The 117392-nt window shown below is 43.7% G+C and overlaps 2 protein-coding genes and 1 non-coding gene across 4 annotated transcripts; 1 reads left to right on the top strand and 2 right to left on the bottom strand.

Annotated features, from left to right (window-relative positions):
* Window positions 1-6517: 6517 nt before the first annotated feature.
* TAF12 (TATA-box binding protein associated factor 12) lies at window positions 6518-38546 on the bottom strand. 2 transcript variants are annotated; one of them, XM_089479014.1, is made up of 7 exons: window positions 38388-38546; window positions 37323-37404; window positions 31506-31757; window positions 28664-28741; window positions 25599-25713; window positions 16870-16958; window positions 6518-7038 (listed from the first exon to the last, which is right to left on the bottom strand). In XM_089479014.1, exons 2-7 carry the CDS (start codon window positions 37389-37391, stop codon window positions 7003-7005), a joined length of 639 nt encoding a protein of 212 aa, XP_089335140.1. In that variant the 5' UTR covers window positions 37392-37404; window positions 38388-38546; the 3' UTR covers window positions 6518-7002. The 2 variants fall into 2 exon arrangements, with proteins under 2 accessions (XP_089335140.1, XP_089335141.1); XM_089479015.1 differs by lacking the exon at window positions 37323-37404 and having other exon boundaries at window positions 38388-38532.
* A 739-nt stretch (window positions 38547-39285) lies between these two features.
* LOC149305173 (U11 spliceosomal RNA) lies at window positions 39286-39428 on the top strand. Its single transcript, XR_016271933.1, has one exon. It is a non-coding gene; the product is annotated as a U11 spliceosomal RNA (small nuclear RNA).
* A 2965-nt stretch (window positions 39429-42393) lies between these two features.
* LOC149305172 (discoidin, CUB and LCCL domain-containing protein 1-like) lies at window positions 42394-110367 on the bottom strand. The gene is made up of 15 exons (XM_089479013.1): window positions 110247-110367; window positions 98553-98774; window positions 78247-78381; window positions 75917-75968; window positions 75203-75275; window positions 71030-71163; window positions 68540-68577; window positions 65661-65855; window positions 58170-58291; window positions 57270-57450; window positions 54748-54840; window positions 53290-53380; window positions 48336-48373; window positions 47600-47734; window positions 42394-44473 (listed from the first exon to the last, which is right to left on the bottom strand). The coding sequence occupies exons 1-15, from the start codon at window positions 110365-110367 to the stop codon at window positions 44052-44054; spliced, it is 2052 nt and encodes a 683-aa protein (XP_089335139.1). The 3' UTR covers window positions 42394-44051.
* Window positions 110368-117392: the final 7025 nt, after the last annotated feature.

Genomic DNA, 117392 nt, shown 5'->3' with positions numbered 1-117392 from the left:
GAGTTGGGTCACTGTGACCTGGACAGCCAGGCCAGAAGAGCGGTTTAAATAGCAACCACGTTCCGTCCGTTTCCAGGAATGTATGGGAGAACTGCTGTGGCACTAAGGATTGCCTCCCATCAGGCGCCAGGGTTCAATGGTGGCTGCTCCTAGGGACAGTCCCCTCTGGGTCGCCAGGGTGTTACAGGTCAGGTGCGAGTCAGTTCGTTCTTTCCCTCGCCTCCTTTTCCTTTCCTGCCTTGGCCAAACAGCCCTATTCTGCCCATAGTTGTCCTGCGCCATCTGCCTGTTTTTAACTTTTTAAACTAACTATTATAATTATTTTAATGAGATAATTGGTAATTGATTATTTTTATGTTGGTGGAGGTTTAAGGGATTATATAATTGGTGATTATGTTTTGTTATGTAACTTTATTTCTTTTACTGTAACCCGACCCTATCCTCAGGGAGAGGCAGGCTATAAATAAATACTACTACTATTATTATTATTACTACTACTGTGCAGGAAAGAACAAACAGCCTTCCAAGCCCAACCAACAACCCAGGGTGGCACTCCTCCTGCCTTCAGTTGAAAAAATGGGTTATATTGTTCTGAGTACATTAGTAACTAGATAGGTCTCTGTTGGCACACTGGTGCCTATAGGCACCACATTGGGAACACTATTCAATTCTAGTCTGTGAGCATCTGCCTGGTTGTACATAGGCAGCCTAGTCATACTCATTTCTGGTTTTCTTAGAAATGGTTATGCAGGTTGTGGATGATAAGAACTGTAATCCAACACAACTTGATGGCACTCAACAGTGGCCAATTCAAGGTTGTGTATCCAAGAAAAACACAGAAATACCAACAGCTGGCTAGGATGATTTTGTGTAACAGTGTGGCGCAACATTTAATGGTGGCTTAAACGATTAAGTATTTCAATTCACTCAAAACTGAATAAACTAGGGAGTGGGTTCCTACCTTTTTAGCAGTTTGATACAAACTAGCCTTTCCTGCAATAGCATCTATGTATACAAAGTCTTACCCAATTACTTCTTTGTACACTTGTCCCTCCATATTCGCTAGGGTTAGGGGCACAAGACCCCCATGAATATGGAAAAACTGCAGATAACAAAAACACCATGTTTTATCTGAGAGGACACCTCTCTAGGAATCTCTAGGTCCTCTAGGGCAACTATGTGGTCAATGTCCGACAGACACTGACCATAGAACTGCCCTGGAGGAGCTACAAATGCCTAGTACAGTATTCTCTCTAGGTCTTTCAGACCTTTTTTAAGGAGGGAATATTTTAATTTTATGTATTATATTGTATTTGGATGTTTTACTGTGAGCCGCTCTGATTGTCTTGCTACAGAAGAGCGGGATATAAATAAGTTTTATTTATTTATTTAAGTTGACCATAGAGTTGCACTGGAGGACCTAGATACTTCCAGAGAGAACATACTAATGAAATCCGTAAATACCAAAGCCGCAAGTATGGAGGGATGAGCATCTTTCATTCTGTTTTTTAAAAGATAGTGGTGTGGGATTTATGGCCCTTCAGATGTTACTTGAGCTTCCATTAGCCCCAGCAAGTCTAGCCTATTGTGACAGATTATGGTAACTTCAGTACACCTGAAGTGTCATGTGTTCCCTATTCCTGTTAGTGAGCTGTTTTCCTGATATTAAAGTACTAATACTGCAACCTATTAATTAATAGCTTTGGCTTAATCAGTATTTTCATCAGGCCCTATGATATGAAAAAGCAAAGTTTTAACACGATAAAAGTGCCTTTGCTTGGTACTTATTAGATGCCTTCATGCCCCTCCTGCTGTCACCCTGTTACTGTAGGGCACCTTTTCATTTGATGGGCAAAACTTGTCAATGAGCTCTCAATGCCACTATTATAGCAGAGGTCTTTTGGTGTGAAAAACCGCTAAGCTTCCGTTCTAGTATTGAAGCAGTCATATGGCATGATGGCCATATTCTCTTCCTCTCTTTCCCATAATCTTCTTGGGCTATTTGAAGGAAGTTTGGCATGAAAAAATTGTTGACTGCGCAGAATTCAGTCAGCTTCCTTTCTTAAACCCAAGCCATATTTTCTTATGTTTTTTTTTAATTCTGATCCATTTCCTATTTTTGCATCCCAGTTGCCTATGATGAAAAAGAAGTTTGGAGTGTGATCAGTTTCTTCTTGGACTCCTGTAAAGAATCACTCAATTTCTGCTTTTGCCTCTGTGGTTGGAGCATAAACTCATATTCTAATTATGTTACTTTGTTTTACATGAAGCCTTATTTGATAATCATCAGACTTTGCATTATATCCCTTGACTGTTTTTTAAAATCCTCACAACATATGTCACTCCATTCTTCTTAGATTTTTATTTCCTGAGTAAAACACTGTCCAATTATCTGACTCAAAATGTCTCATCCCTTTCCACTTTAACTCGCCCACCCCTAGTATTGCTATGTTTGTATGCTCCATTTCTTGTTTTACCATGTCTAGCTTCCCTTGGAAGTAGTGTTGAGACAAAATAGGAAAAGTTACTTTATCAATTTAATTACACTGTGCCTAGTGCAAAAAGCTTTGAGGTTGCAGCACTGGCATGTTAACATAAAGATGGAAACTACCTAGATCTCAGGTACTACTATGAACAAATAGCTTCCTTGTAAAACAGGAGTACAAATATGGAAAATACAATAGTTCCTACACTAATAAAGCTGGAATCTAGTTTAAGTGGTGCAGTAGGTGAAATCAAAAGAAGTCAGGTTAAGTTCCACCAATACAGCTAAGTCCTCTGGATGTTTGGCCAATGGCCATATTCAGGTACAATATTATCTTCTATAATGCACAGCAAAATTTAGCACTCTTCTCCAGTAGACTAGTGGAGGAGAATATCAATTGTAATTGAGCATGGTGGTTCAATGGAAAAAACATACAAGCAACAACAGTGCTGTTCACAAAATTGGAAGAGACCTCAAGGTCCACCCAGTCCAGCCCCCTGCCATGCAGGAATACACTATCAAAGCACCCTTGACAGATGGCCATCCAGCCTCTGTTTAAAAACCTCCACTAGGAGGCTCAAGAGGAGAGTTATTTTTGGGATGGGAAGGCTGAGGGACGCTGTGCTGGGGAAGCTGTCTCTTTCCCTCCCAACACCAGGGCCAAGTCAGCAACGGAGTCTTGCCTCTCTTCATCCAGCTGTGTTTCCTGTTGGAAACATGATCCTCACAAGGAAAGCCTGTAAAGAATTGGGAATTTCTTCTCCACCTGTGTTTGATTTACTACCGAGAAGGAGGAAGACAGTTCAAACAAAAATCTCAACTTTTTTCCCCATAAGGTTGCTCCTACCGAACCCATTGAGTTAAATGAATGTTTATCCTCTGTTGAGCAAAAACCACATGATTGGTCAATAGAATCTCCTTGGAGAAAGCTGGAATCTTTGGCTCCCAATGAAACCCATGCACCCTTAACAGACTTAGGCGCGTTACAAACCGCCATTTCGGACGTCCTCGGGATGTCTCAGTTTGAAAAAGGGGCATCTCTTCCAAATGCCCCTACTCCTATTACGGACAGAGTCCGTAACAAATGGCGGCGGCCTTTCCACATGGCCGTTGCCATATTGACGTAGCGGACGCTGTGCGTCCGCACGCCACGCCCCAGAAGTGACGCCGCGAGTGCACAACTAGCGCTTCGCAACATCTTTTCCGGGGGCCAGGAAGGAGCGCGATTTCCACGCTCCTTCCTCAGAGCGTCCGGGACCCACGCGGTTTGGCCGCTGCAGCTCCCAGATGTTGCAAGCGGCGGCAGCGGGAGACCGTCACATTTTGGCGGTCTGTAACCCGCCTTAGCAACTGAAACTGAGGAAGCTGAAGGTTTGCTGGGATCAGATTGCTACTTCTGCTCTGATAGTGAGGAATTGGTGAATGCCTGCAAACAAATAGAACACCCCCCCCCCCCCGGGTTAGGACATGGGGAATCTCCTGATAAATCAAATCTAATTGTTATCCCTCTTGATATCAAACTGCACATGGTTGGCATAGAAGATCACCTAATCTTATTGACAGATCTTTTTGAATTTTTTTCATCTGAACAGAGCAAAGATTTGAATTCAATTAAGAATTTTTTGTCTCAGTGTTATCCACCGCTGACTACTCTGGTAGAACTTAACAGAAGAAATGATCAGATTTTCAACATTTATACATCTAATAATACATGTAAATCAGGAGCAATCACACAACAAATCAAAACCAAATCAAAAAAGAAACTCCAAAACAAAATAAAATCAAATTCCAGAGGTAAGCTTCAGAGTAAGTTGCACAAAATAAAAAAGCCTCTTGTTCATTTCAAGAAACAAGATAAAATATATCAGAGATGTTGTAAATGCCTAACTGAAAATCATTTTCCATCTTCTTCTTCTAACAACCATATAACTACAAGCAACATTGCTTCTCTTTCTCCTGATATATCCCCCCAATGAGTTATCTCCATTAAAGGAAATGCAAGATCCATGGCAATACATGTATGACCAGTGCTGTATACAAGGCTCTAAGCAGGGTGATCTCGTTTATGAAGATACCAAACAATCTTCATCCTCCTGGAATTTGGTCCTAGACAATTCAAAGTTGTTTTTTTCTAATTTCCCAAAGCCAAGAGGGTGGCTATCTCAATTTCAACGTAAAGCCCATTTTGTGTACTTCATTGGGAAGGAAATAGCTCCATCTATTAATATAGATAATATCCTTAATATCTATTATCTTTTTTTTTTTGGGGGGGGGGATGGGAATTTAAATGGACCACAACAGTTCTCTATTGTTTTCAAGCACAGAGCCACCTTGCGAAAACAAAGCCAAAATGGAGCCAGCAAGTAGCAGCTTTCTCCATGCTTTAGCACATGACATCACAGAGCTTCTCTTCCCGCAAGAGATGGTCGTGAAAGCAAATCATTTATCAAACTAATTTTCAGCTAGGAAAAAAAAAAGACTCTTTTATGACTGTCTCCCACATCAATGATCAAATGAAGTGTTTAGATGTATTGGGTGGCATATACCTTATTTTCAAAACAGACATGCCTCTGCATGTTTTCTGACCTCCAGGGCTATCAGATACCCATCATTATCACATAAACATGTAAAACAAGGTACAGAGCTAAACTACACCTACACTTGATTAGAGCATGAAAACATAACTTTCTGGACTATTCTCAATATCCCACAGCTGGCATGACTATTGGCCACAGAGTAGAACTAAAAATGTTATTTCAGTTATTTTAGAAAGCATAATTATAGCTGCACAGCACTGTATGAAACAATTATAAGGCACCCTCTTTAATAAATGTATATATAATAGGAAGGTACAATTTAATAGACTTACTAAATCCTCGTTGGTAGATGTAGTGAAAAATTCTCACATGTGAGGGAAGTGTCATGTGTTAAACAGTTCCATAATAAGGAATACTGCAACTTAGTAGAAAATGCTTCAAAGTCTAGATTCCTACTGGTGATAGCTAGGATGTATTCCTGCTCTCTTTCACAGACACAGACACAGACACAGACACACACTTGACTAAGGCACTATCTACAACAGCAAAGCCAATATACAGTATAAATGATTGAATGGGAACAAATGTTTTAACATGAGAACAAAAGGTAGATATTAGAATATTCATGCACATTCATGCTACACATTTCTTATTCGAAGTACTAAATTATCCTTAATCAAAATTCATGGAAACATCTTCAAAATAGAGAGTACATTTGTATACTCTTTTATTGTTGTAGTTTTATGAAGTCAGGAGAGTTAGCCACAGCTGGATAACTTAACACCAAGCTAACAGACACTTTAGACGCTGAATACAAGAGATATATTTCAGGTGGTCAATTAAGTGGCTCTTCCATTACTTTGGATCACTGACAGTGCTGCACCATTGCTGTCAAAGGTCAGTCTATCAAGTGTGAAGGGTGTGTAGAAGGGAGGGTTTTTTTTAGCCAGCAGAAATAAGGAACAAGGAAAAGTTTTAAACTCTAGCTAATGCATGATTTTGTTCAAGCATCACAACCAGAAGCAATACTCCATTTCCCACCAATCTGACCCTGCTTTTAATTTTAAGTGTGCTTTTGGATTTTATAATACTTATTGATGCAGACGGCTGGTGATTATTTTGAAGATTTTTTTATCCAGTTCTAGAGAGATAAGCAAACTGCATACACACCATTATGTAAATCTCTAAATGTGAACAGCTGAAAATGTGCACTTCTTAGTCAATAAACAGAAGTCACAATTAAAAGACAAACAAACCCCACCCCACCCTTGAAAGCTATGTCAACACCTTCCAACTTATCCTTTTACACCTTTGTTATGTGCCTAGCATAGATGGATTCTATTGCATCTTTAGAGGTAGAAAGGCCTGCAATATAAGAATTCAACTTTGTTTCTCCTACATGTGGAGCAATAAAGGCAAAGCAGGGGAGAGTTATCTGTTTTGAATTACTTGTAATGATCAGTCCCTTGTCTGAGATCACCCTGATATGCATTGGTTTGTTTTTTGTTTTTTTTTGGAGCTTGTGTCAATACTACAACCTGGTTTCAAATTTATAGTTTCTTTACTCCAAAAACAAATCAAAGTATCTATAACCAGCAACATTACAGACAATAAAAGGGAAATGAAAAACAACTATAGCCATTTCTAATACTGTTCCCAAAATACCAAAATATTCTGTCCCTTGGACAATCACTTACAACATAAATCACTTTGAAGACAGAAAATAAAGTCTGTGTTTTAAGATACATTGCATTCTTTTGGAGAAATATAGAGAAGGGGAGGACCTAATGACTTTGGGAAGATCTCCTTTTAAACTCAGATACTGCTGCACTGTTAAAGTATATGCTTCTCTGTAAAGCATTAAAAACACAATCCCATGGATGATGTCACAAAAACTTGGCAGCTTGAAAGGCAGATTCCCACTCTGCAGCAAACCCATTTCCATCTTAGTCATTTTTGTCTTCATGCTATTCCCAGGCATTATTTTTTGGTTGTTTTACGGATCAGTGCCATCCTCTGAAAAAGAGAGAGAAGAGTGCAAAATCAGGAACATGGTTTTTCAGCAAGCTGAATTAAGATTGGGTTACTGAGACACAAAAATATACTTTCATGACCCTCAGCACCAAAAAAACATACTATATTTCATCTTTTTTTTTAGTATGACCTCTTAGATGGATTGGGGCTTTCAGTTTTTTGGTATCCTGCCTTTTCATTTATTTCACAGAGAAGAGCATGCTCTGCTCAGGTATCACTTTCTTCTCCAAGGTGGTATCACTGTTTCATTTGTTTAAATACATCTTCTGTATTTTCTTTCCAAAACACCACCAGGCTTGACACTCTTCAGATGTCTGCACAGCTTTGGTATTTTATACATATAGAACAAAGGAGTTCTCTTGAATAACAAACTTTTTATTTTACTTTAACTTTAACTTTTTAAGGTAAAGCATTTTCCCCTAATTTTGGGACTGATTGGCATGCTTTACCTCTATACCACCTAAAGTTTTCCTGATGCAAAACATGAAGACTCCTTGAGAAATTCAGTGTTCTCTACCTACATAGAAGTCTGTGGCTTCAAAGGAAGGAGACATGTTGGATACCAAGGAAACATCTTCTTTGAATTGCAAATGGACATTCAATTTCCTTGACTTTGAAAATCTACCAGTGACCGCATGGCCAAAGGGGGAGGTGCCAGTCTGGAGATAGTCATCTGTACCACCTGAACTAAGACCAGAAACAGAAAATGCAGGCTATGACTAACATCTTTATTTTCTCCTGTTTGCCTGATGAAGAAGCCAGTGTGACTTCGAATGCTTGCAACATGTAATTGTGCATTTTGGTTGGCCCAATAAAGGTATCATTGTTTGGATGTTATAACTTTTTATCTGCTATGGGAGTTTAAGGAAAGATCTATCAGCATCTTCCCAATGAATTTCCAAGTAGGTAGCAGCAACAATACAGTAAACTTTATTTTTATTTTCTTTACTGATTTTGCTGACTGTCACAATACAATGACAAACAGTAAATCTTTACCTACTACAATCAGGAGCCATTCCATCATTTCCATTTTCTTGCCCAAGTACTTGCAAGACATTTGTAAAGTGGCAACATGTGCACAAACTTTTTAACACTATAACCTAGAGCTCATGGGCCTCATCTTTGGGGGAGCAGTACTTTCTTCCATTTGCCACTAACAACATCCTTGCCTCCAGATCAGCCACCTTGCTATTCACTCATATTGTGGGAGTTACAGAGACCATGAAGAAGAACACCTACTTACCTATAACTATTGTTCTTGAAATGGTCCTATATGAATTCAAACAATCCACCTGTCAGAATCCTCCTTCATTCAGTGATTCAGTGAGGATTCTGCCATGAGGATTGTATAAGTTAGTGAGATAAGTAGGGATAGCTTCTAGACACATAATCGTATGCTTTGGGGATTATGCATTGGGATATTAGTTGACTATTCATATGCTTTAATGGGCTGTCATGAATGGGTGGTATGCTGGGGTGGACAAGGATTGGAGGGAGGTTGCAGAAGGGAAGTCCAGTGGGTTAAGCTCTCACATATATATATATAGTTATATAGATACATGGGGAGACAGATAAATATATAGATATATAGATAGACAGACATGATGGATCTTATGTCAACAACACCTGTATCTAAAACTCTCAGGGAAAGGCATTCTGGGAAAGAGTTGCTGCCACCATGGGCTATGCTCAGGATGATCATGTATCCAGAACTTTCAGCTGAGAGCAGCAATCAATTTGCGCCAGTCAGGCAGTTTTAGGACGGGGTGATGTTTAACAGATACCCTCTATTCCGGTATCCATAGATCTCTCAAGGCAGAAGAAACTATGAACCAAATGGTGCTTTCGTTAGGACTGCTTTGATGTAGAATTCCCTTCTCTGTGGCGAAGGGGGGTGAGTTGGGGGAACGATCTGGGTTGAACAGGAAAATAAGGTGGGGGCTGGGGTTTTAAAGTGGGGTTTCTCTTTGGAGTTCTTCAGATTCAGCAAAAATGTGATCCAGTGTATTTCTACCTTCTCTACAATAAATTTTTGTTTTACGACTTCCTGTTGCGATGGTGAATTGAGAAGACGTGCTCTGAGGTAGCTCCCAGAGCAGCGGTCTGCAAGGCACGGTGTCGGGGCTAACTGATTGTTGGCTAAACCCATTTCGGGAGGAAGAAAGGGTCAGACGGGCTCTATGGAATCCAAATCACCTCAGGCTGGACTGTGAGTTAGAAGTTACTCTTAACTCCTCTCCCAGAGAGTGTGGACAAAGAGTCGCCGTGGCCGTGCCATCTGCACAGCTAATTGCTGTTAAAGACGCCTGCAACTTTTTAGAATAATGTCTGAAGTTTGTGAAGTCTTTTTTTTCTTTGAAGCTTGAAAAATGCAGAGTGACCTGAATGAGTCTTAGCAATACCGTGAGGAAACCCTCTTGGAAAGGAGAGCTTTATTAAATTTTGGTTTGGTTTGGAGAAGCTTTTTCTTGAAGAACAATAACAATAATAACGTGAGCGGAACGGAATTGTTATTTTTATTTAGATATTTGGATACCCAAGGAAACAGTTGAAAAACAAAGTTATTTTCAAATTTTTCTTTTTAAATTTGGAAGCTTTAGTTGTTGCTGAAGCAAGTATAATTAACACTTCAAACAACTCTAATTACCCTCAGCTGTTAGCAAGTCACACTTCCCTCTCAGCTGTTATGAAGTTATTTCCCCTTTCACTTCACAGCAGTTAATTACCATTCAAATTGATACGAGTGCTGCAGAGACTGTTTGGATACTAGAACTTAGGACGTCTGAGGCGCAATTTTGTTAAACCTTTTCCTTTTCAAATGGACATTAGAAAAAAGACCCAGACGGCCAAACTTGTTACTCCGCAAACAGTTAGAAGACTGTCATTTGAACACACCTCGTTACCAAGTGACATTAATTCTAACATGTTGAAGGAAATTAAAAAATTAGTTTTAGACTTAAATGAAAAAGTATCGAATCTATCTGTGGATATGACATCCCTTAAATCAGAAATACACTCTGAAATTCGCACTGAGCTGAAAGAAATAGGCAAATCTATGGACAAAACTATGGGTGAGCTTGCAAGGATGAGAAAAGATCTTGATAAGGTTAAGGAATCCTGTAATGCAAATGACAAAAAGATAGCCGAAGTATCTGTGACACAAAAAATTTGTATGGCTGAATCCTTGAAATGGGAATGTAAAGCCAGGGAAAAAGCAGTGAAGATCCGTGGCTTAAAAGAGACTGAGGGGGAAAATTTAATGGACTCTTTGGTTCCTGCTATAGCTGACTTCTTAAACATCGATACTCAAATATATTCTCTTGGGATAGATCGGATTTTTAGATTAAATTCATTGGTGGCGAAACAAAAGAAGATTCCAAGAGATGTAATCGTGTTTTTCCTGAGAAAATACTCCAGAGATCAGCTGCTGAAGAGGCACAATGATACACCTCTGGAAGTAGATAACCAACTCTTACAACTTTATAAAGATGTCCCTGCTCGGGTTCTTGAACAGAGAAAGGAATATAACTTTTTGACAACACATCTTAGGAAGATTAATATTCCTTATAGATGGATTATACCAGAGGGTCTTTCTTTCTGGTATCGTAAAAAACGTTACGAAGTAAAGTCAGTAACAGAGGCGAAAAGATTGATGGGTTCTATTTTTAGATCTCAAAGAAAAGATTCACAGCGTGATAAAATAGAACCTACTGAAATGAAGCCGGAGATAAATGAAACGACAGGATATAACTTGAGATACAACCATAAGAAAAATCTCCCCGAGCCAAATAAAAAGGCAGAGGACACAAATAATCTGGATGTCAACCAGACTACATTTTCCTCAAATTCATCGCGAATCGACTCAGAAACCCAAGCAGCCCAACCTGATACTATCAGAAATGATATTGAACTTTTGTCAGAGCAAGAATTGGATAAAAGTGATGATGAGACCCATTCTATTCAAGACAAAGATATGACCTCTTTGAGACTGGATGACAACACCTCCACCGTTACCTGTCATGAGTAAGAATTTAAAGTTTTTTTCTTGGAACGTTCAGGGTATTAACAGGGTGATTAAGAGGCAAAAGATTTTTCATTTTGTATCAAAGTCAAAATATGATGTACTTTGTTTTCAAGAAACACGGGTCAAAAAGGATGAGGTTAAATATTTAGTAAATAACAGATTGGGTCAATGTTTCGTTTCTGCTAATGCTAAAAGAAAAAAAGGGGTAGTTATATATATAAACCACTATTGGGAAGCTATAGAAGTTTTAAATGACCCGGCGGGACACTTTGTCGGAATCATTGCCAATATACATGACAAGAAAATATTTATTTTGGGGGTTTATGCCCCCAACACAAATAAAGACGGGTTCTACCAGAAATTATTTCAAAAGGTTAAAAATGTTAATTTTGACGAAGCCGTCTTTATGGGGGATTGGAACGCTGTTTGTAACCCCCGATTAGACAGGATGTCGTCTCAGCAAATAAAGCCTAAACAAGGCAAACTTCCCCAAAGCTTTTTTGACCTTATAGAATTCTGTAATTTAGTTGATGTGTGGAGACTAAGAAATCCAAATGAAAAAGACTTTTCATTTTACTCGCATGTCCATTCATCATGGGCTCGGTTAGATATGTTTTTGATTTCGTCGTCCCTTTGCACACGAGTTAAAAATATAAGCATGTCCACCAATTTCACATCTGATCATAAATCTGTCAGTATGGAACTATCATTTGGCTCCCGCAAATTCAATTGGAGAATGAATACAACCCTTCTCAATGATGATAAAATAGTGGATGAAGCCAAACATGAATTAGATAATTATTTTAAAGAGAACATGTTGGAAGAAACCCCGATCGATATTATTTGGGATGCTTCAAAAGCTGTCATGAGGGGTTTCTTCATAAAAAAGAGTTCAGAAATTAAAAAGATAAGGGAAAGAGAACTACACGAATTGCAAAATCAACTTCAGATAAAAGAGAAGGAATATTCTAAAAATAGAGATGATAGAAATCTTATTCTGGAATTGAATATAATTAAGAAACAAATCTCCATCTTACTGACAGAAGAAACAAACAAAAAGATTAAATACAATAAGCAAAATTTTTTTCACTCTGCTAATAAACCAGGTAAATTCTTAGCGCATAGGCTGAGAAAAGAAATACATAGGAAACAAATAACTAAGCTAAAACATGGTGGCAACATCTTTTCTAAGCAAAAAGAGATTGAAAAGATATTCATAAATTACTATTCGAGTTTATTCAAAGAAGATAATATTTCTGAAGATCTAATTACACGTTACCTAAATGATAAGAACTTTTTAAAGATCTCATCGGAACATCGTGAACTGTTGAATAAAGAAATTACAACACAGGAGATACAAGCCGCGATTTTGGCTGCTAAATCGGGAAAAGCAGCTGGTCCGGATGGCTTCCCAATCGAGTATTATAAAACCTTTTTAGACAAGATTGTTATCCCCTTGAAATTAGTCATGAACAATGTATCCCATGGTGACATCCCACGAACTTGGCTTGAATCTTTTACATCTTTAATCCCAAAGACAGAGGATGAAACACCTGAACCTAAAAGCTTTCGCCCTATCGCTCTACTTAACGCGGATTATAAAATCTTTGCCGCTGTTCTAGCCAACAGACTTAAATTCATACTTAAAGAATATATCCATCTTGACCAAGTCAGCTTTTTACCAGGAAGAAGGTTAAGAGATAATGTTCGACATGTGTTAAACCTTATAGACTATCATGGTAAAAGCTGTGATAGAATATTGGCTTTATTATTTGTTGATTATGAAAAAGCCTTTGATAGAATCAATTGGAAATTTATAAAGGAAACTTGTAAGAAGGTCGGTTTGGGAGGAAACTTTGGTAGCTGGCTGGATCGGATATATCAGAAGCAATCAGCCAATTTAATTATCAATGGTGAAAGGTCTAAAACAATACATATTTTCAAGGGTACTAGGCAAGGTTGCCCTCTATCACCTTTGTTATTTATTTTGGTTTTGGAGCTTTTAAATATAGAAATCCGTAACAACAATGAAATACATGGCGTTAGATTAAGAGGGGATACGATGAAACTCAAAGCCTATGCTGATGACGTCATGTTATCACTTTCCAAACCCTTGCAGGACATTGAAAGAACAAATAGATTGTTTAAACAATTTGGTAATGTCTCTGGACTTGTAGTTAATAGAGATAAGACTGTTTGGCTGACTATTAATTTGGATAAGACGGATAGAGAAGATCTATCCAGACGTTCTGGTTATAAATTAACAGACAAGGTAAAATACCTGGGTGTTTGGCTTACTAATAAAAACTCAGAACTATTTAAAAATAATTATGTTAAACTCTGGCAAAATGTCAAAAAAGATCTGAACAAATGATGTAAGTTAGGACTTTCCTGGTTGGGTAGGATCGCAACGATTAAAATGTCTGTACTTCCCAAAATTATTTTTTTGTTTCAAACGATCCCTATCTTAGAAAATGACCGACCCTTTAAAGACTGGAACAAGGATATCAGCCGTTTTGTTTGGGCCGGTAAAAAACCCAGGGTCAGATTCAAAATTTTATGTGATAAACCGACTCGGGGTGGTTTAGGTCTTCCTGATTTGAAAACATATTTCTACGCCTGTGCTTTCGACTGGATGGTCAATTGGTTTAATTTGCAAAACAAACAGCTTTTGAATTTAGAACTATCTGATACGGTGTTTGGGATTCATGCCTTTCTATTTTATAATAAACTAGCCGCCAACAAAGAATTTACAAACCATACAATTAGAAAGGCATTGTTTCGTGTATGGAATAAGTTCAAGCTGATGTTGTACCCGAAATTGCCTCTTTGGACCTCAATTAATGAGGCCTTTCATAGAAACGATGTAATTTGTAATAACAGATGGGTAACTTATCAGGACTTAGTTTTAATAGACAAAAAAACTAATAAGATAACTATGAAAGCGCAGGATGAATTGGAAACAGAGGGTTATAATCTTAGTTGGTTCTTATATGGTCAGATTAGAGAGAGATTTTTATTTGATTTGAAATCCTTTAACATCTACACAACATACTCGACTGTGGATAAAATAATTCTGGGGGTAAATAAGAAAAAGATTTCTAAGTTTTATAATCTCTTACTGGATCTAGAAATGCATGAGGAAACCATAAAACCCTGTATGATCAAATGGGCACAGGAACTGGAGGAAGTATTACCATTATCACAATGGGAAAAAAATTGGAATGTTAGGCTTAAGTATACCACTTGTATAGCCCTAAAAGAAAACTACCATAAAATGCAAAATAGATGGCATCTCACTCCTATGAAACTTTGTAAAATATATAAAGACCAGAGCCCAATGTGTTGGAAATGCGGCAATTGCCCGGGTTCTTATTTTCATATGTGGTGGAACTGTAAAATGGTTAATAAGTATTGGAAACAGATTTATGGTAAGATGAAGCTAATTGTCAAAAAAGATTTTGGTTTTGATCCTAAACTTTTCCTCCTAAATATGATTGCAGATAATAGTCTCGAGGCCAAACATGGCAAACTCTTCTTTTATATGATCTCTGCTGCACGCATAACTCTCGCAACATATTGGAAAGGGGAAGCAATACCCTCTTGGAAGGAATGGATAATGAAAGTCATGGACTACATGGTATTGGACAAGCTAACATGCTATATTGAGAATTTAAACTGGAACAAAGAAAAAATGGTTTGGCTCCCTTTGGTTGATTTTTTTAATTCAGGGAAACTGATTTAGATCTAAATATACTGCTCACAATCTTTTCATATTGTAGTTAAATAACTTTTATTGGTAATTCAAGAAAAATACATAAGATATTAATTTATACATCATATCTATATTGGTAAATTGGTAAACGCAAGTGTGGTATGATATATTTGGTGATTTTCTTTTGTATCAAAGTACAGCTTGGCTATGTCACGTTCTAGATCACTCCGCAGGAAGTCAATGTGGTGTGCTTGTGACTTTGTAAATAATTGTTTTATGTTTAATGTTGTTTCGTCCATGTATTGCATTATGTATTATGTACTCTGTGGATATTTGAATGTATGAATGTGGATTGTTGATGTGTTTATGTATTTTATATTTGTTTTGGTGGAAATTAATAAAATATATATTAATAAAGAAAAATAAATTTTTGTTTTACAATAGCTGTTGTGAATGATTGGTTCAGAATACTCAAGTCTCACACCACCCACCTCTCCTCTGTTGTTTTTGGGTTGTTTTTTATATGCGGATTTAATGTTTAACCTTAGACAAGACTGTGTGTTATATCTTTATGGCCTATTCTGTCAAATTTAGATAGACCTTTATAATGATGTATATGATACTATAAAAGGCAAAATGGTGATGCAGGAGAGGGCGGTTCGACTTGATTAACTATTGATGTTAAAAAAAAACCAACAACCACAAAACAAAAGGTGAGAGATTTGGATGTAATACTTGTTAGCTTACCTTGGTAAACCTATAAAATAGTGATGATTTAAGTTTTAGGGGATCTTACTAATGCTGAATTCTAGTTTAGTGATGGACACAACTCTAGGTTGTTTTTTAGCCATTATTCATCTCTGTTAAGTTGGGGAGTGTGTCTTGGGGGGGCAGAATGTCAGAACCCCTTCATTCATTTATTCATTGGGGTTTTGTCATGATGATATAAAGAGTTTAGATTAAGTCATCTAAGTTAGTAATTAGTTACATGCACATTGATGATAGGTACATACAACCTTCACGTTGTTGTATGACGTGTTGGAAGGTTTGAAGGCAGACTAGTTAAAGCTGCTGATCATAGTGAGTAGTGAACTATATATATATATATATATATATATATATATGCCCACACACACACACACATATATATATATATTCTTATATATAAATATAGATCTTAGTGTCCTAGCAATATATATATATGGATTAAATATAAGTATGTATCTGTAGGACTCAATTGAATAAGCATTGTGGGAAATGCCCATCTGCGGCCATGATTTGTAATCGAATGTGTCACGTAAGCAAAACATAGGCTAACAGGACAAAGAATCTTTCACACCCTGAGAAAGATTTACAACTGAGAGAGGTTCCACAGATACAAGTCATCAATTAAGCATCAATAGCTTTCCCAAGACAGAGGATGTCCGGAGACCAAATGATGCTCGCATTGGGTTGCTTTGATGTAGGGATCCAAGCCTCCGCTGAGAGGGGGGGTGATTTGGGGAGGACATCTGAGAGGGAAAGGAAAAAAAAGGGGGGGCACAGGTCTTTTTAAATTAAGGCTTCCCCTTTGTGTGCCTCAGATTCTTCAATGACGTGACCAGGAATGTTTCTACCTTATCTTTTTCAATAAACTTTCTGATTTACCTGAAGTTTGTCGTGGATTATTGGTCAGAACACTCCTCCTGTGTGCTGCAGGGTATGGTAACTGAGGAAAAGAGAAGGAACACCAACGCCCATGCACTGGAGCGGGATCTGGTTTACTTAGCTCTAAAAGTTTGCAGCAGACTGCACGGGTGCAGAACCACCCATATGTGTAAATCCCTTAGACCTTAAGACACTTTGAATTTAAATGAAGGCTTAGCTGGAGCTGCATCAATGGAAATGTCTTGCTAAACAGGATACCTATTATGGAAAATATTAAATTTTATCAGCTAGCAAGCCCTAGCTGATCAATCTCTGATAGCAAACCCTGCTCTTTCAAACTGTTTCCTGTGCTACCTGTTTGCTGGAGCTTTCTGAAAACTCTGCTCTCCTTGGGCAAGACTGTCATTCTGTAGAAAAAAACCCTTACCTGTTTGTGAGCTTCTGTAGTGCAAGCTTTTTTATACGGCCTAATTTCTTCAGAGCCAAAACCTGGGATCCACATATTCCATTGTCGCTCTATAGCAAGGAATAGGATGTGTAGGATAGTAATGGGGCAGGGGAGAAACAGACAAAGGATTTAAGTAAGCATAAACAGATAAACATTTTTAGATCCAGCTGTGTAGAATCAGCCAAGCAATTCCTCAGATGAGATTTATGACAAACTGAAAATGATAATGTTTTGATGGGAGCTTGTATTTAAGGGCTGGTTTCCTTCTTTATTTTTGCATTAGGACAAGTCTCCCCATCAAATGGCTTAAAAAACTGAAATCCGAGTAACAGAAGCTATCCTTGTGCAAAAAAATAGAAAAGATGAACTAGGGCCTGTTACAGACTGCCAAAATAAAGCTGCTTCGGGTCTCTTTGAAGGTATGCTGTTTAAATGATGCATGGGTCCTAAGAGTCTGGAGGTCGCGCCAAAGCCACACTCCATTCCTAAGCACTGGAGTGCAGCTTTGGTGCAGCTTCTGGATTCTTAGGATGCATGAATCATTTAAACAATATACCTCCAAAGAGACCCGAAGCAGCTTTATTTTGGCAGTCTGTAACAGGCCTATGTTTCACTTTACATATTAGTAATTTTTCATGAGGCTGTTTTCCTTTAGTGTCGCCCTACAGCACAAAGCCTGGCATAATTTGCTTTAAGGCCAATTTTACACATCCTTCCTACCTGAATGATGCTCAACCAGATCAGGGGCAGTAACTGAGTATGCGGTAGCTATTTATTTCTGGTGTTCAAAATGTAACAGTAAACAACAGAATGATACTGCAGCAGTGAACTGGCATTCTTTTCCTATGGCCTAAAAATATGGATCAATATACAGCTGCTAAGATATTGATCAAGATTAGTTTACTTTACCAACTCAGTTATTCAAAAGCTCTCTTCTCCCATGGAGAAATAGAGGCCACGTGGGTTCATGTGTGAATTGTCAGAAATGGCAGCCACTGCCTCCACCATATATGGACAGGTTGCATACCTGTAATGGTATTTCTTCGAGTGGTCATCTGCGAATACATACAAATGGGTTGTACTGTGCCTGCGCAGTGCTGCTTGGAAAACTTCCTAGAATCACTGGGCAAAGTTAACTTTGCAACTTTTTGGCAGTAGCTCCACCCATCCCTTATAAGCCCCCTGCGTTCCCGTTCTTTCCCCATTTCCGAAATTTACGCCACGTGAGCGACATGAGAATGAGCCAATGAAGAGCAGGACACTGAGGGGAGGACAGGCGGGATTTGTATGTATTCATAGATAACCACTCGAAGAAATACCGTTACAGGTATGCAACCTGTCCTTTTTCTTTGTGGTCTCTGCGAATCATACAAATGGGTTGAGACTGACAAGCTTAGGTCAGTGGCAGAGGGAGTGTCAGGACACCAAGTAAGGTTCAATAAAACTGTGTTTATTAACAATAAAGATTCTTTGAACCTTAAAACTGTGTCAGCTGTGTTTAGTAGTTAAATAAATAGTACTTTAACTAGTTCAGGTCATAAGGCACATAATAACACATTAGGTCATGCAAGACCAGTATGTAAACCGTAAGAATGTTGTAAACCCAGCCAATTCAGGCAAAAAGACATCCCTTTCAGAAATGTAAACAAATGAAATATAGTGCAATTAATGTAAACTTGAAACCAACACCCCCCTCCCAAAGGCTGCATCCCGTTTGGCCCTAGTGTCCTGCCTATAGTGTTGGATGAAAGTCAAGGGCTGGGACCAAACAGCAGCCTTGCAGACATCCTCCAACAGTACCCCAGTCAAGAAAGTGGAGGATGTCGCTACCGCCCTAGTTGCATGAGACCAAACCCTGGCTGGGAGAGGTCTGCCTAAAAGTTCATGGCAGAGGTGGATGGTTCCAGCCTGTCAGAACTCCCCTTCATTCATTTATTCATTTGGGGTTTCTGTCATGAGGATTATAGGGTAAGGGTGAGGATGAATATTAATAGATTGAAGTAGTAATGGGTTTATGGTGTATTGGTTGTATACTGGGTAATGGAATGTATTGAAAAGAGGAAGGCTGCCTGCTCGACTCTGTGCTTGCCTGTTAAGTTGGAATGTAAGGGAGTTACCCTGCCAGCACAGACTGTCTCTGTGCTGGGAGGGGGAACTGACTCATTATGTGCTTGTTGTTAATAGACTTTTATGTTAACATGTTCACAATATTTTAATATGCTGCTAATATATGTTGCTGTTATGTATATATGCGGGGTGGGGGGATGTTTGGGCTTATAGTGCTGTTAAGATTTATCATTACTTAGTCTAGTTGTAGCTCAAGGGTTTATGCTTCAAGGTCACAGGTGCAGTGGGTAGATAACGCTTGTGGGAACTTAATTGTTTGAAGAGGTTGCCAAGGATTCCGGACTGGAGGACATTACGTCATCGGGGAGGAGATTCCTTACTGAACGGGAAAAGGTTATCCAATTAACTTACCTTATTGTTTAATGGGGTTGGGTTTGCTTTCAGGGGTTATATAAACCATGTGCTATTGTACCTCCTTATTCCTGACAAAAAAGTGTGTTTGGATACTTCTGCTTGCTTTTACAATAAACTTTAATTGTTTTCTCATTGAGTTTTGTTGTGGAGCACTGTTCTGAAGATTCCATGATCTCACACAGCCACCCATTTGGAAAGCCTCTGCACAGACACAAGCAGCCCCAACTTCGGTTCCGAGTAGCATTGAAAGAGTCTCTCGGAACAGCTCGACCCCAAAGTTCTGTCCAAGTAGAAAGCCAAAGCCCTTTGAACGTCCAAGGTATGCAAGCGGCGTTCAGCATTGGTGGTTTGGGTTCGAGGCCAGGGTCAGTAGAACAATGTCTTGACACATGTGGAAGGCAGACATCACCTTAGGCAGTATGGAGGACAACCTTATCCTTATGGAAACCTAAGGAAAGGCTGGTCCCTCTGCAAGGCACAAAGTTCACCCGCACAGCGGGCAGAGGTGATGGCCACAAGGAAGGTTGTCTTCCAAGTCAAGAGTCTCAAGTCCGAAGTGGCCATGGGTTCAAAGGGCTTGGATTGGAGGGCAGACAGCACAGCATCCAAACTCCAAGCAGGTATCAGTACCGAGACCGGGGATGAAGGTTGTTGCAACCTTTCAGGAAACTCTTCACAAGAGGGTCCCGGAAAAAAGGTCTGCCATCAAACTGAAATTGGGAACAAATGGCAGAAAGGTAGCACTTAAGGGAGGTGAGGCACAGCCCTGCCTCCAAAAGTGTCATCAAGAACTCCAACACAACCAGTGTCGTCACTTGGGAAGGAGCAAGGCCTCTCGCGGAGAGGAAATCCAGGAACTTCTTCCATTTAGAAGCGTAGGACTTCTTAGTGGATGGTTTCTTGGCAGCCAAGATCACCGTCCGTACCGAGGGAGGTAGTGAGTCTAAGGCCGTAGCCTCCATGCCACCAACGATTGGTTGACGATGTCCGGATGCCGAACTTGTCCGTCGTGGAGAGTGAGGAGATCTGGACGGAACTTGAGGTGGAGAAACTGTAACCTGGAGACGTGGAGCAAGGACGGAAACCACGGCCGTCTTGGCCACCAAGGGGTGATCAGGATGGCATCCGAGCGGTCCCTTGTCCTCTTGGACACCACTCTGGTGATCAGTGGGAATGGAGGGAAGGCGTACAGCATGTCTCCTGACCAAGCGAAGGTGAACACATCTCCGAGTTCTTGTTGCGCGCTCGGGAGCAGAACTGGGGACAGTGGCTGTTGAGAGCAGTCGCAAAGAGGTCAATCTGGGGTGTTCTCCACCGACTGAAGAGGTCGTTGACCGTCTCAGGATGGAGCCTCCACTCATGGCAGACTGAAGAAGATCTGCTGAGGTGGTTGGCTAAGTCGCTCTTCTCTCCGGGCAAGTGAATTGCTTGGAGCAGACTCTCTCTCTGGATGCACCAGTTCAAGATGCAAAGCGTGATGTCCAGGAAGGTCTGTGACTTGGTTCCCCTTGCTTGTTGAGATAGTACATGACGGTAGTGGTGTCCATCAGCCGAAGCACTACCTTGTTGGCAAGGTTTGTCTCGAAGGCTCTCAAGGCCTTTTCCATGGCCAGCATCTCCAGGGCGATGATGTGGAGGGACTGTTCCATGAGAGACCACTTGTCTTTGATAAAGAGACTTGACATGAGGGCATCCCAACCTTCCATGGAAGCGTCCGTCGTCAGGGTGACTTGAGGCGGTGGAGGAGAAAAAGGCATGCTGACATAAACGTTCCGGGAGTCGAGCCACCAACGGAAGGAGCGGGTGACAGGTCTTGGGACAGTGAGCCACTTGGACGGAGGGTCTGTTAGTGCATTGAAGGCCAACAGGAACCATGACTGCAGGGGCTGAAACTTCAGTCTTGCCCACGGGGTCACGAATGTGGTCGAAGCCATGTGTCCTAGGGCTACCTGGACATCGCTGGCCTTCACTCACCTGTGGGCAAGGCAAGTCCTGACTGAAGAACAGAGAGCATGGAAACGATCCTGAGGGAGATAGGCGATGCAGTCTTCAGAATCGAGGACGGTGCCGATGATTTTGATCTTTGTGGATGGAGAAAGATGAGACTTTTCCAAGTTCACCATGATATGAGCCCGAGGGATGCAAGGAGGAAGGGGGTGAAGCATACATCTCTCTGTAGTTCGTCCACGGAGGGGGCGGCAAACAGCCAGTCGTCCAGGTACGGAAAGACTCTGGAGCCAGTCTGGTGAAGGTAGGCGACGATCAGAGCCATGCACTTGCTGAAGACCCTTGGAGCCGTGGAGAGACTGAAGGGAAGGACATTGTACTGGTAGATGTCGGGACCGACGGCAAAGGCTAGGAATCTCCGATGGTTCTCCTGAATCCCCATGTGGAAATAGGCATCCTTCAGGTTAATCATCGCGAACCACAGGCCCTAGTGCAACAAGGGCAGAATAGAGCCAAGAGTTACCATAGGGAACCAACTGTAGATGAGGTAGGAGTTGAGAGATCTCAAGTCCAGAATGGGCCTAATGCCCCCATCGGCCTTGGGGACCATGAAGTACCTGGAGAAGAAACATGTTGGGGCTTGAGAGGGGTCTACGGGAGAGATTGCGCCCTTAGCCAAAAGAGTGCGTACTTCGTTGAGAAGGGTGTTGGGGGGTGGGGTGTAAACAGCTCCAGTTGGAGGGAGCTCTTCGAACTCAAGGGGATAGCCCCTACAGACGATGTCAAGGATCCACAAGTCGGAAGTTACGGAGGACTAGATGTTAAAGAAGGGCCTCAAAATGTCACAGAAGGAGGTGGACGGAGTGACAGAGCACACAGGAACCCTTCAGGATCTCTTCTTGCCCTGGTCGGTATCTTGCCTGCGATTTTTACGGTACCGAGCAGGGGGCTGGCGTTGGCCAGAAGAAGAAGAGGACTAGGACGGGTAGTGCTGCCTCTGGTGCTCCTGGTGTTGGTAAGGGCGGCCCTGCTGAAAAGGTCACTGGCCCTGGCCATACCATTGCCTCTGGCGCTTGCAAAACAGAGTCTGAGAAGGCGTAGACATACCATGCTTCTTGGCGGCTGCCTTCATACGGTACTTGAAGTTGAGCCGCTCATCATTCTCGCGGTTGAATAGGCCTGCGTCGTCGAAGGGCATGTCTTCAATGGTGGCGTTCACATTTGGGTAGAGATCTGATGAATGGAGACAAGCGTTCCTTCTAATGGCAATAGCTGCCGCCATGGACTTGGCTGAGCAGACTGTGGAGTGACAAGCTGAAGTGATGAGCCAACTGGCAATGGAATGGGCCTCATCCCAAACCTCTGTGAGGACGAGTCCAGAACATCTGGGACGATGGGTGAGATCTTCTCCATTAAGCACTGTATGTAGGCCCCCATACAGGCATTATAGTTGGTGACCTTGAGCCCCAAAACAGAAGAGTAGGCCTTCTTCGCTAGGCTGTCGATTTTCTTGGCCTCTCGGTCTGCAGGAGAAGTGGACATCTTAGGAGTGAAGGACTGCTGGGATCCTTTAATAATCACCAAGTTTTGCTTAGGATGTGACAGCAGCCAAGAAGACTGGGAAGGAGAGATTCTATAGAGAGCTTCAATCTTCCTAGTTGTGGGAATCAGCGAGGCAAGTGCATCCCAGAAGCGTTTAGCTATTCCCTCAAGTGAAGGCAGCAACGGGATGGAAGGTGGTGTCGGTACCTTGACATAAATCTGTCTCTCAATCGGGTCAGTGTCATCATCTTCGGTGTGCATAACCTGGATATCCAAGGTATTAGCCATCTTGATGATGTGCTCTGCAAAGTGTGGATGTCATCAGTAGGGGACGAGGCACCTGGCTGAAAAAGTTCCTGCGGGGATTGCGGGGCGACCTCATCGGAAGAGCCGGAATCAGCCTGAGAGGCACGAGGATCTGTATGGCGAGTGTCGTCATGATAAGATTCAGAAGGGTCCGGGATCAAGTCCGCATGGGAAGAGTGACGTGTCTGTGTGGCAGTGGCAATGACGGAACAGGGCCTTGAACCCAAAGCAGGGGAAGCGGCGACAGCCGTTGGTGGTGGAATGGATCGCGACCTCAGAGCAGACTTGGGCGTTGAGGGCAAAGTGGACCTTGGCATTGGTGGCACAGTGGTCTTGGGGCCCAAGGGACTCTGGACAACTTCCCGACTAATGGAGACACAGTATCTGTCAGTCTCACTGTCGTAGTAGTATTCTGAGTCGTCATGGTGAGAGACATGGCGGGGGGGGGGGGGGTTGATGAACTTCCACTTCGTGGACTTGAACCCGAGGGACAGCCGTTGGTGACCGACGACGAGATGACTGAGAGGCGCTGTCAACATCCTCCTCCAAGGGTTAATGGAAGGCCAAAGTAGTAGGTAGTAGGCCGAGGCTGGATGAGCCTGGGGAAAGTGTGGTACCGAAGTATCCCGTCTGGGAACCAAAGGTGAATGATGGTCCTTGGAAGAAGATCGGGTCCCATCGGGAGTCTTGGTACAGGCCTTTTATGAGAGGAGCCATCTCCAGAATCCAAAGGCCTCTTCTTTGAGGAGCCCTGAGGAGAAACATCTCCCGCATCTGAAGGCTTGGATCTCTTTTTAGAGGAGGATTTCGAGCTTGAATCCACAAGGGAGCTCTTATCCTTAACATGGGCTGAATCCTTCTTGGAACTCGAGTCCTTCTTGTCCTTTTTGGAGGACTTCGAGGTAGGCCTCGACTGGCGAGCTCCTTCGGTCCCATCCCCTTTTTCAGGATTAACGGTGGTGGCACTTGGCTCAGTGGAGGAGCTCTGGGACACAGAACTAGCAGCGGCTGGTACTGACTCCGAAGCCACAGGTGCTGAAGCAGCGTGGGCAGCAGGCTGGGGCTTGAGGGCCTTCTGGTACAGGGCAGCCAACAGACGGGAGTCACGTTTTTTCCTGGCCTGAGGAGTCAGGGATTTACACAGGGCACAGGCCTTTGGATTTTGAGTCTTGCTGAGGCAAAAAAGGCACGAAGAGTGGGGATCCTGCCCAGGTATCTTACCACCAGAGACATCACATTTCTTAAACGGTGCTGGAGACATTGTGAGCCGAATCAATGTCCATAAGCAAAGTCGTTTGACACGCAGAAGAGGTCAACAGTACACGGGAGGGGGGCTGTCAGATCAAGAGAGGTCAAGACAGTCCAATGGTCAAATTCCAGTGAAAACGCAGCAGAAGCGAAGTTCCTAAAGCAGCTAACGTGGCAGAAAGAAGGAACTGGGGAAAGAGGGAACACATGGGGGTTATAAGGGATGGGTGGAGCTACTGCCAAAAGGGGTTCTCCAGATGTTGTTGGACTGCAACTTCCATAAATCCTCACCATTAACTAGGTTGGTTAAGGCTGATGGGAGACAGAGTTGTTAAGATGAATACAGGACAGGGCTCCTGTAACTTTTAGAGTTAACAGATCCTGGAGAAAGAAGATGTAGGATAAAATTCCACCAAGCAGAACTATACAAAGTCTCCTTCCTTACTGTCCAAAATGTGGCCAAACAATAGTGGTTTGATTTTCCACTGCCTCTCCAAATTCCCTCTAACCTCCTGCAAATGCAAATGAAATTTTTTAAAAATCAGCCACAAATCGGCCGTATTTTGGGCAGCTAAAAACCATGTCATGTCACTTTGGGCACACCAAAACATGATAGCTAGGTGTAAGACGGAAAAATGAGACCTGTTCCCTGGGCAGTTACCCATCCCTGAGCAGTGTGAACACAGCTAGATGCTTCTGTACCAACCCTCTGGCTGTCCACTAACCAGTAAATGGCCATGTTGAGTGGGTGCAACAGCTGAAAGTTAGGTACGGGGTGGGCAAGGGAGGGGATGCTGGGTAGTTTCTCATGGTGAAATTTTATATTACAGTTTTCTGCTCCAGGATCTGTTAACTATACAGAAGCCGTGTCTTTTATTCAGTATGGCAGCCCTAACAAACAATGCTGTTTGACACCATCTGAAGGGCCACAGTTGCCAACCTCTTACACATATGGGGCAAGTTTGAAGCGGCTGAGAAAAAAATAGTCTGGTACATGAAACCTGGTACCTGAAAGTCTAACCAGATGAGAATCAGCATGGACAAGTGAAGTAGGAACCACAATATTTTTTTATGCAGATGGGAACTGTCAGTCAAAAGAAGGCCAAGTATTAATATCCCACTCAACATAAAACAGTCTGCTGCAGCCTTCATGAAGTAAACACAACTAGTGCACTACTGCTCACCAAGATGCAACTGGACATCTTTCACTTCTAAAGTGTTGGACTTGCGATGCCGTGCAAGTTGACAGGCAGCTGTCACCACGCTTTCAATGAAGTCATCAGCAATCTGAAGCAGCATCTGTCAAGAATAGTGAAGCATCAACCACATTATTGCTGCCTTTCAGGATCAGATATGATGGTAGGTGGAAATGGAGGATAGAAGCTTATAGAACCACAGGCTCATAGTTGGAAAAGACCACAAGGACCATTCTGTCCAACCCCCTGCCATGCAGGAATATACAATCAAAGAACTTCTGACAGATGGCCATCTAGCTTAGGTACCCCAAGTCCGGGCAGGGAAATTTGCCATCCAGTCCTGGACGGGGTCACACTTCCCCTAAAGGACAAAGTTCGCAGTTTGGGAGTACTCCTGGATTCATCTCTACAGTTATCATCTCAAGTGGATGCGATGGCCAGCAGTGCTTGGTACCAGCTTTGGCTGATACGCCGACTGCATCCCTGTCTGGACCAAAAGGACCTAGAAACAGTAGTACATGCACTGGTAACCTCTCGCTTGGATTTCTGCAATGCTCTCTACATGGGTCTACCTTTGTACCAGGTTCGGAAGCTTCAATTAGTTCAAAACGCTGCAGCCAGATTGGTCGCGGGAATCTCAAGGTCGGACCATATAACACCCGTATTAAAATCTCTTCACTGGCTGCCTATTCGCTTCCAGGCCCAATACAAAGTGTTAGTTATTACCTATAAAGCCCTACATGGCTTGGGCCCGAGTTACTTGAGGGAGCGCCTCTCCCTACATAATCTGCCCCGCACTCTCAGAACAACGGGGAAATTTTTACTTGAACACCCCAAGGTGAGACTGGTAACGACTCACCAAAGAGCCTATACAATGACTGCTCCAACTCACTGGAATGCATTCCCGGAGAAGATTCGACTTAGTCGTACATTGGAAGCCTTCAAGAAGGCTTTGAAAACCTATCTCTTCCAGTTAGCATATCCTCCTGATTCTCTTTAGAGAAAGTATTCCCCAACTAGGTTAAGACGACTACCCATACTGATATCCCGACTATTTTTAACTGCACTGTTTTTAAAAATTGAATTGTTTAAAACTGTTTTTAATCTGTTTTTAATATTGCATTTGACATGCGTCACAGAGTTTTATCATATGTACACCACTTTGATCTGGAGGAAAAGCGGTATATAAATAAAAGCTTTATTATTATTATTATTATTATTATTATTATTATTTATTAGCCTTTGCTTAAAAACTTCCAAAGAAGGAGACTCCATCACACTTAGAGACAGCATACTTCACTGTCAAACAGCATTTACTGTCAGGAATTCCTCCTCTTTAAACTTCTTTTCTTATAGTTAAATATACCCAGCTTCCTAACCCACTGCTCAAAGGGCATGGCTTCCACGCCTTTTACCATTTTGGTTAACCTCCTTACGACACATTCCAGCTTATCAATATCCTTCTTGAAGTCTTAAATTGTGGTGCCCCGAAATGGACACAGTATTCCATGTGAAGTGTGACTAAAGCAGAATAAATTGGTACAACTACTTCCCTCACTCCTACTGATGCAGCCTAGAACTGCACTGGCTTTTTAAACTGCTGCATCACACAGTTGACTCAGGTTCAGCTTGTGGTCTACAAAGACTCCTAGATCCCGTTCACATGTACTGTTGTCAAGCCAGATATCACCCATACTATAACTGTGCATTTCACACACACCCTTCCAGGCCTATTTGCCAGGAATTCTCAAAGATTATTGCCAGTGATTTTGAGATTACCTCTGCTAGTTCTTTTTATACTCTTAGATTTATTGCCTCTGGCCCTGGGGAGTTGAATCCATTTAGAGGAGCCCAGGTATTGATTTAATACCTCTTTACCTATTCTGTGCTGCATTTCTCCTACTGCATCATCTGTTCCATTTTCCCCAGGCTGAACACTTTTCCTTTTGAGAGAAGACAAAGGCAAATAAAGTGCTGAGTAGTTCTGCCTTTTCTCTGTCCTCTGTTAGCATTTTGCTATATTCTTCATGCAGTGGCCCTACCATTTCCTTGTTTTTTGCTATGGAAATAATCATGTTATTGTTTGTACCTCTCTAGCAATCCTGAGCTCATTCTGTGCTTAACTTTTCTGGCTTTCTCCCTACACTTCCTGACCCACTGGTGTTTTGCTGAATTTACTGAAATCAGCTTTCTTAAAGTATGGGATGTGTGTCTGACTACCCTTGACTTCCCCTTTCTGCTGTATTAACAAACTCCAGAAGAAAAATGGTCACTCCCATCCAAGGATCCCACCATTTCCACCTAGTAACCTAGGTCAACACTGTTAGTGAGGATCAGATATAAAATAGTTAGATTCCCTTGTTGCCGCTTCCACCTTTTGGACAATGAAATTGTTGGCAAGAAAGGGTGGAAGAGTGAGCATTTTGCTCTTCTAGTCAATGATCATCAAACTTAAGGAGAATGCATATTCTCTGCAATTAACCCATTTTTCCTCCCACAACATGGGGACCATACAGACAGGCCAAAATAAAGCTGCTTTGGGTCACTTTGGAGGTATATTGTGGATCATGGCTTTGGCGCAGCTTCCAGACTCTTAGGACGCATACATAATTGAAACAGCATACCTCCAAAGTGACCCAAAGCAGCCTTATTTTGGCCTGTCTGTATGGGGCCATGATTTCCTCAGATATACAGTATGTTCTTCAGCAATCAGGCATACAAATTAATCTTGTGTTTACTTTCCAATAACTAATCACAAAACTCAAGATACACATTTAAAATAAATCATGTGCACTGACAAAGGTATTTTCCATTTGAGAAACTATCAGAGACCTCTGAAACACAGACAAAGCTCAACAACACTGAGTGACTAGAGTAAAAAAAATGATACTACTGTTGCACTAATGTAACCATTTTGCATTCACCAACTAGACAAAATAAATTAGTGGCACTGGCACAGGAAAACCAAGGACGTTTAATATTAATCAGTGGTTTAGAGATCCCATACTACTTAGTATTATGCACCTGTGGAACACATTTCATGAAAGGCCTACCTCTTCTACATCTTCATCCAATTGCTCATTTGGATCCACCTCTCTGACAAGATCCTGCAGTTTTTTCTTTGTTAAGATCTGGGAGCAACAGAACAAGCATATTAGCACAGTTGTACCAATTGACAGGAACAGAACACATATTAGCACAGTTGTATCAACTGTGTTATTTTACATTGCTCTTCTACCCAAAACTGAGAGCTATAAGTTATATATGCTTCCAACCAATTGCAGGCTACAATATACATATACATTAAAAAGAAAATATACCCTACCTTCATCTGTAATTAAAACACTTACAACTTATTTTATGTTAGCAATAAAGCAGTACATACAAACACAAGAGCAACAATATATTTTAACATCATTGTACAATAAAACCATTGGTAAAGTCCCAGAAAACAATATTTATATCACAACATTTGTTGTTGTTGTTGTTGAGTGCCTATCAGGTGTTTCCGATTTATGGCAACCCTAAGGTGACCCAGGGCTGAAAGAATGTGATGCCCCCAAAGGTTTCCATGGTGGATCTTCAGAATCATAGTCCAAAGCTTAAACCATTAAATTACACTAATATACTATAGTCTTTTTCTCAATATGCTTCCAACCCTGTTGCTTTGAGCATATTTAAGTTAGCAAACTGAGATCTTCACAGAAAGAAAATGACACTTGGGGGCACAAGGATCAGAAGAAATCCCAGAAGCATGATTTCAAGTCACAATGGAAATGTATGAGCCAAGATGGCCAGGCCACAACCAAAGAATTAAGATTACAAGAAGTCATTCTTAAATAATTTTCTCTGCCCTGTCTTAACTGGCCATCTACACTAATACAACATATGGTCAGGGAAGGAGAGAGCCTTTTCTTTTAAAAATTTTTAATTTTTTAAAAAAGCAATAAAATTCTTCTAACTTTTGTGAATGCTGCTGCTGGACTTCCCTATTCCTGCTCAGCAAAATATCAGTGGAAGATATCACCTATCAGCCTTTAAAGAGTTTGGTTTTAACATTTTCTTGCATAAGGCATCTTTATGCAAACATCTCAAATAAAAAGGAAGGGGAACATCAAAGTGTATGTGGGGATGCCCCTATTTTCTGAAGCCCCAAGCATAACTGCCAGCCAATCCAGTAGGCTTTGGAAAACTTACTTTTTTTGGACTATAAGTCTCAGGATCCCCACACTAGCATGGCCAGTTGATTCTCGGAACTGTAGTCCAAACAGGGCTTCAAAGCTCTGAAAGCTGGGGGGGAGGGAGGGGGCTCGCGGAACTACAGCAAGAACTTAGTCCATCCAGGGAGAGTCTGGTGTAAAAGAAGCAGCTCTACGCTCTCATAGCCACAGCAAGGAAATCCCAAAGAGCTGTCTTTTTTCTAGCAGCAATACCACACCATTTCTTATTTTTGTATTCTAATAATCTATGAATAACAACAAATCATGTTTGGTGCACAATTAGTTTCCTCTTGGACTCCAGTATAGAATTTCAATTTCTTCTTCTTCTGCCTCTGTATTTGGAGCATAAACCTGGGTTAAAGCTATACTGATGTGCTTTCTCTGAAGTCTTACTGACATGATTTAGTCAATCAATCAATTGATTGATTTATTAAGCATTAATAAAGACTGATTGATTGATTTAGTCAGACTTTGCATTATATCATTTGACAGCTTTTGCTACATCACTCCTCATTATAAATGCTACTCCGTTTCTTCTTAGATTTTCATTTCCTGAATAAAACAATTTCTGACTCAAAATGTCCCATTCCTATCCATTTTAGCTCACTTGCCCCAAGTACCATATTTTCCAGAGTACAAGACGACCGGGCATATAAGACGACCCCCAACTTTTGAAATGAAAATATAGGGTTTGGCTTATACTCAATGTATAAGACGACCCCCTCTTCATTTAAATACCGGCTACGTGCGCCGGTTCCCCAGGCCCATGCTGAGTCCTCGCATGCAGGCAGCGCCCTGGCCTACTATAGGCCGAGTTAAGGAGGCCTGGCGCGTAAGCGCCGGCTTCCAAGGGCCTCTGGAGGCCTGGAAGTCACCAGAAGGCTGGGCACGTGAGTGCTGGCTTTCAAGGGCCTCCGGAGGCCTGGAAGCCAGCACCACCCTGGGCGTGCAAATGCCAGCTTCCAAGGGCCTCCAGAGGCCTGGAAGCCGGCAGGAGGCTGGGTGCATGAGCACCGGCTACCAAGATCCTCTGGAGGCCTGGAAGCTGGTAGAAGGCTGGGCGTGCGAGCGCCAACTTCCAAGGTCCTCCGGAGGCCTGGAAGCCTGCAGCACCCTGGGCACATCAGCTTCCAGGGACCAGGGAGGCCTGGAAGGTAAGAGGAGGTCGGTGGTGAATGTGCCGGGCCGCGAGGCTCTCTAGCAGCCTCTGTGGCTGCTTAACCCGGTGTATAAGACAACCCCCAACTTTTAACACAATTTTTGAGCGTTAAGAAGTTGTCTTATATGCTGGAAAATACGGTACTGCAATGCTTATATATTCCATTTCTTGTTTTTCTATGTCTAGCTTCCCCTGGTTCGTGCTCCTCACATTTCATGTTCCTATAACTAACTTAAATAACTTATATTTAAATAACTAACTATAATTACAACTATTATTGGCAATTCTTAGAACTCTCTATATAAAAAAACTTTTAAAAATAAAATACAGTGATTGGTTTAAAAAACAGCTTCTAAATTCTCTTCTGAAACAAAGATATCGCCATGATTTGTTTAACAGTCCAAAATACAAGGAAAAAAGTGTTCACAGTATGTTTCAAGCCCATTCAAAAGCAGCCCATCAGTGTTGTTATTTTTGAACCGTTACAGACTTTTTAGAAACACCACACAAAATTACCTGGTTGCTTTCAGGACTGAGGCGTCCCCCACTGCTAGGAGTTCCTGGCATCTTGGCCACTGTGGTATTGTTTGCCATGGAACTATGTGGTGGAGTACTGGCTGGTTCTGGTTTGACAGAGGAGAAGTTGGACAAATTGAGCAAAGTAGATGGGCCAAACTGGTTCATAATCTGCTGAGCTTTAGTCTTCAAGTCATAGAGCTTGTCAAGATCTTGCTTCTTTTTCAGATTATGTGGGCCCAAGCCAATCAGCTGGAAGAAGAAACAAAATCTCAGTGTCACCACAGTGAAGAACAGGTTCATGTTTAAAAGACAAGAGCTTTTTAAAGTCACTTATTCTAGAACCCAACAGGTTTGATCAAGATACTCAAGAGTCTGTAGTGAATTTCTGAATGTGTATTTAGAGAAGCAACTCTTCTGAACAGTTGGTACTTACTGTGAAAATTCTTTTTCTCCAGTAGTGGGGAGGGCATCCTTGACCAGGTTTTGCTTCTCTTGTGCTCCAAAAAGCAAACCTTCTCACCAATCCTCTCCCTCCACTCTATGTGGGAGATCCAACCCTCTCCCTCATGAAAGAAAACTAAGCTCCAGTAACCCAGCATAAAATCTATCTGAACGAAGAAGCAGCAAGCCTCTTTAAGAAAAAGCACACCATCACTCTGGATGATGTAGTAGGGTAATCTCCCCACAACTACAGAAAAGGAATCTTTATGGTAAGTACCACTGTTTCATTTTCCCACAACATGGGGATGGTATCCTAGACTGGGATCTAACAAAATAGTCCCCAGGGGAAGGAAGAAACATGAGAAATCCCTCCTTTTTAAATTGTAACACCACAGTCTAAAGAACATGCCTACCATAGGCTGCTTCTACAGAAGCAAACTTGTCAATTTTTAAGGCTGAACAAAGGAAGAAGCAGATGCCCATGTCCAACAACAGAGCCACTGTACAAAAGCAACTGTTGTAGGCACACTATACATCAAATGAGCCTTAATCCCTTCAGTTACCACTTCTGAATAAGATTTGTATGCAATCTCAGTGCACTGCCTCAGCTGCCAAGACAATGTTGTTGACATCACCTGTTTCCCCATAGAAGGAAAATAAAAAAATAAACTGATTTTTGAAAAGCAACTGCCTGTCTAAGTAACATTTCAAACATTTTACACAAATCCAGCCTATGTCAGTCACTCTCCTTCTGCACCTTCAGATGATGGATAACTTCTGTGAGCAACGAGGTTGAATTCACTTTTGGAATAAAATAATAATTGAAACAAAGAACCACAATCTTTGTGGAAAGCAAAGAGGGCTCTTAATTCAGACATCCTACAGATTGATGTTATTGTGACTAAAAAGAGAATATTTCAAGTGATAAACCTAAGAGCCACCAACTCCAATAGATGTTGTTGTCGTTGCCATCATCATCATCATCATCATCATCATCATCATCATCATCATCTATATCCTGCTCTTTTCCCAGAACTGGGACTCGGAGCGGCTGAACAATATTAAAAGAACATTACAGTGGACCCTTGTTATCCGCTGGGGTTTGGGTCCAAGATCCCCCGTGGATAACAAAATCCGTGGATGCTCAAGTCCCATTAAATATAATGACATAGCAAAATGGTGTCCCTTATTTATACTTTTTTGGAACATTTTCAAACCATGGATGCTTGAATCCGTGTATAAAAAATCCGTGTATAACAAGGGCCAAATGTACAATTAATAACATAGAAAAAAGGTGAAAAAGAATTAAATTATTACAATATTAAAATACAGTTGGTCCTCCTTATCCAAGGATTTTTTTAATCCATGGATTCAAACATCCACAGAGTGAAAATATTTTTAAAAAATTCCAAATAGCAAACCTTGATTTTCCATTTTATATTAGGGACACCATTTTGCTATGCCATTATATTTAATGGGACTTGAGCATCCACAGATTTTGTTATCCATGGGGGCGGGTGTCCTGGAACCAAACCCCAGTAGATAACAAGGACCCACTGCAGATAGCTATTAAAAGAATAAAATGCATTTTAAAAGGATGAAACTGTTTAAAACACTTTAAAATGAAACAACACTTCAAGCCAGTCCTTTACAAAAAATCAGTTTTAAAAGCCTGTCTGAACAAATAGGTCTTAGCCTGCTGGCAGAAGGCCAGCAAAAAGGGAGTCATTCTGGCCTCCCTCAGCAGGGAGTTCCAGAGTCTAGGAGCAGCCACCAAGAAGACCCTCTCTCAAGTCCCCACCAACCATGCTTGTAATGGTGGTGGGGCAGAGAGAAGGGCTTCTCCAGAGGATCTCATAGCCTGGGCCGGTTCATACAGGGAGATTGTTCAAATGCAGACCTTAACAGCACCTGCAATGCAGAATGTAAATCCCAGGTACGAAAGTGATGTACCAAATCCAGTCTCAGCAATGACACTCCCTTCTGAAAGCTCAGAACAGGGAAATGGGACTTAACCACTCAAACTTGAACCAAACCATAAAAATTGGTTATTGGACAATTTCCCAACGAAACAAAAAACAAAAAAGAGCTCTTAAAAGAGACACATTCCCCCTAGACCAAGTGTTTTACAAGTGTTTAGCACATACTTTAACATAACAGCCTCTAAATTCCTATATTATTCCAGATTTGTGTATAACTTCATCAATAGAACTTTTCTGTACAATTTCATTCAATACATTCATGACATGAATACAGAACCAAACCATGCTGAACATATACTACTCAAGAGACAAAGAGGTCAATAAATGATACAGACATTGTTAAAGAACACACTGCTTGTTAGTACTAATCCACAAAACACTGCTTCCTTTAAAAGTCTGTAATTTTAATATTTCATTCCACTTAATAACCATACATTACTCAACACACAGTTACAGAAATATAACATAACTAATGGGGGGGGGGGGAGAGCATAATGCAGAATTATAAACACTTTGAAAATAATAAAAATCCTCATTCTAAAATATGTTTGCCACTGAGAACAGTCTGCAGGAAAAATGCAGATAAAGCAAGGGTGAAAAACTGGACCAATAGTTAATGCAGCATACAAAAATCAGCCATTGCTACAGCCAATGTCTCATCTATACAGCGAAGGCACTCTAGTCTACATGGAAGCCATGGCCCTTCATCCCTCTGCTGTTGAGGTTAGTTGCAGTAAGTCTGCAGGGAGAAAAAAAGCACTGGCTTGGATCCAGACTAGGTGAACCATGCTTAACTCCAATTAAAATCAATGTGATTTCAGTTACCCATAACTAACTTATCCCACTGATTTGTTGGGAGTAAAATGTAATGAACTGAGACACACCGAGCATAATGGGTTGGGGGATGAGTTCCCTCTAGATATTCCTGGACTTCAACTGCCATGAGCCCATTCATCATGGCCAGAGTTCAGCAAATATGGGGCTTGCAGTCTACAACTAAATGATATATGAGGGACCACATGATTCCTAGATATAGTATGTATGCAGTCGTCCTTCACACTTGCGACTTTATCTTTTGTGGATTTGATTATTCATAGATTTTATTAATATGTTCTCTCTAGGAATATCTAGGTCCTCCAGTGCAACTCTAAGGTCAGCTCTTACCAAAAGTCACACTGAAGGAGCTATAGATTCCTAGAGAGAACATCACACTAGGCATTTGTAGCTCCTCCAGTGCAATTCTATGGTCAGTGTCTGACTGATGTTGACCACAGAGTTGCACTGGAGGACCTAGGGATTCCTAGAGAAGTGTTATCTCAGGTAAAAACATAGTGTTTTTGTTATTTGTGGTTTTTCCACATTCATGGAGGTCCTGTGCCCCTAACCCCAGCAAATGTGGAGGGACAAGCGTATTAGCAATTGTTCCTCTTTAAATAGCTGGCAAGTGCTCAGAAAGACAGTTACAATTAATACTTAATATGGGAAACTGAGAGCCAGCTTGGTACAGTGCAAGGGTAGGCAACCTTTTTGAGCCGGGGGCCAGGTTGCTGTCCCTCAGACAACTGGGGGGCTGAAGCCAAAAAATAAATAATTAAACATTTTTTTTTTAAAAATTAAATAAATAAATAAACCGGGACAAATGTAGGACAACATTTTCAAATGGTGGACACTTTTTTTAAAAAAAGTGGAGGACATGCAAAAAAAAATTGCTGATTTTTTAAAAAATGTTAATATAAATGCATGTTTCTGAGGTGTCTATAGACAATTGCCCCCCTTGCCCCTGCGCGCGAGAGGCCAAAGGCCCCGGCGGCAATCGGCGGCAGGACCGGGCTGGGGCCAGTCCCAAGGCCTCGCCGGGCCGCATCCAGCCCACGGGCTGCAGGTTGCCTACCCTTGGTATAGCGGTTTGAACACTGGGGTATGACTCTGGAGACCAGGGTTTGACTCCCTGCTCAACCATGGAAACCCACTGGATGACCCTGGACAAGTCACACTCCCTCAGCCTCAGAGGGAAGCAAAAACAAATGCCCTCTCAATAAATGTTGCCAAAAAAAACCTATGACAGATTCACCTTAGGGTTGCCATAGGCCTGAAACAACCTGAAGGCAAACAACAATGGGAAACTAATACTTTATATTTATCCATATAAATAACTGAAGCAGTTTTTTGCCTCAGCAAAAGAAGATGCTCTCCAGTCAGTTCCTGCTGCCCTGTCTGCATCCCTTTTTCTGATTTGTTTGTTATTTTACATTCGTTCCCATTCAATTCATTTGGCTGCCTGCTATAATTTGGAAAAATTCATCCTCATTCTGATCCTTCTAATGGCTAATTTTCTACTGTAGTACTTCACTTATCAAACTCCCTTCTGCTTCTGCGCTGCTCCATCCAGCCACGCTTTTGGAAAAGCTATCCCTTCACTAATTTAAAATTCATTTCTTTTCTCACCCCCTCTTCCTCCCTCACAATTTAAGGCCAAAATGCACATAAGGTAAGTAAGATTACAGGTACAGCCAGTGTTTAGTAACTTGATCTGTGCAAAGTGTTTGTCATAGTCATGAAACCAGCTGAACAGAGCATCACATTGCTTCAGGTAGGGGCCAGATGTAAAATGTTCAACATCCCTATACTCTTCTGTTCCAAAGACTAGGACTGTCATGAGTGTAACTTCAGAAAGCAGGCAAACAGATATTTCCCAGTACAGAAAAAGCCTAACCTTCAATTTGTTGTTGTTGTGCACCTTCAAATTGTGTTGACTTGTGGAGACCATAAAGCAAACTTATTACAGGGTGGGGTTTTTTTGCCGGGGGGGGGGGAGATTTATTCAGAGGTTTGATATTGCTTTTCTCTAAGACTCTTGCTAAAAAGTCACGCAGTGAGTTTCCATGGCTGAGCAGGGATCCAGTACGATTCAGAAAAGCAACTCCTTGACCAATCTTTAGCTTAGCATTGACCTCTATGGAGAGTAGATTCACTAACCAACCATACAGGCCTTTAAGAATAAGAATAAGAATAATAAAAAATGTATTTATATACTGCCTTTCAAAAACAAAACAAAACCCCCAAATCAAGGCAGTTTACAAAATTACACAAAAATGCATAATATATAAACGATTTACATAAGCAAATAAAATACCTAAACAGTAGATAACATATACAAACTAAACTTCCATCCCTCGTCCCTTGACTAAAATACAGCCGTTAAACATTAGAAATAAAAAGGATTCTCAGATCTTAATGGGAATGGCTATGCATTCTCATAGGGCTTCTTCCTATCTTGCCGTTGGCACATTTGCCTCCGCACACTGACAAGGTTAGCAAGGCGCTCTGCAGCCTCCTGCCCCGGTGCCAACATGCCATGCCACTCACTGCAAATCCAAACCAGCTTACTTACAGCTATCTGAGCATCTAGATCTTTAATTACGTCAGAAACTGCTGTGGGGCCATTGAAGGGAGAAGCCATTTCCCCAAAGTTTCTGCAAGTAAACAGCCAGGGTTAGCCTACGGAGGGGCTCTTCTCCTGATGAGAGGCTCATACAATCTGTGAGAAGCAAGTCATCACAACACAGGGCCCTGCTTCCTCCAGGGCTTTGGGGGTTGCTCCTCATCCTCCTCCACAACAAGGTCCCAAACACTCTGCAGAAATAACCCGGTTTGAGGCTGCTGTAACTTGCCTTGGTTTCTCAATGCTGGGGAATTCTGGGAACAGTAGCTTTGTGAGACATTGAGGCCTGTTACAGACCGCCCAAAAGGGGTGGTCTTGGGCTGCTGCCGGTTGCAGTGCGGAGGAGTAACACCAGCCAAACCGCGCAACTCCTCCGCGCTGCAAAGAAGGAGCGTGAAAATCATGCTCCTTCCGGCAACCTGGAAGGGACACCGCAAGTGCCAAAGCGCACACTTGCAGCGTCACTTCTGGGCTGCGATGTGCGGACGCAGAGCATCCGTTATGTCAAAATGGCGGTGGCTGTTTGGAACAGCAGCCGCCGCCACTTGTTACGGACTCTGTTCATAATAGGGCGAGGGGCGCCTGGAAGAGACGCCCCTTTTTCAAAATGGGACGTCCTAAGGACATCCCTTATGGCGGTCTGTCATGCGCCTCTGCCTTCTTTGTCAGAGAGCTCTTGGCCCAGAATAAGCCGCAGTTCCCAGGATTCCCTTGCCCTTAGCCAGGGCAGCTAAAGTGGTCTCAAGCTGGATTATTTCTGCAGTGTGCTTTGGACCTTGATGCAGTGTCACTCCGAATCCTTTGCTCCGGCTCCCCAGCCCTGGTTTGCTCAGATTGACATGGCTTTGTTTATGCAAGTCATGTGTCTTAAGGGTCATTTTAGGGCATTACTGTGTCAGAAACCACTCTCTCCATTAAGGCCTTCTGTCAGGGATGGGAAACCTCAGCCCTGTTTCACCTCACTTCGAACCCGAGGCTACTAGAGCCCAGCCTCTTCGCCCTCCTGAGACTCACCAGCGCCGCGGCGGCAATTGCCGCCACTCTTCCGACTGAGGGACACCTTGTTTCTCCTCACTCTCGCCTTCACCACAAAACACTTCCGGGGTCGCGTCCCTTATGCGTCGAGTCACGACAGGACATGCGCGAGCGTGCGCCGGCCGGCCAAAAGGACAATCCGACCAATCAGGACGCTCCTCTCAAATCCTCGCGCCCAATGCTAAAGGACGAGACAGCCAATCAGTAGGCTTCTCTCAACTCCACACGCCAGTCGACCAATCAGGACGCTCCCCTCAAATCCTCGCCCCAGCGACTAAAGAAAGAGATAACCAATCAGAACTCTCCCCTCGTATTCCCGCGCCAGCCGGCTAAGAGGCGAGATGACCATTTAGGGCGCTCATCTCGGCTCCACGCTCCAGAGACGACCAATTAGGATGCTCTTCGTTTATTGGCCCCGCCCCCACCCGCTCAGTTTTCTTTAGAAGTTGTCGAGGTCACGCTCAAGGCGTACAGGGGGGTTCTCTGCGCAGGCGCAGAGTTGCGTATGCGTAGCGTGGCACTTTGGTGGCAATAGGCGGGGCTTCAAAGGCATGTTGTAGTTCGCGCGAAGCAGAGAAGCCTGCTTTAATCTTGGCGCCCTTATAACTTTGTGACTACGCCTCCCAGCAGCCCTTGAGCCCCTCGCCTCCCAGCATGCCTTGAGGAAATTTGCATAACCGTTTGGAAGACGGAGAGACCGTTCTCCGTCTTATCTAATGCTACCGGGTTGAGAGAAACCTACATTTAGAACCGAGCTGAGGGCGAAGAAGCGTGGGTGGCGTCCGGGAGTCCATCCCCGTCGCCGTGACTCTCTCACCGTGACCCGGAAGGAGGTGGCCGTTGGTGTAGCGAACTGGACTTTGCGGAGCTTGCCTTTAAAAAGGGCTTCTGCCGTGAGTGGCACGCGGGGAGGGCGGCTGCGGCCGGTTCCCTTTTCCCGCGCGGAATCGCTATCAAGAGATTTCGGAAGCATAATTTTTGTGAAGGGGGCAGCTGGCAATCGCTTGTTCCGGCTCCCCAGAGTTATCCCTGTCTCGAAGGATAGAAATGGAGGCGGCGGCGCCCGGAAAGGCCAACGCGGTTCTAGGCTGCTTCAATAGGAGTATCGTGTTTAGATCAATGGAAGTCATAGTGCCTCTCTCAGTGTTGCCAACAAGCCTGGAAGATAATTCCCCAAACGTTTGGCCCCAAACTCACCAAGTCCCCCCGTATCTCACCAAATATTCAGCCCAAATCCCCGAAAAGTCCCCGTAATGTTAATATGACAATAAAACGTCGCCCTAATTGAATAAAAATAATTGGAACTTCTTTCAACTCTCAAAATCACCATTAAAACCAACCAAAGACTCTTTCAGTCCTTCTAATACTTTTAAGATGTTTATTTCGACATGAAGGGGGTCCAGGAAGCTTTGTGCCAAATAGAAACGTCTTCGGCTGCAACCGCACTGCAGAAATAATCCAGTTTGACACCCCTTTAACTGCCCTGGCTCAGTGCTAGGGAATCCTGGGAATTCTAGCTTTGTGAGACATTTTACCTTCTCTCTCAGCAAACTCTGCTGTGAGAACAAACTACAGTTCCCAGGATTTCATAGCACTGGGCCATGGCAGTTAAAACAGTACGAAACTGGATTGTCTCTGGAGTGAAGATGCAGCCTGGGTTGGGTCCAAGACACACTGCAGAAATAATCCAGTTTGAGACTGCTTTAGCTGCCCTGGGTCAGTGCTAGGGAACCCTGGGAACTGTAGTTTTGTGAGACACTGAGCCTTCTCTATCAGAAAGAGCTCTGGTGCCACAACAAACTACAATTCCCAGGATTCCCTAGCACTAAGCCAGGAGAGTTAAAGCGGTCACAAACGGGATTATTTCTGCAGTGTGATTTGGCCCTTAGTTATTAAAAATGCTCAAGGTCCAATCCATACTGCAGAAATAATCCAGTTTGAGACCGCTTTAGCTGCCCTGGCTCAGTGCTAGGGAACCCTGGGAACTGTAGTTTTGTGAGAAAGAGCTCTGGTGCCACAATGAACTACAATTCCCATGCATCTGAGGAAGTACGCTGAAGTCTAGGAAAGCTAGACTTAAGAGGGAGTCAGGGGCTGAGAGACTAGAGAGCGCTTCCTGAGGGTGGGGGGGGGGCGACCACTCTCCAGTCCTCTCTCTGATTGGCTGAAAACTGTGAGTGTGTGGCACTCCAAAGGGTTGGTTGCTCTGGAGCCTGGCTCTCAGAGTCAGGTCTGGAGCTGAAAGGGGCAAAAGTCACCAAAAATGCACTGAAATGGAGCCAGGCACCAAAATCACACGGAAAACCCTGAAAAGCCCCCGTTTCCGTGTGAAAGTCACCACATTGGCAACACTCTGTTCTGTTCTGGTCAGGACCCACCTGGAATACTCTGTCCAGTACATTGAGAAACTGGAGCCATGTCTCCAAAGGAGGGCGACTAAAATGGTGAAGGGTCTGGAAACCATGAAGCCCTTTGAAGAAAGACTGAGGGAGCTGGGATGTTTAGCCTGGAGAAGAGATGGTTAAGAGGTGATTTGATAGCCCTGTTTAAATACTTGAAGGGAGGGAGGAAGCTTGTGTGGAGGAAATCAGCCAGAAGAGGACCCAGATTGATAAGGAAATAAATGTATTGCTAGCAGCCCTCAGAACAGACTTTCCAATTCCAACCAACCTCTGAGGCCAAGAGTCAAACCAAACCCCACAATTTATAGGCAACCGACAAAAGAAAGCTCTGTGGCAAATCCTATTGGCCACTACAAAACTTAAACATATAAAAATCCCTTCAGTCAAAGTAAAGATTTTTGACTACATCAAAAGCCAGTCCCTATCAGCGTGGGAAGCCCTGTGCCATATTCTGTCTTTTCTTATTGCTAGAGGGTTCCATATATCCCTCTCAACCTTGTACTTAGGCGACACATTCCTTATCGACATCCATTACTATGACAAAGTAAACCGCCAAGCATCCTTCAAAGATGTCCCTCTGCCCATTTCTTTCCCCCGTCATGGAAAACAGTTCTTCAGCATTTCTCTTACTACGGCTAAGTTCACCTGCAGGAAAAGAGGATGGCCCTTAGGGCCCCTTACAACTCTATGAGTCTGTGGTTCTGAACTGATGCAACACTGAATGTATGTGTTCCATGCAGGAATACACAGACTGATTGAGAGTTCCTGCATGGCAGAAAGGTCTGAATGACGCTTGTGGTCCCTTCCAAGTCTATGATTCTATGACTGGCTTCTGAAACTCCTTGGTAGCCCTCCAAAAGCCCCTGACCTTTTTGCCCGCAAACTGCTTGAAGGGCCCACTAATGTGCATGAACACCTGCTGGCATCCTGTACCCCTCCACAACCAAAGTCTTGTGGCACACTCCTCTGTAGGAAATTCCCTGATTGGCTTCCCAGAATGCCCCCAAATTTCCCAGAATGGAGGCAGGACGTCCAGGTGGGGGGCGCAAGGCACTATGGGAAGGCTAAAGGGGCAGGACTTCCAGGATGGGAGGTATGTCAGGAGGGTTTTTTGGGGCGGGAAGGTATATTTGGCCGGGTTTTTTGGGCTGGAAGGCTGAATTTCCCACAGTCTTCCCGGAAATTTAGTAATCCCAGAAATGACACGGAAAAACTTTAAAATGCCCAATTTCTGGGGAAAACCCCTGAAAGTGGCAACGCTGGTCTTCTGGTCCAAGAGTATCTCTCCAAGAAGGCTGCAAGACTCTTTTACTTGTTGTTTTTCTTGCAAAAGAGAGACTGCCCTTCTTAGGAAAAGAAACATCAAACAAAACTTTTAAGGATAGCTAACATATTCTTTCCCCTTGAGGCATCATAGAAATGTGCAAATGCTTTCTCTTTCTCTCTCTCCCCCCCCACCCCCCATATTTCTGTTTTCCGCAAAGAAAAAGCTGGCCTTCTTTTGTATCTGAACAGAAAATGAACTGTGAAAATGAAAAAGACAAAACAAAAAGTAGACTTGTCAGTGACAGGCAGCAGGAGAAAACGAAAGGATTTTTATTTGGTCTACAAAATGCTTTCCCAAGTTTTAAAGGAATGTGCGTCCATTGGCTGAGATCTGGCTGTTGTCAAGAAAAAGCACAACACTGTGTATATTACATATAATATATATATATATATATATATATATATATATATATATATGTTATTAGCAAAAATAATTTTAATTACAAAATACAAAAATATAGTACAGGTATGTACAAATAAATGGGAATCTTCATTTCGGCCATTGCACACATCAGTTACAGTATTGATGCCTTCAAATCCTAATAAAGAAGACATCCAAGTGTCCCTTATCCAAAATGCTTGGGACCAGAAGTGTTTTGGATTTCAGAGATTTTGGGATTTTGGAATATCTGAATAATGAGATACTTTGGAAATGGGGCTCAAGTTTAAACATGAAACTCATTTGTGTTTCGTATACATCTTATACACATAGCCTGACTATTATACACAGTGTTTTCAATAATTTTATGCATCAAGCAAAGTTTATATATATTGAACCACTAGAAAGCACTATCTCATGTGGACAATTTTGGAATATTTCAGATTTTGGAATTCTGGATAAAGGAGACAACCTGTATTTGTTAAACTTGGCGGAGAAGAAATACCGTACCAGTCAAATGCACAGGAATTCAAAGATGCTCCTCTCCAAAAGTTGGGTATGAACAAAATACCAGTTTTCATTTGCTGGTGGGAGAAAGGGTTTCATGTTTTAGGGTGTGGAATGTGTGGCCTGTGGGGCCACATGTGCTTTGAACCCCATAAGCTGCTAACTCCAAGCTTCATATAAAACATTTTTAGGTGAAAATAGCCAAAACCTCTTCTAAACAATGCAAAAGCATGGTGGTTTAGGTCAATTAGCACTCTGCTGACCCACAACTCCTTACTTCAAAAAATGGGAGAAATAGATATCTTTGGCTGAAAAGTGAAACTGGAAATGATGTGGCCTCTGAATCTGTTACAGCTGCCTGGAAAATATGCCCCCTCTGTGCCGTTGCCCACTTGTTTTAGGGGGAGGAATGTTGTTTGACCATAACTGAGCCCATGCTTTGCATGTAGAAGGTCTAAGGTTCAATCCCTGACATCCCCAGTTTTAGAAGGATTAGGCAGAAAGTGATGGGTAAAGCCCCTGCTTGAGCCCCAGGGACTTTGTGGGTTGAAAGACAAGAGAAGATGGGATCGCTCCACTTGGCTTTCAACATAGGAAAGGAAATTAGATTGTTTGTTGTGGTCTCCACTGCAACACTAATTGGGAAATGATGCAGAAAGGGACAGAAGACACACACGGTTCTTCCTTCCAATAGAAGGATGGAAATGGCCAGGAAGCCATTATCACTACTACCCACCAGTATCTCCTGCATGAAGCTATTGCCTCACACTACCAAATGGTCTGCTCTGCTCTGCTGGAGAGCGACAATCAGTCAGAACAAACAAACAGCCTGCGTATAAAGTGTCTTGAAATAAAGTTCCATAACACAGCCCATATTTAGTTTTTAGCAGCCTCAAGCAAGAGTTCTTGTTCACAAAGACTCACGGCAGGTGTGCGCAGAGGGAAGAGTCTCTGAGCATGAAAGAGCAGCCTTGTGATGAGGTAGCTGGTTTTGCAGCTTGCAATGCATCTCTCAGCCTGAGAGTCTGATCACTGGTGGATTCTCATCATGGAGCCAGTTTCAATAGATCCTTCCTGCAAGTCCACCTCAGCCACTTTGCTGTCCAGCTTCTCTGCTGGCCTTTGAATAGGGAAGTCATACTGCATCTGGGCTTCTGAACACCTCAGTGAAGGCAGACCCCTGCTCAAGCTTTTGGATGAGGGAATCGTTTTGATGACAGATATGTTCTTCCTGAAAGTGTCCCCTTCTGGCTGTGTGGCTGGCTCAGTAAATGGGGTAGCATACTCAGGTTCCGGTGGCAAAGGCTCAGCATATTCATGGTACTTGCTTGGAACATCATAATGATTTACAATCAGAGGGAGTGTGTAGCCTTCGTCCAAGACAGGTTTGAATGTCAGTGGAGCTGTCTGGCTACTGGGGCTGACTTGGACCACATCTGGCTCAGCATATTCTGTAAAAATTACACAAAAACACAATCTCTGAACCAGTTTTGGAAAGTTATTATTTTGGGCTGCAGTTCTAAAAACCACCAAGTATGGCTGTTGGTCTTCAAGTGCCACAATCTACAATTTATACCCTCCACTCCCATAGTCACACTGTTTGGGGGATTCTGAAAGTCATGGTCCAAAAAGTAACATTTCCAAGCTCAGTGACTACCTAAAGTTATACATTAAAATATAAAATAAAATAATGTATTAAAATACATTAAAATAGCCTCCCCCAGCATCATGGCCTTCAGATGTGTTGGACTGCAATTCTCAGAATATCCCAGTTTGCCCCTCTGGTTGTCTAGAGATGGTGGGAATTATAGTCCAACCTTCAGGGGACAATGGCTGTTTCAGAAACTTTATGGAAGAAAAGCTGTACTTTGAAGCAAGTTCAGAAAATCTCACATTTTAAATGTTTCCCCTTGATCCCTCCAAGATCAGATTCTGGAAAAAAATTCTGTTTTGGACTACAGGTCCCAGAATTCCCCAACCAGCCTGGCCATTACAGTTACTGTGTCAACCATGGCATTTTAAAAGACACTCAGATGGCATAAACATCCATCTGTATTCTTCCTGTGTTTTTTCCACTGTTCTTCAATTTTCTATTTATTTTCATTAAGGAAAAAAATTGCTGAACAGGAAAAGATGGAATGATTGCCAAACAGGAAAAGATAGAATCTTCCATCTAGGAGCACCTTCTCTTTTCTTGGCTCGGACCCTGCAAGTCCTGCAAATTACCTGGATTAGCTGCCAATGCTTCTGTAAGAACTTTTTCTAACCAGCGATGGGGTGGAACAAGCAATCCCTTATTATCAAAATCCCCATAGCTTTGACCTGAAGAAGAGTCCAGAATGCAAACAGATATTTTGCTCCACATCCACAACCGGGTTCTAGCATTTTTACCTCCAGCAGAAGCAGATTCTTTGTAAAGCCAGTGGCCCCTGACTGTCTGTTACCAGGATACAAAATACTTTGCATTCAAATTTGAGCAGCCTATAATCCTAAACTGTTGCTGAGAACATCTACTCCCATTCTCAGCTACTATGAAGAGTGCAGCCAGCCTCAAGGGAGAGATGGAAGTTTAAGGGTGCATTCCTCCTAACCAAGATCCTGTGGCATTTTGTTCTCTTAAGCCCTGCCTCCACTACCACATTGGTTCTTCTGACTCTGTGTTAAGACAACTGGATCATGCTCTAATTGTATCCCATAGCTCCTCATTTGGTATTTTAATTCTGCTGACCTGATATGTTACATGAATGGCACTACCATCAGAAGCTGCAGAATGCAGATGCTGTTGATAGTCATGTTTCCAATTTAATCACCCCCACCTTGTTCAGTACTATAGAAATGGAGATCAGGAGAAGTCAATGGACAGAGTGTTTGGATTCATCTACATGGAGAAAGTGGAATAAATCTGCTCTTTGTGAGCTTGTAATTAAGAGACATCCAACGTTGCTGCAGCTGTTTCTGGATAATGAGCAGCACTGGCTCTGGGATAATTTATTGGGAAACAGCCAGCTCCTTAGAATCAACCCTTTGTTTGCTACATTAAAGAGGAACAGACAAACTATTCAGGAGAGACATTCTGGGTAGCTATCATGATCTGCTATCCTTCTATCACTGCAGCATATAGAGATGCGAAGAGGAAGACAGACAAGAAGGCTTATGTCTGTTCTTAAGACACTTTTCTGTTATGTGTGTGTGAAGTTCTTTCACAAGTTTGGTTGCTTTTAGAAGGTCATTTCTGGAGTTTTCCTTTCACCATTTGTAATATTTTACATTTATACAGGTTGAACATTTAATGTCCAAATAAAGTTGAAATGCTACCAAAAACCCAGGCAAAGGCCAGCACCACAAAAGTTGCAAGCTTACAGAGCCCATGCTCTGTCTCTGTGTCTACCTCAGTCTCAGTTGAAAACTCCAGTGCTGTACAGATGAGGAGAAAGGGGTGGACAGAGGCTGTCCCTGACTCCCCTGGATAGTGGCCACGCCAACCAAATGCGCAGCAACGATGCGACCAGAAAAAGGAGCCACAAAACACTGCTTCTTTCTCTGCTGCTGCTGAGGCACCATAAGTGCCCTGAAGCAGCACTGTGAAGTCCTTCATGCGCTGCGCTGTTTGGATGCAGTGCACAAGGCACATCATGGCATGCACCTGGTAAATGACAGTGCGCCAAGATGGCACCTGTGGCACACATTAGGGCTTGGGAACGTGCAGATGCTCCACTCTCCTGAGACCTACTTTTGGCCCCAATCCAACACATAGTGCCAGTTCGTACCGGGCCTCCATCCATTGTTTTATTCCTTTCACACACAGATGACTTTAATCTTAGCCCGCAGTAGGGTAGAAAACCCTGAAATTATTTTCCAGCCACACAGAAAAAATTACGGAAGATTATTGTACAAGAGATTTCTCTATCATCATGCAAGTATGAATACACCTGATCTTTCCTGATTTGAAAGCTAAGCATCATTTGGTTTGGTTATTATTTGAAGCTTCCAGGAAATACCAAGGATGTCTAGGTAGGGCCTGACACCCTGGAGAGCTTTTTAAAAATAATATTTCAAGCTCTGACAATTCTATTGTTTCTCTGGCCTCTCATATTTCCCTTTTTCTGGAGAGAACTGCTTCTAAGTGGGCACTTAGCCATTGTCCAAAAACACAAGTCTCAAAAGGAGTGAAAATGCATTAGCAAAAAGAAGCCAGATTTGCATAAAATTTGCATGTACGGATGCAAAGGAAAATACAGAAATAATTTCCATTATTCAAATAAAATCTATGTCATCAGAGTGGGGAAGACCTTGACCAGGTACACTCACTCCATCAGTTCTCTAAGTGTTAATGTTGAAAGGGCCCAGTTCTTCCTTACTATGAGTGTTTATCTTTTGAAGTAGTTTGGGAGCAAACAGCCCTGTTAACAAAGGATGCCTATAAATCATGGCTGCCATTTGATAGTCCTTCAAATAGAGGTCTAGAAAGTAGGACATACAGTATGGACACTCTAGGTATGAGGAACATTGGGTGGGCCTAATAGATGGCTGTTTGTGGTGATGGCTCACTCTCCAGCCTGAAAAGAGACATAACTTACCTGGTGGTTGAGCTTTGCCAACATCCACTGGCATTCCTGCTCCATGGAATGAGGTGACTTCAGAGGTGGAAAGTTGCAGGCTTCCTCCAGGAACTACCTGACTGTCTTCCGGTATTCGGTACATTAAAGTGGAATCTGTCAGGAGAAAGAGACACAAATTTTGAAGAAATTGTGCCCATTGTGATAGAAAAGCACCTTTCCACCAGTCTGGATCAAAAACAGAATGTTTTGGCCGAGAGCATCAAATCTGTTGCAGGCAGGCATAAAATCAGAGAGAGAGTTGGAATGGAGTAAAGAGGGCATGCCAGGCTAGCTGGCTCTTTAAATATGAGCAATGTATACTGCAACCATTTTATTATAGTCCTCATTTTTAAGCTCACTGGAGTTGTCTCCAACAGACAGATAAAAAAAGGATAGCTGGACATTGACTACACAGCAGTAAACCATCATCACCATTGTGCAAAAGAATTTTTAAAATCCCAGTACTCAAAAGACATCAGAATGGGTACAAGGCAAGAAAGAATGAGAATTCCAAATACAAGATGCCACAACTGAGATTTAATAATCTGTACTTCAGTTCTAAAAAGTGGGGTAAATATGATAAAATGTGTATACAAAGCACAAAATAATCTAATCTAATCCACCCCCAGCCTGTCACATAAGAAAACTAATTTGTTTCCCAGCTCCCAAATATGACTATTAGCTTGTTTCTCATATACACTGTTCTGTACTTTACCTTTGGTGAGGCCACAGTCTTGATCTACTGCTGCCTTCCTGCCAAAAGAAAGGAAAGAAGACTCAGGTGGATTCAACGGCAATTTCCACATCAAGGACTAGAACCAATAAGTGCTACTAAATGGCATACAAACCATATACCAGCCTTATTCCTGTGCAAAAAAAAACACAGTTGTACATACAGTTGTGTGCATGAGCTTCAGTCGTTGCCTAAATATTGAACTTTCAAAGAACATCACAGCATAGTAGTTACCAATTAGAGGGTTTAGCATATAAATAATTTAGAGGCAGCTACAAATGTCTCTCTAAGCAGGGCTGGGAAAACTGTAGTTCCGCAAGTGATGTTAGACTGCAACTCCCACCATCCCTCACTACGTGCTATATGGGCTAGGACTGATGTCACTTACAGTCCAACAACATTAGTAGGGCCACTTGTTTCTTTTACTTTCCTAGCTTTGGTCATTTTAGTAATTTTACATTCTATATCTACCAAGTAGTTTTAGCTCTTGATCGTGGATTGTACTTTATAATTCTGGTTTTTATATTGTTTCTGCAATGCTAACTTATCTCTAAGTATCTTTGGGCTGATTTAAATCTTGATTTGTGTTGATTTAATTTTTTTGTTTTATTTTATTAGACTATTGCTTTATTTTATACTGCACAACAATTAAGGAATCTGTTCTATGAGTGTCCCTTCAATTGAAATAAAAAATAAATAAACAGCCATAATATTATAACCCAATATTTTTTTCTACAAAGTATATTAAAAATACAGAAATTAGAAGAAGAAAAATACAAGAAAAAAAGATGAAAGAAAAAGAGGACTTCTTATCTTCCTTTTTGTTGTTATATACACATATAATTATTCATACTTATCTAAAGATTACAGCTATTTTCTTCTTCAATAACCTATTCTCTCTAATAATCAAAACCAAAAATTACCAATTCATTTTCTTTTCTTTTTCCTCCACAAAACACCTGTAAGGGGTTTCAGATTTTTTTTAAAAAAAACCCTCTAACAGCCATTCTTTAGTCAAATCAGACAATTTGTTCATTTCAACTGATTAGATCACCTTCCACAAGCATTCTTCTATCTTTTCATATATATCAATTCTTGCAGTCTTAACCATATAGATTAATCTTTCATAGTTCTTTTCCAACTGTACATCAATCATCCAAAAAGGGAAAAGCTCCAGTTTTAATTGAGCATTAATTTTTAAATCCTCTTCATCAATATATGTATTTAAATCCTATCCGACATACATCTTAAATCATTTTATACATTCTAAGCAATTTGTCTTAGATTTGTATGCTGCACCTTGTAGCAACAATACAGCATTTTCTAGAAATTCATTTTATAAAAATCCTCTTTGAAATCATGACATAATCCCCTTGACCATATATTTTCTCATTGATCCATCTGTATGTTGTAGCTAAAATTCCTAACCCAATTTACCAAAACCTCTTTAATTTTGTATTTAACACTTGGTTTTTTCCACCATCTTACAAACTTTAGCACATTTCCTTGCTCTTCCTTAAATAGTACATCAGTTGCCTGAAATAGAAATTGCATTCCAAGCAAAACCTTCTTTATCATTACAAACATCTCTCCAACAATAGCAGGTATACTCTCTCCTATCTTAACGTCCTTCTCAAATTCCACTCCATATCTTAACATTTTGTGGTAATATACAATTCATATTCTTCTTGATGACACTCCAATGTTAAACTTGCTTCTCAATTTTAAAAGCAATTCCACCCATCAATGCAACTTGACTGCTATATTCTTGTTTTCCATTAATCTTTTTAACTTTTTAAAAAACCTTTTAACAATGCCAGATTAGCCAAATCTTTTTCCATCTCATTGCTTAGCATTTCAATTTCCAAAAGTTTCACTTTATCATTACTTTGTTTTGCAATCCCAACCAATCACTTTAGAGAGTCTTTAAATTCTTTGAACTCGTCATATCATCATTTCTCAAAAACTCGATCTCTTCCAACTTCTGTATGATTCAATAAATCCAACACTAACTGGATTAAAAACAAACAAACAAAAAATCTCCTGGGTTCTTCCCCCCCCCCCCTTTTTCCGTTTTTAAATTAAGAATTTCATCCCAATGCATTCTCTGTAGATCCAAAGACACTGTCTTAATCTTAATCTTATCTTCTTATTACATAAACAATCTACTTTCCCCAGAGGTCTGTCCTCTTTACTTAGCAAAATTTAGTATTCAAGACTCAATCGTTGAAAGAAAAAAAGTAAGACATCTTGTATCTTCTAAGGTTACTGTCCCTTTTATCTGTTTAAAACTTTGTTGAGTCACATTCCTTGGGCTTTTTGCTTTTAAGCTAAAATATTGCAAATAACCTTTATTTTCTCAGATCTTATTTACATAAAGACGGCAACTCATCAAGCCTTTAGTTTCACCATCACTCAGAAGAACTCTCTTCACTTGTAAATTAAGTAGTTAAAGGTAATTGAGGCGGGTTACAGACCGCCCGTTTGGAGCGGCCTGCACCCGCCCCTTTCCCCGCTGTATCGGGGCTTCAACTGCCAGACCGGCAGCCCCCAAGGCCCCAATCTGCCGCTTTGCAGTCTGCGGGGAAGCCGCTGGAAAAGGGTGTCCTTGGGGCTTCAAGCCCCAAGGACACCCGGCGACGGTGGGGAGGAGGAGAAAGGGGCCACTTGGCCACTTTCTCCTCTGCGTCTCTGGGCGCAGCCATATGTAAAGGCTGCACCCAGCGACGCAAACCCCAGAAGGAGCTCCGTTTCGGAGCTCATTCTTGCACCGCGGAAAGGGCGCTCTAGGCCCTTTCGTTTGGAGATGGCGCGGTCGTGACGTCGTAATGGCGGTGGCCGTGCGGAACGGCCGCTGCCATTTTGTACGGACTGGGTCCGTACTAGGGTTAGGGGCATCAGGACGTGACGCCCCTTTCTAACCCTAATACGGACCCAGTCCGTATTTTCAGGCCCGTCTGTAACGGGCCTAAGAAAGTGAGGGATTTTGCAGATCCAGTCACCATTAAAGGCTCACTTAGGTGGCCGAGCATGAAGTTCATCCTGAGCCTCCTCCCTTCACTGCTCAACTTGCTTCAGACTGCTATGATTTCTGTGGGCTCGCAGAGGCCTGCCAACTGGCCCCTGGCTGCTGTTGCCGCCGCCACCGCCGCACCCGCCCGTCACAGCTTTTCGCCGCTCTGGGCGCCTCCATTTTGGACGGCAAAATGGCAGCGAAGTCTCGCGCGACCTTCCCCGCCATTTTGGGTGAAAAAATGGCGGCACCCATAGCGGCTTCTGGGGCTATGGGCGCCGCCATTTTTTCACCCAAAATGGCGGTGAAGTCTCGCATGACCTCGGGGAAGGTCGCGCGAGACTTCGCCGCCATTTTGCCGCCCAAAATGGCGGCACCCAGAGCGGCGAAAAGCCGCGATGGGCAGCCACGGCGGCAGCGGTGGCAGGCCTCTAGGAGGCCCGCTGCTGTCGCTGGGGCCCTCCAGGAGGGCTCCGACGGCGGCAGGGGGCCTCTGGGTGGCCCTTTGCCGTCGCTGGGGCCCTCCAGGAGGGCTCCGACGGCGGCAGGGGGCCTCTGGGTGGCCCTTTGCCATCGCTGGGGCCCTCCTAATGCCCTTCAGAGGCAGGGGACTCTTCTTCCCAGGAAACATAATATTTTGTGGGGACTGGGGAGTAACTAATGCTTCTATGTGCTCAGTATGTACGGAGATCTTGTAGCACCTTTGAGTCTAACTGAAAGAAAGAAGTTGGCAGCATGAGCTTTCCTAGACTTCAGTCTACTTCCTCAGATGATTTTGATCTGAGGAAGTAGGCTGAAGGCTACGAAATATCATGCTGGCAACTGTTTTCTTTCAATTAGTCTCAAAGATCTCCCTATATACTGATTCTACAGACTAACATGGCTATATCTTTGAATTCTACCATTATGGAAAGCACCAAATTTAGCCGAATGGAGTGGCCATTAACCTCTTCAAGAAACTTGCTCCCCCCCAAAAGCATCTGAGGAAAAAGACTTCAGTCTACGAAATCTCATACTGCCAATTTCTTTCTTTCAGTTAGTATCAAAGGTGCTACAAGATCTCTCTACATATTGATTCTGCAGACTAACACAGCTATAGCTTTGAATTCTGCGTGCTCAGTCTGTGTTCCTTTGTATTTTGTACTTTCCCTTGAGCTTCCTCAAATTCTACATTATGTTGAGAGAAGTACTTGTGGCTATTTTTGAGACTTTTTAAAAGGCTGCTCCATGGCTTAAAAGGACAGGAGGACATAGCAAGTCTCTGTGTCCTCTAACAGGCATAAAATGTTTTTAAACTATTGGAATGGGTGCACACTGGGACTGTGGTTTTCTGAGGGCAGGTGATAGTGTTGTGAGGCTCCTATGTATCAGGTAGCTGCTCACTCCAGGGTTGAGTTCAGAGGGGCTCTCACCAATTGCTGGGCTAAAGGAAAAAGAGGAAGGAAATAACTAGTGTGGAGCAGTGGTGAAAATGTTGGCTAAGACTTGAAATATCCAGGTTCAGATCTCCTCTTGGCCATGTAGCTCACTAGCTAAGACTGAGAGCACGAACAGACAGGCCAAAATAAAGCTGCTTCGGCTCACTTTGGAGGTATGCTGTTTAAATGATGCATGAGTCCTAAGAGGCCAGAAGCTGCACCAAAGCCATGCTCCAATCCTAAGGATTGGAACGCATCTTTGGCGCAGCTTCTGGCCTCTTAAGATGTGTGTGTCATTTAAACTGCATACCTCCAAAGTGACCCGAAGCAGCCTTATTTTGGCCTGTCTGTTCGGGCCCTCAGTCTTTCTGTCCTTACAAGATGTAATGAGACTAAAAAAGTGGCGGAGGACCAGATATTCTTGAATGACTTGGTGATATAAATTTAAGAAGTAAAGGTGGGATAGAAATTTAACAAAAGATGGAATGAAATAAATGTTACTCACCTCTTCTTATGATGGAGAAAAACCAGCAACAAGAGAGCAGAGCAGATTAGGACAAAACCTCCAATCAGCAGCATCACCAGTAAAGGGGGCCCTGAAGAAAGAAACAGAATCAGCCTTTGGGTTCTCTTTCTTCTCCACTATCCTTACTGTCTATGAAAGATATCTCATTCCAGCATGCATAGTTCACTGAGACCAGATTAATTACTGTGTTTATGTATGTTACAGAGTAAAATCCCTATTGAACCATGGATATTCTGAGATATTCTGAGATGCTCTGCATGCCCTTCTAATGCATAAATCCACCTGGGAGAAGTGTGGTTGGTCTCAGCCTGGCAGAGGAGAGATAGCAAGCAGTGAGGGCTTTCCCTGGTTCAGACCAACTACCATTTGTGTTTTTTTAAAGGGAGTCCGCAGAACTCTGATTCCCAGTGTATTCTCACTGAAAAATTGTCTCCCTCCATTTAAAAAAAGTTACTATTTGCAATCCCTAAGTCTTCTCCATAGTTGCAGCCTTTGTCACTGTCAGATATCATGGATTTACAAGAATAGATGTGTAGGTGGAATCCCCTCAGAAGCCAGGATGGAGCCAGATGCCTTCTGGGAAGGGCTCAATTATCACAATTATGGTGCAAGGGAGAGAGAGGGAGTTATATAAAGGGGGGGGGGGTTTGCAGGAAAAAAGAGCTACCAATAATGCTGCTCCTCCTACCAAAGGAAACTGCCAAACTGAAAAGGAAATTAATGAATCCGCGTGTAGATAAAACAGTGACTGAGTGAGCAAATGAGAAGAGAGAGAGCCCTTGGCTGGCATTTTGCACAGGATATGTCGGTTATAAGCACAGTAGGTTCATGATGTGTAAATCTTCCTCTCATGTATTAACTATTCTGCTGCAATACACAGAGGAGCAGAGAATGGTGGTTTATATTAAGCAAGACCCTTGATTTACTGTGTTGAATGACTGGCAAGGACTGTCCACTTTCACAGCTCTAACAGGTTCAGATTTCCAGGGTTGAACTGAAACTTTCTGCATGCAGTGCAAGAATTTTACTGTTGAACTATGGCTTTCTCTCATATTTGTATCTGTGTAGTGGATAAATATGTATGCATGCGCTGGAAGCTGTCCAAGTGTGACAGCAGACAATCCTTCCAAACTAAGCTTCCCTACTTTAAGTCATTGGAATGCATTCATTATGGAAGGTTTTATCTTCCAAAGGATGAATTTGGGCTGAAAACTAAATGTAGTTGGGTCACACTCTGGACCCCAGCCTCTGACTCTTCACTTCATTAGCTCCTGTGAGTACAAACCGCGACAGTGTGCATGCAGGCAAGGCAAGAGCAGGATGGCACGAATTATGCGTAGTGGCAAACATGCACCTATTCCTCCCACAGCAAAGGTGATAGCAAACCCCCAGTCCTACTCCATCTGACCACAACATCAAGATGTCAGGAGTACTTACCTGTTTTTTCTGAACTGATCACTATTCCTGGAATTTCTGTGAAAATGGCAGGGCTGCTAGTCAGGACGGGAAGCTCTTTGGGGCCACTGTGGACTACAAAGAGTACAATTTTAGGGGGTAAGAAGAGGAAAAGGGGGTGGGGGGGAGGATATCTAGAAATATCTTTAAGAGTGATTTATAGTTTAGAATGAACTTCCTCCGATTCCAGTCCACTTCCTCAGATGACTCTTTTAAACCAGTGTGTTATGATTAATACATAAAAGCAATAAATCTGCTCAGCAAAAGCCTTTTGAGCCTTAGGGGTCAATTCCTTCTGTGAGAAGATTCCTTTTGTTATATGTGCAGTTTTGAGGTAGTGTTGTGTGCCTTCAAATAGTTTCCAACTTACGGTGAACCTAAGGAAAGCAACTAAAATGGTGAAGGGTCTGGAAGCCATGCCCTATGAGGAACAACGACTTAGGGAGCTGGGGATGTTTAGCCTGGAGTAGAGAAGGTTAAGAGGTGATATGATAGCCCTGTTTAAATATTTGAAGGGATGTCATATTGAGGAGGGAGCAAGCTTGTTTTCTGCTGCTCCAGAGAACAGGACCCGGAACAATGGATGCAAGCTACAGGAAAAGAGATTCCACCTCAACATTAGGAGGAACTTTCTGACAGTAAGGGCTGTTCGACAGTGGAACACACTCCCTCAGAGTGTAGTGGAATCTCCCTCCTTGGAGGTCTTTAAACAGAGGCTGGATGACCATCTGTTGGGGATGCTTTGATTTGGATTTCCTGCATAGCAGGGGGTTGGACTGGATGGCCCTTGCGGTCTCTTCCAACTCTATTATTCTATGATTCTAAGATGGGGTTTGCTTGGCAATATTTCTTCAGCGGAGGGTTTCCCTTGTCTTCTGCTGAGGCTGAGGGTGGGATTTGCCCAAGGTGGGTCTCCATGGCCAACCAGAGATTCAAGCCTGATCTCCCAGGGTCCTAGTCCAACATTCAAAACATGATACTATACTGGTTTGAGGACTCATGTATTAATTTCAGGGGAGGTACTTAACATATCAAGACTAGGGTTGCCATAGGTCAGGACCTCCAAACCGGGACAAATGTAGGACAACATTTTCAAATGTAGGACACTTTTTTTTTTACATGAAGGACACACGAAAAAAATGGTGATTTTTTTAAAAATGTAAATATAAATGCATGTTTCTTAGGCATGATCAAAATGGAGGACATTTTGGCATTATTCCTAGGCAGATGGTAGAAATGTAAAGTAAAAATTGTGCAAATAGCCACCCACCACCTCCTCCTCCTCCTCCTCTTCATACTTGGTGCCAAATCGCACCAGGAAATGGCCCATTCTCCTCCTCCTGGCCAAGAGCCAGAGGCTCTCAGTGCTCCTCCTCCTCTTCTGAAGCTTCCTCCTTCTCTGAAGCTTCCTGAGGCTGGCCAATAGGAGACTGGGGCTAGAAACAGCCCCGCCCCTGCTGTCCTCCTATTGGCCAGCCAGCCTGATGGAGAGGAGCTGCTGCCAAACTGTGCGCTCACTTGCGTGGAAGCGCAGCGCACGCAAACCACAGCCAGCCGAGGCCCGGGCAACTGCAGCCCATGGAGGAGGCGGAGGCGGAGGCAGAGGAGGTGGCTGGCTGGCCGGCCAGCGCTGTGCAAACTAGCGCGGCGCGCGTGTGCTAACACATGGCGCACACAAGCTGCAGCCATCCGTGGCCCGCACAGCTGCCTTGGGCGGTGCAGCCACTGCCGTGGCCCACCCAGGAGGTGGAGCGTGGAGGAGGAGGTGGGTGGCTGGCTGGCTGGCCGGCCACATTAATGGCTGATGGCTGGGGCAATGGCAGCATCGGCAGGCCAGGCCCCAGAGCCGGCTCCAGAGGCGGGATTTGGCAGGAACCAGGACGTGACCGTACCGGTACTGCCAAAACCGTGCGTGCCCCGCCTACCGGCAGGATATGACAACCCTAATCAAGACTGGAGGTCTAGGTTCAATTCCTGGCTCAGCCCATGGGCAAGTTACACACTCAGCCTATAAAACCCCACGATAGGTTCAGCATAGGGTTGCCATAAGTCAGAAATGACTTGAAGGCACACAACAACAAAAAATATATCACACCACATCTCAGGCACTGCTTCTAACCCTATTTGTCATCCCATTGTAAAATGAATAAGTCATAATTCAAGATCAAGCCATAAAACACCTTGCATTACAACTCAGATAGCTTGCAACAATAAATTGTTGTTAAAACCACCCCCAAACTACTATGAGAACTGTTACTAAAATCTGTGAGAAAGAGAAAGCTTGAGGGAGGTGCAGTGGGCTGAGGACATAATAATCTCTGCTAACAAAAACGTTCAGGCACTTAGACCCTGCTCCACTAGACTGCTATCAGTTGGTCTTCCCTTCTGCTCTGAGATTGCTCTGAGATCTCAGGACCACAGCTTCATTAGACACTGGTAGTCCAGCTGAAATGAACTAGCAGCCTTCAGCCCAAACATACAGTCCCAGTTTCCTAACTCCTCACTTCCACTGTCACTATATGGACGCAGAGCCTTTGGACGAGCAGCTTGGCACCCCAACAGTGCCACTTTCAGCGCAATCTTCTGGTTCCAACTCTGGGGTATGATGCGTAGGTAGCGGGCCAGGATAGGTGGGATAAAAGCATTGGAGACTACTTGGCGGCTGTCATTATTTCCTTCAAAGATCTGAGTGGTTTACAGAGAAGGAAGGAAGGAGAGAGATCAGAAAAAAGAGGGTCAATGATGATCATTCCTTTCTTTTATTCTCTATCATGTCCTCCATTTCCTTACCTTCCCCCTTCCCTTAAAATTAAATGTAATAGGCAAATTTCACCAAATTTCACTAAACACAGCCTAATACTAGAGCTGGCAAAAGTAGTTCCCAGAACCCTGCCAGCCAACACTGGCTATGTAGGGAAGTTTGTGGGTGGGGGAGGACTTTCTGTTTTCCAAAAAGTTACTTTTCCAAGCTCTGCATAAAACTTCCGAACACAGAGATGGGAGATAGTGAGTACAGGAAGCTGAAGAAATAGACTAGAAAATTGTATATAAACATTAAAACCTCTGAGAAATAAACTATTAACTGAAGGAGCATGACCTGCAAGATCAGAAATAATCAATTTATAACAAGGGAGGCATGTTCTAATGCAGCCTTTTCCAACTTCGTGCCCTCCAGGTATGCTAGACAACAACTACCAAGTTGACCTGGGTAGACTTTAATAATTTCTCTAGATCAGATCTGGAACTAGGTCCAGCCATCATTGCCAACAATGAGGAATGCTGGGAGCTGCAATTCAACAATATTTGGGGGACTATAAAATTCCCTCCCTTACTCCAGAATGGCTTCGGCTATTGACATGCTTCATCCCAGCCATAACCATTCCCCAATTCCAACTGAACATCACCTTAGCTTCATTACCACCATTGAATTTGTAAACTTTCCAATTTTTGCCATCCCTGCTTGAGAGAAGCTGGTAAGATTTTACATAGTAGTTCAGTTGATGAGAAGATCCTTTGGTTATAATTCCTGAAAGAGATACAGAGACATCTAAGCTATATGTACAGTCCAAGAAACTGAAGCAGAACCAGGATGGTCAGACACAGAAATGTAATAGTCCAGCATCTTTTTGGAACAGCCATCAACCGGAGCTTTCTGGAAAACTAACAAATAGGACATGATGGCCCCTGGCCCCTTGTAGCTTCCAAGAAGAGATTTCAAAAGATAAGAAAATGAGTTAAAAGATAGCTCCTGGAACATTTTTACTTGTGCTTTAAAAAGTGTACCCTTTTAAAGCATCTTTTGTGAGTCTCCTTGGGTCCAATTTAGAGAAAGGTGACATAAAAACAAAATAATAAAATAAATAGGAAGCTTCCTCATAGTACAGTGGACCCTTGTTATACACTGTGGTTTGGTTCCAAGATCCCCCGTGTATAACAAAATCCGTGTATGCTCAAGTCCCATTAAATATAATGACATAGCAATATGATGTCCCTTATGAAAAATGGAAAATCAAGGTCAATTTATACTTTTTGGGAACATTTTCAAACCATGTATGCTTGAGTTCATATATAAAAAATCCGTGTATAAGGGCCGACTGTAGTTCATTTGTAGATCTATACCTGTATTATTTATTCCAAGGATGCATAAACTTTCTTAGGCTAAGGACCAAACTCAGTTTCAGAAAGGTTACTAGGGGCTACATTCCAATGATGGATGAGTTTGAAGGCAAAAGAGTGAGAACAAAAATAACAAAATTTTATCATTATCAATAACTAACTCTTAGAAGATGCACTACAATCTTTTAGAAGGAGAAAAAAGAAAATATGTAAAAGCTAGGAAAATGTGAAATGATGGTATCATGGGGACTGAGGTTATTGTAGAAACCCATAATGTCAGATTAGGAACCCAGGAGAAGTGGATTCAGCCCCTGAACGTATGATTCCCCACCTCTGGCAATGTTGATGTGTCCCCCTCCATGTTCAAGGCCCCTTGTGCCCCCTCTCCTTAAAAAGAACAAGGTAATTTTTGCAGCCCACAAATACACCCCACCACCGCCAAAACAATAAAAGTTTAAGAGCAAACCACACCAGTCAGTTATGGTGCCAAAGAGAAAAAAAGACCCTTATAACAAGTAGAAAATGGTTGCCTTATCAGTTCTTCTGTGCATGTGACTTGCCACCAAGTTTCTGTTGGTATGTATATGCCTATGGCAGATTTGGGGAGGGACGCTGGTATCTGAATCTGCCAGAGCAGCTCATATTCATAATTACAGCCAACCCTCCATATCCTTGTAGTCTTAGAGGCAATGGCAATCCTCTTCAAAAATAAATCTTATCAAGAAAGTCCTAGGACAGAATCACCATATTCAAAGTCAACTTGAAAGCACATAACAGCAGCAAATTAGAATAAGCAAAAGGACAGCCTGGAAAAACAACATTTTTTTCTGACTACTGATCTCAGAATTGCTCAGCTAACTGGGGCATAATACAGACAGGCAAAAGCGCTGTCCTGGGGACGATTCAAGGGCTCAGTAGGGCATCCAGCCCTACTAGCAGCACCCGTGTGCCATCTTGCTATGGCCCCACCCACACAGGGTGCATGACGATGATGCGTAGGCATCCATGTGTCGAAACAGCGCTTGCTGGAAGCGGTGGTGTCAGGGCGTGCGCGCGCCATTATGGCACTCCTAAAAAGAAGCAACTCTAGGGGGCTTCTTTTTTAGAGAGTGTTTGGTTCTGTGGAGTTGGCGTAGCGGTGACAAGGGGTAAAGAGGGGAAGCATCGAGCTGCCCGTCTGTGCCCCCCCCCCCTTAGTCACTGCTGGAATTCTGGAAGTTGTTGTTCAATGAATGAATGAATAAACATTCCAAGCTCTGTAAATCTATGTAGGTCTGTGTTCCTTTTTGCCCTATTTTTCAGATGTAAATCCTGCTTAATGGTGATGCATAAGAAGCCGGCATGGCGTAGTGATTTGAGTGTTGGACTACGACTCTGACGACCACCAGTTTCAATTCTCAACTTGGCCATGAAACCCACTGGGTGACCTTGGGCAAGCCACATGGTCTCAGGCAATGGCAAACCTCCTCTGAACAAATTTTTGCCAACAAAGCCCATGATAGGGTCACTTTAAGGTTGCTATTAAGTTGGAAATAACTTGCAGGCACACAGCAACAATAAGCAGCCCCTTAGTTTCAAATCTACCCATCTGAATGTTTAACACCCATCTCCCTGATCTGCCAAAAACCAGAGAAGGCCATCTGATAACATCTTCTCCCCTCCCTTCCCTTTCTGCATTCCACTTAACCTCCAGCCACTCAGCCTCACAAAGCCTCTATTTTTCCTAACAAGCTTCATTCTAGGTTTCCTACACAAAAGCCCCTCAGCTTTCTAGAAACAAAGAGTGAGTTTGCTGGGGCATAATATCGAGCTTGTTTAGCTGTGCAACAGTTGGCCTGGTCTGCCCTGGCTATATCCTTGTGGTAACAGGGAGAGAGGGAGGAAGGAATGAAGGCAAGGGAAATCAAGGGGGAAACAACTAAAAGAGAGAACAGATGCAAATAGATAAAGGAGGAAAGAGAGGATGAGAAGTATAAAAGGAATCATTATGTGGTCTGTCCAACCCAGGGAGAGGCTCTCAACAGAGAATGCTCTTGTACTATGAAGTGTGCATGAAGGAGGGGAGCTGGGAGAGAGACCCAACAATGCAAACCCCATGTTTCCTCAGAAGTAAGCCTTACTTCATTCACTAGGCTTTGGCTTTTACAATGTTTAGAAATACAGCCTATTTGCTTTATTGCAGTCAGGCATAGTGGATCATCTGTGCACTGACTTCCAAAGGCAGGACTAGGAATCATGCAGATGTTGGATTGCAGTGCCCAGAATTCCTTGCATTTGCTATATTGGCTAGATCTGGTAGGAGTTGCAATCCAGCATTATTTAGCCATACAACTATAAACCACCCTCGAGATTTCTTGTGCCCATTGCTAGAGAGCCCTGCCAAGGTAAACAACTCTGTTTAATCTCTCTGGCTTTTCTTCGTGGACGAAGATTCAGGAAGGACTCATCCCACGCTTTCTACAAGTGCCTTGATGACTAAAAAGGCCAATCCAAGATAAACAAGTCCAGTTGCAGAAAGCACAGCAGAAAGTCTCCTTGGGTGATGTTTCCAGGATGTGGTTCTTTCTGCGTTGTCGTTTCTCTTCGAGACTCATTCAGCAGGAGTTTTCAAAAAAGGCTTCAGCATTGTGATAGTGATTAGGGTTGTTATATCCTGCCAGTAGGCGGGGCATGCACGGTTTTGGCGGTACTGGTAAGGTCACGTCCCGGTTCCCGCCAAATCCCGCCTCTGGAGCCGGCTCTGGGGCCTGGCCTGCCGATGCGGCCATTGCCCCAGCCAGCGGCCATTAATGTGGCCGGCCAGCCAGCCACCCACCTCCTCCTCCTCCGTGCTCCACCTCCTGGGCTAGCCTATTCTCTCCCTCATAGGCCAAAGGATGACAGTTAAGAAGGGAGGAGTCTCTTTCTTCAGGCTAGCCCTGATGGAGCTGGGCCAGCCTATTCTGTCCTTCATAGGCCAAAGGATAACAGTTAAGGAGGGAGGAGCCTCTTTCTTCAGGCTAGCCCTGTTGGAGCTGGGCCAGCCTGTTCTCTCCCTCACAGGCCGAAAGATGACAGTTAAGGAGGGAGGAGCCTCTTTTTTCAGGCTAGCCTTGATGGAGCTGGGCCAGACAGGGTAGATGGGGATAAGCTTTCATTAGGCCACCTTTTCTAGGCCCCTCTCCATATGGAGCAAGCAGTGCTCTCCTTAAAAAAGGCTGCTTGGTCATTCAGGATGCTGCCGAACAAGACTGTCATCTCCTGGGTCAATCTCAAGTGACCAAAGTCCTGAACCGCCTGCATGCAGGGTTGGGTCTGCGGCTTCCAGTGCATCTTTACACCTGCCGTTTCGTCCCTCGCCTATCGCTACAGGGCTTTTTTGGAAGTTGGATGTATCCTTCTTCCCTGTGCAATGGTGTTTTTTTTGGTGGAGCGCAGTGGGCACACCCTTTAAACCAGAGGTTCGACTGCTGAGGCCTTGACAAACATGGATGGTAGCAGCGAGGTCATCGGGTCGTAGGTTTGATTCGAGTTTCCTTCGCTTAGATGGTTGACCTTACAGGGTTAGACAAGCACTGCCCGGGTTTGGGATTAGAGTTTTCCTTCTAGGATGGTTGCCATAAGGCTAGAGAGCCCATCCTGCCCTTTGGCGCTCTTGGTCAGACCCTTCGGTTGTGACCAGTCTGGCAAGGGAGGCCCTGCCGGTGGCTATTATATCACCGCCAGCATAGCTCACAATTTCATTAGGGTACGCAAGCCTCTCCCCCATGACAAGGGGTCGTCAATGGATGTCTTAACACGATATTAGTTTTTGGTTTCCAGTATTATAATATCATGGGTTATTAATTCATTTGTTACATTTTCATAAATATTCTTAAGCTTCAGGTCCCACAGTCCATCTAATAAATTACACAAGGAACCACAAATTTCAGATCGATTTTGTAAAGTGTTTAACATTTGATAACACGCTTCATCTATACTTTGTTGATTGTCAAGCTTTATTTTGTCAATGTCATTGTCCGACAAACCACTCTTCCTCATAAGTTTATTCCAGTCATGGCAAGGCACCTTGTTCCTTATCTCAAAATAGATGTGATTTAGCTCTTTGGAAGAAGAATCTATTATTCCCACTACAGGTTTTTTAGGTTCTGGTACCGTTTTTTACATTTGACTGCACATTTGGAATGGGTGATGGGGCTGATGGAACATTCCCAGAAAGGGATTCTTCATCTTTGCTGCCCACCCCCAAAAGTCTTCTCTCATCGTTCTCAGGCACCTCATCTCTTAGTACAGCAACAGATACTTCATGCTTAGTGTTCAGAATATCACTACCACCAGTAATAAAAAAAAAATCCTTGCCTTCTTTTTCTTTTTCCCTTTTAGGGTTTCTCTTTTTATATATCCAGAAGCCCAGGAGCAATATTAAGCAAACAGGTACAGACACACCAAAGATGATCCCCAGATGTTGGAGTATAGAATTTCCTGTGACAGCTGGCATGCACTCCATATCTGTGGTAGGACTGCAGCTTTGCCTCTCCAAACTTTCTTGCACTTGATACATTCTTCACAACCAAGAGGACAGTAATATCTGTTTAATACATCATGTACATTAAGGACATTTATGTGGCATCTGGGTTCTACAGCAAAGGTTGGTCATGGTGGGCAATCTTCATTCTGGTGCAATGCTATAAACTTCTGTTTTAGATGTAGAGAAGGCACTCTTCTAGAAATATTCAAAATGTAGGAGTGCTAGTCTCCTTCTGGATGTCCTCGTTGGGGCATGGCTCAGTGCTATGGAATTCTGTGATTTGTAGATTTGTGAGATATTTAGCCTTCTCTGTCAGAGAGAACAAACTATAAATCCCAGGATTCCATAGCACTGAACTATGGCAGTTAAAGTGTTAATTTGGATTATTTCTGCAGTGCAGATGAAGCTCCAGTAACCTCATAAATTTCATAGGGGTTTTTTTGGGCCAGTTCCTTCCTCTGAATTGCAGCTCACAGCACCTGGTATTGGCTGACAGTCTTTCATCCAAATATTAACTAGGGCTGATCCTGCTTAGCTTTTGAGATCAGACAGGATCTGGTGCCTTTAGGGTATTTAGGCTTATAGCCAGTCTTGCTGAAGTAAATTCACAGAATAATCACGTATTGTGTGAGTTTATATTGAGGTGGAGAAAATAAAGACACATCAGCCCCAAGAACTTTCTACATTCCAAATACCCCTTGCGCCACCACCACCTCTCAAATATTTTATCTACATTTTCAAGTGATTCTGTTGTTGTGTGCCTTCAAGTCATTTCTTCTCCTCCTTCATGCCATCTTGTCCTCTCTGCCACCCTGCCACCCATCCCATCACCCTGACTGCTCCTTCAGCCTGATCCTGGCCTCAGTGACCCCCTGCGACCTATCCCATCATCCCCTGTCTGCTCCTGCATCCCAATCCTGGCCCCAGTGACCCCCTGCGACCTATCCCATCATCACCTGCCTGCTCCTTCAGCCCGATCCTGGCCCCAGTGACCCCCTGCGACCTATCCCATCATCCCCTGCCTGCTCCTTCAGCCCGATCCTGGCCCCAGTGACCCCCTGCGACCTATCCCATCATCCCCTGCCTGCTCCTTCAGCCCGATCCTGGCCCCAGTGACCCCCTGCGACCTATCCCATCATCCCCTGCCTGCTCTTTCAACCCAATCTTGGCCCCAGTGATCCTTTGCGACCTATTCCATCATCCCCTGCCTGCTCCTACACTCCGATGAAGGATGACAGCTAAGGAGGGGGCAGGGAAGGAGGACAGCATCCAGAGCCTCATTGAGCATGCGCAAGGGTGCCGATTCGAATTGTTGAACCCTCCAGTGCGGTAATACAATGTGCACTCACCACGCTTTGCTTGAATCTGCATCATGTGACTTGTCTGGAATCAAACTGACTCTGCTTCCCCCTTGACTGGCAAGGGCAACAGAAAGGCAACCAGGTGTGGTAAAACATTACGTTTAATATGAATTCACATTGCTAGACAGGAGTGACTCCAGATCTGGAGTGAAAAAACATCACGTTTCACATTGCTAGAACAGGAGTGACTGCGGATCTGAGCAGGAAACCCCCCACGTGTGATAAGTCTCAGTGTGAATTGCCCAAGATCATCCAGTGGGTTTCCATGGCTGAGCTGGGATTCGAACTCTGGTTTCCAGAGCTGTAGTCCAATGCTCAAACCACTACATATACTGTCTTTCTTTCAAGTGATTAATCATCCCCAAATGTCCCAAAAGACAGTATTTTGACTCTGTACATACTCTAGTTTGCCCTGATCCCCAACTATTTTTGTCCAGTCACTTCTGGGACAGATTTTCTGTCAATATTCAATTGTACAGTGGACCCTTGTTATACGCTGGGGTTTGGTTCCAAGATCCCCCGTGTATAACAAAATCCGTGTATGCTCAAGTCCCATTAAATACAATGACATAGCAAAATGATGTCCCTTATAAAAAATGGAATATCAAGGTAAATTTATATTTTGTTGGAACATTTTCAAACTGTGTATGCTTGAATCCGTGTATAAAAAATCCGTGTATAAGAAGGGCCAACTGTAAATCTGTTGGTGCAGCCTACTGTGGGGTACAAGAGAAAAACCTAGGCCTCTCTGCAATCGCTTCCCCAACCCCAATTTGGTCTGTCCCACATCTATTGTCAGCTGAATTTACTCACCAGAAGTTGAGTACAGTGAGAGAAGAACTCTGCTCATTTTTTTTTCCACATTAGGACTGATTTTAGAAGCCACTATCAGACTGTTGATATTTACTGACCTGTGATGTTCTTCCTTCCTCCTAAATCTATCTCCAGCCACTCATCTGCAGAATTCAGATTGGCTGCCCAGGAGAGACCATCAACACCAAAAGCAGCTCGGTCAGGCGTCCAGGCTTTATTCTCCCCCATAACATTTTGTTCTTTCCAATAGGATGATGCATTGAAGCCGGCTATTTCCAGAGTGCCAGCACAAGCTGCAAAAGGGAGCAAAGGGAGTTAGCACTCTTTGTTCAGCCTCACATCTGGTTTGCTAAGTAGTCAAGGCCAGCCCTGCCATTTGATCTTTTTGGAAAAGCGGTATATAAATAAAATTTATTATTTATTATTATTATTAGGCAAAGTAAAGCAGCTGTTGTCACAATTAGGGCAACACTGGTTAGTTATTTTTATTATTATATTTTACTCTCAGAGACAGAGGATATGTTTATGAGATTTTTCTGTTTCAATGGCTAGGTAAAATGCGTACTTTTGGATAATCTATCTAGCTTGATCTCCTTTGCCAGTGGCATGAACTTTTCACGGTAGTGGGATTGTGTGGTCCTGTGAAGCAAGAAACCTAGAAACAGTTGTACATTCACTGGTAACCTTTCATCTCGATTTCTGTAATGCGCTCTACCTGGGGCAACCCTCATGCCTTGTTCGGTAGCTGCAACTGGTCCAAAATATGGCACCAGATTGGTTACAGGGAGTTTGAAATTTGAACCTATTACACCTATCTTAAAACCCCTACACTGGCTGCCTATTAACTTCCGGGCATTGGCTTGGGCCCAGCTTACCTGAGGGAACGCCTCCTCCCATACAATCCTTCCCGCACTCTCAGGTCCTCTGGGAAGAATCTCTTGCAGTCTAAGAGGACAGTTAAGGAGGGAGAAGCCTCTTTCTTCAGGCTCTCTCTGGTGGAGCTGGGTCTGCCTGATCACTCCCTCTCAGGCCAAAAGATGACAGTGGCAATAAGGCTGAACCATATACTACATTAAATACAGGTTGAGATTATTTGTTTTCTTACTTTGAACTAACTGTGTGCAAACCCTATATCAAGGGTTGGCAACCTACGGCTCGCGGGCCTGATCCAGCCCGCAGGCACCGTAGGAACGGCCCCAGGCCGGCCCTGCCGCCAATTGCCGCCACAGCCTCTGCCCTCCCAGAGGGGCAGGGGAAAGAGCTGGGGCTGGTGGCGCTCCCCTTCCCCCCGCCCTGTGGGGAAGCCTTGGCCCTCCCGCAGGGTGGGGAGAGGCAGTGGGGCCGCGGGCCTGGGGAGAGGGAGGCGGGGGTCCCCCTCGTCCCTCTCCCCAAGCCCACGGTTGCTCCACAGCCGCGGGCCTGGGGAGAATGAGGCGGGGGTCCCCCTCGTCCCTCTCCCCAAGCCCGCGGTTGCTAAACAGCCGCGGGCCTGGGGAGAAGGAGGCGGGGGTCCCCCTCGTCCCTCTCCCCAAGCCCGCGGTTGCTCCACAGCCGCGGGCCTGGGGAGGAGGCGGGGGTCCCCCTCGTCCCTCTCCCCAAGCCCGTGGTTGCTAAACAGCCGCGGGCCTGGGGAGAAGGAGGCGGGGGTGCCCCTCGTCCTTCTCCCCAAGCCCGCGGTTGCTGCACAGCCACGGGCCTGGGGAGAAGGAGGCGGGGGTCCGCAGGGTAAGAGGAGGAGGAGGAGGAGGGAGGGAGGAGGAAGGAGGAAGAAGAGGAGGAAGAAGGAGGAAGGAAGGAGCCGGAGGAGAAGTAGGAAGAAGAAGACATGCACTCTTTCTGCAGGTGAGACAGTGTGACTTTCCAAAGTGCATTTCTGTGTATTTTCAGTGCTTTTAATGCTAAAAGGTCTGCTTTAACAATGAGAGTGGTTTCAGCCGTCCCCTTCAGCCGAAAGGACCCCTTGGAGCCCGTTTGGCCGAAGGAAGGGGCCAAGGAGGAGAGGGTAGGCACACACCTCCTCCTCCCTGCGGGGCTTTGGCAGCCCTGAGGTGTCCTTCGGAGGACACCTCAGGCCTGGCAAAGCCCCGAGGACAGGAGCAGGGGCTGCGCGCCTGTTGCTCCTGCTCCTCATGGGCCCTTACTGGTCCCCAGCTGTCTCTGAGAGGCACCTGGGGGCCAAGGAAGGGCAGGAGGAGCAGGCGCGCGCCTGTCACCCTCTCTCCCAATCCCCCCCCCCCACTTCTAGCTGTCTCTCAGACAGCTGGAGGTCGGGAAAGGGAGCAGAGAAAGCCCCACCCCCAGAGGGTGGAAGCTCCGCCCTGGCATGCGGCCCTGCCCCCGGAGGGTGGAAGCTCCCCCCCCTGATTTGGCCCCCCAGTTGTCTGAGGGACAGCAACCTGGCCCCCGGCTCAAAAAGGTTGCCTACCCCTGCCCTATATAGACACTATTGTAAGGAAGTAGGTAAAGCGTATGCTCTCTTTCCCAGACAATTTTATCTCCCTTAAATCTTACAGGGCATTTTAAAAATCCATTGGTAATGAAGGATTTTTTTTTTAATTAGGCCTTGCATAGGGTTGGGTTTTTCAGGTTAGGGGGAGCCTGTATGTGGAAGCAAGATTGATGTCATCCTTGTCTAAGGGTGGCTTTCCTTACCTTTTCACTTGGAAGTAAGGCAATAAAGGTATGGCTGAGCTGGCTGCTTGGTGTTTAACATAGACTATGAGTTCTCTCTCATGGAAGTCCTGCCAGTCCCCATCATTGTTTTTCACAGGGTAGCCATTTATCTCAACAGGCATTTTGCTATGAAAGTCAATGTGACCTGCCGAGGTTCCCAACAGTATTATCATTCTGTGCTGCTCTTTCACCTGTTTCAATGAGCTGATGGACTGGATATTTTTATAGTTATTTTTCAATCAGTTTGGCTTATTACCATACTCAAAATAAGCAAACAAAACATGTGACACAATGAATGGCATACCTTTCTGAAAGATGAGGCGTTTTTCAGATAAAGATCCCCTATTTAAAATGAAACAAAATACAAACAAATAAGGTCATGATACTGGGACTCATTCTCTCAGTAGTAAAACAGATGTGGAATGGAGACTCAGAAAAATTCCTTTTTGCTTCTGAGTAGACATATAATAGGTGATGCAGTGGCTTAGTGGTTAAGACGCCAGTTCTGATGATCGGAAGATCAGAAGGTTGGCAGTTCAAGGCCCAAGTGCTGCATGATGGGTGAGCTCCCATCACTAGTCCCAGCTTCTGCCAACCTAGAAGTTTGAAAGCATGCAAATGCAAGTAGATAGGTACAACTTCGGTGGGAAGGTAAGAGCATTTGGTGCATTCATGCTGGCCACATGACCACCAGAGCAGTCCTCAGACAACACTGGCTCTTTGGCTTAAAAACAGAGATGAGCACCATCCTCTACAGTCAGTTACGACTAGACATTCATGTCAAGGGACTACCTTTACCTTTTCCTAGACATATAATGCATGGGAGTACAACACTAGCCTGAAGTTGATGTTCAGTCATTCACCTTGTTACCAAGTTTGGATTTATATAAAATTTTGAGTACATGCGGTCTGTGCTATGAACCCTGACTGACCCCATGGAGGACCCGCCATTAACCTAAAAACGGAGAGACCATGTAGGCAGCTCGCCCTGCAAAGGCAGAGCCCTAGAGAAAAAGCTAAAATTGGGAAATTCCATAGGAAGTCTTGGGAGTTGCCAAACCAGAATCACCTTTGCTGCCCAAGTTAGACAATAGACTCAGCTTCTCACTTAATGGGCCAGTGATCAGCTTAACGGCTCAGCAATCAGGTCAGCTGCCCTTCCGAAATGTGTCCTGACCTAGTGCATTGGGCAACATATTCTTTGCTCTCGGCTTAACAATGCCCAGGCAATCAACGCCTTTGTCTAGCAAGTCCCATAGCCTCCAGATACGTTTGGCACTATATAAACCCTGAAATTTCGGACCCTCCTTGGCTTTTTTGAGCCTGGGTTCTTTGAGCATTGAGCTCTGCTGAAATCACTGAGCTAAACTGAGTTCTCACTGTCACCAACTTGAACTCGGCTCTTAAGCCCTCTCCCCTTTGCTTCCGCGGCCGTGATTCACTGTCCATCCAAGCTTCATCTGGACTTCCCGGAGAAGACTTCTAAGGTAGTATATCCTACTGGCGCCTCTTCTTCTCAACCTATCTCCCGAACTTACCCCTCCCCTGCTGTAGCATTGAGTGTGTGTGTGTGTGTGCCCTCTTTTGCCATGTGGTTTTACTTGTGCTTTAATAAATGTCATTAGATTAATTGCACCTAATAGGTATCAAAGTCTCTTTCTCTTGGGGTGTACTAGCGACCTCTGGTATACACTTTGGGACACGATCCTGGCACGTGGTATTGTTAGGGCCACCACTTGGCTAAATTTGAGCTAATTAAAATTCCCCTAATTCGATCCTTGCTAACAACCTCACAAATGAGGAAAGTATGACATTGAATAAGTTTATTGTGACTGACTATATATATATATATATATATATATATAAAATCATTATATGCAAAACTGGCCTATAAGCCACTAATGATGAACAATTATCAGAGACTAGGAAGCCTTGGAAACATCTGGCTTACAAGCTGCATCTGTCCATGCCCATTTTTAAAGGTTGCTTCCAGATTTCTGCCCTGGGGGAAAAATGAGGATTTGTTTCTCCTTCAAAACAGAGGTGGAAAGGTGTAGCCCACTGGACACTTGTGAGCCTGAACTCTAATTTTGCAGCCCTCAAAGCTTCCTGGTAGTCTCCTGATCCCCCTTTTGATTTTTTTGGGAGGTCAATTTTCAGGTGTTTTCCCCTCACCCCAAATGGCTCAAAACATAAGAACTTGAAGATGCAAGTATTTGGCTTTTCTACCCCACCTCCCCAAATCCCCCCATGATTTTTTTGGTTCAAAACAGGCTGGCAGTGGCAACCAGAAGTGTCAGATTCCAGTTTGCCATGACAGGCTAATATGGCCCATCAGGGGCACAGGGTGAACTTTGTCCTCTGTCCCCACTCCTGTTCTAAACCAATGCACAGTAAAGAAAATAAAAGTTACATAAATTCAGATTGCACTATGTCAACCAATAACATGGACTATTCCAGTCTAAAATAGACGAGAATACCATGTATTTGTTCCAGATTAGAAATTTCAGGTAGCCATGACCAATTTAAATCCCACTGATTGCAGTTTCAGTGGGACTATTCTAAACTTGCCAGAATCTTACTCTTAATCACTGTTGGTAATTCATTGGAATGCAGAATTTACTAAGTAGTCTACTGATATGAGACATAGCCAAAGGAACTAAATATGGGGAAATCCTGCCAACCAGGGATTGAGATACCTAATAATGAACAGTGCATGAAACTGCTGATGATGTAGTTATCCTTGTTCAGCAATCTCCCAAGGCTTCTTTATGAACCCAATCTGACCATTTACCTTTTTGAGTACAGTCCATTGGCAAAGGCTGACTCATAGAGAGTGATCCCCTTCTCTCGCAATATAGTGATCTCTCCTCCCTGCTCATCTAAGATCACGCCAGCATGGATAGCAGCTTTGCAGAGAACTGAAGTCTGAGTGAATAAAAGGAGATTTGTGTGACAATTCTTCAGGCAACAGAAATCCACCAGGAAGAAGAAGTCAAAGGACAACTGGGAAACAAATCTGATCTTAAATGCAGTTTCGTTGTTGAATCACACCAATGAAACACCTGAAGGGTTGATCACAGGATAATCAGAAGTCCTCCTTTTCCAGGACATGAACTACATTTCAATCTTCTTTACAGGAGGCATTCCAAAATGTTTTCCATTTTGATTAAGGCCCCATTCCCACCGGGCAAAAAAAGCAGCTTATATTACTGCAATTCTGACTGGGTTTTTTTTCAGAGTCGTATTCGTTCCCATTAGGAAAGGGGGCAAACGGACTCGGGTTTTTTTTTAATCCATGTTCTCATTGCCATTGAAATTTTCTCAGTTGCAATTTGAAGCAGACTTTTTTGCACTCCGTTTCCATTACCCTTCCAGAACCTTTTTTTAAAAAAGTAGCTGTCAAACAAGCACCTAAGCGCTTAACGTCACAGCCAATCGTTTGCTTAGGCACTTTTACCTTCTGGGAAACGGAAAAGGGAGCCTTCATCGCCCCTAGTTCCTTTGCCTCCCAGGCCCTCCTGTGTATTCTTAGACTCCCTCTGAGAAAGAGAAAAGGGAGCCTCTATCCCCCCAAGTCCCTTTGCTTCCCTGGCTCTCCTGTGTATTCTCAGACTCCCTCTTGGAAAGGGAAAAGGGAGCCTCCATCCCCCCCAAGTCCCTTTGCCTCCCTGCCTCTCCTTTGTGTTCCCAGACTCCCTCTGGGAAAGGGAAATGGGAGGCTCCATCCCCCCAAGTCCCTTTGCCTCCCTGCCTCTCCTTTGTCTTCCCAGACTCCCTCTGGAAAAGGGAAACGGGACCCTCCATCCCCCCCCCCCCCAGTCCCTTTGCCTCCCTGGCTCTCTTGTGTCTTCCCAGACTCCGTCTGGGAAAGGGAAAAGGGAGCCTCCATCCCCACTAGTTCCTTTGCCTCCCTGGCTCTCCTGTGTCTTCTCAGACTCCCTCTGGGAAAGGGAAAAGGGAGCCTCCATCCCCACTAGTTCCTTTGCCTCCCAGGCTCTCCTGTGTCTTCCCAGACTCCCTCTGGGAAAGGGAAAAGGGAGCCTGCATCCCCCCAAGTTCCTTTGCCTCCCTGGCTCTCCTGTGTCTTCCCAGACTCCCTCTGGAAAAGGGAAAAGGGAGCCTCTATCCCCCCAAGTCCCTTTGCCTCCCTGGCTCTCCTGTGTCTTCCCAGACTCCCTCTGGGAAAGGGAAAAGGGAGCCTCCATCCCCCCAAGTCCCTTTGCCTCCCTGGCTCTCCTGTGTCTTCTCAGACTCCCTCTGGGAAAGGGAAAAGGGAGCCTCCATCCCCCCAAGTTCCTTTGCCTCCCTGGCTCTCCTGTGTCTTCCCAGACTCCCTCTGGGAAAGGGAAAAGGGAGCCTCTATCCCCCCAAGTTCCTTTGCCTCCCTGGCTCTCCTGTGTCTTCCCAGACTCCCTCTGGGAAAGGGAAAAGGGAGCCTCCATCCCCCCCAAGTCCCTTTGCCTCCCTGCCTCTCCTTTGTGTTCCCAGACTCCCTCTGGGAAAGGGAAAAGGGAGCCTCCATCCCCCCAAGTTCCTTTGCCTCCCTGGCTCTCCTGTGTCTTCCCAGACTCCCTCTGGGAAAGGGAAAAGGGAGCCTCTATCCCCCCAAGTTCCTTTGCCTCCCTGGCTCTCCTGTGTCTTCCCAGACTCCCTCTTGGAAAGGGAAAAGGGAGCCTCCATCCCCCCCAAGTCCCTTTGCCTCCCTGCCTCTCCTTTGTCTTCCCAGACTCCCTCTGGAAAAGGGAAACGGGACCCTCCATCCCCCCCCCCCCCAGTCCCTTTGCCTCCCTGGCTCTCTTGTGTCTTCCCAGACTCTGTCTGGGAAAGGGAAAAGGGAGCCTCCATCCCCACTAGTTCCTTTGCCTCCCTGGCTCTCCTGTGTCTTCTCAGACTCCCTCTGGGAAAGGGAAAAGGGAGCCTCTATCCCCCCAAGTCCCTTTGCCTCCCAGGCTCTCCTGTGTCTTCCCAGACTCCCTCTGGGAAAGGAAAAAGGGAGCCTGCATCCCCCCAAGTTCCTTTGCCTCCCCGGCTCTCCTGTGTCTTCCCAGACTCCCTCTGGAAAAGGGAAAAGGGAGCCTCTATCCCCCCAAGTCCCTTTGCCTCCCTGGCTCTCCTGTGTCTTCCCAGACTCCCTCTGGGAAAGGGAAAAGGGAGCCTCCATCCCCCCAAGTCCCTTTGCCTCCCTGGCTCTCCTGTGTCTTCTCAGACTCCCTCTGGGAAAGGGAAAAGGGAGCCTCCATCCCCCCAAGTTCCTTTGCCTCCCTGGCTCTCCTTTGTGTTCCCAGACTCCCTCTGGGAAAGGGAAAAGGGAGCCTCCATCCCCCCAAGTTCCTTTGCCTCCCTGGCTCTCCTGTGTCTTCCCAGACTCCCTCTGGGAAAGGGAAAAGGGAGCCTCCATCCCCCCCAAGTCCCTTTGCCTCCCTGCCTCTCCTTTGTGTTCCCAGACTCCCTCTGGGAAAGGGAAAAGGGAGCCTCCATCCCCCCAAGTTCCTTTGCCTCCCTGGCTCTCCTGTGTCTTCCCAGACTCCCTCTGGGAAAGGGAAAAGGGAGCCTCTATCCCCCCAAGTTCCTTTGCCTCCCTGGCTCTCCTGTGTCTTCCCAGACTCCCTCTTGGAAAGGGAAAAGGGAGCCTCCATCCCCCCCAAGTCCCTTTGCCTCCCTGCCTCTCCTTTGTGTTCCCAGACTCCCTCTGGGAAAGGGAAAAGGGAGCCTCCATCCCCCCAAGTTCCTTTGCCTCCCTGGCTCTCCTGTGTCTTCCCAGGCTCCCTCTGGGAAGGGGAAAAGGGAGGCTCCATTCCCCCAAGTTCCTTTGCCTCCCTGGCTCTCCTGTGTCTTCCCAGACTCTCTGTGGGAAAGGGAACAGGGAACCTCCATCCCCCCAAGTCCCTTTGCCTCCCCCATTGCTCCCTGGGCTGTTTGGGGGGCAATCGAGCAGGCATGTTAAAAAAGAAAAAATAATAGTTAAAAATGGTGTTCAATGGGTCTCCTCACACGTTGATCTATGCATGTGGAGCAGGGGGAGGTTGCAGGGGGCATAATGTCTTTACCATATTTGGAGCTCAATATAGCCTTACCCTGCTTCCCACTCCACTGGGGGAAAGGCTAGGCAAACGGGAGAAAATGGTGCCGGTAGTGCAGGAAAGCAAACAAGCGGGTGACACCCCCAGGCCAGCACTTTGAGCACTGCTCCTCCCATCTGCAAGCTCCTGAATCAGACACCCTTGTCGTTCCCATTCATTTGTCCTGAATCAGACTCAGGAGGGGCAGGGAAAATCTCTAAAAATGTGCACCCTTTTTAAACCGGTTTATCCACCACTGATTTGGGTTTTCCAAGGAAAAATCGAATACATGGGGATCAGATCCGAATTCCAATGGGAACGAAATTGGTGCAATGATGACTGAATCCACGCTCAAATGGGAACGATGCACCCATAATTTGAGTCTTGATCCGTGTTATAAGCCAGTGGGAATGGGGTCTAAGAATCCTGAGTAACACTATATTTGCTGTTCTTTTTCCAAGGTGTCTCCTTGGCAGCTTGTCCTTGCTGCAAATGGGGAATAGGATGGATCCTTCTAAAGTTCTTATTTTCAGCAACAGACAAGAATCGAACTCAGAGCTCAGAGTTTGTTTGTTTTCTCAAAAGGTAAAGGTACAGCAAATATGTTGGGCAATGGGCTGCTTGAGGACATAATGCAAATATTAAAAGGGGTTTTCCCTTGATTTCAGTACAATGAGCAAATGAAAGGATTTGTAGTCCAACACTCAAACCACTACACCATGCTTGCTCAATTGATTAGTTCTATGGAATTGATTGGTATTCTAGAGTTATTGTTGTTTACTGAAATTCAGCACTATATTTATTTTAATAAATAAATAAATGAGTCATATATGACTTCCATTCTGAAGCCATCATTTGAGGAGCAAAGATATGTTTGAAAGAATGACTGACATTATGTAACTTACATCACGGTAACCTTGGTTCATGTTGCCCCAGATGTCTCCTGCTATGCCCTTGCAGCCTGCAGGACAATAACCTCTGCAAGAAAATAAAGAGCATTGTGTAACATGGTTCTCTTGGAGGTAGCGAGTGCAAACTCTGTTATCCAGAGGTTCTCAGATTTTGGGCACAAGTATTGCCAACCAGAGTTTGGAAGTAACAAGTTCAAAGTAAGATTGTTTCCTGTAACTAGTTACTTTGAGGAATCACAAAAATGTAATAATGTTAACTTTTAAAAGTAGTCTGAAAGTAAATTACTTTTCTGGTAATTATTTCACCATTTCTCATTATTTTCAAATTTTACTTTTCAGGGGAATTTAAGAGTCATTTTATAAGAAGGTGTCACCTTCTATCAATTGTTCTTCTGCCCTCAAATGGGAAAGAAAATAGCAATACAACACATAGCAAAACAAGTTAACATTTTAATCAACACAATGAATAACAGAAATGGGATACTTTTTAAATACCCTAATAACCAAATTACTATTGAAACTTAGCTTTTCAGGCTCTGTTGATGACCTCAGACAGCAAGGCTACTTGCCCAGGACTATGTATGTTACCATCCAAAAATAGTTAGGAACTATAGTTGTAGTCTTAATGGACATACAATGTTGCATGGTCCATCAGATGCAGTAAGAATTCAGAGGAAACTGGGATAGATACTCATAGAAAACACTCACCTGATTATTTCCTTGTCATAATGGATTCCCTTCTGTAAACATGAGATCAGATCTAAAAGAAAGGAAGGAAGAGCACCTCTGGATAGGAGATTGTATTTCCTAACTGACTGTAAATGGACTATCAACATCAAGGCTACAACACTTCAATCCTCAACCTGGATGCACATATATATATGCTAGGATTGTACAACCTAGCAATCAGTCTCTTACTACTCTGTACCTTTGTAAGTCAGCATGGCTAGTATACTATTCTACAACAGAGCTGAGGAAAGTGTGGTCCTCCAGATGTCACTGGGTTGCAGATCCAATCAGCCTTAGCTAGCAAAAGCAATGGTGAGAGAAGATGATAGCTAAAGTACAACAAGATTTGGAGGGTGAGGAATTGCCTACTCCTGGTCTAGAAGGTGGAAAATCCAAGGATAAGGTTAGTTGGAAGGAAAAGATTCCACCAAGCAGCAGATTAATACTTATTGAAAATTTTTTCTAGAGCATTGGAACATGCACCCTGATGGCAGAATCCCTGCTGGTTGGTAGCCTGACTTGGGGTCGTCTTACCTCTTTTCCTTCTCTTTATGCATCAAACCGTCCCATAGGGAAGTTCCAAATACTAAGCATGGCATGGGGCAGCCCATGCTGATATGTGCCCATGCTGATATGTGCACTGCTTCCCTGATGTTTGCACAATGGAGGATTTATTTGAGCAAACTGGAAGTACAAGCAGCACAGGTGTCTTTGGATACACAGCTGCATGTGCCACATAGACTGTCATGTCTCCCTAATGCATGTTTTCCTCATCCAAGAGTATTGAAAGAACTGGCAGCGGTAATCTCAGAACTACTGGCAATAATCTTTGAGAATTCCTGGAGAACAGGAAAAGACTTAGCAGGCTGGGAGTGGGCAAATGTTGTCCAATACTCAAATCAGTATCCTCATTGACTGTTTTGTTACCTTGTGTTAAAAGTGTTAAAATCTTGTTACCAGTGTTAAAAGTAAGTTTCAACTGTCAATTTGGTCAGATTTTGTGTATGGAATGGGAGAAGGTGCCATCTTTTCTTTCACATCAGGTAGCAAACTATAAGTGTCTGCCTAGGTTTGATAGACAATACAATGTTTATTATACAATAAATTTTAAAACTATACTTTATTTCAATGTGCAGGGGCCAGACCTGCATTAGGTAGGTGAAGTGACTGCTTCTTCAGAAGCATGCTGGTAGCATTAGCTTTCGTAGACTTGAGTCTGCTTCCTCAAATGCATGCATCTGAGGAAGTAGGCTCAAGCCTACAAAAGATTATGCTACCAACTTCTTTCTTTCAGTCAGTCTCAAAGGTGATACACGATCTCTTTGCATACTGATTGTCCAGACTAATGCAACTATGTCTTTAAATTCTATCAAACAAGTCTGTTAACCATGTTGACCTGAGCGGGGAGCAATATTTCTTTCTAGCCTCAGGCAGCAAAGTATTTCAGGCCACTCTTGCCAAAATACAGAGAGTGGGTGAGTATTTTTTCCAGTTCTAATGATATAAGGAGAAAGAATATTCAGCAACCCAACGTTCAAACTTTCCCATCAGTTCATGGCTTCTCATGACTCTTCCCAACAAATACCACAGGACTTACTGAGGAATATTTGATGGTGACTCATAAATGCTTGTGGTGCAGCAACTTCAGTGATCAACTGCTGTGTCAAACCTTCAGAGACCAAGACTTCCTTGGATCTCTACCTACCAGTCTCAATGTACATTGTCTGATTGTCATTTGTGTGCTGGCTATCTGGTCCACTTTATCAACATGATGTATAATTTTATAAGCATCTATCTACCCTTTTTTCCCTTTTAATAAAATGTGGGTGAAGGATTTGAGCTCAATTTGGCTCTCTTTCCTTCCACAGTTGAGCATACCTCAATCCCCTTGACACCATGGGTTTAGTGAATTTCCAGTTTTTGTAGTGCTTCCTCATTCTAAAATGTTGAAATGCCTCTCCTGAGGAAGAAAGAACTTTGAGCTAAAATACGCTGGTATTTTTGATCCTGCTCTTTTGCCTTTAGCCCTTCCAGTTCTATGATTCTATGAAATTTATTACTGTTTGACTGATTGTATCGATTACATCCATCAATCCTACCTTTCTTTCCATGAGCTCAAGCATTTGACAACCCTGTGAGGTAGCTAAGACATAAGGCTAAGTTCATTGGGAGTTGACCCAGGGAGTCTCATAATAAATGGAACTTGAACCTGGATTTGCCAAGTTCCAGTCCAGCAGTCTAACCACTACACCACAATGGTGCAACTTTCCCTCATTTAACTACTAATCACACAGTTAATAGTCTCCTACCTGTTTGATTGCCACTAGCATAAGACATGAAGAATCCACGCCCTGAACGATGCACTGTGCTGTTGAACAAGATGTTTATGGAGGAGTTCATCACCAAGACTGCATCTGGTGGGTTTAAGCTGCTACAGTATGGACCTGTGTTGAGAAAGAGGGAGAGAGAGAGATTTTAAAAAATACATTCATAGCTATATTTTTTAAATTTTGATTTTCCTCATGGCTCAGGTAGTACAAGATTATTTCTCCCACTTTTGCCTCACAACAACTCTGTGAGGAAGATCAGTCCCAGAAAAAAGTGACTATTCAATTTCATGCCTCAGCAGGGATTTCAATTCGGATTTTCCTAGTCCTAGTCTGACATTGCACCCTATTATACCTCCTAGATCAGAAATGGTGGGCCTGGTGGGCAAAATTTGCATCATGGACCCTACTGATCTCAAAAGCAACGACACAACAACTCACTCATGAAGAACCCTCAGAAGTCGCTAGATCGTCTAGGTGTAATTTCTGGGTTGTGTGGTCACAGCCCAGGGTCAGGTTGCCAACACTCCACTGCTGAAAGGCATAGTTTTAGGAGCATTAAAAAAACCTTTAAACTGTTGAAGGCTTTCATGGCCGGCATCCATAGTTTTTTTGTGGGTTTTTCGGGCTATGTGGCCATGTTCCAGAAAAGTTTCTTCCTGAGGTTTCACCAGCATCTGTGGCTGGCATCTGCAGAGAATGCTTTGCCTGGAAAAAGTTGGGTGTATATATACTGTGTGAGCCTGGGAATGCAGGAGTGATTTGCATGTGTATTGTTCTGGGAGGCTAATGCAAACGAGGATTAATGTCTGCTAATTGGTAATCATTATCTGCTAGGAAAGCCCCTGACTCTGAGTGGTTTCCCATTTGCATTTGCCGAGTCCTTATTTTGCTATTCCTCAGGACTGGTAGCCAAATTTAATCACCAATTAATGTTGGTGAAACGTCAGGAAGAAACTTTTCTGGAACATGGCCACATAGCCCAAAAAACCCACAAAAAACTCTAAACTCTATTGCAGAAAAACTGGAGGTGGCATAGGGCATGGGAGGGGTTTTGGGGGTGTATATAAGAACAGCTCTGGGAACTGTCACAGTTCATGGGCTACATTTTGCCCATCTTCATTTTTGGCCATTAGACCCAACATTAAAGAATAATCTTCAGCAGTGGATCAACAAAGAACCCAGCTTTCTTCCTATTGTGTTAGTCCTCTACTCTGCACTGACACAGTGAGCAGTTTGGAATGGCTCACTTCTCTCACACATTCTACCTCATTATTTTGCATTTGTTAACCAATGCTAACGTTGTTGTTTTTAAATAATTTTTATTCAGTATCTATACACACAATCCAACATATCTTAATCCCCATAATAATCATAATCAACACCATCCAAAGACATTGCTTTTTAAAAAAATATACATATATACATACATACATACTGTACATACATGCTACAGTATATTCTTCTTTTTATCACATACATTACACCATACCACAGTCTCCAACTCTTATTTCTCCATCTCATTGCTCTCCTTCCATACCCCTCTTCTCTTCTTTCCCTAATCCTTCTGCCTTCTTCCATTCTTGTCTTCTCCCTCAATATCACTTCCCTTCACCTTCTCGCTTTCTTCTTACTCTTTTACATTCTTACACAATTGTTCAGACTTTCTCCCTTGTCAATACCAGTCCTTACCTCCTTATCTTAATGACTTCCTTATATCTTAACCAGTCTTTGACAGTCCATCTATATTCCCTTCATTTACATCACCTCTTTGTAGACTTACCATACAGCAACATTGATCTGAAAGATTTTTTACCATTCTATTATATTACATTTGTCAGAAAACTTATTGTTGCCAGTGGCAACAACAGCAACCCATGTTGAGGTTGAGTTTCTGTACACTTTTTTCATGGGAATAAAGAAAACTGGACGCAATAATACTTGCTTCTAAGTAGTAATGTTTAGGTTTGTGCCATCAGGCTACATAAAAATATTTCTTGTTTGACTTATTTTTTGGAACAGCAAAGCCTGGAAACACTATTTTTGGACTGCAGCTCTCAGTGCCCCTAGCTAACATGGGCACTGGCTATGTTAGCTGATAGGATTCTTGCAGCTGTAGTCTAGAAAGTAAAATTTTCAACTTACACATAACTTACACTTACAACTCACATTTCTGTCTCATGTGAGCCAAACTCCAGTTTCGCCTCAGAACAAACTGTCTCCGAGTTCCTTTTTTCTCTGTGCTTTAAACTATTGCAAAGAGAGTCTCTCATGTTTTCAGTCATTTAATCTAAACTGAATTGTGAACTTCTGCTCCCTGTTATGGCCCTGGCTCTGCAAACTTTCAGCTTTACCAACACTTTGTGGGGAGGGCCTAATCAATAAATCCTGTTTTACAAAAGACACCAGATTTGCATAGTGCTACTTTCCCTTCTTCCACACTTCAGCACAAAGGCCAAGAACAGAAAAACTGTTTTAATCTATTTTGGGGCCATTCACATTACAATTTACCCCGGTTCTGAAATCGATTCTTGCATGTGAAGTTCATATTCACCCCGAATCCCCCACAAGCGAATCAGAGGCTTGCACACCCGTTCCGTGGCAAATGTCCCTTAGAGCAGGTTAAAAGAAATCGGCGCAAATAGCGTTTCTTTTGAGAAACCCCGGGTTCTGTGGAATATGAACTTGCCCCCGATCATGACTGGGGCAAACTGAGGCAGGGATTTAGGTCAGAGGGTGGGCAAAGGGCAGGTCATTCCCTCCCATCATCAGAAGGAAGGGAGGAGGAGGAGGAGGAGGAGGAGGAGGAAAGAGCCAAAAAAAGGGGAATCTGGATGCAAAGGGGTGACTTTTGGGCTGCAGAGGGCTTCAGAGAGGGGTGGGGGTGGAGAAAGTGATGAAGGAGGAGGAAGAGGAGGAGGAGGAGGAGGAAGGAGCTGGGGGAAAGAGTCAATGGGCATCCCTGAGGAAGGCGAGGGTCTGAAGGAAGGAGGAGGAGGAGGAGGATTTCCAGGGGGAATTGGGTTGCGGGGCTACGCTGGGGCATGTAGGGAAATCCAGCTGCAGCAGAAGCAGCCTCTTCTATTTCTGATAATTTCCCTTTGATGTGTATTTTTTAAAAATTATTTTTGGCAAAAAATGTGCATGTTCTTGGCAATAGATATATATTTAGATATATAGATATATAGATAGATGGTGAGCAGGAGCAAGGGTCGTTTCAGGTCAGGTGGGGGGGCAGAGCAAGACAAGCCTCTCCTATCCCTCAGGGACCTTTTCCCTTTGATGTGTATTCTTTTAAAATTATTTTTCTCTGTCTATTCCAGGGGTAGGCAACCTTTTTGAGCCGGGGGCCGGGTTGGTGTCCCTCAGGCGACTGGGGGGCCGAAGCCGGGGGTGGAGCTTCAACCCTCCGGGGCGGGGCCACGTGCGAGGGGTGGAGCTTCCACCCTCCGGGGTGGGGCTGCGTGCCAGGGGCGGAGCTTCCACCCTCCAGGGGCCACGCCTCCCCATCTTTGCTGGCCCCTGACGGGGCCCCAGGTCCTGTCAGAGACCGGCAAAAAAGCTGGTGGGGGCCACCAGCGCTGGAGGGCCCCCTGGAGGGCCCCAGCGACGGCACCGGCCCTCCCAGAGGCCCCCTGCCGCCGTCGGAGCCCTCCTGGAGGGCCCCAGCGATGGCAAAGGGCCCCCCAGAGGCCCCCTGCCGCCCTCGGAGCCCTCCTGGAGGGCCCCAGGGACGGCAGCAGGCCCCCCAGAGGCCCCCTGCCGCCCTCGGAGCCCTCCTGGAGGGCCCCAGGGATGGCAAAGGGCCCCCCAGAGGCCCCCTGCCGCCCTCGAAGCCCTCCTGGAGGGCCCCAGGGACTGCAAAGGGTCCCCCAGAGACCCCCTGCCGCCCTCGGAGCCCTCCTGGAGGGCCCCAGGGACTCCAAAGGGTCCCCCAGAGGCCACCTGCCGCCCTCAGAGCCCTCCTGGAGGGCCCCAGGGACTGCAAAGGGTCCCCCAGAGGCCCCCTGCCGCCCTCGGAGCCCTCCTGGAGGGCCCCAGGGATGGCATAGGGTCCCCCAGAGGCCCCCTGCCGCCCCCGGAGCCCTGCTGGAGGGCCCCAGAGATGGCAGCGGGCCTCTTAAAGGCCCACCGCCGCTGCCGCCGCGGCCGCCCATCACGGCTTTTCGCCGCTCTGGGCGCCGCCATTTTGGGCGGCAAAATGGCGGCGCCCATAGCCCCAGAGGCCGCTCTGGGCGCCGCCATTTTTTCACCCAAAATGGCGGCGAAGTCTCGCGCGACCTCAGGGGAGGTCGCACGAGACTTCACCGCCATTTTGCCGACCAAACTGGCAGCGCCCAGAGCGGCGAAAAGCCGCGACGGGTGGCTCCCGCGGCGGCAGCCGCAGCGGCAACAGGAGGGAGGGGCCGGCTGCCAGGCCTCCGCGGGCCGCATCCGGCCCGCGGGCCGGAGGTTGCCGACCCCTGGTCTATTCTATGCACATAGTCTTTCCTTTGGAATGACAGCTGTATTGCGAATGAATGTTACCAATCGAATGTTGCAACTTGGCAAATTGATACAGCTTTTGCTAGGGCAGGCTATTATTTCCTTTGGAATGACTGCTGGATGAATGTTACCAACTGAATATAATGCTTCTCTTTCCAATTATGTAAATTGACAAATTGATACAGCTTTTGCTAGGAATTCAGGAGTAGTCTAGGGAGAGCCAAAAAAAGCATCCTTTTCTGGCATTCTGAGGTGAGGAATTAATATTATTTATATCATTATTATTATTATTATTACCTGTGTATGAGGCATTCTGGGATGGCAAGGAATGGGGGATACTGGATGCATTAACTTGCATTTGAGGGTTGAAAATGGGGCCAGGGGGAGATCATAACCTGCACCCCCCCCCACACACACAAAGAGGTTTATTTGACAAAAGGTGCGCACTTTGGGGCATCTTGTGCATGGCTCTTTAAAAAAAAGGAGGGGGGAGGATACTTCCGATGGTCCTGCAAACGTCACCTATGACGATTGCTTGATTGACAGCAGGCACCCTCAAGTTAAACTCGATAAGGCATTCGGGTTAAAATGCCCCTCAATCGGTAGTGGGCACTTGCTAACGGAGAGATTCGGGGGAGGGGCATCCGAATCAGCCCAGTTCCTTCCAGGTTTTTGATGCCAGTGTGAATGGGGCCTCTGTTTCTTTCATGGCTTCAATTTCTCCTGATTTCCTCTCAGTCTGTTATGTTCTGGTCTAGGGTTGGTATTTTCAGGTGCCTGACAACAGGATGGCCCCTGCCAATGCTGTTTCTGCTCCTCCTCCCCTATTACGTTCTATCTTTTCCCAAAAACATCCAGAAGTGTACTTCTGTTCATCTAGTGGGAAAAACAACACCTTCATTCATGGAGGGATGACCACAGATGGTCCTTGAGGACCAAGATTGCTGCCCACCATGACTACATACCTCTGAATAGTTCTCCCCAACCTTTTGTCCTCCAGATGTGTTTGATTGTAATCCTATTGTACTACATCTGGAAGGCATCAATGGGGAAGGCTGTTCTTGAAGACATCTTGGTCATTCATGCTCCTAGTGAATCATCACAAATGATCCTATTGAATCATCACAAAGGGTCACTTGGTTATCATTATGTCTAATAGAATGCCTCCCAGTAATGGCTTGAATTCAGCAACAGATGGGGTCAGGGAGAGCAAGCAGGAAAGAAATGCATTTGGAAACACTTCTTGCTTCCTCTTCTACTTTTTGTTAGTACTGATTTACAGCTAGCTGGTGGCATATGACACATCTTGGTTGCACACCAGATGTTAAACAAGCATTGCTAACATTTTTGGAATGTTCCATTGCAAACCATGTTGTGGGAGGTTGCATGGAATATCTGCAGTCTTAAAGCCAAAGCTCTTTAAGGCAGGGCAGACAGCAAAATAAGCAAAACAGTCCCAGACAAATCATATAACACCATGCTGCTGTGACGTGTGTGTGTATTACAGATAAGGCCTAGTCATCAGGATTCAGTATGTTCGAGCCAGAACCTTTTACTCACTGTCTGCTAGACAAGCCAACAGTTGCACTTTCAGAGGTCTGAACTAATCAGTATATATCTGGTCTACATCATTCATATCAATCCTGTTGTAAGTCTCTTCTATCTGATTTCAAATCAGTCTGCAATTTAGCAACCTTGAAAATTCACATCAATTTTTATATTCAGCTTTCCCTTTTAATGTGTCAATAGGCAAATTCTAGCAAGTAAATTGTCAAGAACATGAGTTAGTGAGTGTTCGAGGAAGCAGGTGGTTGGTTTGTCTAGCAGACAGTGAGTTAAAGGTTCAGTAGTCAGTCCAATTCAGGTCAGTTGTTGTTGTTATTGTAATTATTATTATTACATTTATTTATAGAACACCATAAGCTTTACACAGAGCAAAACAATCCAAAATAGAAATAAAGGCCTGTCTACAACAGACAATCTAAAACCACCAACAAAAAATTTATAAAATTAATAAAATATTGCTGTAATAAGTTTAAACAGTAGTATAAAAGTATAAATTAATACAAATAGTCTATCATAAGATCTCAGTTATGAGATCAAGACGAAAATTGGAATAGAATTGTCTTTAATCCCTGAATAGAATTGTCTTTAATGCGGACTTAAAGTAGTCTAAAGAGGTAGCAGTCCACAAATTCATGGGAAGGAGATTCCAAAAGTAGGGGGTGGCACAGGAGAAGGGGCGAATCTGAGTAAACCTATCTGAGCAAGATGCAAGGACAAGCATGAAAGTAGTCGTCGGCTGGTCCAGATGTCATCATAGTGGCTCAGACGACCAGATACATGAGCCAGAAAGGAGTAAACAGAGTAGTCCAAAATATAGCCAGTCCAAGGTCATGAAAACAGGAACAGGAGAGTACTGCCAGTCAGCCAGATAAGACAGTTGTCAAGACAGTTGTCAACACTTTGTGCCGGCCTGACTGCGTATTAGGGCTGAAACAGGGCGGAGCATTCACATGCTCTGAGCCCTAGTTCCGCCATCCTTCCGCCATTATGGCACATGCCCATCCATACAGTGCACGCCACAATGACGCATGGGTGGTGCAGTGCCCAAATGGCACTGGCCAGAAGGGGCATCAGCATGACATGCGAGCACACCTGTGACACCCCTTTGAGGAAGCTGCTCAGAGCAGCTTCTTTTGAGGTGCGGGTCGGTGTCGCAGGATGCAGCTGCTGCGGCACCAACCCAGGGTAAAAGGGTGACATTTAGCGGCCTGTCTGTATAGCCCCTAAGGCTGAGAGAGAACTGCTGGGATATTTATAGGCAGTTCCTTCAAGGCCACAGGTATCTAAGTAGTGCCTAATCAAGTCAGCATCTATTACTTAATAGGTGCTGGGATCTGCATTTCTCTCTCTGATGCTCAACAAAGGGAAGGATGTGTGTCATCTTCAGCATCTACATCTTCTATCAGTTCCTGCTGGACACAACAGGGTCACCTACTGCCGCAGCCCCATCTTTTTGGACTCAGAGAGAGCTCTACTATCAGGAGCTGAAGCTTCCTGGCAATGCGCCTCTTCCTCCTATTTGTCTGAGTTGTCCAGGGGGTGAGTTACGACATAAATGGCCCTGGGCCAAAGCAAACAACAAGGATATAACCATCCATAGGTCCAACCTTCCATTTATATCAAACCTTTCCTCCAGCTTGGGACTCAAGGCACCTTAAAAAGACAAAAATAAATTACAACCCCTCCCCCATACGTATGGATATACAAAGTTGGGATTAAAACAGTATTAAACTAATAGCAGAATTAAAAGTATTTAAAACTATTACAGCACTATAAAAAAAAAGTTCTTCTCTTGTAAAACAGTCAATTCCCAAGGACATGCTGGAAAGACAGCAAAAAAGAACCATCCTAACCTTCCTAGGAGTTGGGAGCAATCATGACACAGGCCTCCCCATTCTCACTAAATGTGCCTGTGGTTGTGGTGAGACAGAGAGACATGCCTCCCCTAAAGATCTTAGAGCGTGGGCAGTCTCATACAGTAAGATATGATCCTTCAGCTAACCCAGACCTGAACTGTATAGGGCTTTGTAAGTCATCACTAGCATTTTGAATTGTGCCCAGAAACATATTGGAAGCTAGTAAAGCTATTGCAACGAGGTAATTGTATACTCTCCGTAGTCAGCCCCAGTCAACAATTTTACTGCAGTTCTTTGGACCATTTCAAGTTTCCAAAAAGTCTTCAAAAGCAGCCCCACATAGACTGCATTTCAATAATCCAGGGATGTAACTAAAAGCCACGTGTCACCATGGTAAAGCCAGACAGCACAAAGAATAGGAACAGCTGGTGGGCTAGCTTTAACTGGGCAAATGCACTCCTGGCCACTGCAGAAATCTAAGCATCCAGGTTCAAGACTAAGTCGAGGACTACACCTAAACTGTGAATTTTCACCTACGGGGGGGGGGGGGGGGGGACTGTAGCCAATCCAGCACAGATTCAGTCCCTATTCATCGATTTGGCTTTCGAATTACCAGAAGAAACTTGTCTACATTAATGGTCTTGTCTACATTAAGTTTCAATTTGTTTGTCTTCATCCAGTCCATTACTGCTGACAGATACTACCAATTTAAAACTGAAACAGCTTACTTGGATTGAGATGGTACCTGATCCCCAAACTCCAGACAATCTCTCCCAGTGGTTTCATGTATATATTAAATAGCAAAACAGAACACTGTTAGATCCCAGAGGCCAATGGTCAAAGAGCCAAACAGAAGGCCCCCAACACCACCTCTGAGTTATCTCCAAAGTGCTTAGCAAGTTATTGAGTTTATATTCTATGTTCCAGTCTTGTGCGCTGAGGTACAAGAGGCCCCAATGACGTGAAACAGGACCATGTACAGAAGGGTTGCTGAGAAAAAATATATACATTTCTGCTGCTTACATTGTCACAGAATAGGCCTTTAGATAAGCTGTAGTCCATATTTGGTCGGAATCATATGGGTTTTTCTGTCAACACCACTCTGTTGTCACTGTCTCCTTTGTTTTGTTCCTGCTAGCTCCCTAGAGAGCTGTTTTATCTCTATTCCGTAAGAAGGGATACTCAAGGATGCTTGTGTCCACTATCTTGGCCAGTTCCTCAGACAAAAGGTCAACCAGGGCTTCAACAGAATAGCCAACTAAAATGGGAGGAAGTTCCCCAAAAGTCATCAGAAATCCATCTAGATGCATAAACCTTGTAGGGCAGATCATCCTAATGAGTCCACCACTGCAGTGACCCTAAACCTGAGCAAACAGTTCATCACAAGGGAACCAGAAAAAGTTCCTTCACACCAAGATCACCACCATCTTACACAGCACAGAAAAGAAGGTGCATATGTCTGGAAAAATGAATGGGACCCAATACCACTTGGGACAGATCCATAGTTGTCACAGTGGACATGAAATCCTGAGCCACTCCAAAAGGACAGTCTCAGTGTGGATGTTGAAGCCCCCCAGTACAACAAGCTGAAAGGAATCCAATACCAACCCTGAGACCACTCAGGCTAGCTCAGGAAGAGAGACTGTTGAGCAATGGAGTGGGTGATACACTCTTCCATAACATATGCAAATGTCCTCCCTTGCTGTACTGGAGCTATACTCTGAATTTCTTCTGCTGGAATGTATAATGTTGATGCATCAAATGGATTAAACTGCAACAAAGCAGAGCTGAGTCAGAGTGAGCAATTCCCACATCCTCATCTTATCTAAACACTGCTTGGCAAAGAGCTCCTGCTTCCCGTCAGCCAGGCCCTTGCTCCTAGGACAATAGGGCAAGCATGGGTTAGAGAGGGAATTGTTGAAGCCTCTTCCATGTGCCAAGTCAGGGCCTGTCCCACCCTCACCCACCCTACTTCCTAAACAAACTTGTGTGGCTCAATTCTTTCCTGACATTTGATATGGCCCAACCCAACTAATGAAGGTAAAAGAAGATTTATTGATGCCATTTTGGAGGTGATATTGTGTGGAAAAGGAACAACAGATTCAGAGCCAAAAGACATCTCATGCAGAAGAAGTACTGCAAGACACTCTAACTGACATTTCCCCCACAAAGCTTGGGGAATTACTTTTAAAAACAATTAGTCATGTTTATCCTTCCAAGCTACTAAAAGCAATTAGTTACTATTATATTTGCATTATTCCAAGTAGCTTTTTACTCTCCCGTTTCTCAAAGGCAACTAAAATAATTATTTTTGGTTACTCAAAAGCCTGAATTTTTCAGCATGAAGTAAAAGTTCAACCATGTGATTTACTGAAGCAGCACACAGCTTTTACTATGAAACGAACTAAAATTACAGTTACACTGCACAAAAGTGATGTTATCCTTTGCTAAATTATAATTGTAATGAACTATAATTATACCTTTTTAACTGGAAAATTTATTAATTCCATTTATCCCATCATTTGTAACAGGTTACTTCCAAGTTCTGTTCTTTCTTTTTTCGTCCCTCCTTTCCTTCATTGTTTCCCCACCATTTATAATAATAATAATAATAATAATAATAATAATCAACTTTTATTTATATCCCGCTTTTTGTTAAAAACAATCAAAGCGGCTTACAAGAGTTAAAATCCATCCATATATACAAAATATCCCCCCTTAAAAGACAATTAAACAATATAGAATTTTAAATTACATAATAATTAAAACCAATAAAAGTGGCAGAGTCATAGTATATATGTGGAGGGCGGGGGCAATGACCACATGGCCGAGTAGTTTATTCTGGAAAGGCCTGCCGGAAGAGATCTGTCTTGATAGCTTTCTTGAAGTTAAGTTGGTGATTTGACGGATCTCGTCTGGCCGGCCATTCTGCGGTTACAGAAAAGGCCCTCTGGAAAGATGCAGTCAGTCTAGTTTTTATAGGTTACAATATATTCTTCCCAGAGGACCTGAGAGTATGGGGCAGATTATATTTAAAGCTGTTCACTCTGATGTGACTGTAAGGGCCATGGGTCACTGCCTGTTTAGTATAAATGAAACAAAAAAGTTCCTAGTTTTTGTTTTTCTGGAAAGCAGCTGTGGCATGTGTGGCTCCAATTCTGTTTAAAGCAAGGGGTCTTGTTTAACCTTCTTCTCAAGATTATTTTCTAGTCTTCACTATCTACCCATCCATCCACCCAACACACCCATATGTCCACCTTTGTTGTCTTTTCCTACCAGCAAAGCTAACTAGTAAGGGATTTATGAAGAAACAGCAAGCTATAGGTTAGGGCAGAAGTGGATACCTCTGGAAAGTCAAGGATCAATTTTCTTTCCTCAGGACCCAACACAGATTGCAATCTCCAAAATGAGTGAAGAATTAATTCTGGTTTCCAGAACACTACTTCTGTATTTGTGTCTTTGTATGATGCCTTTGGGGGTAGTGGGACCCTGCATCTCATTTTATAGCAAAAACACAGTTTGAAGGCTTCAAGTATCAGGAAAATCCTGGAAATTCTTCACCAATTAAAAAAAAAATCAGCCAGATGGTCATTAAAGGCTAGCTTCTACTCAAAAATGGCCTTAGTGGCTACATGTCACCCAGAAGCCAAATGGTGCCCATCCCAGTTGGATTATAAAACGCTTCAAAATACATTTTTTTAAATAATTAAATTTCAAGGTAAAATTATTAGGACAAAATTGTTAGGATAATACACATTTTTTTGTTCATGCCATGAGGACTTGTCCTCATGGAGCCCTGCAAACAAAAGCATTTTGAGATGAAATCAGGAGCATGTGGAGAGCCCTATATTATTATTATTTTCATTTTTTTCATTTATATGCTTCCTTTCTCCCCGAAGGGACCCAAGGTGGCTCACAGATTATTGTTATTTTATTTATTTCATTTAGCCCTAGTGATGTTATTGGGAGAGGATTGTGATTATATTAAGCATGCTATGTTAATATCAGCCACACTTGCTCAGAGCACATCAGTGAAATAATAAACATGAAATCTGACAAACAAAAAAGCATTTATTTAGTTGGAAATAAGGTTTTCAAAGCTGTATTGAACAGGGAAAACTATTTTTAACATCCTTCCAAGTAATGCTTTTATGCGCATAAGGGAATTCTTAACAGTCCAACCAAGGAAATTTTTGCAAGCTCTACTTTGAACAACAACATAAAAAAGCAAACTGTTCTCATCTCTGTTTTTACCACATTTGCAAGCACTGCTTTTCACAAAACATGGAAACTGTAGTCAAATCCATAAAATTTTCCAAAGGGTTTTAATACTTCCCATCACATTTTCTTTTCTTTTATAACCAACGTTTTGTGGGGTCTTCCCTCATCCCCAAAATAATCATAATCACACTATTAATAATTATTAATAATCATCAAATATTGGGAGATCGTGTTAAGAGTGACCAATAGGGCAATAAAGGGCAACACGTGTCAGGATCTGAGTTCCCTCAGATTTCCTTCCATAGCTTATAGAGATATGATTGTATGCTTTAGTAGTTTAATGCTGGATGATGGGATGTGTTGTCATGGTTTAGGATGGTGTCAGCACTCACATTCCTTGGAGTAGTTAATGAGCAGATGTGAGGGGAGTAGAGATTGTGTTGAGCGTTTCAAGGTGGCACGGGGTAGGAATGAGGGGGCGATCCCAAGAATGAGGTTATGTGAAAGTGTTTAGTTTTATGGTCTGTTCAAAATTTGAATTTCAATGTGTTTTAATTATACTGTGTGACTGCTCAAGCCTCAATCCTTAAGTTTGCTAGAAACATCCTTGTTTCTAGGATGCCTATCTACACATGTTTATTCAGAAGCAAGTCTATAGATAGGCATCCTAGAAACAAAGATGTTTCCAGCAGGCTTAAGGATTGAGGCTTGAGCAGTTACACATTTAATAGGACTTACAGTTTTAAAATGCTGATAATGCTAATGTTGTTATTTTTAAACCCAGCCTGCTTCCTATTGTGTTAGTCTTCTACTCTGCACCCACACAATGAACAGTTGATAATCTAGCATATCTCAGGAAATTATCGCACTACCTTTCCTCCCGCACTAGATACGGGATGTTAACTAAAACAGGTGGATTTTATCACAAACACCCGTGTCCAGGCAGTAGGCATCCTGTACCTGATCCAGGCCCTTCCTGTACCTTTTAAAGAATGGGGAAATCCATGTGGGCCTCTTTGGCTACAGCACTGTGGCATGAAACGTTCTCATCACAGAACTGGCGAGGCTGCCAGCAGTTATATCACTTCCCACAACAATCTGAACAAAATCACCATCAAGAGCAGCAGCAGAATCTCCTGTCCTTATCCATATACACATCACATTGTTTCCAAGTTCATGATTGCTCAAAACTTCGCCGTTCCAGAGAACTTCCCAAAAGTCAGCCAAATTTCAGCTTTACCGGAGGCTGAACTGGACAGAAAGACTTCAGCTTTGGCTTGAGAACTGGATTGCAGTTCCTCTGCCAAACGTAAAAGCCAGCCAATTGAGGGGGAAGAAAAAATTCCAGCAAATCGTCATGTCCCTGGAACTGAAATGTGCTTTCATTCAGCACATTTAAAAAATGACATATTACAAAGACGAAAACTATAATGAAGGTAGAGGCAGGACCATACCAAGACACTTTGCTGACCAAGGTGAGAGGCAAGACAGCCCCCCTCCCCCTGCATTCCATATACAGAAACTGACTGGAATGCTACTTAAATATAAAAAATGGCACAACCACCTGAAGCAGACCAGTTTGGCAAACTAAGGCAGACCATAGGGGTACACAGAGTTTTGATCCTCAAACAGGTTTGGAGGCTCAGGAGGAAAAGGTAGGTGACTATACCTCCTGCCTTTAACATCAATAACATGAAATGGTTGCCTAACTGGGTCTATGACTGGCCCCGAAACTACCTAAACTACCTTCCCTGATTACAGGAACTTCTAGGAATGACCATATAACACTGGTCTTGAAGTCCCTGCACTGGCTGCCTATTAGTTTCCGGGCAAAGTACAAGGTGTTGGTGATTACCTTTAAAGCCCTACATGGCTTGGGCCCAGAGTACTTGAGGGAATCCCTTCTTCCCTATTGTCCGTCCCACACACTAATGTCCTCTGGAAGAAATCTACTACAGCCAAAAAAATCTAGGCTAAGATCAGTTTCCCAGAGGGCCTTTTCTATTACTGCTCCAAAACTATGGAACGACTTGACGGAGAAGATCCGTCATATTTCCACTCTGACAGCTTTTAAGAAAGCACTCAAGACGGATCTCTTCCGGCAGGCCTTTCCAACTTAGTTACCCTCCCCAGATATAGAGATATTTGCTCCCTCATCTGTCTATTCTTCACCGCCTATCTTTCTGCCTATTTTTTTTTTGTTTAATGTCTTTAATGTTTTTATACTATTACTGTTTAATTCTGGTTTAGTACTGGGAATGGGGGGGTAGGTCTACGGTTGGTTTTTTAAAAAACTCTATTGTAATTTGATGTATTTTACTGTTGTAACCCGCCTGGATTCTTCGTGATTGGGCGGGCTAGAAATAAATCTTTATTATTATTATTAATTATTATTATTACCTGATACCATAAAATAAAGGTAAAGGTAAAGGCTTCCCCTTTGAAAAGGTTGTCAGGTCATGTCTGACTGTAGCGGGGGGTGCTCATCTCCATTACTAAGCCGAAAGATGACTCTGTGATTATGTGGCTAGCATGACTGCACAGAACGCTGTTACCTTCTCACTGAAGTGGTACTGGTTTATCTACTTGCACCTTTACATGCTTTTGAACTGCTAGGTTGGCAGAAGCTGGGGCTAGCGACAGAAGCTCACTCCATCACGCGGTGTTTGGGTCTCGAACTGCTGACCTGCTGATCTTGCAGTCTTCAGAGTCAGCATCATAACCACTGAACCGCCATGTCCCTGATACCATGTCAGATCATTATTCCTTCCAGCTAGGGTTGGCCATAAGTCAGGGCCTCCAAACCGGGACAAATGTAGGACAACATTTTCAAATGTAGGACACATTTTTAAAAATGGAGGACACGTGGAAAAATTGGATGATTTTTTAAAAAATGTTAATATAAATGCATGTTTCTTAGGCATGATCAAAATGGAGGGCATTTGGGCATTATTCCTAGACAGATGGCAGAAATGTACTTCCCTTTCTGGCCAAACCACCCCCTCCATTCCAAAACACACACAACAGCACATTGGGACATTTCACATGGCTTTACTTAACATGGCTATCATTGTTAAAACAAGGCAGACCTGTTAGCATTAAAAGCACCAAAAATACACAAAAAAGACACTTTGGGGGGAAAAAACCTTTGGAAATGGGCACCCACCTCCTCCTCCTCCTCCTCTTCTTCCTGTTACTTCTTCCTCCTCTTCTTCCTCTTACTTCTTCCCCCTCCTCTTCCTCATCCTCCTCTTCTTCCTCTTACTTTTCCCCCCCTTGGCGCCATGTGCCAAGAAAGGGCACTTTTCCCTCCCCCTGGCTGGCCCAGAGTCTCACTCCTCTTCCTCCTCCTCCTCCGAGGCTCCACATCCCTCTTGAGGCTGGAAACAGCCCTGCCCCCGCCCTTCTGCCATTGGCCAGCAAGCCTGAAGGGGACGAGCGTTCCCTATGACAGGGACATAAATATGGCTGAACTTATGCTTTCCTGCTTTCTGCTTCTGTACATGGCTTTGCAAAAGAGTCAGTGGTTACAGTAGACTCATAGAATGAGCTACAGAGTAAAGTGCATGGGCTATGATGGCCCCTACCTTTTGTTCCTGTGTGTGACCATAGTACACACTCACCCCCTCATCCCTCCTTTCTCTAGAGAGCTCTGAAGAATACAATGGCCTGTGTCTCAGCAGCAGCCTTGAAGAGAACAGGATCAGCCTAGCTAAGTATCTCTTTGCATTAGCTAGTATCTCTTTGCATTCCAGACTCCAAGCAAATGTAGAGCCAATAAGAAAATGTGTGACCTTTGCGTGGACAGTGAACACAACCAATTATTTGTTGTTTAGACAATAGCCAATTAACTGCCTGTTGTATAACCATGTGTGTACTAAATAACCAATTAAGCTAATGCTATGTAAACAATGAACTGTGTTTTGCTATAAAAACTTTTGGAAATGGCTATTGGGTGCGGCAGCAATTTTATCACCATCTGCTGGTGTGCTGTCGTCTTGGCCAAAATAAAGTGCGTATTGCCTATGGACATTTCGGGTTCTCGTGTCGTCACTCAAGGACACTCCTTGAATGTTTCCCTAACACCTACATGGCCCCGCGCGCCCATGCACAAGCAGGACAAGCGCGAGCTGGTGCCGACTACAGCACCGGGGAAGTGCTGTGGGCGGCATGGCTGCGTGGAGGAGGAGGAGGTAGGTGGGTTGCATGCCATGCAGAAAATAAGGAGGTGGGGGAGAAGGAGGTGGGTGGCTGCTGCGGGAGCGCGCGGAGGCGGAGGAGGAAGAGCACCATCCGGTCCACAGCGAAGGCAACATCCAGGGCCCAACCCCTGAATTGGTGGAACCAGACCGGGCTGGTTCCGCCAAAACCGGGACTGTCCCGCCTGCAGGCAGGTTATGGCAACCCTACTTCCAGCTAACAAATATCTGCATTGATTGAAGGAAGCTCTCTGAGGTCTGAGGCAAGGGTCTTTCCAAGCTCTGATTTGAAATACTGGGTACTGAACCTGGGACCTGTCTTTTGCTAATAATCTATGGTCCTTCCTGGATTGTCAGCCTCTACATCAACAGGAAGACATACAAAACCTTATGCCTAGATAGGTATACCTGTATGATATACCTGTTACAAATAAATGTTTGCTTCATCAACGTTGCCTATCACTGCTATCTATTTATTTACTACATTTACATCCTGCCTCTCTTCAGGTGAGCTCAAACTAGTGATGTACATAGGTCTTTTCCTCCCCACTTTAGCCTCTCAACAACCCTGTGTGGCAGGATAGGCTGAGAAAGTGTGATTGCCCCAATTCAGAAACCTTCATGGCTTAATGAGGATTAGAACCTGGATCTCTCAAATTACAGTCCAGTACTATAATCCCTATACTGCTATGGCTCTCTTATTATGCAATAAATAAAAAATAACCACAGCAAAATTGAAAGGATTATTTTTGCCATTCAGTCATGGATATAGCTAAAAGTGGACCTCTGCAGCTCAACATGAAACCTGGACTTGATTCACTGAAATCTGAAGTGGCTCCACTGTTCTAAGCTGATGAATTCAAAGCAAAGTACACATAATAAAAGGCATGTTGTTCCATTGCCTCTCCATGATTTATTTCATTACTTACGCAATAATCTGGATTGCAGTTTCTAATGGGAAACTAGCACAGCTATGTGTGTGTATCTGCATATGCATGTGGTAGGGTTCTTAAAACTTTCCTTCCTGCCAATTTTCTATCAGAGTGTCTTATAAGCATCTTTTAATACCATGAGGGGGAAGGAATAAAACCCATGGTTATAAGAACAGCATGTTCGGGAGTTTTTCAGGAGTAAAATACTGGCCAAGATATTCTGCTCACCATGACAATCTCCATCAGAACATAGCATTCTGTCAGTGGTGAAAAATCAAACACTGAACTGTAATTGTGTTCCAACTTTGTACATTCCAGGAAATGTAGTATAAAGATCAGATTTAGAGATGGTGGGTGCCAAGTTGGAAGTCACAGCTTTGCATCTGATAAATTGAAGGGAGCAGGTGTAGGAAAGTTGGAGGAGTGTGTCGATGTGTTGAGAGTGGATTCAAGTTCACTTTATAAACAGGAGTCATTACTGGCTTTGTGCATCACTGTATTTGGGGAGGAGGGGGTGCATATATGTGTATCAATCTAATATACTAGATAAGAACAGAATAAAAATCTGCCTTTTCCTTAACTTTGTGTGTGTGTGTGTGTGTGTGCATGCGTTGTTGTTATTGTTATTATTATATTAGTGCTTATTTATATAACACCATAAATTTTCACGGCACTTTACAGGCATCATTAAAGCCACATATAACCTGCCAATGGTGTACAATCTAAAAATCATAAAATATAAAACTGTACAAAATTAAACAAGTTATGCAGTTTATGCAGTTAAAATACAAAACTTTATTTTAATATGGGTTGTGTGCCTTCAAGTAATTTCTATCTTACGGCAACCATAAGGTGACCCTCTCATGAGGTTTTCTTGGCGCTACAGGAAATACAAGGAGCACAGCTATGCCCACATCAATTCATCCAGTTATCCCTGCCAGGAACTATTTTCATGATTTCCATAATTTGAAAAGAGACTGGATGGACCAGTGCTACGTGTCAGCAGAATAAAGGGAAAGAATTGGAAAAAAAAAGGAAGGAAGGAAGGAAGGAAATGGGGTGGAGGGATGAAACTGTTTGGACGTTGGCCAAAATCCATGTTCCGGAGAATCTTGAAAGCGCCTCTGCAGGAACTGGAGCCAACCAAGAGTCACTGGAGGACAAAAGGAGTGGGGTGAGACTGTGCAAAACAAAAGGGGGGACAATGGGGTTCCCCCTTCACTGAAGTGATAGGGAAGGGAAGAAGGACTAGGCTCACAAACACTCCCAAACTGCCTCAAGACAAGCTGATCTCCTCCCTCTCTTCCCCATGGATACAATGACTGCGGAAGTGGATTGACATCCACAAAAGCTCATGTCTAAAATAGAAATCAAATTTAAAGAGGCCGTACATTCCTTTCCCACTTCCCCCTCCCCTTTTATTCACCCTTAAACGTGAGTGATAATTTTCCTTATTTAGGGCCTGAACAGACAGGCCAAAATAAAGCTGCTTCAGGTCACTTTGGAGGTATGCTGTTTAAATAGTGCATGCATCCTAAGAGGCCGGAAGCTGCACCAAAGCCACGCTCCAGTCCTAAGGACTGGAGCACAGCTTTGGTGCAGCTTCTGGACTCTTAAAATGTGTGTGTCATTTAAACAGCATACTTCCAAAGAGACCCGAAGCAGCTTTATTTTGGCTTGTCTGTTTGGGCCCTTAGTGTCTTTTCTTCCCTGCAAAATGGTGAGTACAGTGGAGATGTCAAGAGTTGGGGGGGGGGGCATTATCTGAGACTCATATTATAGTGCTCCCATACTGACCAGATTAAATCCAGATTCTAGACATTATACCCAGTGCCCATTAGGAACATTAGCTAGGGTGGATTTTAAGTTGTATTATTATTATTATTATTATTATTATTATTATTATTATTATTTTAAGGTAAAGACAATATAACAATGATCCAAGAACATGCCCCACTACAGAGACAGGAGAAATTGAAAGATTGTGCCCTGGAGTCCAGAGAGAAATTGATCACAGGATATATTGATATAAGCAGGATATATTGATAATCGTAGGTGATTGGAAAGCAAAAGTAGGAAACTGCAGAATCAAAGATTGCTGGAGAATTTGCCCTAAGGTCAAGAAAATAAGCGGGAGAGCAGCTGATTAAATTCTGTGAGGCCAACAGTTTGTTCACGGCAAAAACATTCTTTAGATTGAAGAAGTGTGTTATAATTCATTAACATTAGACAATCTCCTCTGTGTTTATTTTTGCCTCATGATGCTCCTGCCATAACTCCTCAGATCTTCCTGACCCATGTCCACTGTAATTCAAGGAAAAAACACACAAATCATTTGCTTGGTTCCCAAAGAATTCCACTTGACCCAGAAAGCTCTTCTTTGGGGTGTGTGTGTGTGTGTGTGTGTCTGTTATGGTATCTGACATGAACTTGTGTTCAAATTCAGAGATGTATTTTTCTTTACAAAGAACATTGTTTCAGCCAGTATTTCCAAGATTCTTTCTTTTTTAAAAAGAGTTTTGAAGATTTTATTAGCATTAAATCTTTAGAACACGGGCTGTAGGCCAACTTTGCTAAAAGATATTTACATGAGAGGAATACAGGTATGGAGTTTATCGCACTGGGGCTGATTTAGACATTAAAGAGAGATTAAAGTGCATTTAAAGCATCTTGCAAATGAAGTGGAAATGATGAATAAATGCGTGAATGATTATCACATGCAATTGCGCAAATAAAGTGATATTGGAAATGCATTGTCGCTGAAATCCTGAAAGTAAAAAGATGTGCATTAATGCTTCTTTGTGACCGCTTTAATGGCGGGTTTTGTGCGACATCATGTGAAATCGTTACACGTACTTGTGCAATTTTTTCCAGGATATTCACAGGAAAAACTCCCAGTCTTCTTCGTGTGATAAACTCTTATGTATCAGTTTTACACAACATAGTAATACACATCAACTTCCATTACTGCATGGAAAATATGGTGTAAGTCTGTAATCCGTCCACCTACTAAGTCAGGATACCCTTACCAAAGCTGGAACCACTGGATGGAGACGAAAGCAGTAAGAAGCCAGATTTGCATTGTTCTGAAGCTTCAATATCCATGTCACCAAAGGTCAAACTGAACTGACTTCTGGCAGCCCCATGAATCCTCCATTCACAGAATGTGAAATTTGGGTATGTGCCAGGATAGTTCTTGGAAGTAAGTGTTCCACTGTAAGGTGTCAGCACAGAGTAGCCACAGCCATTTCCTGGAAGGCAAGGAGATAGGAGATGGAACTATCTTTAGCATTATTTTTTTTAAAAAACCATTTCACAGGAAATCATAGCACATAACTCTTACTTTTGGGTATGATTGTTCCTCGAATGCCCAACTAGTATAACTGCTGGCTGGGAGATACTTGGAATTGTGGTTCTACACAATTCTTTTTCAAATTCTAAGGTTTTAACCTGCCAGCGGAAGGACAAGGAAGGGGCCATTCTGGTCTCCCTAGGCAGGGAGTTCCACAGTCCAGAGGCTGCCACTAAAAAGGCCCTCTCTCGTGTCCTCATCACGTGCTTGTGATGGCGGTGGGATGGACAGAAGGGCCTCTCCAGAGGATGTCAGGGCCCAGGCCAGCTCATAGAGGGAGATACAGTCTGCCAAATAGCCAGGACCTGAACCATATAGGGCTCCATAGGTCATAACCAGCCCTTTCGAATTGTGTCCAGAAACAAACTGGCAGACAGTGGAGCTGTGTGGTCTCTGTTACCTACCCTACTTAACAGCCTGGCTGCAGCCCTTTGGACCAGTTGCAGTTTCTCAACATTCTTCAAAGGCAGCCCCAAGTAGTGTGTGTTACAGCAGTCCAAACAGGATGTAACCAAGACATGTACCACTGAGGGCAGATCTGGGGTTTCTAGCATGTGCACATATCCTTGGCTCTTCAGGCCCAATAACTCAACACCTTAGGGACTTAAAATAAAAGACAACATCACTCTTGCCTCCAGCATTGTCCTCAAAATTCCATGCTCAAATCTTGGAAATTCTACAACTGCTGCTGGATGTTGTTTATCACTCCTATTCCAACTGACATCACAGTGGAAGTCTGATGCTGAAACATTTTTTATTTAATATGCTTTATGGATATAAACACCTGGGATTGGAGATCAGGGTTGCTCATGAAGTTGCCCATCAACACAACACTTGAAAAGAGACTGAGCAGGCAAGATGCCTATGTGCAAACCTTCACTATGGTGAGATCAGAACTGGGGTGAGGGGCTTAATCTGTTATTGGTTTTCTAATGATGGTTGGGGATTTCCATAAAGGTACCAGGAGCCCTGGTGGCGCAGTGGTTAAATGCCTGTACTGCAGCCATTTACTCAAAACCACAAGGTTGCGAGTTCAAGACCAGCAAAAGGGCCCAAGCTCGACTCAGGCTTGCATCCTTCCGAGGTCGCTAAAATGAGTACCCAGACTGTTGGGGGCAAATTAGCTTACTTGCTAATTAGCTTACTTGCTGTTCACCGCTATGATCTTTGAAACAGCGGTATATAAATAAAACAAATTATTAAATTAATTATTACTCCCAAACAATAAGATTTCCATGCTCTCTCTGATGTGTGCATATCTCTCCCTCTCTTTCTCTCTCTGTGTTTGATGGGATTCTCATTATTAACATGGTTAGGAATTAAATTACGTAGACTGTCTTTGACAAGAAAGAACCTTTAGCCTGCTCTCAATTCCTGGAGCTATTTGATCAGTCCATCATTTTCATGTTTAGCAAAAGGCAGGTCAGTGTAATTTTCTTCAGTTGGGAGTAGGCTATTTATGGGAATTGGTTTTAGATTATGACCAGCCTATACTGCTGCTCTGATAGCCTTTAGGGCTGAAGGGCGGGGTATAAATACTATAAATAAATAAATAAATAAATAAATAAATAATACTGATTGAAGATACAGATGAATAAGATTATGTCCTGGGGTTAGAGTTTAATCAAACGTTTGGGGAAGCATAATCTACTTGGCCAACATAGTGCCCAAAGATTTTCTGCAAATCTACAAGTGGCTGGTTTATCGGCTTCCTTCTTATCTGCACAACATGGAATTTTGAGCACTCAGAGGAAAAGCAGAGCAGATAATGAGGATAAACAGCAGGAGAGACTTTAGACCAGGGGTCGGCAACCTCCGGCCCGCAGGCCGGATGCGGCCCGCAGGCGCCTTTCTGCCGGCCCCCGGTCCCTCCTGCCGCCGAAATCGCCGCCGATTTCTGCCACTCCGGCCGCCATTTTGCCCTTCAAAATGGCGGCGCCCATTAGGAGGCCCGATGCGGCCTCCGGAGCCCTGAAATGGGGCTCCAGCTGCCGCACCGGGCCCCTGGGAGGCCCAATGTGGCCTCTGGAGCCCTGAATCGGGGCTCCAGGAGCCGCACCGGGCCTCTGGGAGGCCCAATGCGGCAGCCGGAGCCCTGAAATGGAGCTCCAGCAGCCGCACCAGGCCCCTGGGAGGCCCGATGCAGCAGCCGGAGCCCTGAAACGGGGCTCCAGGAGCCGCACCGGTCCTTCAAATGGGCGCCGCCCACCTCCCTCCTGGCTCCACCCACCTCCCTGCTGGCTCCGCCCTCCCTCCTCCCTCCTATAAATGGAGGGGCGGGGGGGAAGGAGGAGGAGGCAGAGAGAGAGAGAGGGAGGGAGGGGAGGAGGAGGAGAGAGAGAGAGGGTGGGAGGGAGAGAAGAGAGAGGGAGGGAGGGGAGGAGAGAAAGAGAGAGAGAAAGGGTGGGAGGGAGAGGAAAGAGAGGGAGGGAGAGGAGGAGAGAGAGAGAGAGAAAGGGTGGGTGGGAGGGAGAGAGAGGGAGGGAGGGGAGGAGAGAGAGAGAGAGAGAGAGAAAAGGTGAGGGGGAGAGGAGAGAGAGGGAGGGAGGGGAGAAGAGAGAGAGAGAGAGGGTGGGAGTGAGAGGGAGGGAGGGAGGAAGGGAGAGAAAGAAAGTGGTTTGAGACAGTGGCATGCGTTTTTTGCTGTTTTGTGGCCTTGCCTAGTCGCTTCCATTCTTACAAATATTGCTATTATTATTATTGTTGTTATCCTTTGGTATTCTCTTTGCAAAATCCCCCCACATGGACTTGCTTGCTCTTTTCTGGGTTGAGACAGTGTGCATGCATTTTTCCTGTGTTATGGCATTGCCGGCCCTAGTAGCTTCTTGCAAATATTATTATTATTATGCGGCTCCGTCCCTGGAGGGTAGAAACTCTGCCCCTGACATGTGGCTCCGCCCCCGGATAGTGGAAGCTCCGCCCTGGCATGCGGCTCCGCCCCAGAGGGTGGAAGCTCCACCCCCATGTGCGGCTCCGCCCCCGGAGGGTGGAAGCTCCACCCCCCGGCTTCGGGCCCCCAGTTGTCTGAGGGGCAGCAACCCGGCCCCCGGCTCAAAAAGGTTGCCTACCCCTGCTTTAGACTGTTTCTGCTCTGATAGTTATTCTGGTATGGAGGATACAGTGCTGGCGGACTAGAACTGAGTTCAGGAGACACAAATTCAAATGGCTTATCAGCCTTAAAAATCATTGGTAATTAGGTTCTTTCAACCAAACCTGCACAAACCTAAACAACACAGAGTTGTTATGAAGATAAAGGGGAATATGTTTTGAAGATAAAAGGGAAACACAAGCACCTTACAGATAGATTATACACACACATGTGCATACATGTGGGCACACATAGTCCCTAGACTGTATATAGAGTTGTCTCTCGGTGTGTGTATGTGCTCTCAAGTCACCTGTCGACTTGTGGCACTCCATGAATTTCACAGAATTTTCTTAGGCAAAGAATACTCAGATATGGTTTTGCCAGATCCTTCCTTAAATAAAACTAGTAATTTGTTGTTAATAATAATGTTGTAATAGCTGCATCTCTTCTAAAACATATAGCAACCTGTGCCTTCCCAAAATAATGCAAATTAAAAACAATGACACATGCATCCCCTCAACAGAGGTGTGTTAATACGCTACACAGGACAACAAAGCCTCTCCCAACAAAAGCTGTGCTTTTAATAAACTGGCTAACTGACAGATGCTTGCTTCAGTCCTGATTACATCGTTATGTTGTCCATCAGTATATCATGGTCCTCAGTTGGATATAAATCTATCCACTCTCTATTCTACTAAGATAGGCTCATGCATCCTTAGTTAACAACACTTCTTTCCAAAAAGGAATGGGGGGAAAGGAAGAGGAGGCAGCGGTAACAGCAACATAAATTATAGGGAGTTGAAAAGAAGCTGTGATAGATTTGCAAGTTAGTAAATGAAACAGCAATTCCAAAGACTTCTTAATGCCCAAAATACTGCTACTGCTGCTGACACCACCAACAACACAGCCTAGACTCCTTTAATGAAATTGTCCACATCTCAGATTTTGAATGTTCAGTAAGTAATTACATTTTTTTCTGGACTCATTCTGCAGGAAAACACACTGCCAGGCTGGTCACCAGATTCCAGCCAATATGTTTTTTCAACAGGATGTGAGAAAGACAAAACAGAACAGATGCTGTGGGAAAAATGCACTTCCTCTTGGTGTAAGATTATGCTTGTTACCTTAAAAAATGGGGATAATTTTTCCCATAGGCACTGTGTTTCTTACTTTTTCAGATCAATCTATTGATGGGTAAATCTGTAATTGATTTGCTTCAGTTTGCAGAAGTTATTGTGAAGTCCCACGTGCAGCTTACCTCTACCCTGGCTAAATGGAAAACTTGAAAATATATTAAAACTTTTACCATAACTCCCAGAGACACACAGATACTCCATGTAGTTCCAAAAAGTAATTTATAGTCGAGTCAGTGCATAATTTATTACAGAGTTGAATCCAAGTTGAATCATTGAAGTGACTTGTATCCAAGTCAGTCGACTCAAGTCTAAATCACTGGCAAATGGTATCCTGGCTAAACTTGTGTTAATAGAATCATAGTTTCCAAGTCAAGGGAAGGAATAATCCCATCTGGAGTACTGTGCTCAGTTCTGGGCTCCTTGTTTTAAGAAGGATATAGACAAGTTGGAGTGTGTTCAAAGAACAAAACATATGAGGAAAGGTTGATGGAGCTGGGCATGTTCAGCTGGATGAAAAGAAGACTAAGTGATGGATTTGCTTCAGTTTACTCAAGGACAGACAAAAAGACAAACAGATGGGTTCTAGAACAGATCAAGCCAGAAATCTCCCTGGAAGCCAAGATGACTAAATTGAGGCTGTTGTATTTTGGCCACATCATGAGAAGGCACGGCCCACTGGAAAAAAACAATAATGCTAGGAAAGGTGGGGGGAAGTAGAAAGAGAGGAAGGCTGGATTGGATGGATTCTATTAACAAGGTTTGGGTATGAATTTACAGACCTAAGCAGAACAGTGCAGGACAGGGAGTCATAGAGATGCCTCACCTACAGGATCGCCATGGGTCAAAACTGACCAAAGGGTGGTTAAAAACAACAAACTCATTATTCCATTTCCCAAAGGGAAAAGAAGGCAAGAGGGTGCATGAAGTTTGGGTCTAAGAGCTGGTGCTCCTGGAAGACAGATCTTCAGGATGGAAAGTAATCCAGACACTTTGTCCCAGTCTTCTTCACAAGTGTGGGATGTAATGCATTACAATTTCAATTATGGTCATTACTTCTAAATTTCCTTGAAGAAGTACCACTATGGCATGGAAGTCATCCTGGGCCCCTTGAAAGCACTGCATACACTTTTCACATAAACTGTGCCAATTCAGGCAGGTTGTACAAACTAACCACAGCAACTACGAAAACAATCAAATGAAATAATTCCAATCTGAATCAATGAAGGAGTTTGGGGTATTTCTTAATTTTCATCTTTTCATATTAAATCAACACTTGCAAACTGTAAGCAGTTCAGCACCCTCTGTTTTGGACAATGCTTAAGTGGACAGCCCAGGCAGCAGACAGCCATCAGGGAAAGAATAAAGCAAATTTCTCTTGATAGGATTCTCACCTATCGTGTCAGATGTGTCCCTCAGCTAACTAGAGCTGACCAAAATTTAGTATCATTAACTGATCTGTACACTTCTGTCAGTGAATCTATAAGTTTTGAGAAACCTAGAAGATTTATCCAGCTATTAACCCTAAATTCTACAGATCCTCTTAGTGCTGCTATCCAGAAGGAGAGATTATCATTCCATAATCATCACAGCTCCACAGCAAAAGCTGAAAGATCCATATTATGTGTGTTTGCCCAGTGGATGAAGAACTGAACATGGACTATCAATGTGCAGTGGTATGCAACACAATCTCAGAGAAGTAATTACTAAAGATGTGAAGGTCCAGAGAAAATGAGGATGAAATGGGGATGAAAAGGATATATAGCCACCCAGTGTGCAGTACTCAGACCAGTGATGTAGAGTTGAGTCACTTGACTCGGACTCAAGTTGGACTCAAGTCACTTCTGAGTCTCAATTCAGCAATAAATGATGCACTGATGTGATTCACAACTTGCTTGCATCATTTACTTTCAGCATCAGGCAAGACTCGCCCTCAGAGCATGGAGTGTGAAGGGAATAGCAAATGCATTAGACTATGGGCTTGCAGCAGAAGGATCCTTCTAAAGCTTTTCAAAAGCTTTGGAAGGGTCCTCTGATGTGCAAATAGGGGCAGGTGGCCAAACAGGCCTCAACCCCTGTCTAAAGCCCATTGCTTAATGTGCTTGCTGTTCTCCCAATCTGGCTCCTGGATTTGAGATTCAACTTGAGACTTGGTTTGAGATTTGGAGTAAAAGACTTGAATACAACAGTGAATCAGACTACAGGTAGACCAGAAAGGACCCAACCCTCTTTCACATTTTGAGACTCTTAGCCACTTCTTAAAAGGAAGGTACAGAGGACAGCATTCATTAAAGCAGAGGTGGGGAAATCGTGGTCTTACAGATGTTCTTTCACTGCAACTCCCATTATCTTTAAATATCTAAAGCAATGAGTAAACTGAATGAATTATTTTTTAAAAGTAGCATTTGAAGTTCTGCACATGCCCCCATTCAGTCCATTATCCATCTCCTTCAACTGTTACAAACAGTTCATCTCTACCCGTTGCATGTAGGGCAAACGACTCTGTTGTTATCTTTACACTTGGTTCTTTAAATGTGGCTTTATTGGCCATGGGGAGAAATATTATCATCTACTGGTTGTTTTATTGTCTTGTTCTTAAAGGCAGAGCAACAGAAGCAGATTAAAAACCAGCATTTGTTGACTGCAAAAGTAAAGTCTGGTGCACACTGGTTTCTAAGGAGGCACATGTGAGAATTCAGCCTGTCAGAGTGTTTTGTTTTTTTAAATCAGATTAATAATAATAATAATAATAATAATAATAATAATATTTATTTCTACCCTGCCTCTCCAATAAGATCAAGGTGCTTTACATCAATAAAATCAATAAAATCCATGCACTACAATAAAATAAATCCCACTATCCCCTCCCTCCTTTACTTGAATTATAGCTCCTGGACCCAACATAGATGCAATTTGAAGTTGCAAATCTGTACATTTCTGGACTTGTGATATATTCCACAAAAGAAAAAAATGTGCATATGTACTACTGTGTACATAACTGAAATTTTCAAAAAGACACGTCAGGCAACAGAGCTGTGCAACTATTTACTAAACACTGACAAAATAGGTTTTTTTTGGTTTCAATGGACAAGGTACGGGCAAATTTCAAGGGGGGGGGAAACCCCGAATAGCTATGGTGGAAAAGCAAAATGTTATTACATTTTGCCTTTTGTCTTCTTTTACATCAGTGGCACTCAAACCTTTTACCCTTGGAAGCCCCCTTTACGTCTAACATGTGGAAGTGCCCCCCACTCGACATAGTAAATGAATAAAAATATTTTGTTTATTTAGTGTTTGTATTTTCATTTACACATTCATCTATGTTAATATTTTCACATTTTATAAGGCAATAACATTGTTGAAATTAGGACAGGTTTAATTAATTAAATTCAATAATTAACTCCATGAACATATAAATGTTACACATAAAAATGTTTGGGAAGTGGAGCATGGATCAGAGATTCCATGTCTTGTCCTCTCCCCAGGGTCTCACCCAGTCTTTTTAAGGAATGGTAAAATTTGACTTAATAGGTGCAGTTCTTTTTCAGTAGACATATTAGTACTACATATTATTTGGACATCTCAAGTTGGATGCAGTGGATTTTATGCATATGATAAATCTTGGCGATATATATATATATCAGTTGATGGGCAATACCTGCATAGTCAGAATTTTTTTTTAACTGTTTTAATTTTTCTCTAAAAAGTAAGCAAAACTTTCTAAGGAAACGCTGGATAAAATAAGAATTCGGAAAGAGAAAATAATAATCACAATATAACATTAGTAAAGAGTTCGGTTGTTATTAAGATACCTGAAGTAATGGAAGTCTATGTTTTTTTCTAGTCTGAGTGAAAGGTGAAAAGAGTATTGCTGGGACTGTTGTGATCGTTTATGTAAGTTTTTAAATGTCTCTATGTCATATATGTTATGTACGTTGTTTGCTATGTGTATGTTTCTTTTGTAATTGTTTTTTTACATGAAATTAAAAAAAACAATTGTGTGGAAGAACTTCAGGTGGAGTTTGTCATAGGAGTTCCACTTGTGGACATCCCCTCATCTACTCAGCCCTTAAAAAGGTAAGTGCATAGCTCACATCCTTTCCATCTGGCTACTCCAGAAGCATGGCCTTTTAATAAATGAAATGGAGCATCTCTTCCACTACCCTTTCCTTATCTCTGTGCAAAGAATGTTAATGCATCCTAACTGATCTTTAAAAAGTGATCTTAGAAATCAAAAGAGGGGTCAGTGCTTTAACCAGACAGTAGGGTCAGTAGGAGGGATTGCACAGTCGTTTGAGTGTTGGACTACCACTCTGGAGACCAGGGTTTGATTCCCAGCTTGGACACGAAACCCACTGGGTGACCTTGGGCAAGTCACACTCTCTCAGCCTCAGGGGAAGGCAATAACAAACCTCCTCTGAACAACTCTTGCCAAGCAAACCTCTTTATAAGGTCACCTTAGGGTTGCCATAAGTCAGAAACAACTTGAAGGCACACAACAACAAGGGAGGGCATGGAGGTGTTTTATTTATTACAAGGATACCTTTCTGCCAAGGAATTTAAAGCATTACACAGTGGCTTAAAACTAATTGTTAGTTCCAGCGAAAGCAGACCCACTGAATCCATTGCTGAATGGTAAATCAGCACTTGTTTAAATTCCATATCTTCAAAGGATCTATTCTTGTAGAGACTAGCAATTTAATTTAGGCCTCAGATCTTTCCCCATCCTAATTTATTCTCACAACTCCATTATGGATTTAGGATGAGAGATGCTGGCTATTTTATTGTCACTCCAGTGAACTTAATGGCTGAGCAGACAATTAAAACCTCTATAATTATCTACAGATGTGGTCAGGACTTGATTTCCATTGGTTTTAAGAGGGCATCCTGTACAGTATGTCTTCTGAAATAAGTCCTAATGATCTGGAGGGAACTAACTTTCAAGTAAATCTACTCAGGATGGCAGACTTCTTTTAAAATCCATCTAAAATAGGGTTCCATTATAATACATGCCTGAAGAGTGTTTTCCCTTCAAGTAGCTTCAGGGCTCAACAAAAGTGGGATGCAGTGAGATACTAGATACTTCCTTTAATAGTGTGCGCTCCAAAATAAAAATGGGGAAACCTCTGGTTTGCAGGACCTACTTTCTTTGTCTGGGATTTCTTTTCTACCAAATTTCCAAGATCCACCAATGGGAACACAGGCAAAAGGGTAGCCCATGTGAATAGATTCATGCTTAAGGCTAAATCCAATGTTACAGCCAGAATAAACCCACTTAAAAGAATGAGATGATTTGCCACTTACTAAGTCCCATTGATGTCAGTACCTCTAGGCTTGATCAGACTAAAATGAGATGTTGTCACATCCCTTGAACTCAGCTTCAACTCATGGCCACACTATCCTATGGGTTTCTTTGTAAAATTTATTCAGAGGAGGTCTGAGAAAGCGCAACTCACCCAAGTTTTATCTTGTGAGTCACCTTGAGTGCCTTTTTGGCAGAAAGGAGGCATTAAAATGAAATAAAAAATAAATAAATAAAATCACTTAGTGGCTATGAGGATATTCAAACTCTGGTTCTACTGAGTCCTAGTCCACCACTCAAGCCATAGTGTGACACTGCTCTTAAAATGGGATGTAGCCTTTATAAATTCAAAAAAGGCATGTCTGAATTCATTTAATGGTGACCCTTCAAGTTGTTTGTCTTCTGGTGACTCTAGGGTGACGGGGTTACTTTGGCAAGATTTATTCTGAGAGAGTTTGCCCTTGCCCCCCCTTGGAGGCTGAGAGAATGTGACTTGTCCAAGGTCACCCAATGGGTTTCCATGGCCGAGTAGGGTTGTAGTCCAATGCTCAGATCACTACACCACACTTAGGTACTGATTTTTGTTGTTGCTTGGCTTCAAGTTGTTTCCGACTCAGGATGCCCCTAAGGCAACCCTATCATGGTGTTTTCTGGGGGTGAGAGTGTGTGACATGCCAAAAGTCCCCCAGTGGGCTTCTATGGTCAAGCCTGGATTTGAAATCTGTTCTCCAGAATCAAAGTCCAACATTAGAAGCACTTGCTGTGTGCCTTTAAGTCATTTCCAACTTATGGCGAGTTGGACGTTTTCTTGGCAAGGGTTTTCTTGGCATGTTTCTAAAGAGGGGGTTTGCCGCTGCCATCCTCTGAGACCGAGAGAGTGTGACTTGCCCAAGGTCATCCAGAGGTTTCTCATAGCTGAGCGGGCTTTCGAACCCTGGTCTCCAGGGTCATAGTCCAATGCTCAAGCCACTACACCACACTGGCTCTCACTCAAAGCACTTTCTTCTTGTTGTGTGCCTTCAAGCGTTTTCCAACTTATGCAGACCCCATCACAGAGTTTTCTGGGCAGGTTTCCTCAGAGGGAGTTTGCCATTACTGTCCCCTGAGGCTGAGAGAGCGTGACATGGTCACCCAGTGGGTTTCAAAGCAGCATCACACCAGGCTCAACCAAACCCCAGTTTCTATTGCAGAAAAATCAGCTCCTGGAATCAATTCCAGTTGAAGGAAAGGGACTTTTTAGTAGTGGCAGTTGTTCAAAAAGAGCCAACATTGTGTAGAGGTCTGAGTATCAGACTACGCCTCTGGAGACCAGGGTTCAAATCATCCCAGCTTGGCCACAGAAACCCACTTGAGTGACCTTAGCCAAGTCACACTCTCTCAGCCTCAGAGGAGAAATTTTGCCAAGCAAAGCCCAGGATAGGATTGCCTTAGGAAATGACTGGGAGGCACACAAGTACAGTGGTTCAGGAGTTTGTGAACCAGAAATCCTCCCTGATGGAGACCCCAATGCCACTTAGCAGCCCATCCTTTCCAGGGTGACCAGATGTCCTCACAGCAAAGGAGGACAAGGCACCATAAAATGTAGGACACTGGCGGTGAAATGGAGGGCACAGCCAGAGGAAAAGCTCCAAACATTCATAGGAATCTTCATGCATGTTCCTTAGCCCTGTTCAAAATGGAGGACCTTCTGGAATTCCTTCTGGACAGAAGGCTGAAATGGAAGACATCTCCTAGAGAAGGAGGACCTCTGGTGACCCTGATCTTGCCTGATCGTTTTGGAGATCCATCCCTTGCTCAAGGATCTGCACCTAGTCTTGCTCAGTTTGCTTGGTCCTTGCTTCTCCTTACCTTTCTGGTCGATGGCCGGCGAGGAATGCAGGTAAGGCAGCAGCAGATGGAGAAGCAAGAAGACTCCGGAGCGCATCCTGGAAGAAGGAGAAGAAGGAGAAAGAGAGGCTTCAGCAAGCATTCAGAGCCACCCAGGCAGCAGAGCCCCCAAAGAGACCCATCCCACTCGCTTCCCGATTGGCTGGAAGATGCCAAGCCCCCCTGGCTGCCTGGAAGAACTGCCCAGAGCTCTGCTGCATCAGGACCAACTCAAACAAATGGCAGTGCTTGCTTGCCCATAGGGAAACATTGGAGGATTCTGGCCATAGGGAATCATTGGAGAATGCTTGCCCATAGGCAAACATTGGAGGAGACTTGCCCATAAGGCTACATAGGAAACTACTTGCCCATAGGGATACATAGGATAATACATGGCCATAGAGAAACATTGGAGGATACTTGCACACAAGGATACATAGGGTAATACAGCACTTGCCCATAGGGAAACACTGGAGACTATTTGTCCATAGGGAAACATAGGGTAATACTTGCCCATAAGGAAACGTTGGAGAATACTTGCTCATATAATTTTACTGTTAAGGGGAAAATGCAGCTCCCTATGGGAAAAAAATCATAACATCATAATGTGATGAAAATAGTCTTCATTAAATGTAGCTACATTTACATCCTTCATGTCTTCTTATCACAGTCTGACACAGCTTTGTTCATAAACTTCTGCAATGTATTCTTGTTCATTTTGAGTCACTTCTAATATTTCTGGTCTGTCAGTGGAAATACAACGATCAGGGTAAAAGTAACATTTCATCATATTTTACTTGCTTCTCATGTAGCTGGTAGTTCCAGTTCTTCAACTGACCAATTTATGAGTATTCACAGGATCAGGACACCAATTTCCATTTGGAACAGAACTGGAATAGTTACAGTTATGATTTTAAAAACAACTCTCTAGTTACACAAAAGTAATTACAATTATTGCTTTACATTACTTAAAAAAAACACCAGTACCACAACGATATAACTTGCTGGTACAAAACACATCTGAGGCCATACATCACCTTAATTTCAAAACCGATTACAGTTACAGTTATAAGAGTGTAGTTATGATTAAGTTATATTTGCAATATATGTGTTATGTCTTAGTAACATGTGTTAATTATATGTGTTATGTCTTAGCTGTTGGAAAAAAGTAATTTACCAGTATAAGATAATTTCTTATTTATATGTACTTACTTCTTCAATGTCAATGTCTAGCCCTGAAGAACCTGACATTCCCTGATTTATTTTTTAAGCCAGAGGTTTTTACTAACATTTAAGATGCGATATGTTCTTTGGTGCCATCAGGTGGTTATGAAACGGATTTTGTCAAAGCCTGATGAAGAAATTGGAGAACTTTCACAATCCATTGTAATGTTTAGCTGGGCCGAATACAAGAATTATATAACTGTGAATTTTGGAAATTTAAAAAATTTATATATGATGAATTTTATCATATTGCAGGCTGTTCAATTAGAGCAGGAGTCGAAAGAAAGTGCATTTGCTTCTACTGATACTGAATTCATTCATTGCCACCAACACAAATTATCAACATTTATTTAATTATCATTATTTAATTCATCATCCAAAATATTCGTATTCCAAGGCAGATCATAGGATTTACACAGAATGACATGGAGGATCCCATTGTTGACTCTGTGGGCATATTTTATTTATGCCATTTTTGTCATTTTTTAAAAAAGTTATAATTTTAAATTTATTAACATTCAAAAGGGATCTCAGTCACATACATGAATGTTGCAGTATAACAAAAACAGGAAAATAAAAATATGAAAGGGGGGAAATAACTTTGATTGCAAGTTTCTATTAAAGTTGACCAAATGTCCAAATATAAGTCTATTCATAAATTTTGTCTATACATCATTCTTTCACATGTTGCAAGCGCCATTAGATCTTCTGCCCATTAGGTCACAGGCTGAGAAAAATTATCTTTCCAGTTATGAAGTGTTAATCTTTTGGCAGTCAAAATAACACACACAAAAACCAATTTTTGTTGGCCATTTCTAAGAAATAGGTAAATATTTTTTAAAAGGACATTCCTGAATATTAAAGAAATTTCCAAAACCTAATTTACTTATATGATTACTTCCTCTCACAATGTCTCTTCTATGGGACAACTCCAAAACATATACATTAAGGAAACATTAACAATAGTACATCTCCAACCATTTGCTGATTTAGAAAGCTCTTTTTGAATAGACGTTGTAGAAAGCAATATAGCCAAAAGAGCAATTTCTGTTGTATAAGATATAGTAAGAGATCTATAGCCACACTAGTTGTAACCAATAGCCATTGATTACTCAGAATTGGATATTTCGATGCCCTTTTGCATTCTTGTTGTAAACCTCACATCATATTTATTTATAGAAAACAGAAATGCACTTATATCAATTGTTGGTTTGAAAACTAGGCTGGCATCAATTAATGTCTCTAATATTAAGGGAACCTCAGATGCACTTAAAACTGCAGGGCCAAATCTGGATTGTAACAAAATGTTTCAGTTGTAAATATTGCCATTTAGCTGATAGGGGTAGTTTAAACTGCTCCAGCAAAACTGAAACAGCCCAAAACTCATCAGCAACACTAACTATCTGTTTTCAGGTAACAATACTATTAGAATCATAGAGCTGAAATAAACGAAAAGAGCAATCAGTCCAACATCCTGCTATGCAGAAATACACAATCAAAGCACTACCGACAGATGGTTATCCAGCCTCTATTTAAAGACCTCCAAAGAAGGAGACTCTTAACGTCAGAATGTTCTTCCTAATTTTTTGGGGGGGATCTATTTCTGACCAAATGGTAGGTGACGTCACACTGTTGCTTTGGCGCAGGGTTTAGACACACTGTGCCAAAGAAACCCTGAAAAGCCGCTGCTGCAGCAAGGGAAGCTTTTCAGGGCCGGCTCTAGATATTTGGCCACCCTAGGCGAGAAATATTTTGGTCCCCCCCCTGGTACCCCCTCAAAATGTAGGAAAAATGTAGGACATGATGTACGACAAAATGTAGGACAAACTGTAGGACATTCAAAAATTGGAGAACACAATCAACTAAAACAGCAGTTCCCAACCTTTGTTGGGCCGCGACCCCCATTGGGGATGAAAGTCCCGCCTGCGGCCTCCCTGATCGGTTGAGAGGCTAGGAAGGGGCGGGACTTTCGGCCGCCTACAATCACCAGCGGGCTTTGCAGCCAGAAGTCCCACCCCTTCCCAGCCTCCCAACCAATTAGGGAGGCCGCCAAGGGAAAGGGGGCGGGAATTCCGGACGCAAAGCCCGCTGGGGCTTGTAGTCCCATCCCCTTCTCCCCATGGTTGCCTGGGAGCCCTGGGGAGAAGAGGAGGAGGCGCCCCCACCGCCCCTTCCTCCTCGCGGGTGGCTGCACCCATGGGAAGGAAGGGAGAAGGAGGAGGAGGCAGTCCCCACTGCCCCTTCCTCCTCGAGGGTGGCTGCACCCATGGGAAGGAAGGGAGAAGGAGGAGGTGTGGCCCCCACCGTCCCTTCCTCCTCACGGGTGGATGCACCCATTGGAAGGAAGGGAGAAGGAGGAGGCCCCCACCGTCCCTTCCTCCTCATGGGTAGCTGTAGCCGCGGGAAGTTAAGGGAGAAGGAGGAGGTGCCCCCACCGCCCCTTCCTCCTCGCGGGTGGCTGTAGCCACGGGAAGGAAGGGAGAAGGAGGAGGTGCCCCCACCGCCCCTTCCTCCTCGCGGGTGGCTGTAGCCGCGGGAAGTTAAGGGAGAAGGAGGAGGTGCCCCCACCGCCCCTTCCTCCTCGCGGGTGGCTGTAGCCGCGGGAAGTTAAGGGAGAAGGAGGAGATGCCCCCACCGCCCCTTCCTCCTCGCGGGTGGCTGTAGCCGCGGGAAGTTAAGGGAGAAGGAGGAGGTGCCCCCACCGCCCCTTCCTCCTCGCGGGTGGCTGTAGCCGCGGGAAGTTAAGGGAGAAGGAGGAGGTGCCCCCACCGCCCCTTCCTCCTCGCGGGTGGCTGTAGCCGCGGGAAGTTAAGGGAGAAGGAGGAGGTGCCCCCACCGCCCCTTCCTCCTCGCAGGTGGCTGTAGCCGCGGGAAGTTAAGGGAGAAGGAGGAGGTGCCCCCACCGCCCCTTCCTCCTCGCGGGTGGCTGTAGCCGCGGGAAGGAAGGGAGAAGGAGGAGGTGCCCCCACCGCCCCTTCCTCCTTGCAGGTGGCTGCACCCATGGGAAGGAAGGGAGAAGGAGGAGGCGGCGGCCCCCACTGCCCCTTCCTCCTCGAGGGTGGCTGCACCCATGGGAAGGAAGGGAGAAGGAGGAGGCGGTGGCCCCCACTGTCCCTTCCTCCCCGCGGGTGGCTGCAGCCGCGGGAAGGAAGGGAGAAGGAGGAGGCGCCCCCTGTCCCTTCCTCCCCGCGGGTGGCTGGAAAGGGTGCTTGGGAGCATGCACGAGTGCAGCTCCAGCCCCCAGGGCGCCAAAGTCGCGCCTCCTGCTGCTCTGCTGGGGGTGGGGCTAGAGCTGTGCTCCGTCCAAGCGCCGGCCCCTGCTTCCCTAGTTAGGCCCAGGGCAGCAGGAGAAGAGCGAGCGCGCTGGGCTGGGCTGGGGCCGTGTGCGCACGCGCACACACAGAGGGGCACAAATTGAGCCCCTGGTCTTTTTGTGTCCCAGGCGACCGCCTAGGTCGCCTATATGGTAGGGCCGGCCCTGCAGCTTTTTGCCATTCTGAAAAGGAGAGGCATTTTGCCAGCCCTTTTTGGGCCAGCAAAGCATTGCATTGGGGCCATGACATGCAGTTGCCATGGCCCAACCTGGCGCTGAAAGAGGCAGCGGCAAGCCACTCTATCGGGGCGGTCGGTTTAGCCTCCAAGTCTCTCAGACCGATGATCCACAGGTAAGCACATTGGGTGAGAGAGACTAGCTGAGAAATATGAACAGACAAAAGGCAATGGGATGCATTCATAGCCCTTTTGTAAGCAGTAACCCTATCTTCTGAGGTCCCAGTCTTCAATTTAGTGGTCTGTATATGGGTTACCAATGTGCTCGTTTCTTTAACAGAAGCAAACTGAATTTCCTTATCAGAAGCAATCAAAGGCTGCATAGATAACACAAATTGTTTCAGCCAGTTTAGTGCAGCCATAACTTGTAGCATGGTAAACACCTAGTTCAGGTCCTGGTCAGCTACACTCTTTGTATTACAGTCGCCCTTCTTATCCACAGATTTTTTTATCCACAGATTCAAGCATCCACAGCTTGAAAATATTACAAAAAAGTATAAATTCCAAATAGTAAACCTTGATTTTCCATTTTATATAAGGGACACCATTTTGTTATGCCATGGTATTTAATGTGACTTGTGCATCCATTGGTTTTGGTATCCATGGAGGGTCCTAGAATTAAACATCAGCAGATAACAAGGACCAATTATACTTCAGGGGAAAGTAGTGGAGTGGAGACAATTTCCTTTTCACCTTCCCCATTTGGTCCAAACATTGTGTTACGCACCTGTGAAATCTGACTGAGTAAAACCTCCAGAACTTAAACTATGGTCCCAAACAAAGTAAAAGAACTAAACAAAAAAAATCCAATTATGGTGACAATCTCTGAGGAGTTTCATTATTTAAAAAACTACTCCCATTAAGTTTGTACAAAACAACTGCGTGCTTCAACAAGATGGAGACTTTAAAACCGAAGTGAAGCTGAAAGCAGCTAAGAATCAAAACAAAAGAGTTCAGTCTAGACACTAAATGTCTAATTAAGTCTAATTAAAGTGATAGTCTCTGAGAAGTTTGCTATTTAAAAAGTTTCTCCAGTTGTTTCCAAAGCTGATACAAAATGCCTTATGGTCAGAACTCCCATTGAGTGAAAATTGAAACTAGTCTCTTGAACAAAAGAGAGAAAAAATAATAAAGTTAAGCAGAAAGAAATACTGAAGGAGACACAACAAAACAATAGACAATCCAAATACTTAGGATGGTACTTTCTCAGGATGTTATTACTTAAAAGCAGAAAAAAGAGGAGAGATGAAACAGAGCGATTAATTATGCCATCATCCCAACCAGATGCCCTTTTGTGTCATTTTAATATTTCCTTGCTTTTACTTGTAATGTTTTTCCAGATGAACTACAAAGTCTTTAACATAATTATTGCCTGAGTTCAATACAGCTGGAAACTGATAGTTTGGGAAAGACGATCTTAAAATATCATTTTATCATATTGCAGGCGGTTCAATTATGTTTTGTTACTGATTTTCAGCTCACCTATTTTCTTTATATGCCTTTCACCTTCACCAACATGTACACTGTTCACTTGCCCTTCAAACCTTGTATGTTTATAGGTTAATAATGAGTGGTGTTACAGATCATAAGGAATTGGTAAGGAATGGTGTTTTAATTTTAGCTAGATGGCACTGATCCACTTCAAGTACAGTTGGCTCTTCATATCCACAGATTCAAGCATCCATGGGAAAAAAACATTAAAATTCCAAAAAAGCAAAGCTTGATTTTGCTCTTTTATATAAGGGACACCATTTTACCATTGCATATACAGTCGGTCCTTGGTATACGCGGGGGATCCGTTCCGGACCCCCCCCCGTGTATACCAAAATCCGCGTATGCTCAAGTCCCGGCCTTCCCCCCTGCTACGGCTGAGGCGGCGGCGGCGGCAGCAGCAGCGACGCAGCACCGGGGAGAAAAGGTAAGTAAGGAGGGAGGGAGGGAGGGAGGGAAGGAAAGAGTTGGGGGGAGGAGAGGGGAGGGAGGGAAGTTGTCCCCAATGGCGGCGCGCGTGCACGCGCGCCGCCATTGGGGACAAAATCCCCGGATTTGCCATGCCAAATCTCTCCCGGGGGTGGCGGACCTATTAGGATGGTCCACCCTCGAAGGCTGATGGAACCCAAAAGGTTCCAAGAAGCCCTAGAGGGGTATATGGTTGGAACTGACGGTGACTCTGTTGATGCCCTGACTAACATCTGGGATACTGATCTCTCCAGGGCTATACACAGCATCGCTCCCAAGCGTCCTTTCCGGCCTGCTTCCAATAAAAAGCCCTGGTATACGGAAGATCTCAGGGAAAGGAAGCGGGTTGCGCAACAACTAGAGCGCGACTGGCGAAGACATCATCTCTTAGCCGAT

Source organism: Sceloporus occidentalis, unplaced genomic scaffold, assembly GCF_023333645.1.
Source record: "Sceloporus occidentalis isolate IW3139 unplaced genomic scaffold, rSceOcc1.0.p SCAF_13, whole genome shotgun sequence".
In the NCBI taxonomy this organism is placed as follows: domain Eukaryota; kingdom Metazoa; phylum Chordata; class Lepidosauria; order Squamata; family Phrynosomatidae; genus Sceloporus; species Sceloporus occidentalis.
The sequence above is the reverse complement of the archived record's forward strand: the minus strand, read 5'-3'. Positions and strand labels throughout refer to the sequence as shown.

Excerpts from the sequence above, each read along its gene's own strand:
- LOC149305172 (XM_089479013.1), bottom strand. The coding sequence starts at position 110,367 with ATGCTTGCTGAAGCCTCTCTTTCTCCTTCTTCTCCTTCTTCCAGGATG. Across the intron at positions 53,381-54,747 it reads GATCAGTTCAGAAAAAACAG|GGCCCCCTTTACTGGTGATG; the intron begins GTAAGTACTCCT and ends TTCTTTCTTCAG. Across the intron at positions 44,474-47,599 it reads TGGCAAAGCTCAACCACCAG|AATATGCTGAGCCAGATGTG; the intron begins GTAAGTTATGTC and ends TAATTTTTACAG.
- TAF12 (XM_089479014.1), bottom strand. The coding sequence starts at position 37,391 with ATGGCTTCTCCCTTCAATGGCCCCACAGCAGTTTCTGACGTAATTAAA. Across the intron at positions 28,742-31,505 it reads TCAGTCCTGAAAGCAACCAG|ATCTTAACAAAGAAAAAACT; the intron begins GTAATTTTGTGT and ends TGTTGCTCCCAG. Across the intron at positions 7,039-16,869 it reads CTACAGAAGCTCACAAACAG|AGGATGGCACTGATCCGTAA; the intron begins GTAAGGGTTTTT and ends TCTCTTTTTCAG.